Source organism: Zonotrichia leucophrys, chromosome 14, assembly GCF_028769735.1.
Source record: "Zonotrichia leucophrys gambelii isolate GWCS_2022_RI chromosome 14, RI_Zleu_2.0, whole genome shotgun sequence".
Taxonomy (NCBI): Eukaryota; Metazoa; Chordata; class Aves; order Passeriformes; family Passerellidae; genus Zonotrichia; species Zonotrichia leucophrys.
The window spans coordinates 15,902,493-16,037,555 of record NC_088184.1 but is presented as its reverse complement, the minus strand read 5'-3'; the positions used below and the strand labels follow the sequence as shown (position 1 = coordinate 16,037,555).

At 54.8% G+C, this 135,063-nt stretch overlaps 11 protein-coding genes across 17 annotated transcripts in view; 5 read left to right on the top strand and 6 right to left on the bottom strand.

Moving 5' to 3' along the window:
- Positions 1–3,990: 3,990 nt before the first annotated feature.
- USP31 (ubiquitin specific peptidase 31) lies at positions 3,991–31,831 on the bottom strand. The gene is made up of 16 exons (XM_064725528.1): positions 31,203–31,831; positions 21,679–21,816; positions 21,123–21,211; positions 20,161–20,253; positions 18,952–19,087; positions 18,308–18,452; positions 17,366–17,549; positions 16,768–16,879; positions 16,484–16,578; positions 15,873–15,950; positions 15,553–15,682; positions 14,285–14,404; positions 13,904–14,129; positions 13,365–13,523; positions 12,343–12,495; positions 3,991–11,364 (listed from the first exon to the last, which is right to left on the bottom strand). The coding sequence occupies exons 1-16, from the start codon at positions 31,782–31,784 to the stop codon at positions 9,824–9,826; spliced, it is 3,981 nt and encodes a 1,326-aa protein (XP_064581598.1). The 5' UTR covers positions 31,785–31,831; the 3' UTR covers positions 3,991–9,823.
- A 506-nt stretch (positions 31,832–32,337) lies between these two features.
- Positions 32,338–43,879, top strand: SCNN1G (sodium channel epithelial 1 subunit gamma). The gene is made up of 13 exons (XM_064726281.1): positions 32,338–32,407; positions 32,585–32,909; positions 33,678–33,972; positions 34,395–34,588; positions 34,980–35,083; positions 36,168–36,331; positions 39,044–39,142; positions 40,323–40,440; positions 40,989–41,067; positions 41,146–41,203; positions 41,545–41,606; positions 41,802–41,877; positions 42,258–43,879. Exons 1-13 carry the CDS (start codon positions 32,377–32,379, stop codon positions 42,642–42,644), a joined length of 1,992 nt encoding a protein of 663 aa, XP_064582351.1. The 5' UTR covers positions 32,338–32,376; the 3' UTR covers positions 42,645–43,879.
- A 7,551-nt stretch (positions 43,880–51,430) lies between these two features.
- On the top strand, positions 51,431–64,591 carry SCNN1B (sodium channel epithelial 1 subunit beta). The gene is made up of 13 exons (XM_064725933.1): positions 51,431–51,466; positions 55,782–56,100; positions 57,513–57,912; positions 58,573–58,766; positions 59,004–59,107; positions 59,532–59,695; positions 60,134–60,241; positions 61,886–62,003; positions 62,512–62,587; positions 62,774–62,831; positions 63,239–63,300; positions 63,675–63,750; positions 64,101–64,591. The coding sequence occupies exons 2-13, from the start codon at positions 55,790–55,792 to the stop codon at positions 64,452–64,454; spliced, it is 2,025 nt and encodes a 674-aa protein (XP_064582003.1). The 5' UTR covers positions 51,431–51,466; positions 55,782–55,789; the 3' UTR covers positions 64,455–64,591.
- Positions 64,592–67,111: 2,520 nt separating this feature from the next.
- Positions 67,112–82,582, bottom strand: COG7 (component of oligomeric golgi complex 7). The gene is made up of 17 exons (XM_064725954.1): positions 82,303–82,582; positions 81,536–81,684; positions 80,941–81,057; positions 80,623–80,791; positions 79,578–79,660; positions 78,707–78,829; positions 77,193–77,391; positions 75,079–75,206; positions 74,572–74,726; positions 73,281–73,397; positions 72,707–72,772; positions 71,855–72,041; positions 70,747–70,887; positions 69,388–69,471; positions 68,954–69,068; positions 67,801–67,944; positions 67,112–67,627 (listed from the first exon to the last, which is right to left on the bottom strand). Exons 1-17 carry the CDS (start codon positions 82,466–82,468, stop codon positions 67,461–67,463), a joined length of 2,310 nt encoding a protein of 769 aa, XP_064582024.1. The 5' UTR covers positions 82,469–82,582; the 3' UTR covers positions 67,112–67,460.
- Positions 82,583–82,916: 334 nt separating this feature from the next.
- GGA2 (golgi associated, gamma adaptin ear containing, ARF binding protein 2) lies at positions 82,917–93,363 on the bottom strand. 3 transcript variants are annotated; one of them, XM_064726426.1, is made up of 17 exons: positions 93,237–93,363; positions 92,580–92,664; positions 91,679–91,754; positions 91,086–91,184; positions 90,242–90,365; positions 89,660–89,763; positions 89,138–89,218; positions 88,340–88,477; positions 88,173–88,254; positions 87,504–87,623; positions 87,090–87,257; positions 86,812–86,867; positions 86,383–86,534; positions 85,410–85,579; positions 84,329–84,498; positions 83,879–83,998; positions 82,917–83,294 (listed from the first exon to the last, which is right to left on the bottom strand). In XM_064726426.1, the coding sequence occupies exons 1-17, from the start codon at positions 93,268–93,270 to the stop codon at positions 83,184–83,186; spliced, it is 1,890 nt and encodes a 629-aa protein (XP_064582496.1). In that variant the 5' UTR covers positions 93,271–93,363; the 3' UTR covers positions 82,917–83,183. The 3 variants fall into 3 exon arrangements, with proteins under 3 accessions (XP_064582496.1, XP_064582497.1, XP_064582498.1); XM_064726427.1 differs by having other exon boundaries at positions 83,888–83,998; XM_064726428.1 differs by having other exon boundaries at positions 92,600–92,664.
- Positions 93,364–93,470: 107 nt separating this feature from the next.
- Positions 93,471–98,502, bottom strand: EARS2 (glutamyl-tRNA synthetase 2, mitochondrial). 2 transcript variants are annotated; one of them, XM_064726429.1, is made up of 9 exons: positions 98,221–98,502; positions 97,601–97,756; positions 97,274–97,463; positions 96,565–97,037; positions 95,732–95,840; positions 94,924–95,077; positions 94,690–94,820; positions 94,329–94,464; positions 93,471–94,133 (listed from the first exon to the last, which is right to left on the bottom strand). In XM_064726429.1, the coding sequence occupies exons 1-9, from the start codon at positions 98,372–98,374 to the stop codon at positions 94,050–94,052; spliced, it is 1,587 nt and encodes a 528-aa protein (XP_064582499.1). In that variant the 5' UTR covers positions 98,375–98,502; the 3' UTR covers positions 93,471–94,049. The 2 variants fall into 2 exon arrangements, with proteins under 2 accessions (XP_064582499.1, XP_064582501.1); XM_064726431.1 differs by lacking the exon at positions 93,471–94,133 and having other exon boundaries at positions 94,690–94,839.
- A 128-nt stretch (positions 98,503–98,630) lies between these two features.
- UBFD1 (ubiquitin family domain containing 1) lies at positions 98,631–105,519 on the top strand. The gene is made up of 7 exons (XM_064726432.1): positions 98,631–98,782; positions 99,012–99,278; positions 99,353–99,561; positions 100,566–100,631; positions 100,819–100,924; positions 103,836–103,918; positions 105,149–105,519. The coding sequence occupies exons 1-7, from the start codon at positions 98,755–98,757 to the stop codon at positions 105,257–105,259; spliced, it is 870 nt and encodes a 289-aa protein (XP_064582502.1). The 5' UTR covers positions 98,631–98,754; the 3' UTR covers positions 105,260–105,519.
- A 4,989-nt stretch (positions 105,520–110,508) lies between these two features.
- On the top strand, positions 110,509–121,702 carry ERN2 (endoplasmic reticulum to nucleus signaling 2). Of its 2 annotated transcripts, none has more exons than XM_064725990.1 (22): positions 110,509–110,651; positions 112,800–112,917; positions 113,226–113,259; positions 113,783–113,855; positions 113,943–114,015; positions 114,150–114,272; positions 114,349–114,450; positions 114,693–114,954; positions 115,059–115,137; positions 115,217–115,367; positions 115,635–115,756; positions 115,898–116,074; positions 116,164–116,413; positions 116,672–116,762; positions 117,240–117,429; positions 118,182–118,281; positions 118,430–118,599; positions 118,968–119,115; positions 119,209–119,336; positions 119,521–119,644; positions 119,869–119,936; positions 120,015–121,702. In XM_064725990.1, the coding sequence occupies exons 1-22, from the start codon at positions 110,544–110,546 to the stop codon at positions 120,204–120,206; spliced, it is 2,883 nt and encodes a 960-aa protein (XP_064582060.1). In that variant the 5' UTR covers positions 110,509–110,543; the 3' UTR covers positions 120,207–121,702. The 2 variants fall into 2 exon arrangements, with proteins under 2 accessions (XP_064582060.1, XP_064582059.1); XM_064725989.1 differs by having other exon boundaries at positions 118,430–118,629; positions 120,015–121,701.
- A 36-nt stretch (positions 121,703–121,738) lies between these two features.
- On the bottom strand, positions 121,739–127,234 carry PLK1 (polo like kinase 1). Its single transcript, XM_064725991.1, has 10 exons — positions 126,475–127,234; positions 126,175–126,343; positions 125,954–126,098; positions 125,499–125,592; positions 124,791–125,010; positions 124,157–124,315; positions 123,997–124,074; positions 123,366–123,520; positions 122,754–122,936; positions 121,739–122,446 (listed from the first exon to the last, which is right to left on the bottom strand). The coding sequence occupies exons 1-10, from the start codon at positions 126,856–126,858 to the stop codon at positions 122,240–122,242; spliced, it is 1,794 nt and encodes a 597-aa protein (XP_064582061.1). The 5' UTR covers positions 126,859–127,234; the 3' UTR covers positions 121,739–122,239.
- Positions 127,235–128,397: 1,163 nt separating this feature from the next.
- On the bottom strand, positions 128,398–132,899 carry DCTN5 (dynactin subunit 5). Its single transcript, XM_064725618.1, has 7 exons — positions 132,821–132,899; positions 132,615–132,683; positions 132,042–132,160; positions 131,507–131,618; positions 130,767–130,869; positions 130,447–130,538; positions 128,398–128,682 (listed from the first exon to the last, which is right to left on the bottom strand). Exons 1-7 carry the CDS (start codon positions 132,866–132,868, stop codon positions 128,662–128,664), a joined length of 564 nt encoding a protein of 187 aa, XP_064581688.1. The 5' UTR covers positions 132,869–132,899; the 3' UTR covers positions 128,398–128,661.
- A 29-nt stretch (positions 132,900–132,928) lies between these two features.
- PALB2 (partner and localizer of BRCA2) overlaps positions 132,929–135,063 on the top strand; it is an 8,425-nt gene continuing 6,290 nt past the window's right edge. For 2 of the 3 annotated variants that reach the window (XR_010442004.1, XM_064725616.1), the window contains exons 1-5: positions 132,929–133,001; positions 133,082–133,141; positions 133,226–133,343; positions 133,595–133,618; positions 133,726–135,063. The exon at positions 133,726–135,063 is cut by the window's right edge and continues 558 nt beyond it. Coding sequence is in view for 2 of the 3 variants with exons in the window: in XM_064725616.1 (XP_064581686.1) it covers positions 132,951–133,001; positions 133,082–133,141; positions 133,226–133,343; positions 133,595–133,618; positions 133,726–135,063 (1,591 nt within the window). In the remaining variant the exon portion in view is untranslated. The remainder of the gene's footprint in view (positions 133,002–133,081; positions 133,142–133,225; positions 133,344–133,594; positions 133,619–133,725) is intronic. The other variant, XM_064725617.1, reaches the window with a different exon arrangement.

The window sequence follows — 135,063 nt, the reverse complement described above, 5'->3', positions numbered from 1 at the left end:
GCACCCGCCGTCCCCACCGTGCCCCAGCCCTCCAAGCGCCCCCGGCCGCGGCTCGGAGAGCAGAAATGAGCTGGGAACCGCTCAGGTGATGTCACATCTATCTAACAAGTTTCCAAATGAAAACTAGCATTTGGACTTACTGCATTCAGGCTCAAAATTTGATTACATTTTTCTACAGCTGTAAATCTGCTTTCCTTCCTGCAACATTATTATTAAAGCCAGTATTGAATTGGTGGTGTGATACGTAAAATTTCAATCCTGGCTTTGACATTCCAGGAAGTTAAAAACCAATTACAGTGTGTGCTTTGCCTCAGGACAGAATGAATCATTGAACACAGCCACTTCACCGAGAGAAATTAAAGGCTGAAGCAGCAACATGGGGAAGGTATTACGTTAAAAATCAAAGGTCAATTAAAGAAAAACTGAGTCTATTTTATTTTTACTATTTTGCTTACATTTTCATTCCTTTCTGATGAACAGGGAGACAAAATAAACCTGCACTTGTATTTATCTGCCAGGTAATAAATCCGGGCAGAAGCTGTTTTCAGGAGCTGAGGGGAAACATTGAGGTGATAAAAACTCCCAATAACCAGCATTAATCTCGCTGTAACGAAGCCAGCACAGCAACAGGGCAGCCCCCGCAGCAGAGAAGGGGTGCCCAGGGGACAATGCCCATTCGCGGTCACTCCGAGCCCCCAGGGCCCCCTTTGTGCCCGGCTTGGCTGTGCCACTAGGGGACGGGCAGCACCGACTGCAGGAGGGGTGAAAGAGGGTGCAGGGCAGACCCTGGAGCGCAAAGAGCTTCGTGTCCCGCAGCCAAAGAGCTTCGTGTCCCGCAGCCAGCGCCTTCCGGGGACCGCGGACCCGCCGGGCCACGGGTGGGGCAGCACCGCAGGTCCCGGGGGCACGATCCCGGCCCTGCAACACAAATCACCCGAGACATGAGTGGAGCCCCTGCCCGCCTCCCTCCCTGCGAGCTGCAGAGGTGATGCCGCAGCCCATGAGCCATCCAGCACCGGGGAACCGCCACCAGGCTCCTGCTAACCGGGCACGGCAGGAGCTCTGAGCCATGGCAGGACGGTGCCCCCGGGCAGGGACAGGGTTCGGCGCTGTCCCAGGGCAGCGGGAGGGCACTGGGCTGTCTCCGAGCTGCGGAGGAGGTGCTGACCCCTCCGGCCACACAGCAGAGCGCTGGTGCTTGCCTCGCTCGGCAGCAGCTTGTCAGCGCAGATGCCTTCAACATGAGCTCTAAAAGATAATCCACACCTTGAAATGCGGTCTATCATCTGCTCGTTACCCTCAATAAATCATTCGCAAAATACTAAAGTGCTTCAAGACTGTCCTGGGGGCTCCGGGAGCTGCTTTGCGGCGCTCACACTGGAGCAGAGGGAGCGGGGCAGCAGCCGCGGCGTTATTCACAGTCTGGAGCACAGGGCGGCCCCCGGCCCCATTACCACTGCCAAGACAGTCTGACCCCAGCCCTGGAAACTCATCGGGGCTGTTGGGAAGTGCAGCCGTTCTCCAGAGAGCCGGTTCTGCAAGATTAAAAACGGGAGCGATCTGCGGAGCGCTCACATCTAACGGAGTGCGCGCCACAGGGACAGCGAGCTAATGTATTCCCAGACAATTTAGACTCATTTCAATAAAACCACAATTAGATGGCAGCAAATGGCGGGGAGAGCAGCTGTTACAGCACCAGGACACCCAACACAACACGCCCTGGCGCTGCGTGACACAGACAGGGCAGAGCGACCGTCTGCAGGCTGGGAGGCAGCGCTGGCTGGGCGGGGAGTGAGGGATGCTCAGGAGCTCCTGCCAGGGCTGGAGCTGGGCTGGGAGTGAGGGATGCTCAGGAGCTCCCATAGGGGCTGGAGCTGGGCTGGGAGTGCCAGGTGCCCCCTATTCCCAGGGACCTGCTCCCCAAGGACCCCACACCCCCAAAGCTGCAGGAACACCCCGACAGGATAAAGGCCCACGGGTCAGGAATTCACAACCAGCCTCACTCCGCAAAGCCACCAGCATCCATCACCAGGGGAGAGCCCCAAGGACTGGGGGAGCTGAGCAAGGGACACGTGAAAGGGTTGGGGAGGTTGCCCAGAGCCCCTCATTCCCAGGGATCTCCTGCAGCCCCAGCCCAGCCTGCTGCCCACCAGCTCCTGTCACACAGCAGAGACCAAGGCAGGAGGGGACAGATCATGGACCCAGGTCCTGTGGGGTCAGGGGACCTGAGCCAGACCCTCAGCCACCATGGGAAGGGGCACAGGAGACCAGAAAGGAGACCCCACATCTTCAAAAGCCCCTCAGGCCGCCCCTGCCCACAGGGTAGCCCAGCCCAAGAGCTGGGCTCATCATGTAGCCCATCTGATGGTCCCTGATGGTCCCAGGACAGCCCCTGTTCCCCTGACCTGGGGACCCACTGTAAAATGGTAAACCTACCTTGGAATCAGCCTCTGGCTGATGTCACCATTTCTTATTAAAAGCTGGGTTTTTGCTCTACCATGGACTAGTTTTATGTTCCCATAAATTGCCAACAGTTAGCCCAGATCCCCACAGAGCCAGGATCGATACCTGGCCGAGGGGAAAAAGTGCTGAGGAAGGAAAAGCAATACTCCAATTAGAGCAAAATTTAAGAGTCCAGGGGTAGGGGTGACAGTGCCTAATGTGTTACAATTTATTGACAGCCTCCCAAAGCTGGGTTTGTTGTGGCTCTCAGAGGCAGGCATCCCACCAGGCAGCAGCAGGGAGTCACACAGCCACTCTGCACGCTCACTCCTCACTGGCACAACCAGGGACCGTTCCTGTGTGGTTTGGCACCTCCAGCCACACACAGGCTGTTCCTGGCTCCTCTGTGCATCCATCAGCAGGGCAGCTCTGCTGGTGCCCCTGAGCTGGCAGCACACCGTGGGACAGTGACAGCCAGCCAGGCTCTGGGGGCACAGGGCCAAGGAAACGCCTGGCACTGCCCCAGCGCTGCTCCTCAGGGACACAGCCCCTGCCCAGGGCGTCAGAGCCCTGTGCCCAGCTCTGCCCGGTCTGATCCCAGTTAAACACGGCATAATCCAGCCTGCGAGCGCCAGCTGGGAGCCCCAGCCCTGGGCTCCCCTCCCAACCCACTCCAAGCATTGCTGGGTCCTGCCCTGCCCCAGGTGCTGCCCACGGACCTCAGAGTGGGAGGCGGCAGAACTGAGCACTCCAGGATCAAAGCTCTCAGATGTTCCACATGGACCTTGCACCCCCCTCCCAGGTAGGCTGGAGGATGGCACTGGGCTCACTGTTAAATCCTGTGGCCAGAAAACCCAGCTGGATTGCAGAAATGTTGGCAAATACAATAAACACAAGTACATTAACTCTAATTCTGCAAAGCCTTCGGCTATATTAATCTCTCTTTAATGTAATCACCTATAAATAAATGATGACCCCATGATTTAATATGACATCTGCCATCCCCATTTCCACACAAGCTGTGAAGCAGTGCCTCTGGTACACGGTAGGGGTGGGACTCGTGTGCCTGACTGGCCAGGGCAGCTCCCAGGCTCAGCTCCAGCTCAGCACTCCCAGCAGGATGGAGGGACGGATGGATGGATGGATGGATGGATGGATGGTGGATGGATGGATGGATGGGCAGGGAGCACTCCCAGCTCTGCCTGGGCAGCTGTGAGCCCTCCAGCACCACAGAGGCACCCGAGCACATCCCCCTGCCCTGGGCTCAGGCCCCGCTCACCAGCAGGGCTCTGGTGCAGGTCCCACACCCTCCGAGCAGAGCAGCGCTGGGCGAGGGTCTGTGGAGAGAGAAGCACCAGAACAGCACAGGGGCAGCCCGAGCCTGCCCGCCCCAGCACGCAGGCTGAGCCCAAGCCAGGCTCTGCCTCTGTGTCCCCAGAGCAGCCCTGGGGAAGCTCCTGTGCCCACACCCTGGGCCCAGAGCAGGCAGGGCAGGAACACAGCAAGGCTGAAGCTGCAGCCTGGAAAAACACTCACTCAGGCAGGATGCCTAGTAATAAATTTATTGTATTTTATTACATATTCCCCTTTTTGCACTTAATTCCAATTCCTCATATTCAAACTCTTCTTTCTGAAAGAAAATGATTTTTAACATAAAAATATAAATTCTGCATATTAAAAGTGCATACACCTCGAATAATAAAACATACAAATAAATAATAAAAGGCATTGACACAGTCTCATGCAGTTGTCCTCAAATAATTTAAAATTTATGGTACAATGTTCAACCCCAAGTAGACAGCCTGCTTTCCAATTACTGTACAGGTCAAAAACATTAAAATACAGAGGAGAATATCAAAGGTGTGGGAAAGCCCCACGTCCCTGTACCAGGTACAGTGATGTGACATGCAGTTTGAGAACTGTAGATATTCCAGTGTAAAATCCGACATTGTGTCCAGAAGAGAAATTGCATTTGCAACAGGACTTAAAATTCAATTTTAACCAATGGTGAGGCACAGGTGGTGAGCAAATCTGTACAAATTCATACTTGGAAGGCCACAGGACAATGAAGGAGCCGCCGGTGGCCTGGATTCCCTTGTGTTACCCTACCCAAGGCAGTGTAGCACCTCCAAAGGGGTTATTGCACTCACAAATGGCACACGAGCCCGAGGCCAGCCCGTGTGCACTGCAGGGCTGAGTGAGCCGGGACTGGTGGTTACACTTAGTTTTAATCTGTGTCTTTTAAAAAACACTATTTGCAGGTAAGTTGAGTGCTATCACCTTTTAAAAAACAGAGTCCCTAAGCCTTCAGGTCTAACACAGACATTGTACAAGTCTTCAGGTGCTTTTCTTCTACAAAATAAAGCTCTTAACAGTAACTGCTTTACAATGCTTTTGTTGAGAAAACCATGTAGGACTTTCATCTCACCACAGATTAAAACTAAATTTCAGTTCCCTCCACAGGTATCATTAGATACTGCCAAATTCTTTTGGATTAGTAGGCAAATGACAAAGATTTTAAAAAACCTAAACCAAACTAAAAAAAAAAAAAAAAAAAAAAGAAAAAACAACACCACCCAACAGTGAAATTATTTGGAATGTTGTTTCCACACCCTCTCCATGCCAGCTGAGCAAGGGGAGGGCACCAAAGGAGGAGTGCTGGGAGCTGCAGGAAGCCCAGGGCAGCTGCCCCGGCCGTGCAGCACACAGGGCTGCCCACAGGACACGGCCCCAGCCCCAGCACCGCAGCACCCGGGCACTCTGGGCACGGCCAGGGCTCCCCAGAGAGGCAGGCAAAGCCCCAGGGCAGCCTGGGCAGCAGGGAACAGCAGGGAACAGCTGCCCCGACAGGGACACTCACAGCAGCTCTGCGTGCCCCAGGCACCATCCTGCCCCTGCTCACAGCCCCTCACGCCGCATGCAATGCCAGAACCCCGAGCAGGTTGCCCTGCTAACAAAAGGAAAAACAACACAAAAGAGAAATCAGTTTGTTCTCATTTCCCTGCTCCAATCCCTCTAACCTTACGTTACGCTGCAGCCTTGTCAGTAACGCAGAATCCTGCAAAGGAAAGAGCCAGAGATGTGCAAAGGAAGCAGAACCCAGGGACATGCTCCTGTGTGCCAGCAGCAGGGCCAGCACAGGCTCCAAGCCTGCTCCAGAGCCACGGCTGGGCGAGAGGCTTGCATAGTTAGGAGGGACATGCAGGGGGACAGCAGGGCCATGCAGGCTGCCTCACACCGAGGACAATGCTGGGCATGCTCCAGTTGCAGCTTCAGAAAGCAAAACCCCTGCAGCGACAGCGATGAGGGCACTTGCAGTGGGAGAAGTGCAATTAAGCTGCTAGCTTTCTATCCTAAGCATCTTGTTTTTATTAATCCGTATTTGATAAGTGTGAAAGGGTTAACAATTTACACACCCAAAGTGAGACACAAGTTACAGAGAACTGCAGGCACCAAATTGTCTATCAAATGTGATTAATACAAATAAAAGGTGCCTCTTCAATACACGTCGTTGAAAATGTGCTTATAACTTGAATACTACTAAACACTGTCCAAAAGACACAGCCCAAAAAGGGTAAAAAAAAGTCTCTAGGTGACTCCTGTAGGAATTGAGCACTGGAATGAAGGCGCTGCTCTCCTGCGCCCAGGGGCCAATTCCAGGAGCAGGAGCGAGTGGCAGACTGGGGACGTGGGGTGAAATGCAGGTCCCACACTGGCACAGGCAAACCAACCCAAAGCCAGCTGGAAACACTCTGCCTGAACGCTGCTGTGCCTTGGAGCTCGCCTGTCTGGGAGCAGGGGCACGCCTGGGCACTGCCCATCACCGTGAGCTGTACCTGGCTTCCAGGACCTTGGCAGGAAGGCCCCAGACCTGCCAGCCCAGCCAGGCTGGGCAGGACAGAGCTGGCAGAGCTGTTCCCATCACACTCAGATGCCAGTGAGACTTCCAGGCCCTACATGCCACCACCCAGGGCAGGCAGAGGTCCCTGGGCAGCAGCAGCCTCTGGGAGATGGCAGAGCCCACCTCCCCACAGCCACGAGTGCTTCTGATGGCCAACAGGACCTTTAAGATGTGACCATGTACATGCAGCTGCTCCAGAACAGCCTCAAGCCACTGCTGCTTGAAGGATCCATCTGCAAAGCCACGGTGGTGTTGGCATCTAGGACTTGGCAGATCCCTCTCTCGAGTGCTCCCTGGTACCATGCCACATCCTGGCAGCCGGACAACACAACACCATGGACAGGAGCTCCTACACATGAAAGGGACAAGAGAGAAGTCTGCTTTAAAGCAAGGAGAGAAGACTGATGATTTTCCCCAAATCCCTTTAAGTAGGGCCTGTAATAACCTACATGCCATTTCTGAAACATTTATCCTACTTCACTGATGGAGTCAGGACTGTAACAGCAACAAGGCTTTGATTAACACTGCCAGAGAACAGCGTTTCCCACACCCTTCAAGCCTGTCCCGTGCAAGGAAGCTCACTGGCTGCTGAAGATGTGTGACACGGACAGGCAGAGGTGTGCAGGGACAGCAGGGGCTGCTCCCAAGGGCCGTGGCACAGACACAGACACGAGCAGGACGCACTCCCCCAGGCTCACACTCCCCCATTCTGCCCAGGGCATGTCTCTGTCCCACAGGAGCCCTGGTGCACCTGCTAAGCCAAAGCCCTTTGCCTGAGGACACCCCAGGCCAAACCCCCTGAGCAGGAACCCACCAGAGGAGCAGCCCCTGCCCGCTCAGGGACAAGGGCAGTGCCAGGGCAGCCCTCCTGCCCACTCACACTGCACAGCAAGGAGCCTGTGCACAGAGCTGCCCTGCCAGAGGGACAGAAATCCAGGCTGGCTGCACCGAGAGAGCAGACAGGGCTGGAGCTGGCAGCAATTAGCATCAGGAATTATGGAGAATGTGCAGAAAGAGAGTGAGATCGGCTTCTCATGGGATTGCAGAGGTTCAATTACTTTTATCAGCTGCTGGAATACCAGGACCTCCATCTCCCTTCTACCCAAATGAGAGCTCCAAGGACCATTATCTTGCTACAGATACAAACATTGAACTGGTGTTCAGCTAAAACATGGGTTTGGACATGGCTCCAAATTCCCTTCAGTCAGGCATGCAGCACAGGAGCAAACCACCTCAAAACCCACACACCAGCTTCCAGTTTAAACTCCTCCAGTGAATGATGACATGAAAAAAATGTCATTTGATAAAAATAACCTTTCACAAATGTCCATGGCAAAATGCACAGAAAGTAGTTCTGTCTATTAAAAGATCCCAAACCGAGCCAGCGTAAGCCACTGGAATTACATTCTTGCTAGAAGAGTTGTTACAAGAGAAGAGCCAAGACAGTGTAAGACCTTAATACAGATAAAACCTTAAACAAATACTTCAACATCAACATTTCAGGGAGTAATTTAAGTACTGCAATGTGAAGCAAGTCTTATCTGCTCTGCTGGATGTAACAGAAAATAATCCATGAATAATCCAAGTCATACATTTCAGAAGCAAGCAATGCAATCTTTGCTTCTCGTTGCTGCAATAAATGAGACTGAAACAATGCCTGGGCGAAGGAATGCATGGGGGGACAGTCACGTCTGGGTTGGAACAGGCAGGGCATTCCCCCTCAGGCTGTGGGCACTGCTGGAGCACGTGGAGGGGACGCAGCAGGACATCACCAGGACCCTGCGAGGGCTCCGTGGCAGGTGGGCTCATCCCACACGGACCCCAGCTCGAGGGCACTCCCAGCCCAGCCCCACACACGCCAGGAGCCTGCTGCCCCCAGCCCCTCCTTCCCAAGCCTGCTGCAGGCGTGTGCTGAGCAGAAAAGTGATCCCAGAGCAGCAAGGTGTCCTGGGGACAAGGCTGCCTGCAGGGCAAGCAGGACCTCAGCAAGGGAGGGGGCAGAGGCCACTTTGTTATGCTGATGGGACAGAGCACACACGGCCCTGGCCCAAGCTCTGCCATTGGGCTGGACAGGCACAGACCTCACTCAGGAGAGAGCCTGCCCAGCACATTGCCCAGCTTGTCACAACCTACACAACAGGCTGTGGATAAAGGATATGCAGCACATCAATAAAAACTCATGGATTTAAAAAAAAAAGTATTACACCACATATATGTAAAAGGACTTAAGAAATCCACCTTAAGAGGAACCTTACAGAACTTGAGGAATCTCCCCTGTAAGAAGGGCATGTAAACAAAGACATCAGTAGATGTAGTGTTTTGACCTTGGTGGAGGCTGTCATCCAAACAAGAAGGGGAACCTTCCACAGAGGGACATGTGGCAGCCAGTCCCATGGGCAGGGGACAGGCAGGCCAGAGGGAAGAATGTACAGCACTCTGGGGAACAGGAAAACTGCCCCTCCAGCCCACACAAAGGGGCTTGTCAAAGCATGCTCAGAGAGGGCAGGATGACACTCGCTCTAAACATCACCCCTAGAGATAACGGAGGCTTAATTACACCACTAGGATAAGGGTCTGAGCACATTAGGAAATGCTTCCCAGGAGTTTGAACAGGGCCATCCTGACAGCATCATGGCCATCCAGGTGCGTGGATGTAACCCTCCCATGGCACTGCTTCCACAGGACAAGCTGGCCAGCAGCTGCTGCCCAGGGATTTCTTCTGTTGTTTAGTAGAGCATTTCAGAAGAAAGTAGTGAAACAGGACAGGCTAGAGATTGCCTTAGGTATGGACAAAGCAAAACTCTTCACAGACATAGCAACAAAAACTGCAGGTTACATTTCAAACTTCCTGCTGCTGGAATGCAAAAAGGAAATCTATTACACAGACGTGCACAGAGACACACAGGTACCTTTCTGTCCGTCACTAATGCTAGTCCCTCCTATACTGGCTGAGTATATACCTGAGAAACAACATTAGTGTTGAAATATTGCCCTTTAGAAAGCTTGGAAATGGAGGGGAGCAGGGACAGAGAGTTGAGAGCAGAAAGAAGCGACAGTCTCTCCAGTTTCCTTCGCATCCTCCACAGCTCAGAACAAGGCCATACACCAGTGTGGACACAGCCCACTCAGAACAAGACCAAAGGAATATCAGTTCACAGCTCTACAAAGCACACCAGTGTCAGTACAACTGCGGGCAGGTCCCAACCCTCAAATCTGAAGAAAGTTGTTGCACTTTTGACAGAGACTCCTGTACAAGTGCTACGGGACAGCTGCATTCATGTTCAACAACGACTCCAGCTAGGCTACTTGCACCAGTGCTGGCTGCCAGTGGCTATTTGGTTTGATGGCAGAATCAAAGGCGCTTTAACAACTTGCAGTTAACTTCTCGTCAAAAACATACATTAGGCACATGAACAAAAAACAAGAGCTCAGAATAAATTAGCTTCTCAGCAGAAGAAAAGACACCTGGATTGCAGCATTTCACTGAGGTTCCAGAGAAGGCCGTACAGACACCTGCATGCTGGAAGGTAACTTTTTCAGCGGCTTGTCAGCAGACTGCTTGCCACTGGAAGGAGGAGACTGGACTCCGGGATCTAGCTGGGAAGACTTGGACTTGCGACTGGATAGCAGAGAATGTTTGTTAGATGTGGCATCTTTTGAGACAAGTTTTTCTTTTGTGGTGATGTTGGCATTGGTTTGAGAGGCTGGTGGGACGCCACCTTTATCCGGTTTGTCCTCCAGCACATTTTTACTGCCTGACTTGGAACTGACACTCCCTGTCTTTTTTGAAAGCATTGTTGTCTTCCCCAGGTCTGCCGACCTCCGCGTCTCCTTCTGCCTTAAGGCTGATTTAAAGAAAGACAAACCCTTCTCTTCCGACTTGCTGTCCCTCTTGAGGCCGGAGCGCGCCGCAGCGCTCGGGGAGCGCAGGTTGGCCATGGAGGAGCTGCGCACGTGCCTGCTGTCCACCGCCCTGCTGTCACTCCTGGAGTGGCTGATGCGCGGGGAGCTCGTCCTGGAGCCGCTGGTAACGCTCGTTTTGTCCGAGCCCAGGCTGACCTTGGAGCCCTCCCTGCTGAGGCTGCGCTCCGAAGTCCGGCTCTTCCCAGAGGAAGAGCCCTTAGTCAATGAGCCTGATGGGGTTTTCTTGGCAGCCGTGGAGGATGGAGAAGAACCTGACTTCTGCTTCTGTGGAGCTGAAGGGACAGACGCCTCCAGGGGCTTTGTGCTGTGGTCCTTCCTGGCCTGCGTGGGAGCAGGAGACCCGTGTCGCCCGCTGACCCTCGAGGAGTCTGCCTTACTTCGAGACCGGGAAGCTTTCTGAGAGCTCTTCAGTGGAGGAGAAGAGTGAGAGACTTTGCTCTCTTGGGTAGCTAAGACTGTCCTTCCCTTCCTCAAACTTTTGTCTGGCTCAGAAGCTCCTTTGGAGCTGTGACCCTTCTTAGGGGTGTCATGTGCCTTCTCTGCAGCCAGCCCCGTCCCAGCTGGGGCTTTCACCTCCTTCACTGGGGAGCTGTCCACAGAATCGCTCTGGTCAACAAAGGCGATTTGATTGTTGTTATCAAAAGGGTCCAGAGCAGGGTGATTCCTGTCTGGCTGCACAGAGCTTTTCCCATAGCCATCTGAAAGGTCTGAGCTCGATGTCCTTACAACGGACTCTTCCCTGAACGCCCCTTCCATGACAGCCAAAGGGGCTCTGCGAGCTGTCCTGTGCTCCCGCCGACTGCTGTCACAGGGCTCCAAGTAGCTGCTAGAGAGATTCCTCAGGCTGCCAAAGCACGAGGTGGAAACTTTATCGTCAGCAGCTTCCCCAATCTTCTCCAGAGTGGAAGCAGAGGTATGTACTGGGGAATCTCCGGAGAAGCGTGATGGGGAGTTGGAGCGGAACTGCAGCTTTGCAGAGAGTGACCACGAGGGCCTGACACCATTCTCGCTCACTGCCAGCGGGCTGGTGACAGAGGATCTGGATGACAAGCTCTGACGCTGGACACTCCTTACAAACGGTCGAGTTGAAAATCCTCCTGCAGAGAAAGCACGCGGCAGGCTCAGTGGGAAAGCCAAGGCTGCAGCTGGTTTGCCCCACCCATGCACATTTCCCCACGAGAGCCAAGCAGCCCACCCACACCTCACCACGTCTCTCTCCATGCAGGCTGCAGGCACAGCTTCTTGCAAAAAAGCTGAACGAGGACTCCAACAACTGTTACGTGCTAGGGGTCACCCAGGAGCAGCTCTCTGAAGCCTCTAACTGATAACCCAGATTCTTTTCTCATCCCTGAGCACCAGATCAAACACAAGGTTTGCACCTCCAAAGTCCTTGAAACTGGCAAGATCACCAGCTAGGATTATGATCCTGTATTAAAGAATATTTCCCAGAGCATTCTGTGAAAGGCAAAGTAGGATTCCTACCTCTAGATCAAGCGATGTAATTGTATTTAGAAAAACAAAATATAAGTATTTTAGAAGTGTGACTTCCATGGTTGGACCTGACAGCTGTCACAGCACTGCTGCAGGGACATCTCCACAGCAGCTTCCAAATGCTCTGACTGACCCATGAAGCTCTGAAGCATTTTCAGAAGTTACAAGACAATGTGTGGAGGAACCAGGCAAAGCCAGGAACTGAACAGTAACTTGCACACATGGGTGAGTTTTCATCTCCCTCCTTGGGATCATCCATAAGCACAGCAGCAGGTAATAAGTGCTTATGTTAAATCTGCCAGGACTGTGTCAGCCACTCTGCAAAGGTGATGCAGTGAGACCCAGAGAGAACACTAGCACGAGAAGTTCCTGACTGAAAGGTTTTATTGATGGCATTTGCTTTTTTTGAAAGGCTCCTTAAGGTTCCTGCCTGCTCTCCTCCTCCTTTTCCTATGAGACAGAAGCCCACCCGTGCTCCTGCCTGTCTCAGCTGGACTAACCACCCTTTGCAACCACAGACGTTGCAGCTGTTTTAGCAAGGATCGTGCCGCAGGAAGACAAGCAGCCCCAGGAGAGGTACACACCATCATCCTCACTGCGCTCCCCGGCGAGCTCCACGGACTCGGAGAGCGACGCGAGCGAGGTGCGGCGCGAGGAGGCGGCCGAGGCCACGCTGGGCTGCTTGCTGCCCGGGAGCCGGCTGACCCAGTGCTCGCACAGCGACGAGCTGGTGGAGCCTGCGGGACACACACACACGTCAGCAGAGCCGGGCAGCCCTGCGTCAGGCACTGCTGCACTGCCCTGGGTCACACCTCACAGCCTGCGGGACACACACACATCAGCAGAGCCGGGCAGCCCTGCGTCAGGCACTGCTGCACTGCCCTGGCTCACACCTGAGCCCAGAGCCACCTCTCACAGCCTCAGGACACCATACACACATCAGGGTGGGCAGACCTGCAGCACGCTGCACTGCCGTCACATCTCCACCTGTGGACACACACACATCAGCAGAGCCGGGCAGCCCTGGGTCAGGCACTGCTGCACTGCCCTGGCTCACACCTGAGCCTGGAGCTGGCCCTCATGGCCCCAGCACCCACACACTGCCATGGGAATGGGGCTGTACTCTTGGGGAGCATTTATGGTCAGATCTGCACTTGCCCCAGTGTGCTGTGAATACCAGCACCCAGGCACTGGCATTTCAGTTGCCACCGCAAGGCCACAAAAATCCCTTTTTTCCGCAGAGGCCACAGCTCACCCTGCATTCCACCAACACATGCACTACGGGCACCTCCTTGGGACTGAGAGTGCTGCCACAGGGAAGGAGCGAGTGACGATTTGATGTCCTGCACAAGGGCAGCGCTGAGCAGTCACCCGTGGGGCACAGGGGCTCCCCCATCTCCATCTCCCTGCCAAAACTGCCTTAGCAGAAGAGCTGGAAAGTTGCCATGGCCTCTGACACCCAGCCACAGACTCAGACAAGGCTCACTGAGTTCTGGGACACAACAATGGGGGTTTAAGCAGAGCTGGGTGGAAAATTCCCCAGAAGGACAAAGCACCCAAGGAAGACAAGTCAGAGGCAGCCCTGGACAGGGCCAGCAGGGCCTACCTGCCACCGAGCTGTTGGCAGACCACGAGGGGATCGCTGTGCGCCGCTGGTAGAACAAGATGTAAGCGGTCTGCTTGCAGACTTCACTTTCAGAAAGCTGCTGAACTTCACTGTCATCGAAGCAGTACCACTGGCCATCAACAGAATTCTTGCAATAAGCTAAGGAATAATACATTACTGTAAGACTCTCTCACTCCTACTGCTCTCAGGTTTGCTGCATGACATTTAACATAAGGTTATCTGCTACAATGGACTCAGACAATGCGAGGGACAGATGGATTCTTGCATCATCTTCCAGTCTGACTGGCAAAATGGAAGCCTCAGGCTGCCAGAACATTATAAACAGCTTACATTTCAGGGCTTTCTTTGTCCACCATTACCACTCAGAAAAGAACATCATTTGGGGTGGCTTCACTCCCTTCACCCTCTGTAACTTGTGACACTGCTTCCATCAGTGACTCCCTTTCTGACTCCATACAGAAATATAACCAGCTTCTTTGTGAAAGGCTCCCCCACAGACAGCACAGCAGGACACTTGCCTGTATAATGTCCCCCTTGCATGGTGCCATGGTGGTTGCAGACAGCATACAGGTCATAGATGTAGTCCTCAGGATCCCTGCCGAGGCCATAGGGTTTCCTCCAAGGTGACCAGTGTGATGGCAGGCTCCAGCTGCTCTGGCTGCGTTTCACAACGTGAGGAGTCATGTCCAAGCCACTCAAGGGAAACTTAACCATGTTCTGAAGTTTCATCCTTCGGTCTCCTTCCTGAGTACAGAGAAGAGCACGAGCTGCAGAGGCCAAGGCCACCATGCCTGGGGAAACCCAGGTGAGGAACACATAGGGCACAATGGCTGCTTCTAAAGAGGGGAGTCTACTCACATCACTCAGCAGCCCCTCAGCAACACCACAGGCATCCTTACCTGTCTAAACCTTTTGAGATGTATGATGAGAACATCAGGTAAGGTCCAGAGGCTCAGTGTGATGCTACCCTGCTGCAGCTGCTTACAGTGTGGGCATCGCCACGCATCATCTGGGGCAAGCTACAAGAACAGGCAGGAGTGGGTGTTGGTTTGCAAATCCAAGGCAGCTTGCACCACACCCCTGCTGCCCTGCTGCCCCAAGCCCCGTGCAGACATTGACCCCCCTGCCTCATCTCCCTCCAGCACTTATTGAGCTCACTGGAAATGCAGGGTTCCCAGTGATGCTTTTCAAAGTGACAGGCAGAGATATGTGTGTCTCATTCAGGAGGCACTTTCTGCTGCAAGGCAGAATTCAGCCAGTGCTGCTGTGCAGAGGACTTTTTGCACCTTATAAACACCAGTGCCTTAGAATTGGAGAAGGAAAAGGAAAAACCAAGGCAAAAAGCAGGCAGGCTTGGCAGCCTGAAAAGTATTGTCTCAAGAAAACCAGTAGTAGAAAAAAAGCAGGGATAAAAAAGCAGAAAAAAATCAGAGCAGAAAGAAGAAAGGTGTACTTTGGATGCCCCTCTGACACCTCACTGCCCTCTGGGAACCCTCTCCTTCCTCTGTAGTCCCAACAGCCCAGAGTTACACACTGAAGACTCTCCCTGTCCCCCAAGCCTCCCCCGAGCCCAGTGCTCAGAGAACTCAGCAGCCACAGAGATTTAACTCTTCCCCCACCTCTGAAAGAACCAACAAGAGAGAGAGGTTCCCAAACTATCACAGTTCAGTCCTGGGTCCAAAGACTATCTCCAGATGAGCCCTTTGTGCAGCAGATCAGACCACCAAAGGAATTGAGATGGCTCCCATGTGCAGGCAGGGGCCAGCTCAGAGCCCTCTCGAGCCTGCCTGCACCACCATCACTCCTGCCTCTCCAGCCTCACACCAAGGGCAGAGCCAGAGCAGGGGAGCAGCCACCTTCCTGCAGAACTGAACCCATGAAGCCACACTGTCCTGACCCTTTATAATATTCACTGTATTTCACAGAGGAAATTGCCAAAGAGAGGACTAAGTTCTTGTATCAACATTTGAGAGGCAAAGAATCCAGCAGCAGGACCTCCCACAAGCTTCTCACTGCAGAGGAGCTCCGTTAGCAGCACAGATAACTAATCTTGTGTTACAAATCTATTCTCCTGTCACAAGGAATCAGTGTTTGCACAACAGAGCTGCCTGGAGTGAGGGAGTTCCTGCAGCATGTGAACAAGCCAGAGCACACAGTCTGTATCTACCTGTTCCTCTTTGGTGTACAGTTGGAAACACTGAGATAAAGTGCAGATCTGAGGTTGATGATGAAGCTCTCTCTGCTGGCGGACGCTTTCAGAGTCTGGAATATATTCCTCTTCTGTATTCACAAACAAGCTGCATCAGGGAGACACCACATTTACCAGCACATCCCCTTGCTCCCCAGGCTGCCCCTGCAGACAGGGGCTGGGCACAGGTGGAGTTTGAGTGGTCTCATGTTTGCTGAAGGATGCACAGTTCACACAAGCAAGCTGCAAGCAGCAATTGTGGGCTGAACACAGTTTAAGGTTTTTTACTTCATACTTACTAATCTTTAGTTTCTTTGTCCCATTCTACCACTAATTTCACATGAGCAGTTCCCCCCTGTCCGCATGACTTCAATGCCCTGCAGGGAGGAGCAGAAATAAGTCAGACCATCCTTCAATCCTAAGTCTACATTATCTTCTACAGGCATGTAATTTCTCTCCATAAGCCCTTCACCCTTCCTTCACTCCCACAGCTGAGGTTTGCAAAGGAGTAAAAGGAATTCACACAGCAAAACACTTGGCAAAGCTGGTAAATGCCTTCACCCAAGTATGCGAGTGCTGTAAGGCAACACACACCTGTTACAGATCAGGCATTTATCAACATTCCAAAGAACAACAGGCACAAGAAAAAAATTAAAAATAGTGAGAGTAATATTTTCATTCTACTCTCCATTTCCAGGGAGGACAGACTCCAGATGGCATGACACACAACTGAGGTATTCTCACACAGCTTCCTGAGGATGCTCCCTCATTCCCCTGCTCCTCAGGCCCCTGCAGTGCGTTCCACACATCCTCACCAGGACTGTTCATTTCTGCACGGCAAACACCGAGCTCCCAGCTAGCCCAGCTCTCTGCACTGCTGGGCAGCACGCAGCACCGAGGGCCAGCTCACCTTTCCACGGTTGGGTGGCAGAGGGGTCGCTCCTCCTGAGGTAGCAAGTATGTTATGCCCACAACACTGACCACTCGCAAGCTGAATGGGCAAACCTGCCATAAGAGAACAGAGACACCTCAGTGCCTCCAACCCAACCTGCCCCTGGCTGACAAAGACTTCACCCTGGAACACGTTTGACATGACAAAGCAAATGTACAAGGTCTCAAAGATGCCTGTGCCAAAGAGCTGACAGAGGGCTGAGCAATGGAACCTGTGCATGCAACAGCTCACGTTTGTCTCACCTGCAAGCAGGCTGCAGGCCGCAGGAAATACTGCATCTTCTCCAGTATTTCCTTCTGCAGAATATCCCAAGCAATTGTTTTTTCCAAGTGCAACACAAAGGGCAAGCCAAACCTATGGGAAGGAGAAGTATTTGAGGAACAATTAAAAGGTTATCCTGTTCAGCAATCAGAACCCCAAACTGCATGGGAGAACTTCATGTGAACTTCTGTGAAGCTTCAGAGGCTGAGGCAGTTCTCAGCCTCCAGCTGATACAAATGCCTTTGCCATGGTTGTTTCTCACTTCCCTCCTTCCCCCCATTTTCACTCCAATTAAAAATTCCCACCCATACCAGGGTCTGGTCAAACATGCTGCTCTCAAACCAGACAAAGGGGGTGTATCCTCTCAACTGGGCTGCATTTGTTTCTTTGCAGGAATGCAATACTTGAAGTTCACCAAAATTAGAAATATTTTGCTGCACCCATTCATGCTTTTTGACCAACAAGTTCTTTAGCACCTGATGCTGCTCCTTCACCTGAGCCTGTACTACAGGACAGTAAAATCCAGGTCATTTAGGAAGCAGCCAGAAGAGTAACTCCAGCCATGCTGCTGCCAGTCACCTTTTGCTCTGCTGTCCAGTGCACGCTCTGTTACACACCAGCAAGACAATCTTGTCATTTGCTGCTAGTTTAGGAGAGGACTGTTCCAGTTTTCCAGACTTCACCATTCCTTGAGAGTAAGCTATTGTTCGGGAGTGCTCAGTGCCACATTTCAAGTTATTCAGGTTATTGTTCACATGTATTCCTGAAAAATTAGGAGAAAGGAAACATTTCATTATGTCATTTGCCTTTAGTGCCCTGATGCCCCCCTCAAGAAGCCCTCCTTGGGCTACAGAGGAGCAGGTCAGTGTGGAATCAGAAGCTTTTTCGTGACTTGGACAAAGGCTTCAAAGAGCAACTTCCTTCCACAGTGTTTCTTTAGAGAAGGACATTACACACAAGTGCTCCCCATCTGAATTTCACAGCAGGTTGTACAAGCACTCCAGCTTTTACGGCCTGCAAGAAACACTGAAGAGCCAAGAACCCAACTTGCTACTTTCAATAATAAAATTTGCCTTTGATTACACTCCACCTGCCCAGGATACCATGATTCCCTTTCACTGAGCAGCAATGCAGAGGCCGAGGAGTTTGAGCTTGGAAAGAGAAAGTGTTTGCTCGTTCCTGAGACTGTTTATTCATCACTAGCAATCTGATTTTAAACAACACAATTTCAGTGGCTTCATCTGGTCCCTAGCAGGCCTTTAAATTAAGCCTGACAAGAGATTTCCCATTAAGCCAGCCTGGCCTGCAGCATCAGCCCCGAGAAGAGGCAGAAAGGAGTGTACAGCACTGCTTGATAACCTCCCAGCTGACAACACTATTAAATCTTCCGGAACGAGCCTGGACAAAGTCAGAGCTGAAATCAATACACCAGAACATCAACAGCTTGTGGGACTCATTCTTTTCCCACACAAACCTCCCTCACTAGCCACCGGAGGTGGGCATTAAGAGTTATTGACTCACCTCTCTGACTGAGGATGCCCTCAGGCCTGAAGATCTCTGGGGTCTCAAAGGCAAAGATGCAGTCGCTCTCGTGGATGGTGTCCAAGTCGTCGGTGTCGCAGAAGGAGCGATGGAACCCATCGTAGTACATCTCTGTCAGCACGATCTGCAGGCACCGGGAGCAAACCAGAACCCATCAAAGCACCCACACCAGCTCAGTGCCCCATCTCTCAGCTGGGGTTTTCCTGCTAAGGGATGGCACTCCTCAACACACCCTGTCATCAGCCAGGAGCAAGGAACAGGGAGAAGGACAGCCACAAATGAGAAGCTGAGGTAAAAGCAACATATGGACAGGTTTTGGTGGAATTCAACAGCTTTCCTGAAGCTCTTCCTACAGAGGAATTTGCTGTGGTTGCCTCCCTGCCAGCATGCACACCATGGGGTCAGGCAGGTCTGCACACCGCACTGAGGGCTATTCCAACATCACTAGGATCCAAACAGCAATGCACAGGGAAAAGCATGATCCAGATTTCCAGCACTACCTCGCTTCCCTGTTCAACCATGGGCAGCCAATTCCAATTCCTATACATCCAACGAGGGACAAAAGCCTCCCCTCTCCCTCCCAGTGCAGGGAGGGCGCCCAGGTGAGCAGCCCAGCCCCTTACCTGCTCCGTGGGTATCTTGGTTTCCGAGGACACGGCCTCGCGCAGCCTGGCCACGGTTCCGGAGATGGGCACGGCCACGCCGATGCGCATGCAGTGCGAGCACTTGCCCTGGTACACCACGGTGACGTAGAGAGGCCTGTGGAGGGCATGGCAGCACTGCCAGGCTGGGCTCAGCACCCCTGGGCACTGCCCGAGCAGCCTGAGCCCAGCCTGGGCACATCCAGGCTGCCCACCAGGTACAGGGCCCTCCTGACTGTCCGGATCCACCTCACTGCAGCTGCACTCAGCCACAGCCTGACAAGGGTGTTTGATCACAGACTCCTTTCCTACTGTATGGCCTGGTGCTACCTGCTCCCACAAGCAGAACATCTCAAAAGGGCCCACAAAGTTAAAACCAAAACTGTCTAGGAGAAAGCAATCAACTTTCCAGCAGAGATCCAGTAAGAAAGCTGGGGACAGTCAGTATAAGACAGCACCCTGAAGTACTGCTGCTGGGAACAGGCTGCCTCAATCCTGCCTCCAACAGCAGCCAGCAGCAGTACTCCGGAGAGAACAGGGAGGGGACACCTTCCCTGGACAGCCCACTCAGCCTCCACCCAGTGGTGAAGCAGGGATTTCCAGAGCAAATGTGACAGCAATGTTTCATCTGCCCTATCTTTGCTCTGTTCCACTGCTTCTGGAACCTACACAAGTTTTCTGGATGCAAACACCAGGTGAAGGAGTTTGTTTATACCACAGGTACTTTTGCTGTGCATCCCTATCTTCACTTTGAATGTTTCATCTGGATTTTTTTCCTCCCCTGAAGTTTTTTCTTTATTTGCATCAGCTGTCTTTCAAAAAAGCAAAACACTTTGGAGAAAGATTTTAACTTCAATTTTTGAAATTGGAGTGATCAGTGAGGCTGTTCTCAAAAACCAAAGTGTTTCATCCTTTTCCCTTTTTTAATTTTAAAATGCTATAAATCAAGTGAACAGCAAAATATTTTGGTTATGTGAAGCAAAGACTTTTTCTCCCAAAATTAATTCTATAGGAAGGAGAGGCCTTTCAAGTAAAAGCCTCAATTTTCCATTTGACCTAAAAAGCAAAACATTAATCCCCGTATGATGCTATCCATCTATTTTAATGACTTATCAGAAATGTTGCTGGTGCTGTCTCCTGCAGGAGCAGGAAACGCAGGGGAAAGCGCCGAGAGGGGGGACAGCTCCGTACCGGGTGTGCGGCAGAGGGATCGGCAGCGAGATGCACAGGAAGGGGTCGAAGGTGTTGCTCTGCTTCTGGCAGTGAGGGCACGTCAGGGAGGACCTGGGACAACATGGAAAACAGGGCACTGTTACACCTCACCCCACTGGCAATGTACCAACCACCAAATCCCATATCACCACGGGAAACCTGGACGGGTTTTGCCTTTGGGGAGAGGTGAAGTTACAGGACAGGGACAGAGACAGCCGGCACTGCGGTGCACACAGCCCTTACACAGGGAAAGCTCCAGATGAGAGTCCATTTTCATTCTCCAGAATTCCATTCTCATTCAGAATCAATCTGCACCTGACAAAGGCTTTGTGTCTTAGACCAGGCTTAAGGTTTTACCTTTGCAAAGGAAAAGTTGGCAAATACTGGGGAGGAAGCCCAGCAATTTAATTCTTACAGGAGTACAGGCACAAGTCATCAAAGAACACTGGTGATTCAGCTGTTCTCTTCCAATAGCTCTAAATTAGAAAGCTCTCTTCTCAGAAAGAAGGGAAACCCAAGGGAAAGCCCTGAAGGGACAGTGATACCTTCACTCAGAATTCCCAAGTGCCAGATGACAAGCACTCTGCACACACTGGGGGATCCCTAACTCCCAGGCACCTCTGGATCCTGCCATGGGCTCTGACAGTCAGGGTGAGCCCCAGAGCACTAGGCTTTCCTGAGCCTTTGCCCATGAAGCACTGACTCACTCTCAGGATGCACAGGAACAGGTGTAGTGGTACATACTGCAGATTTACACAGAATATACCAGTTTTGAAGCAGTGAAATTCTCTCTTTCCTCTAGAGCAAGGTCTTAGTTCAGCAGGAATTCAGAAGCAGCTGTTAACAGAGTGACACCAGTCCCAACTGTACTGGGAGCCAGTGTCAGTTTAGAATCATACTGGGGTCACCCATACATTCAACAAATTTACAGAATACCTTACCTGTACTGGGCTTGAAAGAGTTCCTGCACAAAAGTGCTGCTGATGGGAAAGGCTGGCCCCTCAAGCAGCACATCATCCTCCAGCGGCGGCTGAAAGAGAGAACAAACCCCTGAGGCACACCCAGGTGTGGGGGGAGCACCAAGAGGGTGCCTCCAGAACCCCAGTCAGATTGTACTTTCCTTAGCCAAAATCACTGGGAAAATGCCACACGCATTTTTAACTACCAAGCACACTCTGCTCCGGGGGGTGGGCATGCAGGAAGGTGAGGTGGGCAGGGCAGCCCCAGGAAGGGCATGGGGCTCACACCTGACAGGGTCTGGCAGCCCCCAGCAAACCCTCCTGGCTATTGCAGAGCCGCTCAAACACAACTACCCCAGGGAGCACTAGCCAGAGGGATTAGTGGAACATTCCCAGGGCAGAAACAAACATTATTTTAACGCAAGCTTTTGTTCCATTTGAACTACTGAAGCTGAGAAGCCAATGGGGAGAACTACTTTAACAGGAAAGCCTGTGTGCGAGTTAGACTCCCACAGTGTCCCCCAGCAGCACCCCTTACCTTGAGTGGAGGCATGCCACCAGAATTCACCACGTTGTTGAGGTCCTCGTGGACTCTGTCGAGCAGCCAAAGCAGGAACTCCTGGGCATCGTGCTGGGCGTTGCCGCGGTACTGCATCGCGTTCTTGGACACGATGTTCTGTGGGGAGAAGAGACCCTGCAGCAACAGCCAGTGCACAGCTGGGGCCACTCCAGCACACCTACCCTGCCTCACATAGCACCCGACACTGCTGCCCTCATGAAACCTTCTGTTTGCTCCAGCTGAAGCAAAACAACAAGTTAGACTCCTAGTGCCCACACCTCTGTCTTGCTGACTGCAGTTTTGGTGGGGTCACACTTTTCCCAAAACCTTGATGCAGGTGATCAATGCTAATCTAGGTCTACAGTTCCTGGACTCAGCCAGGATCAGAACATCTAAATCACAGATACTTCTGCAGTCTGATCATCATCATGCAGGTAGAGCAAAATTACTTCCCATTAGCACTCTGTCAAGCACAGGAGTAGGACAGACCACCATGGAATTTTTTCCACTGGGTATCAAGACTCCACTCTGCATAACTCACTCATCCTAAACACTATCTTCTACTGCCATCCCAGCCAGGGAGGTGCAGCTTTCCCTGGACACAAGGAACCATGGCACCCCAGAGCCAATGCTCCCAATGCTGGAGCAGCACCTGTCCCATGCTGTGCTGCACCTACATCCTTGGCACACCTGTGTGAACAGAGAAAAACTGCTCACACAGGACTGTGACTGACAGAGCAGGGTCCCCAGGAGGGACAGCGGCAGGGAAGAGGCCAGACAGCACCTGCAGGGCAGGAATGGGTGGGAAGGAGCCCAGGCCCAGCAGGCTGCACATGTGCCTCGTGCCAGAGCTCCTCCACTCCTCTAATCAGAGTTGGCAACAGATTCGAGAAATGAGGTTGGGCTGCTCGCTTTATCCCTCTGAAAATGGGGTCACCAGAGAGGGGGTGGTGATGAAAGAGGCAGGCAAGGACTGATAAACATACACCCTCTATGCTCTATAATCTGTCCACTGTCTCAAGGCTGCAAAATAATGGGAAACAGAAATAATCTGCTCTCGTTACATATGTGCAGACCTTCTGATAGCAGATTTACTGCCCTTGCTGTGCAGGGACCAGTACTCTCCCACATAAAATATGTGCACACAGCTTGAACCACGGGAGCAGTCCCTAGCCAACACTCTGTGCCACACTGGTGTGATCCCAGCACCTCTGAAAAGGGGACATGGCGGGGTTCTCATAAGGACTTCAGGATCCAGGCTAGTACTTGTTATTGCCTCTTCCCCAGAGGCACATCACTCCAGTCCAGAGCCTCCCTGGCTTTTGCTGATGCGTGTCCCTGGTGATGCAGCGTGCCCAGAGAGCAGCCAGGCTGTACCAATCCCAAGCACAGTGAACAGGGATGCACAGCAGTCACATGCCCTGTTCTGTATCTGTGCCACTGCTCGGCTCAGCAGCATCTCCATGATAATTGCTCTGCTTTCCTCAGCACTCTTGCAGCCTGAGTGGACTAAGGATAAAGAGCTGCCTGTGGAGACACATCACAAGATGTTGGAAGTGATTCAGGAAGCACTACAAAATATCAGATGCAACTTCCTCACGAGAGGCTCTGCTAAACAAACACTCCAGCACCAGCAGCGTGTTCCCAGCACCACTAACAGCTCCTGCCAGCGCTGCTACAAGTGGGTGTGTGTGCCCTCCTCCCAGCCCCTGTCAGGGGCTACAGGTGGGTCTGTGACTGCTGAAACCCCTGTGGCTGCTGCTCCAGGGAATGCTCTGTGTGTGTGCCCTCCTCCCAGCCCCTGTCAGGGGCTGTGGCAGCAACCCCAAACACGCAGGGTGTGGGGGGAACAATGGACACAGAACAGTCAGTGCTGAGGGACGTGATTAAATCTGAGAGACAGAGGTGCCGACTCAAATTAACTGAGACAAATACCACGAACTCCTATAGGGCAGGCCCCCAGGCTGATGGGTCAGCACCAAACACAGCCCCACACACCTCCCTGCTCCCTGGTGGGCTGAGGGCAGCAGGCAGAACAGCATGGGGGTCCCCACAGCAACAGACAGGGCTGTACAGCATGGGGGTCCCCACAGCCCTGTGCTGTGGATGGGGCACTGCAGCCCCTCAGCAGCCAGACTGGCCATTCCTGAACAGCTCCAGGAACATTTCACAGGCAAAGCAGACAAATGAGCAAGAGCCTCATCACTGAGCACTGGCCAGCCAGCACCTCTCCATATTTACTTTCCAAGTCTGCCCTTCCAGCCCAGCAGAAGGTTTCTTGCTCTTGCCATAACCCGAAACTTTCACCCCTTTTTTGCTCATCACTTAAGACAACACCTAATTTTGCTGGTCCTGCAGTAATGCAACAGCAACTGTAACTGGATTCAGACACAGGGTTAGGAGGCAAATGCTCTAAAAACACATGAAAACCACCACATTTACCAACCCCCAGGAGCCATTAATCCTCTGCCCCTAATCTGGTTCTCCTGTAAGCAGAGCTGGCACATCTGACCAGCCTCTGTCCAGCATTGCAGGGTGCTAAGAATGACTCTGGAACAATTCTGATGCAGCTGGTTCAGCTGTGAGGCACCAGGGGTGGGCATGGACGCTGACACTGCCTCCCAACACCTTCCACAATGCACAGCACCTCCAGCCCTCTCCTCAGCTCAGCCCTTGTGAGCCTCGTAGGTGGGTGGATCCTCCATTCCACCAGAATGCAGTGGGACACAGACACCCCGAGTGAAGTGGCTCCATCCAAAGAGATAAGGGGAAAAATCAAAATTTCCCATCAATCCCACTTATGTACCCCTAATACAAGCACCCTACAACCTTATCAGTCCCTGCCTGTCCATGAAGCAGATCTATAGCAAAGACACATTATCATTTTTACCAGGCCACTGAAAGTTTAATAATAATTCATCTACCGCTCCAAATAGATGCAATAAATAGATCAAAACAGAGCTGAACCACTGGCCTCTTCTTTGCTGCTATTATTGTTCCAGATCACAAAGACAACGAGAGGAAAAATGCCAGGCTGCTACTTTCCAGCATGGCCCTGCTAGCAAGCAACTGTGGAAGGATTTGCAGATACAAAGTCAGCTCAGCAGAGACCTGACCCAATGACACACATGAGCAGGAGAGAAAGGCCATTCTTTATCTTCTGTCCAACAGTGAGTTATGCTCAAGCACGTTATTTCTCTTGTTCAAGCCCACAACCACAGTTTTGTGTTTGAGTAAGTTCTACAGCAGACAACCAGCTACCTGAATTGCCCTCTCTGCTCACACACAGACAGGTCTATCCCCTCTCTGGAGATGCTCTTTTCTGGGGAGACCAGTACCCAGGCAGCAGCGTGGCTCAGCCCCAGGGCTCAGGAAGGGAGCTCCTCCATTCAGGGGCAGAGGAGATCCCTGTGGGCTCGGCCTTAGCACAGGCATCACACAGGGAAAAGGGAGCTTTGCTGGCAGGAGGTCTGTCACAGCGGCCAGGGCAGGACAAAGCTCTCCTCCCTGGCCTCTGGGCAGCCAGAGGCACCAGGCTCTGGAGGCAGCAGCCCGTGTCCCCACACAGTCCTGCCCTGTGCAAGGCAGAGGGGAATCAGCACAGCCCTAACGAGAATAGCTCAGGAAGCAAAGCCATGAGGAGCACTACAGGGAGCAGCACAGCAGCACCAGAGGGATTCTCCACCACGTTCAACAAGCCCAGACAAGAAGCATCATCGCCCTGCCCCTATAACACCTCTCATGCCAGCAGCTACTCTCACCCTCCCAGGCTGAAGCCTGTTAATCCTCATTAAGCACCATCCTTGTGCCGTAGGGAGAGAGTGAAGCTTGCCCAGACGATGCTGTGCAGTGTGCACAGACAGAGGCAGGATGTGTGCTGCAGTGCCCAGCTGGCACACTCCTCCCCAGGCCCTTCCCAGGAGGGCAGCTCCTGCTGCCAGGAGGCACTGCCAGGAGCAGCGCTGGCTGCCAGGGGAATTCACCTTACAAAGAGCAGAAAGCCCAAATTGCTCAGCAAGAACTTGTTCTCCTGCTACACTGCTAGGGCAACTGGTGGGATTGAAAAGAATAAGGGATTGAGGAGCGGGAGAATGCCACAAACGTGAAGCAGCCCAGTAAAGGACTATCAGTAAATGCTGGCACAGGGGCAGACAGGAAGGCTGGGCTCAGAGCCCAAGGAGCTGCACACCTGCACCTCTCCTGCTCTCCCCAGGCTCTGCTGCGGGTCCCAAGCTGGACACAGAAACTGAGATGCTGGGATCCCATCACTGCCACTCTGAGAAGCCTCCCCTTGCACGTTACAACAAACACTCACTTCAGTGACATAGCCATATGCAAACAAGTTCATTAGCAGTGCTGTGCTGAAATGGCAGGGAGAATGGGCTCACTCCAATGAAGTGTGGCCATGTGCAAAGCACAGGGCAGCACAGATCCAATTAAGCTGCCTGGGAACATGCATCCCCCTCACGGCTTCCACGGGCTGCCAGGCACCACACAGTTCTCATACTTTCACCATGTGTCATTTTGCACAAGCAGCACGGAAATAAAAACCTGGAAGCTCAGAAGACAGAAAACACATGTGGGCAATGATGTACATTCTCCCTCCAGCCTCACAGAGGGTCCTGCCAACCCCCATGGGCACCGGGCAGTGGAGCAGGAGTGCTGTTCCACACTGGCCTGCCTCAGCCAAGCCTCTGCTCTGGAAGGGAGCACCCACAGCACATTTCTGCTGCCCCTCTAGCAGAACCCCCTCAGCAAACCACATCCGACCTCTGGACTCTGCTGCTCAGCCTCGGCTCCTTGTGCTGCACTCACTCTGATCAAAGTTTGAAGCACAACACAGAAATCCCCAGAAAGCATTTGGATTTCACAGGTAAGTCAGACAGCTGCCTTAAGGCAACCAGAACTGCTGCAGGAAACCCTTCCCAAGGGGTTTATGTGTGTAGAAAGAGAGTAAAGCAATTGTAAGGAAAAACAGGCAAGAAAATAAGCAAAACAAAACAAACCATACATGCAATAATGGACTTACATCTTATTGATAATGAACATTAAAAAAAAAGGCCTAAAGTGGCAGGACTGCCAGACCTTTGTGATCCCAGTGAAACACATTCCTGTGATGCCAAGAACCATCAGAAAAATGATGCAGAAAACTTGTAACTTGCTTTTTGTTTTAAGGAAAGTGTTTCAACTCCAACTCCCAGAGCAGCCCTAGGACAAATCTCCTCAGTTTGATGCCACCACTGGAAGCACCTGGACTGAACTGCAACAAGCACTTCAACATCCCACATCACCTAACCCACTCAAAGCTTCTTTAGAGCAACACAGAAACTGAAGCACCAGGAACCACAGCCACGCTACCAGAAGGGAAGGGTGAAGGGTCTCACATTTATTCTTTCATGTCCCTTTCTTCCATCCCTCTGTGCAGAGGGAGGACAGTTTGCTCTCTGCAGAAATATCTTAGGAATGAGCAGCTGACCCTACCCAGAATAAAGTAACTGATCCTGTGCTGGGCAGAGAGCAAGACAATAAAATACAATCCAGGAGATCACATCTGACACATCACTGGCCCCATTAGCAAGGCACGAGGGCTCTGGGGAGCAGAAGGGCCTGGGGCTGACAGCTCTGTGAGCAGGACCAAAGGCCCCTGACAGCCACACTGCCCCAGCAGCCCCAATGAGAGCTGCTCTCACTGCACCTTCAGCAGGAGGCAAAGATCTGACCATGTCAACACTTGCAGGAGCTCCTTCATCACTCACGAGTTAGTGATTAACTCCCAAACAAGTGCCCAACAGATTGCTTGTCCCAAAGTGAGATATTTGCACCAAATGCATTCCCAAAACACCTTGCAATGAGTTTCAAACAGCTACCTGGAAATCCCACACCAAACATAAGTTTAAAAATAAATAAATAAAAAAGGAAGCAGCACTTTTAACCTGGCACAATAATCCCTGCTCTACCAACAGGGATTCATTCTGGGTTCAGATCCAATTCTGACAATCCAACCCAGCTGAGTTATGGGGACTGTGCTGTATTTGCTGAACATGCTGCAGGTCACAGCCAAGGCCATCTTCTTGTAGGATGAGAAATGCAATCCCAGCTCTGGCGTGCAAAGGGTCTCGTTAAACATGGGCATGCTTCGGTGGTCAACTGCCCTGGAGCCTCAGAGAAAGTCTCAAAACAATAAGAGCCTCATCATTCACAGAAGGCCCACACTCCACAGAAGGCAGAGGATTTGCATAAGAACATAATTTTCCAAGCCAAATTAGTTTAAATCACAATCCTTCTCACTGCCGACCCCCACCATCACCTGGGAGGGCCGCAATTGCAATACAAAGGGCACTCTGTGCTCCCGGTCTGACACTCCCGGCAGCTCTGCAGGCAGCACGGGACAGCTCCCTGCAAAAAAACAAGCCCAAAACCCTGCTCATACAATAGATGTTTGTCACCATTGTCACCCCATCACAAAGGGGAAAGAGGAAGCACAGGCTGCAATATCGGCCCCTGTTATGAAAGCAGCAGCTTTGTTAGGGCAGGAAAACAAAACCCACGGAGCAATCGGAAGAGAAGGCTTGTTAAAGCAAACAGCAAAGGAGCACAGCACCGGTGGGAAAGCCACCCTCAGCAGAGACACCCAGCAACTGCCATGGTGCTCTGCCATGGTGCTCCTGCTCTGTTCCCACCCAGGAACCAAACCCTTCTGCTTCACCTCTCAGTCCGGTCCTCGGGGACCTTTTCCTGCCACCTCAGCCTTCTACACCCGCTGCTTTCCCCTGCTCCGTCAGCATCCCCGACCGCCCCTCTCTGTGCACAAGCTCTCTGCCAGGCTCTCCCCTCAACCTGCAACTACACATGAACCATTTATCACAAACCAGCTGTTCCAACTGCATTTTGCTTAGCTTCAGCAGCTGCATCATTCAGAGATCCATGACATGGGTTGTTTCCCGAAGACCAACTTAAAAAGAGAGAAAACACTACCAAGGAAAACCAGCTGAGGGTAAAAAGCCAAAAAACATCCCTTCAAAGGCCCTTGTCCACAAGGACTCTAAGACGTGCTTCCTTGAAGATAATTTCCTCTCTTCCAAGATAGAAGCCTACAGATATAAGGATGAGCAAAAAAATAAGTATCATCCTTTGTCCTAAAATACATTTAGTAGCTGCCAAGAAGTATTTAGGAATTAGCAAGTGTCTTTGTCCTGTTACATTTGGTGCCAAAAGAAGAAAAATAGCAAACAAAACAACACATGGATTTGAAAGCATGCTGAATAAAGAGCCTTTTGCCTATCAAATAAATATTACTGTCAGTGGCTATTACTGTTGGAGGGAAAGCCCAAAATTACTCTGTGAAAACACTTTACACCCTAAAAAACAATTACATTACGGCAGGAATGTCCCACCCTCTAAGCAGAACAAGCTGGGGGGATGTTTTCCTTGTTTTGGGGAGAAGCAGCAGTTTCCAGAATGAAAATACTGATCTTTGCCTTTCTCCAATCTGAGCCCATTGTTTACATTTGTAAATGATCTGTGCAAATCTGCTGTTGAGAAAAAGTTTAATTAAAAACTGAATTTAATAGCAGTTTCAGCAACTTAACTGTCTTTAGAAACATTAATTTCATATTCGAAATAATTGACCTCTGCAAGGGAACAGCACTTGACACAATGGCACAGTCCTGCAGCAGGACGCAGTGCTGAACTGGATCCACTGGGACCAGATTCCTCCAGCAAGAGGCTTTTCAGAACCTCCAGGGACCTGGCAGGTAGGGGATGGATGGGCTCCAGCTCCATCCCTAGCAGAACAGCGCTGCCTTACCGTCAGCAGCGCCTGCAAACAGCAAAGGTCTGCTCTCAGCACCCGCGGAACATGGCCTTAATTTAATCCCTGGCCGCGATGCTCTTCCTCCTGCTGCCACTCGTGTCCCTGCTCCCACAGCCTGGCCTAGAAAGAGAGCTGCTCCCCCTTCTATCAGCTCCGCTGCCAGAAGACAATCCTGCTTTCACCATTTTCCCTGCTATTACTCAGGAGAAATCCACAATTCCTTCTCCTGCCACACCACCTCAGGAGCAGTGACAGGTCAAGGTGAGTGCCCTGTGGTGCTGCCAAGACTGGACTCAGAGAGTGATCAGCTTTCCAAGTGCTCTCCCACAACAACCTCTCCTGAAAAGACCAGAGCCACACGTGGTCCTTGTGGCAGGCATCCTGAGAGAAGGCAAACAGCCAGGGTCTCCAGGGTTATTCCCTGCAGGACAGGTGGGTGCAGCTGCCTCAAGAGGCACAGGAGAAGCAAAGAGAAGAGAGGGAGGAGGTGCTGGCCATGCAAATGACTGAGGGTGCTAAAGGCCACTGCCACCTCAGAGAACCCCTAGGACATCCCGCCATCCAGCAGCGCCAAGGGAGAGCTGACTTTGGGACCCAGCCTCAACCTGCTGTGCACCCCCGCTGAACTGCACACAGAGGGCCCAAGACTGTGTCAATGTTCTCACTGCTTTCATGCATTTGAACATCTCCTCTGCAAGTCACGCTGCAAGAAAAATACCCCTACAAGTGGTGGAGACATTCCCCTGAGTGTCTCTAAGTTCATGGTGTGGAGGCTACCACCCACCCTCTGATTCTCTAACACAGCCAGAGTCCTCTGTGCCAGGAATAATACCTCTCCCTGTTCCAGGAGGCAAAGCAGGCCTAGGGCAGTTTTAAAACAATTCTGCCCGATTTCATCCAAAGCCACGGCAGGGAGTTTTTACACCACAGCACAAGAACCAAGCCCTGTGCTCCAACAGCTCCTGGGGCAGGCGCGAGGCCCGGGCTGGGCAGGGGCTGTTGGATGGAACCAACACCGCGGGGCCAACCACCAGCGAGTCCGAGCAAGAGAGGACAAGCAGGTACTCCTGAAACACACTCCCCAAATCAGCCGAGACTCACGAGTTCTTGGTTAGCAGACTTCAAGGCACACCTCTCAACAGCCTCCTTCCTTGCATACTCACAACTCACAAACAACAGTTAGTTGCAACTTCCCTAATGGTAGCACAGTAGAGGAATGAAACAGTAAAATGGGTATTTTCACCGATAAAAACCATCCAGAGCCATCAGCCAGCATCAAGCACCATGAGCAAAGAGCACGGCGGCAGCACCGGTCCCGTCCTCAGGGCGCTGCCGTGGGTGCCCAGCGCTGTCACCTGGGCAGGGTGTGCTGCCCTGGGAGGATGCCGGCAGCAGGAGCAGCACTCCAGGGCCATTGGCACGCAGGGAGCAGGGCCAGCGGGCTCTTCCCACGGCGCGGCTGCTCGGCCCGGCAGGATGCCCTCCGCAGCTGGTGACCGGGGCAGCCTGCGGTGCCGGTGCGATGGTGACCCGTCGTGTCACGTTTGGACCTGTCGTGAGCCACGGCAGCACCGGCTGAGCCCCGAGCCCCGCCGCCTCCGCACGGCGGGCAGCGGCCCCCGGGGCTGCTCCCGGCGGCCTGGCCTGGCGCTCGCTCCTCCCGCCTCGACGGGACGAGGCCCCGGCTCACCTTGAAGTCGCGGCTGTGCTGCGGGGTGTACTCGAGCGTCCAGAGCGCCCGCACCAGCTGCGCCAGCTGCTCCGTGACCTCTCCGGGCGCGGGCGGCGGCCCGTCGGCGGGGGGCGGCCCGCCGCGGAACTGCTCCAGCGCCAGGAACTCGGCGAAGAGCTCGGTGTTGCTGAGGCACTGCAGGATGGCGTTCATGAAGCAGGTGTTGCCGTGGTTGCGCAGCCCCGCCACGCCGGGCACGGCCTCGGAGCCGCCGGCGGGGCGCGGCGGGGGCTCGGGGCTGCGCGGCGGGCCCGGCGGGAAGCAGCTGCCCAGGCCGCCCGTCGCCTGCGGCGGGGGCAGGCGCGGGGCGAGCGCGCCGCGGGTCTCGGGCTCGCTGCTGTAGTGCGAGAGCGTGGAGAGGGTCTTCAGCACGCGGCTCATGAACCCGCCGAGCGACCGCCCGGACGGCGCTGGGGCCGGGGCGGCGGTCGGGGCCGAGCCCGCGCCGCCGCCCGCCGCCCTCCCGCGGAAAAGCCGCTTGCTGAAGGAGCGCTTCTCCTTGGCGCTGCCGGCCGGCCCGGGGCCGCTCACCCGCGACATGGCGGCGCGGCGCAGCGCGCATCCCCGCCCGGCGCTCGGCCCGCTCAGCCCGCCCGGCGCTCGGCCCGGAGCTCAGCCCGGCGGCCGCCGCATCCCGCCGGGCCGGGTCGGGCCGCGGCTCCGCCGCTTCACGGCGCCGCCATGCAGCGGGCGGGGCGGGGCGCGCCGCCACGTGACCGCGCCGCCACCTTGGCGACGGGCAGACGCTGCCGCAGCGCCGCCATCTTCGGTGCTGGCGCGGGGCGGGGCCGGGAGGGCGGGGCCGGGCCCCACCCCCGCGGCCGCGCCCCCGGTCCCGGCGCTGGTCCCGCCCCCAGTCCCGCCCCTCGCGGGCCCCGCGCTCCTCACCGGGGGCTCGGGCAGCGCTCCCGGGACCCGCCCGGCCGGGCCCGCCCCGCTCGGGCCCGTTACTCCGGGCACCCCGCGCAGCCCCGGCCGCCGCCGTGGGGCGGCGCTGCACGGCCGCGGAGCGGGGCGGGCGAGGCGGGGCGGGGCGGGGCGGTCCGGGGCGGGGCGGTCCGGCGGCGGGGGTAGGTACCGGGGCGGCCGCCCGCCGGCCCATCGGCAGCGGCGCCGGGACTGCGAGAGGAGCATGGCGCCGCCGGGCCCCGAGAGCGGCCGAGGTGAGGCGCGGCGAGCGCGATCTCCCCGGGACGGCCGTCCCGGGGATCAAACACCGGGAAGGGGTGGGATGGCAGGTGACGGCTCCGGGCGGGACGGGACCTGCGGTCGCGGTGTGGCGGGGCACCGGGCGGGCGCCGATCCCCGAGCCGCCCGCTCAGTGCCCGGTCCGCCCGCAGCGGCCGCCACGGCTCCCGGTAAGAAGATCACGGCGCGGCTGAAGCGGACGCTGCCGGTGCGCGGCCCGCAGGCGCCCACGCTGAGCGAGCTGATGCGCTGGTACTGCCTCAACACCAACACGCACGGCTGCCGCCGCATCGTGGTGTCCCGCGGCCGCCTGCGCCGCCTGCTCTGGATCGTGCTGACCCTCAGCGCCGTGGGGCTCATCCTCTGGCAGTGCGCGGAGCTGCTCATGAACTACTACAGCGCCTCGGTGTCCGTCACCGTCCAGTTCCAGAAGCTGCCCTTCCCCGCCGTCACCATCTGCAACATCAACCCGTACAAGTAAGGCTCGGGGGGCAGGCGGGACGATGGGAGCCTCGCACGGCGCCAGGCTCCTTCCCGAGCTCGTCCCGGCGCTCCTTGTCAGCACTTTCCCTACCGCGGCTTTTCCCTGTAGGGCACCTGGTGTGCCACATCCCCCTCTGTGCTGTGTGGCTTTCACTCTCACCTCTCGCTGCTGCCGGCTCGCTTCGTGCTTTCTGCTCCAGACAGTCCCTGTCAGCTCTTTGGCTCTCTTCAAATTCCCTTCTTCCCAGGACCCAAGTTCCAGTATTACAAACAGCATCATCTCCTAAAAAGTGGAAAGGGCAGATCTCTCACTTCTCTCTTGCTTCTTTCTTTCCTTATGGGATATTTTGACATGATTCATCAGCAATACTTTTTCTCCTGTCAAATCATGCTTTACATTGCTCTCCGTTCTGCTGCCAGATTCCCACCACCCTGGTTCCCATGGGGATCCAGCTCTTTAATGATGCTTCACAGGTGAAGTCTTATTTCCACATGCTCTGCCTCCTCAGACTTCCTAACATGAGGAACTTGAGAGTCTTGGGAGAACTTTTTCTGTAGTTCAGTCTGCTCTGCTTCCTGGGGTCCCTGCTCCAAGATCTCTCCATGGATGTAGCTCTGTCTGCCCTCCCTGATGTGAGAGCCTGGTGGGAGACCACAGGGAGTTCTGTCCCAAGCCACGGCATCCTCAGTGCAGCAGGCAGAGCACTGCAGCTGGGCAGTGAGGTGGGATGGGATGTCACTGTTACCTTGTTTCCCGTGCAGGTACAGTGCCATGAAAGAATATTTATACGAATTGGACAAAGAGACAAAAAAAGCTTTGGAAACTTTCTATGGATTTTCTGAGGGCAAGTCCAAGGTGCGCCGGTCGGTGGATGACTGGAACAGCACAGAGAGCGACTTCTTCGAGCAGATCCCTCTGCTGAAGGTGGAGGACTTCTCCAGGACAGCCACTGAGCTGCACACTGGGCAGAAGAGGAAAATAGAGGGAAGTGTCTTTCACAAGGACTCGTCCATCGTGAACTCGGGTGATTCCAATGACATCATTGGCTTTCAGCTGGTGAGTGCCACTGTGCCCTGGCCAGCAAGTTCCCTGTCGGGCAGCAAGGGGCTGTGTTGGGGTCAGTGTCCCTCTGGCAGGTTGTATTGCCTGCTCAGGTGGCTTTGCAGTGCGCAGTGGTGAAGAGCGTCCTGTCTGCTCTTCTGCCTAAGCCTCCATGGCTGCTGCAGATCCACCTCCAGAGAAGTACCTTCCTGAAGTCTTCCCAAATAGTCAGTGTCATCTGTGACCTTTCTTTTGGTCCTGAAATATTTGGTCATATCACTTAGCCCTGCATAAAAGGTCTTTGATGCCCACTTCATACATGGTTATTTCTGTGGAAGAGAAACACTATCAGATGTACAATCCTTAATTTACACCTGCCTTGTAGAATCCCTGATTTCAGTCCATCTGAAATGCTTTTTCCCCTCTGTGCTTGCCAGTGTGACGCAAACAACAGCAGCGACTGTGCCCTGTACACGTTCAGTTCGGGGGTTAACGCCATCCAGGAGTGGTACAAGCTACATTACATGAACATCATGGCACAAATTCCCCTGGAGATTAAAGAAAAATTGAGTTATTCTGCCGAGGACCTTCTACTGACATGTTTCTTTGATGGCCTGTCTTGTGACAAAAGGTCAGTGCACAGAAAATTCCTGCCATCTTAACAGCTTATTTCCAAGTCCATAATATGTAGGAATGGAATATTTGGTATTTGCTGAATTCCAGCAGGAGCCACCACTGGTTCCGTGTATCTGCCTCCCCTATGCTACTAACCCCCATTCCCACATTAAAATTTCCTCAAGTTTCCATCTCCTGAAATATTCAACTAGATCATACTGCCATGTAGTTTCAAGTTACTCAGAAAGAGACCCACATCTTTCAGCAAAATAAACTTCTTGAAAAGAAGTAATAAACCCCCTGTGCAGTCCTGGTCTGTCTCTGTCAAAACCAAAGTCCAAATGTGCTGCCTTTTTCCCACAGACAGAACTACAGGGAACAATGTCATGCTATTCGATTTATTCCAGGCATTTCACTCGTTTCCATCACCCCCTGCACGGCAACTGCTACACCTTCAACAGCGGCGAGAGCGGGACCATCCTGAGCACCTCCACGGGCGGCAGCGAGTACGGTGAGTGCCCTTGGCACACCTGGGCTGCTCCAGGGCCCTTTGCACACGTGTGGTGTTCCAGGGCCCTTTGCACACATGTGGTGTTCCAGGGCCCTTTGCACACGTGTGGTGTTCCAGGGCACTTTGCACGTGTGTGGTGTTCCAGGGCACTTTGCACACCTGTGGTGTTCCAGGGCACTTTGCACACCTGTGGTGTTCCAGGGCACTTTGCATGCGTGTGGTGTTCCAGGGCCCTTTGCACACATGTGGTGTTCCAGGGCCCTTTGTACATGTGTGGTGTTCCAGGGCACTTTGCACGCGTGTGGTGTTCCAGGGCCCTTTGCACACCTGTGGTGTTCCAGGGCACTTTGCACGCGTGTGGTGTTCCAGGGCGGTTTGCACGACGTTGTCAGGTGTTCCAGGCCTGTGACACATGTTTTGGTGTTTACAGGCTACTTAATGCCGACTAGTGGGACCCTTTGCACACATGTGGTGTTCCAGGGCACTTTGCACGCATGTGGTGTTCCAGGGCCCTTTGCACGCGTGTGGTGTTCCAGGGCACTTTGCACACCTGTGGTGTTCCAGGGCCCTTTGCCCGTGTGTGGTGTTCCAGGGCACTTTGCACGCATGTGGTGTTCCAGGGCACTTTGCACGCGTGTGGTGTTCCAGGGCGGTTTGCAGAGGAACTGTTTGATAACAAGTGGTGCAGCAAACTGGATCCTGCTGGAGCGTGAGCGATGTGTTGGCTGTAGATGTACAGGCTGATTGGGGAAATGCCTGTTTGAACTAGTGCAAACTCTTGCCTGAGAATACAGATAATATCATTGCATCACTAATGTTTTCCAGCTGAAATTACTGCTGCCCAGTTATATAACTTTTTGAAGTGAGTTCCAGCCACGTTCTCAGCAGACGTTATTTGTTTGCTGTACTCAGTGCCACAAAGGGATGTTACTGGCTGCAGGTGTCTTGGTCTGGCTGGGCAGAGGCTGTGCTTGGCTGTTACAGTTCTGCTTAAGGCCAGATAACATGAATCAAACCTGCCCTCCCTGACCAGAAAACGTGGCTCTAGCTCCTGGTGTAACTTCCTGCCTTGTCTCTGGTTCAGGATTGCAGGTTGTTCTGTACATCGATGAAGCAGACTACAACCCCTTCCTGGTGACATCCACAGGAGCCAAGATCATGGTCCACGACCAAAACGAGTATCCCTTCATTGAAGACATTGGCACGGAAATTGAGACTGCAGCGGCCACCTCCATAGGGATGCACTTTGTGAGTGGCAACAATCTCCTTTTTGGGCGCGCCTTTGCCTTGGTACAGCAGTAAATAGGAACTGATGGGGTGATTTCAGAGAGCCAGCAGCTCGAAGGCCTTTAAATGCCTCCCACTCAGCAGCTGAAGTGCCCTGAAGGAAATCCTGTGACAGCACTTCTCTGAAAAATAGGCCGTGGGAAAATCAGGTCTTTCTAAACCAAACTGGCCTGGGATATTGTTTGCTCTCCCTTTTCTTCACCCCTTGGCTTTCCAGGGGATTTCTGGTTTTGTTTTCACAGCAAAATCCACAACCACAGAAATGTGTTGCCAAGTGCCTTGCTTGGCTTTAGCAATGAGCAGGGAGTTTGATCCCACGAGGGTCCCCGGGCAGAGGAGCCAGAGCTGGAGCTGTGGGTCCCCACCTGGGGTCGGGTCCTTAGGAACGGTGGCAACACAACCCCTTGAAGTGTTTTGTGGCTGTAAGCCTCACTTTGCTGGTTTTCTCTGTATCCCAGCAGTAAACCACCACCCTGGGCAGCGGCTTTGCTTTTGCCAGCAGTGAGCAAAGGCAAGGAGAGCTGCAGCTCCTGCTTTCCCCATTTAGCGTAGTTCAGAGGAGGCATTTGGCCCAAGGGGATTCGGCACAGCAGCGAAAGCTATGCCAGGGCCCCCTTTCATCTGGATGGGCTGTTAAGTGAGCGCTTCAGCTCTGCCTTTCTTTCTGGTGCTCTGGTGGAGCATCAGCTATCCTGCTTATCTGGGTATGCCGAATATTGATAGGCTCTGCATTAGAAAAGGCATTAAAAGAGGGCTGATGTTTCACAAAATGCAAATAGTTAACTGTCTTCCAGCTGTCTGGAAAACTGTGGCAGCGGCTCCTTGGTCAGTCATGACTGAGAGGGTTGGGAACCGGGATGGTGTGAGGACACAAAGTCTCTCAAGACTCTTTTCTTTGTCAGCATCACACCGTACTGAGGCTCTGCCACACAAAGCAGTCTCAATATTTAATATAATATGTTCAACAATAGGGTTGAACTTTTGCTGTAGTATAAAAAACAAGATTGGGCACATCTTAATGTCTGTATATAAAGGATTTACCATGAGGAAGGGATCCAATTGCATCCTAATGAGGCAGCCAAAATAGAGGCTGGACACAATTTCTGGTGTCAGAACAAAAGCTGGGGATCACTGTCCTGCTGGGAAAAGACAACTCCAGAGAGCCTGCTGAGTGGTGGGGGGTCAGGGCTGTCAGGACAGGTCAGGGCTTGTCCCCACGTGCAAGGTCACCAAGGAGGACACAGCAGCTGTGTCCCTCACGGTGCTGCTCGCTGGGCTCTGAACATGCCATCGGTGTCTGGTTAGTGCTCATGGCTTTCTGCTGGGTGCTAGGACTGCCCTCCACCTCCAAAAATATTCCAACCTGTTTAGCATGCAAATAAGGCATTGCTTGGTCAGAGTTACAATGCTTTAGTTAAATATTTCATTTGGAAATTATTTCGGTACCTGAAGGAACAAGTAAGTTTTGTAGGAGCATAAGCCACAACAAAATAATTCTATACAAAAGATCGATCATCTCTTGGAAGCCCCAGGAGCAGACTGAGGTAGTGTCTTGGCACTACATTGCATGTGGAATTTAAAAGTTGGTTTCTGTCAGTTTTCAGAAGTAATGCATCTTAAGTACTGAAATCCCCTCTTTCCCTCCAAAGAGAGATTGAAACATCTCTAAAAGTGTTGACTTGCACCATAATGGCCCAGAGCCTTCTCTTGCTGCAGACAAAGTGGTGAGGTATGCTCTTATCAGGTGGCCTCAGGAGCTGCATTCAGTGCCTTAGGGGTAACAGCCTTTCTCATGTTCCTGCTGGATTGATCCTTTGTGAAGAATTTTAAATTCTAATTTTAAACTCTGTAGAGAAAGATCAGTGAATGGATTCTTAAATGGATGTTTCTTGTGGTTTCAGGCCACTCTATTGTAAAGTGGATAATTACTGGGGGAAGATAGCAGGGGCTGAGGGAGGCAGGGCAGTCTGCAGGAAGTGGGCCATGCAGCTGGGATCAGATCTGGGAATTTGAGGGCTCCCAGCCCTGGTTTCACAGAGCTTGCAGGCACACGCTTGGCATGTCAGAGCTCTTTGCTCTGGGCAGAGATTGGGAAAAGTCATTAGCATTTGAGAGGAAGGGTCAAAGCAGCACCTGGAAAAAGGTTTGAGGGAGATTTAGAGTGGATTGAGAGAGGTGCTGTTGAGCACCAGTGGAGCCTCAAGTGCTATTTACCCACAGCACAGGAGCAGCCAGGCAGCAGCAGCTCAGGCAGGTGGGGATCCTCACAGAAAATAACCCAAAACCCCCGAGAACAAGTGCCCTCCCTCAGAACACAAACATCCAGAGTAACGACGCACAGCCTCTAAGACTAGGAGAGAACATGCATATGGATAACTCTGCTTTGAAAAATCCTCACTGCCATGATTGCACCACCTTGCATTCCTGCAGAAGGTTTCCAGGAAGACAGCAGAGAATCCCAGCAGAGCAGCTTTTTTGGGAAACGGATATTAGTGACAAAAAAAGCCTTGTTTTGACAAGGGATCGACAAATCACTTTAGGTAGCAAAAGGTAAACATTCTGCTCAAAGCTGCCTTATCACTTACAGTTTCAGAGTTGGGATAAAGTGTCACTGAACCCTTTGGTTTGTCTGTGAACTCCAAAACCACAAGTTTTTTCTTTTCTGTTTCCCAGACTCAGTCTCGCAAGCTGAGCAAACCCTACAGTGACTGCACAGAGACAGGAGCTGACATACCTGTGGAAAATCTCTATAACAAGAGCTACTCACTCCAGGTAAAGCCATTGCATTTGTGTTTATCAGTTGCTTGAAAACTGCCTGCATGAAAAACTTTGTAACAGTCTGTGGTTGAGGACCTGAGACTGGGAACAGTCTGAGCACAGGGCTGTTGCTTTTACCACTGATGTAAAATGCAACAGCACTTCTTAAAATCCAACTTTTATTCCTAAGTCGTTGCTGTTTGAAGTTCCCTCAGGCACCCTGTTAGATAAAGAGAGAACATGAGCTCATTAGGCAATTTTCAAGCAATGTGAGACTGGAAAATATTGGCCAAGTAAAGGTTGCAGCTTAGTAACCCTTGAAGCCAGAAATTGTGACCTTTAGGACTCCAAGAATAACAGAAACCATCTAATCAGTATCTAGATAGCAGGATGTTTGTTTACAGAGTAAGTTTCCACTAATTTTGCATGGTTTCTGTAATTGGGTCCTCTTGGAGAGTGTCAGTTGTTCTGCCACTCTGCACTTGAAAAATTGTACTTACATTGGCTCCAGCCTGCTGCAAAGCCCAAGTCTGGGCTGAATTTCTGTTTTATGGGGAATATGAAATCTGCTCTGGTGTGGTGCCAGATAGGATCACCCAGACATGATCTCAGGTTTTTAATAACAGTACTTCACCGAAACTCAGTGCTCAGGAGGGCTGGGACTGGGACCGAAAGGCTTGACTGGGATTTGAAAGAGAAGTTCTGTTCCTGCATGTCCCAGTTTTAGCACAAGCCACAGCTCTGCTGCCCTGTTAATCCTCCCAGCTTCACCTCTCTCAGTAGGCACCAGCAGGGTTTGGTGGAAGCTGTGAACGGTTGCTGCTGTGAGTCACTTCCCACACCTAGTTAGTGATTCATGGGCCACGTGCCATGGCAGGCCTAAAACCCTCTCCTTGACTCTGTGAAGAGCAACTGCAACACTGAAGCTTCTGGTGGCTGTAGGGGAAGTGGGGGCATTCACAGAACCCCCATATATGTAATCCTCCATGAAGATTACGTTTTTGGAGTTTTTTTGCACTTAGAACCTCAGCCCTCCACCATGCACCATGTTTGTATTCACTCACAGCAGAGCCTGAAGTCCCAGAGAAACAGGGTTCTCATCCCACTGCTGTTGTCATAAGCAGGGTGATTTTAGGTGCACAGGAGCCTGGAGCTTGGTGCTGCTTCTTAGCCCCCAGGTGTTGTTTCTCCCCAGATCTGCCTGCACTCCTGCTTCCAGAAGGCCATGGTGGAGTCGTGTGGCTGTGCCCAGTACGCACAGCCCTTACCCGCTGGCGCCGAGTACTGCAACTACAAGAAGAACCCAAACTGGAGTTAGTATTGAAATACTGTGGCACTGCCCATGCCTCCGCTGCCAGTCCTGTCCCCAGCACCCCCAGTGTCCCTGTCACACAGCCCCTGTACCCAGCACCCCCAGTGTCCCTGCACCCAGCACCCCCAGGGTCCCTGTCACACAGCCCCTGCACCCAGCACCCCCAGTGTCCCTGTCACAGCTGCTGCACACCCAGCGTGCTGGGATGAGCCAAATCTGCCTTAACCCACTTAAGCCCCCACACCCAGAGCCAGACTGGCTCCCTTGCTCACACTGACTGGTTTGTGAAACTTGCCCCGATGGCTTGTCACCTGTGCCCACCATAGAACAGTCGAGTGGAGGGCTTGACCAGGTGTGGCAGTTTTCATGCCTATGTCAAGTGACAGCCACTTCTCAAGAGCCTTTTGCAATATTTATAGGATAAATCTTTTTATCCCCACCATGTAGGCGATGGCCACAAAGGCCACCTATGCCCCAGATGTCCCACCCCAGCCCAGGTAGCAGGTTTTCTTTCTGGCTTCTCACACACATCCTGCTCCTCCCCTGCAGTGTACTGCTACTACAGACTGCATGAAAAGTTTGTGAAGGAGCAGCTGGGCTGCCAGCAGATCTGCAAAGACGCCTGCAGGTAAGTCCTTGCCACAGCCAGAGATGAAGCGTGTGTGGGAGTTGGAGCTCACCAGTGACACCCTGCCTCTCTCTGCAGCTTCAAGGAGTGGGCGCTCACCACCAGCATTGCTCAGTGGCCGTCCGTCGTGTCAGAGGTCAGTCCCCACTTGCACTCCACCAGAACAGCAGCCTGGCACAAGGCATTGACTAACCCCAGAGGCTCAGCACAAAAGCAGGAGGCCCTGGGGTAGTCAGTAGCATTCAGTGATACTATGCCCAGAGACCAGTCTGTAATTTCCAGCTCAGGGCTTCCCCTCTAGCAGTTCATCATTAAACTGAAATTTGTCTTGGGAGATCCCCTTGGGCTCAGCTGGCCTGTCACACACTCAGTTCTAGTACCCATACTAGCCCAAGGAGATGTGGAGCACGAGCCCCTTCCCAAGGGTCTCTGCACAAGAACCTGTAACTAGAGCAGCATTTTCTGTCTGTTCTCCAGGACTGGATGCTCCGAGTTCTCTCTTGGGACAAAGGGCAAAAACTCAACAAGAAGCTGAACAAGTAAGTCCCCCTGTGTGTTCCTGCCTTGTACCTCCAGCTCTGATACGATCTCAGCAGCCCTAATGATGGCAATTGGGGAAAAAGCTCCCTTGGAGCAGCCCAGCCCTACTGGTCCAACTGGTTATTTGCATAGTTTTTCAGTATGTTTCATGTTATTGTTTTACTAAACCCTCTGCCTGCCTCCTTCTTCCCCAGGACAGACCTTGCCAACCTCATGGTGTTTTACAAGGACCTGAACGAGAGATTCATTTCGGAGAATCCTGCCAACACGGTGAGTGAGCATGCTGGTCCCTACTCCCAGGAGACGCAGCGCTTCCTCCCACGCAGGCTGGAAGCTTTCACCTGCCCAGGGGAGCAATGCCACACGGGCAGGGGCAGGAAGCTGATCTCAGATATGCACCTCTGGGCTGGTCCTGCCCTTTCCAGCCCTTATCTCGGGCCACGTCTCTGCCTGTCCAGCCCCGAGCCCTGTGCAGGGGCTGCACAGCAAGCTCAGCTCCAGGCTCCTTCTGAAGCTGAGCCAGAGAGAACAGCAGCAGAGATGGGCCCACTGCATTGGGAGTGCAGAGCATTGGGTGCCCCGGCTCCGTCTCCCTGCCTGCTGTCATGGCGCCATGGCAGACCCTCACCTTGTGCTCTCTGCTCCTGCAGCTCGTCATTCTTCTGTCCAACTTCGGGGGCCAGCTGGGGCTGTGGATGAGCTGCTCCGTGGTGTGTGTCATCGAGATCGTGGAGGTGTTCTTCATCGACTCGCTGTCCATCGTGCTGCGGCGCCAGTGGCAGAGGGCCAAGAAGTGGTGGAGTGGCCGCCAGCAGGGCAGGGCGGCCCAGGCCACGGCCGGCGACGTGGAGAGGCAGGGCCACGAGAACCCCGCGTGCATCGACGAGGACCTGCCCACCTTCACCACGGCCCTGCGCCTGCCGCTGCCCCAGGACAGCCCCCTGCCCAGGACTCCCCCGCCCAACTACAGCACTTTGCGGCTGGAGACGGCCTTCACAGAGCAGCTGCCCGACACGCTGGAGCTGGGCCAGCACTGACACCTGCCACACACACCCGCCCCCAGGTGGGGGCTGGACACGCCTGTCCGGGGCCAAGCACCCATCCGGACCAGCTCTGAAGGGCTGCCAGGTCAGACCCTTACTCAGGGATTGAACTGGCACTCAAAGCTGCCCTGAGCAAAGCTCAGACACAGATGCCGAGGGCTCAGAGACGTTGGGAGCTTCAAGCAACATCAGTTCGCGAGTTAATGATGGCAGGAGACGGCTGGAGCAGGATGTGGTACTAAGCTGGGATGTCTCACCAGGCAAAGGCACGCATTAGCCACCAGCTGCACACACCCCATTGCATGTGGGCAGGAATTGCTCCACAGCAGCAGATTGATGCCACATTGAGCATTAACACTAATTGCTCTCTGCTGTGTGGCTGGACTTGTGGGAAAAACCCCAGGCTGTCAGGAATCCAGGATGGCATTTGTAGGAAGGGCATGACAGGGGCTTGGGTAAGGCACAAAAGAGCATGAAAGGAAAGCTCTCACTTGAATTTTCATTAGAAACCCAATTCCAATGGTGGCCTGAGGAGCTCTTTCTTGTGAGATGAAAAGCCAAGACGACCAAAAATGGGCTTGTAAAGCAAGTTGCTACACAGCTGGGGTAAGAAAGCCCGAGTCATCCCCAAAGAATCATCTGAAAGGGCATGAAATCCAATTTGGAGCACAGTAATGAAGTGCATCCTCTGCAAGCTTGTTCCATTCCACATCACTCAAGCAGCCCTTAAACATAACTTCCAAGGCGCTCATTAAATTACTTCCCAGAAGCCTCACGGGGAGTTAGCTGGCTGCTCTTTTCCTGCTCAACCCCAGGCAAGGACTTCCTCCTGCAGCCAGTTCCCCCCCTGCCTGCCCTGGAGCTGGCAATGCCTGGAGGAAGCTTTGCCCCTTGTGTACCTCATCCACCTTGCCCCCACACAGTCCCATCCACAGAGCAGTGTCAGTACCCACGTTTTACCTCCTGTGCTGCTCCCCCAGGGCCAGGGGCTGTGCACAGCCACGAGTGCTCCTGGGGCAGCTGGGGCCTCCCTCCTGCCACAGCCCACTGTGCTGCCTTCAGCTCCCTGTGAGGATGAGGAGCAGAGCCCACCCCACACGGGCTGGTGGGGTCTGTAGGGCCAGAGCCATGCAGAGCATGTCAGGGGTGTCTGAGTGGAAGAGTCTCTCCTTTCCTTTCTCTATGACCTTATTTTATACAGGACAGTGAGAATCCAGAAAGGTTCTTTAATGTGCAATAAAACCTATTTTAACTGAATTATTTAAATATATGATAAACTGAAAAAATAAAGATATATTTTTGAGTAACTGCTTTGCCCTTTTTTTTTTAAATCACCGCTGTATGAGTTAGTTCCCTGCAGGCATCCTGAGAGCTGAGGCATTGTCTCTGCCTGGCCAGGGGCTGTATGTTCTCAGATATACCCCAGGCCTCTCAGAGAGCTGCAGCAGGGGGGTTCTGTGGGACCCAGCTCAGAGCGGGCAGCAGGAGCATGGGGTGCAAGCACAAACAGTGAAAAGGCCTTTCACAAAGCAATGTTAACCAGCAAGAGACCGAAACCACTGGAACTTCACATGTCCCCAGACAGCTCTGCACCTGAGCAGTCCCTTGGAGGCTGCAGGAAGAATGGGAAGCAGATCTGTCTCAGCCCCTGGTGCAGCCCTGGGTGAGCCATGGCTCATGCCCATCCCCTCTAACAGCACCAAATACCAGCTCATCATGGCAATCTTGCCCCATGGGCAGCAGTAGCAGAACAGAGCTAGAGCAGAATAGGGCAGCCCCACCTCCCCTTGGTGTTACCGGCATGAGCTGTCCCCTCTACAGCAGGGACAGGAGTAACAGCAAAGTGCAGAGCTAAGGAACACCTCACCACAAACCCCCTCCTTGCCAGCTTGGTGGTGCTGGCACAGGGGCTGGTTTGGCCCCGTTACACCTGATTGAGGACCTGCCTTCCAGTGCAGAGGGGTCAGCTGCCCCCAGCTGCCATGGGGCACAGCCTGCAGGGAGCATTGGGGGGCTCATCTCCAGGGGAAAGCAAGCAAACATCACAAAGTGGGCCATAGCACAGCTCTTCCACTCCACATCTGTACCTGCGTGTGCAGCAGCACCTGAGACCGCAGCTCTCCACAGGGTTTGCTCACATCTGCTGCAGGCAGTGCTAAGGAGAGCCTGCCCCAGCTCAGCTTGATGCTGATACTGGGCTTCTTCTTCCCCCGCAGGCTGCTCCAGCACCTCTGCCCAGCCCCAGCAGCCCTCAGAGCTGGGTTATATCAGGAGGCTGATCATGCAATCAGCGAGTGCTGATCATGCAATCAGCCCCCTGACAGGAGGGACGCCCCCAGCCCAGCTCCAGGGCTGGGGAAGGCACTGGCAGCTGGCACAGACTGGGATGGGTCAGGGGTTTGTGCTTCTAAAGCCTCCCCAGAGTAAAACAAAACCTTGCAAAATAAACAGAGTAGTGCCAACCCTGCACAAAAGCAGGTGTAGGACTGGTCAGACTTTATAGCAAGAACTGCAGTTCCAATAAGGGGACTATCCTTTGATGGAGAGCAAGGCTGCTAACCTGTAGTGGTCCAGCAGCAGGAATGTCAGGGCTCTCCCACTGAAAGCCCAGGATATGTGTCCTGATAGATGCTTCTTTGGGAGAACACTTGTTTTACATTCTTTGGAAAAGCACAGGTGTTCTGCAGGTGCTGTTTGCAGTTACTCTTGGGCAGGTGCAACGCCTTTTCTCTGTATGAATAATCCTCAGAAGGCAGAGAGCCATGGAGCTACAGAAAAGGCTTACTTCATCATGAGTTAAACACTGAGCTGCGCTGAACTCCTGAGTCACCTCAAACACAGAAAGGCACCAGGTCTGAGAATGACTGGCACACGCTGAACATCATAAACCCAAAGTTCCTGAGAAACCCAGCTCGGAGTTTACAGGAACAACAGGCTGTAAAACCCAGGGCTCAGCACCATCCCCTGCTGCACTGCGCTGGCTCTGGGCTCAGGTCTCCTGCCATGGGACAGTGCTCCCAGGAGACCCACGGCAGGCACTGGGAGCCCAGCCAGCCCTGCTCGGGGCTCCAGAGCAGGCACCCCTCACTCACAACAGCCCCTGCTTGCCTCCTGTCCCTGGGGTACAGCTGCAGCCACAGTGGGCAGCTCTGGGCAGGGATGGCAATGACCCCGGACCCACAGAGCCACAGCTGCAGCTCTGTGGCACCGCAGGGCTGCGGGGAGCAGCTGCAGTACCCAAAACCACAGCCAAGGTGCAGGCAGCATGGCAGGCACTGCCTTGGCCAGGGACGGGCTGGGGAGAGGTGTTGAAACAAACCTGGGGCAGCAGGTGCCGGTGATTCACGGGAAAGGCTGCTGGGAAAGGCTGCTGGCAGCCCGGGACCGGCCCTGGAGGAGAGGAGGCACAGCAGGAGAACCTCGCTCTGCTCCTCCACAGCCACTGCCAGCAGGGAGAAAGCCAGAGGTGATGGAGGGGCTGTGGGGGGAAAGTGGCTGAGGAGGAGGAAAATCCAGCTGCTCAGAGATTTTCTGCATGGCAGGAACCTGCCCGTGTGGGGCTGTCAGCCTGGAGAGCAGAGCCCAGCCTCCCTCAGAGTGGAAGGAAGGGGCAGCTGCCCAAAGCTGCTCCCAGCAGATGTAGCCAGGCAGCACCGACAGGGTTAAAAACTGTCCAGGTCCCTTCCAGAGAGGTGACATCTGGGTGACATCCAGTGGTCCACAAACAGGTTTGGGAGTTAAATGCCTCATTAATGTAAATGGGGCTGGGCTGGGGAAAGGCATCTCCAGCACATGCCTATGGAAATGGAAAATCCATCCAGGCTCTGAGCCTCTGTGCTCAAGCCCAGCTCTGGGGAGGCCAAACACGGCTGGACAGTGTGGATGGCTCAATTTTACCCCTTTGCCTCCAGGGCAGGGTGAGCCAGCCCCGGAGCAGTTCCCCATACCAGACAGATGGCCTGACCCATCCCCACCAGCCTGTTCTCAGCACTTTGGAAGCATTTTCCAGCAGCTGGAGCATCCCCAGCCAAGGCCAGGCCATGGCAGGGCAGCCGTGGTGGCACCACAGCGGTTCCAGGTGAGTCAGAGTCTGACCCAGGCTGCAGCAGGGACATGCCACCACACGGCCCCACACTAATCCCCATGGCAGAGTGACCCAGGTGCAGCAGGGACATGCCACCACACGGCCCCACACTAATCCCCATGGCAGAGTGACCCAGGTGCAGCAGGGACATGCCACCACAGGGCCCCACACTAATCCCCATGGCGGCCTCTCCCCGGAGCAGGACAGGCCAGGACATGCGGAGCCCTCACCAGCTGCCCACACCCCCTGGCACACACTGGGCATGGCTCACCCTGGAACCAGACTGAGAGACAGCAGTGCCCAAGGCAGGAGGGGGAGCAGGAACCCCGGGCCAGCTTGGGCACTGCCATCCCAGCTGCCAGACTGGGCCTGCTGTGCCACTCCAGCCTGGGCAACGCGGGCACGGCCTGCACCCGTCCCACCTGGCTGGGCACCCCTCTCCAGAGCAGGGTGCACTCAGGGCACCCGGCCCTGGGGAAGTGGCTGGGCAGGGATTTGGGTTGTACCTGGTGTGCAGCAAGGGGCAGTGGAGGCCCTGGGGCAGTGGTGGTGGAGGACAGGGCCTCTGCAGCCCTCCCTGTCCTTGTCCCTGCCCCTGGGCAGCCGCGGGCCCGGTGCTGACCCGCAGCCATGCCTGCTCCCTGGCCTGGTTGTAACACAGCCGGGGGCGTAAACAGGGAAACACACCTGGCCCCAGGGCTGTGGACACAGTGTTCCTGCCTCTGTCCTCTGGAATCTTCAGCCAAGCCTCAGCACTTTCCTGTAACACTCTTGCACTGCCTTGTCCCTCCCAGTGGTGCACATCCACCTCAGTTTGCCTGGGTGGGAGCTGTACCCTGTCAGGACCCGAGCCCCCCTCACTGCTGGGTATGTGGCTGCCAGCCCTGGCAGCCCCCCAGGACCCCGGTGGCACTGTGACCCCAGCAGCCTTGTCATTGGCAGTGTTCCCAAAGCTCTGAGACACAAACTACAGGAGGGGACACTGTGGGGAGAGTGACAAAAACCCAACCCAACCTGCAAAGCCCTGACCAACTGAGCCAGGCAGGCCCCATCCAGCACCAGGGGTGGGATGCGGGGTCACATCTGTCTCTTCCACTCATGTGCTTTGTCCAAATGTGTTTCTAGGGATTAAAACCATGTGTTCCCTGTATTTATTCACCTGCCGCAGAGCACAGCGCCGTCCTGGCGGGATGTGATCACCCAGAACACAGCGGAGGTGGCAGCCGGCTCCAGCCGGGGTGAATCACCCTGTTGTCACAACCAGTGCCGTCCCTCTGGGTTTTAAGACCTTCTCACCCAAGTTTACATAATGAATCCTGAACGGTACAAGCTGTTCCCCTGGGTACACAGGGGTAATCACTCCTGGGCTCGCTATAAATCAGCTCTGGTCTTGTTATAAAATGTCATCAGTCACAAAATAGTTCACATTTGCCCCAGGACATGGGAGGGGACCATAAAGCACCAGCCCAGGGCACCTTTACATTGCTGCATCCTGCTGGAGCCACGCTGGCACTCCCGGCCTGTACCAGGGCGGCCTGGGGGCATCCAGAGGACCTGAGCTGCCACATCCCAGGATGCTGGAGTCACAGCAGGACGGATATTTTTTCCAGTAAAGTCGTACAGCGGAAAAGGCAGATGAGTGCAATTAATGCCCTGTCACAATTAGTTACAGAGCTGGTCAGGGGAAACCCCACCAGTGACAAATGATCACAGTGCTGTGTTGAACCTGCCCAGTGTCATCCGCAGGGGAACTGGGACTCAGTGCCCAGGTCACTGTGCTGAGGCTGAGCAAGCTGGGCCCCAGAGCGGTTTGCCCCATCCCTCTGTCCCTGTGGCCACAGCTGGGCTGGCAGGGCCACACCTGGTGGTGCCACAGCCCAGTGCCCGACCCTGGCACCAAGCAGCCCTCGCTGTGCCACTGGCTACTGAGCTGTGCCACCGGCCACTGAGCTGTGCTACAGGCCACCGAGTTGTGCCACAGGCCACCGAGTTGTGCCACCAGCCACCAAGCTGTGCCAGGCCAGCAGGAGCCACAGGGCCCCTTCCCTCCCTCTGCTGCGCCTTGTAAAACAAAACCAGTCTGGGTTTTACTGCCTGATCTTTGTAACGCAAACACAGGCCAGTTAACAGGTTTGACACAGGGCTCCGGCACAGGGTGGTTGTGAGATGCTCACTGTCACTTCACGGGCTTTTACTGGTCACAACGAAATGACTCTGTTTCATTTAGCGACAGCGGCGTGTCTCTGAAAGGGCGCACGACTGATAAACCTGGCAATTACCGTGCTGGTGAGCCTGGGCCGGATGCACGGCTCCCTTGGCAGGGGCAGGAACAGGGGCAGGAGCAGCCTCCCTGTGTGGGGACACAATGCCTGCACCAGCGTTGGGTGGGTGACAGTGACAGGGACTGATGGGGGCTGATAGGAACAATCACCTCTGCTCTTCTTCATCTGTACATCCAGACCTAACAGCATCCAGCAAAATTCCAGCTGCCTTTGTACTGGCCACAGCCACCATCAAAACGTTTTCCTTCCATCAGACAAATTTAGGAGCAGCTGATGTTTTTGAAAGGTGGTGGGTCGGGCAGATGGAGTCACTTTCAGGGCTGGTTTTCCCCGTGGATCTGGTGTCCCAGCTGTATTTAGCTGCTGTCAGCAGTGCATCATGCCAGCATCACACACCACTGGGGAAACAATGCCTGGGATGCAGGGGAGCTTCCTGTGGCGTTTCAGCTGTGTTTTCAGCAGGAGGTTTTTGCTTATGAAATAAACTTCCTCATAAACAATTGAGAGATGATGGAAAGTCAGGCAGCTCAAGGTCATTTGGCCTTGCTGGCTGCGCAGCTGATGTTCCGAACCCTGGAACAAACGCCAGCCACTCTATTTCCAGGGCTGGAGCTGCCAGAGCCGGTAACTGGCATTGTTCTCTGGGAGAGCAGTGCCCACAGCAGGGCAATTACTGGGACAGGACAGAGGAACCCGGCAGGTCCTGGTCCATCCAACCTGTTCATTCCAGCTTCCCTTGGAGATACTTCTCAAACACAATCCCGCATTCCACTCCTGACATAATGGCATGAGCTATACTTGTGCCGGTTAAAAATAAAAATCCCTTTGGTTCCCAAATAACAGAACACGAGGACATTTGGGAAAGTCTGACCAAGTCCTGATTGAACAAGAATCTGCCATTACCTCTCCTAGCAAGAGGCAATCACTCCCCTGTACAATGCTGTGCCCTCAGCAGTGATTTATGGTTCCAAGGAGGTTTGTACATGTTCACTGTTCTGTTGTGAGGAGCTGACGTCTCCCACTTCGCCCAAGATGCTTGGGATTTTAGCCCCAAATGTGTTTGCACAGCAGCGCTGGGCTGAGGGATCCCAGCCCGTGGCACACACCGGGCTGGCCCTGGGCTAGGAGAATACAGAAAAGGGGGGATGTCTCTCCAGCCCCCCCCCCCCCGAGGGATTAATTATGGGATCAACAGCAGTCAGCGTGCAAGACACATAATATTGAGATTAAGTAATGAAATCACAAAGCACATACTAATCACCGTGAAAATCACTGGGGACAGCTGGGCTGGGAGGACCCTGGCCCCTCTGAGCTGCTGCCTCCCAGCCCTGAAACAAACAGAAATGCTGCTGCCATGTTTATTTCATTCTGTCATTTTATAGAAACATCGCTCATTTCTCCTGGAAAGAGATTATCAAGGTCCAGATCAGTCCATTGGTGGCCCTGAGCTCTGCCCCCTCTGTTTGAAAATCAATATCTTGTCTAGTCCACACTTGACAGGCTCGAGGTGTTCAAACTCCTGCCAGCAGCAGGCATGGGAGCAAACAGCTGTGAAGGGAGGCTTTTTACAGAAAAAAATAAATTAACATAGAACCAAAGAATCATTCAGGTTGGAAAAGCCCTCCAAGATCATTGAGTCCAACCGTTTCCCCAGCACTGCCAAGGCCACCATTAACCCCTGTCCCCAAATGCCACATCCACATGGCTTTTAAATCCCTCCAGGGCTGGGGATTCCACTGCTGTTCTAGGCAGCCTCTGCCAAGGAAAAAAGATTATAGGATCTTTCTAAAACAGCTTATAAAACTGTTTCAAAACACTAATGCACCTCACCTGCATTTATTTACCCATGTCAAAAGCCTGGCACCAGGGACAGTTGGCACCAGGGAAGGTAAAGCAGTGAGGTGACAAAGGGGACAAGGGGGAATGGCTTCCCACTGCCAGAGGGCAGGGTTAGATGGGCTATTGGAAAGAAATCCTTCCCCAGGAGGGGGGGAAGCCCGGCACAGGTGCCCAGAGCAGCTGTGGCTGCCCCTGCATCCCTGGCAGTGCCCAGGCCAGGCTGGAGCAGCCTGGGACAGTAAAGGTGTCCCTGCCATGGCAGGGGTGGCACTGGATGGGCTTTGAGGTCCCTTCCAACCCAAGCCGTGGCAGGATTCCGTTCCCAAGGTCCCTTCCCAAGCGAGTAACTCTGTGATTGTGCGAGGTCCGTGCCGCTGATCCCGGGCTGCGTTTGCCGGGAGCCGGAGCAGCAGAATCAGGCACCTTTCCCCGGGATGCGCTGGGAGGGATCAGAGCAGCGCTCCAGGGAACCGGGACCGGCCGGGGAGCGCTGGCGGCAAGGGAGGGCGGGCCCAGCCGGGGCGGCGGGGCGGGCCGGGGCGGGCCGGGCGGCGGGGCCGGGGCCGGTGCCGGTGTCGGCGGGAGCGCGGCCGGAGCCGCACGGGCGGCAGGTACGGGGCACGGGGGGCCGGGACAGGGCGTGCGGGGGGGGTGCCGGTCCCTCCGGCCGAGACCCTGCCCAGGGATGCCCCGGCATCTGTCAGCGCCCTCGGGCATCCCGGGCAGCGCGCCGGGCCCCAGGGACCGGCTCGACGGGACCGGCCGTGGTGGCTGACACGGCTACACACCCGAGCTCACCCGGTCTCTGCCTGGTCTGGCAGCAGCGGGGCAGGTTTGCGTGCTGGGCAGGGGTTTGGGGTGTACCCGGCGTGCAGCAAGGGGTAGTAACTCGGATTTAGCCTTTATTTACCCAGGGGTTTCCTTTAATCTCCCTGATAAAAGAGAATGGGAGCAAACCGCATCTTGGTGGAGTAGTTCAGTGTTTGGTTTGGTACTGGAAATGTGCCATCTCCCCCAGGATGGTGCTCCCAGTGGGGCAGAGTGTGCCCGCAGCATCCCAGGGGATGCAGTCCCTGGTGCTGGGGGTTTGCTCCTCTTACTGTCCAGGATTCCTTGCCCAAGCAGCCAAGTGAGCTCACAATGTGACCTTCCTGGCACATGAGGAGCACGGCTTGTGATTGTCCGAGAGAGAGGGACAGCATGGGAACCACAGGTTCGTGGATTGGGTTGAGTTGGAAGGGACTTCCAAGTCCACCTCGTTTCACCCCCTGCCCTGGGCAGGGACACCTTCCACTGCCTCAGGCTGCTCCAAGCCCTGGGCTTCCCACCCGCCAGGGAAGGATTTCTTTCCAGTATCCCGTCCATCCCTGCCCTCTGGGAGTGGGAAGCTATTCCCCCTTGTTCCCCTTGTCCCTCCATGCCTGTCCCCAGCCCCTCTGCAGCTCTCCTGGAGCCCCTCCAGGCCCTGGCAGGGCTCTGAGCTCTCCCTGGAGCCTTCCCTTCTCCAGCCCCAGGAGCCGCAGCCCGGCTGCAGAGCAGAGGGAGCTCAGGCTGGGCAGGGCAGCGGGAGCAGAGTGCCTGGCACACACACAGAGTCGGGGCAGCGCTATCTGAGCTGCAGACTGTAAATACTCCTGAGTGCTGCTCGCCTGCCCGTGGGCTGGAGCCCCGGAGGCGCCTGCGTGGGCTGGAGCCGTGGGCGGCGGAGCTGGCACTGTGTGCCCTGGCCACTGTCCCTGCACCAGCAGCACAGGGCATCTGCTGGGAGCTCTGACCCCACCTTGAGACAGGCTTCTGGCACAGGTGCTCATTGGCACGTGTCTGCTCCACTTTTCCAACTGCCAACCTGTAAACTTGTGAGGTAATAAAAGAAATTCCTCTAATTTGCCAAAATAACCACTAGAGAGTATAGATGTCTCATTTAGGAAAACTAGGCTTTTCCCTCAGGGTTCAGGGGAGATGGCAGATGAGCAGCTGGTCATCAGAGGGGAGTGACTGGTGTGTCTCAGGAGAGAAAGTGCTGAGCAATCACAGTGTCATCAGGCTGGTAGTGTCAGCGTGGTTTTGCTGCCCATATCTGACCCTGGAGCTTCCAGGAGTGGGGCAAGTTTTGCTCATGACTTTATTTCCTTCAAGTGGCAATTGCCCTAGGAAAACCCCAGAGGAGATTCAACAGAGTCAACAGGATCATTTCGTAATGTGGGAGTGTGATGTCACTGTGAGGTGGAGGAGTTTCACCCAGGGTGATGCTGGGATGAGGCAGGGCTGGATCAGCTGCTGGAGACAGGGAGGACACGTCCTCAGCACAGAGAAACCCCACTGGAACCGGGAGCAGGTTTCTCCTAGGACGGCTTTGGTCATCCCAGGGATGCAGGTGCTGCCAGGAGAGGGGCCTTGGCACCCTTGGCACACACGGGGGCTCACAGCCCTGCCTCAGCTCGGGTGACCCTGCTGTGACCAGGGCAGCCCGGAGCAGAGCAGGGATGTAACGCAGGGCTGGCTCCCACCTGCGAAGGGTTCGGGGCTGCTGTCTGTGGAGGGGGTGGCCCCTCTGTGCCCCCAGCCCTGCTCAGCTCCTGCTCCATCACTGCTCCTCCTCCTCCCTCCCAGGGGCTGTGGGAAGGGGACACAGTTGTCAGTGCACGGATGGAGAGAGGGTCCTTATACCCCTCATTTATCACCTCTCTGCTCAGGTGCAGCCTGCTGATGGGGCAGAGCAGGACCCACCCCAGGCTGGCACCAAACCTGGCACCAACCCTGCCCTGAGCAGCTCTGGGCTGAGCTCTGAGCACTGTGCCAGGGAGGAGCCCCCAAAACAGGGCCTTGGGGCTCACCTGGGGCAGCTTCCAGCTGTCAGCAAGGAAGGAGCTTGTTTGGAAACACTGGAAATAAAGATAGGAAGAAAACTGTTAAAATGAGAATATACATCGCAAAAAAAGTCATCTAGGCATGTTCAAATGCAGCTTTTGCTCCTTGCCATTTCTTTTATTCCATATAAAAAGGAATAACTTCTCCCAGCACTGGCAGGTTGATGAGTGACCCACAGAGACTGGCACACAAGTGGGGTCCCCCTGTGGCAGGAGCCAGTGGTTGGTGACAGCAGGGACAGCCGAGGGCACACAGCTGGCCAGCAGCAGCCAGGCAGGGGCTGGAAACTGCAATCCACTCTAAATCTGTTACTGGATTTGTTAAAAGGCAGAAAGTGTTTCCTCGTCGGCCTCGCTGGGCTCCCCAGATGTGAAGCAGCTCTGAGGACTGTAAAGCCGAGGCTGGGCTTGCTGTGCCCCGGGCAGGGCTGGCTCACTCTGCAGGGCTGGGGCAGCACAGCCCGGGGCTCACAGCCCACCGCAGCCTGGGCAGCTCGGCACAGACCACGGTCACCGCCCCCCTCCGTGGTATCTGCCCAAAACCCAGCCAGGCTCTGCTGCAAGCCGTGCTCCCTCCATAGCAGAGCACCCCAGGCCAGGGCAGGAGGAGCCTCAGTGGCACGAGGGCATGGAGGATGAGATGGGGAGGCTGGGGATCCGGGGGTCCAAGTCCCGGGACACGAGTTCCTTGGAGAACAAAAGCTTTTCTATGAGAGTACAGCCTGCCCTCGGATCTTAGAGGAAGCAGCTGGGGTTTGTTCTTCCCCAAGTCCTCTCCCACAGAGGAGCACCTACCTCTAACACCAGAGGTAACAGGCATGCAGTGAAAACCATCACCCCTCTTTGTGTCGTGCAGCGAGACTTCAAAATCTGTTGGGTTTATAGTGTTATCAAACTCTCTGCGTGCTACTCAGGAGAACTGGCAAATCTGGCCAGCACATCAAGGAATCGGTATCACCTTCTTTATTTTTGAAAAGTATGAAGAACCCACCTCCTTTCACTCCCCAGGGCCCGTGCACACCTCTGCTGCCTTCTTTGCTCACCTGCAAGTAATGCTGTGTCACTCTCATTCCTGCCCTGCCGAGTGCTGCTCCTTGGTGAACTATTGCTGCATTATTCCGCCACTCTTCCTCCCGGGATGGGGCCTATTCCCAGCATTAATCTTTAACTCTGCTCTCCTGCAGCTTAAATCTGACAAATGTTCTGAGTGCCTGCCTCAGGTTCTTTTTGAAATCCTGCCTCGGGATGTTAAGATTTAGTAACACAGATTCTAACCTTAAAATAGTAGCACAAAATGTTCTATTTACTCACAAAATGAATGCCAAGTATGCAGCATCCCTCACCACAGCAGAGGAGTGGGGGGGCCATACTGATAATATCTGACAGACAAAGGAATTTGGTAGAAAAAAACAATCTGGTGTCCCTCCTCCAGCGGGCAGCAGCCCTGGACAGCATTCCTGGTCCTGGGAAAGGTGCTGCTGCTTCCAGCTCCTCTTCTTCTGTCCCTCTGAAAGCTGGTTGTGCTCTAATACTTGCTACTTTAAAGGAAAATTGTCTCAGGCTCCATGCGAGGTTGATCCCTGAACGCCGTGAGCCTGAGCTCTACCCAAGCCAGCTCTGCGTGTACTGCTTGGTCCATCTAGTGTTGGCTGAGGCTGGGACAGCATTCCAGCTGTATCAGAGTGCACACAGCAGCACCTGGGCAGGCATTGCCACACTGCAGGGCCCTGGCCAGGCTCGGGAGTCACCGGGCACGGCCACGTCCCGCAGCTCACTCAGCTCTGGTGGGGCCAGCAAGAACCCAAAACGTGACAAATCATTCAGCACCTGTGGAGCTGCCGATCCCAAAGCTCTCCTGTGAGAGGAGGCTGGCTGCCATGCTGCTGCCATGGCATGACCCTGCAGAGCATCTGAGGCGTTACAAACCTGGGTTACAAACCACGGCCGTGCCATCGCAGTGGCTGCCCCACTCCTGCTGTGCTGCCCAAACCGGGCACCGGGTGTGGCACAGCCCCTGCTGCTCTCAGAGCTGCTCTGATGCCTTTTCTCCTGCTCGCAGGCAGCAGCATGAACCTGAAGAAGTACCTGGTGCGGGCGCTGCACCGCCTGCAGAAGGGCCCTGGCTACACCTACAAGGAGCTGCTGGTCTGGTACTGCGACAACACCAACACCCACGGCCCCAAGCGCATCATCAAGGAGGGGCCAAAGAAGAAATTAATCTGGTTCTTCCTAACGCTGCTCTTTGCATCCCTGGTCTTCTGGCAGTGGGGGATCCTCATCAACACCTACCTCTCCTACAATGTCACCTCATCCCTCTCCATTGGCTTTAAGACCATGAAGTTCCCCGCAGTCACCATCTGCAACGCCAACCCCTTCAAGTAAGTTTTTCTTCTCCCAGTTTCCCCATGTGTGCCCTAACCCCTCAGAAACATTGCCAGTGAGAGGTACTGAGGGCCCGTTCCTGTCTGAGACATCACATTAGGAGCATCAATGGAGTCACCAGGTGTGCCTTAAAACAAATAAAGAACCATATGGAGATGAATGGTTCAGGGCCAGAGGAGGGTTCATCTCCCTGCCAGTTCTCCTGGGCTTCACAGAATCCCAGAACAGTTTGGGTTGGGAAGGGACCTTCAAGTTCATCTCATTTTGCCCCCTGCCCTGGGCAGGGACACCTTCCACTATCCCAGCCCTGTCCAGCCTGGCCTGGGCAGTGCCAGGGATCCAGGGGCAGCCACAGCTGCTCTGGGCACCTGTGCCAGGGCCTGCCCACCCTCATGGGGAAGAGTTTCTTCCTAACACAGTTTCTGTACCATATCAGTCAATCCAATGAAGGTTTTTATCTCCCTGCAAACTTTCCTCAGCTCGTAAAAGAACCAAATTCAGCTCACCTTTCTCAGCCAGAATCAGTCTCTCCATCTTTCCCCACAATTCCTTTCCTTCCCCTTCCTCGCTGTGAGCATTCTTCTCATTGCTCATACTCCAGTCACTGAGAGCTGGTTCCACAGTCCTGTCTGCCATAGAGACAGAGAACTGAATTGTGATTTCAAAGGAGTCACTGATTTTCATTAGAGTTGCTTTAAATCTATCGTTGTTTTAAATCCATGCAATAGTGTAGCCCAAGGCAAGAGGCTCCCAGCCAACACAAGAATTGCTTAGGGGTAGTTTTTCCTCCACTTGCTAGAGATGTTTTGTGTAAACTGTAGTGAATTACTGAACTAGGACCAACGTGGCCCAGCACTGGTGTGTTCAGCCCTGCAGCACTCCCTGTTTATCCTCCCACTGCTCTGCCCAGCTGCAGCCTGCCGGGACACCAGGGTGTGAGCTGGCCGTGCTCTGCATGGGAGCTCCCTTGTCCTGCAGCAAATGGGGGCAGCACTCTGAGGTGCCCAGGAGGGTCTGAGCTGGCTGTGCTCTGCATGGGAGCTCTCTGTGTCCTGCAGTAAATTCAGGCAGCACTCTGAGGTGCCCAGGAGGGTCTGGGCTGGCCGTGCTCTGCATGGGAGCTCCCCTTGTCCTGCAACAAATGGGGGCAGCACTCTGAGGTGCCCAGGAGGGTGTGAGCTGGCTGTGCTCTGCATGGGAGCTCTCTGTGTCCTGCAGTAAATTCAGGCAGCACTCTGAGGTGCCCAGGAGGGTCTGAGCTGGCCGTGCTCTGCATGGGAGCTCTCTGTGTCCTGCAGTAAACTGAGGCACTCTGAGGTGCCCAGGAGGGTCCGAGCCAGCAGTGTACCAGGTGAGCTGCCTCGTGTCCCCGCTCCCTGGCACTGCTGTCCCACTCCCTGTCCCGCAGGTACTCGGAGGTGAAGCCCCTGCTGAAGGAGCTGGACAGGCTCATCGAGGCAGCCCTGGAGAGGATCCTGCAGCCCACACCAGGAAACAGCACTGAGAACACGTCCCTGCCACTCAACCTGGAGCTCTGGAACCAGATCCCCCTGGTCCTCATTGATGAGCATGACAAAGACAATCCCATCATCCTGGACATCTTTGAGACCAACCAGACTGCTGTGGACAATGAAAATGCCACAGACAGCAGAGCCAATGTGAGCAGTGACACTGCTGAGGGCCACCAGCTCTATGGGATGAATGGAACCATGGACAATGAAACCACTGAGGTGAACCAAACCACTGCTACACCTGCCCCGGCCAACACCACGTTGGAAGAGAAGAAGTACAAGCTGGCAGTGAAGCTGGTGAGATGAGAGGGGTCCCACAGTGGCAGCGGGCAGAGATGAGGGATGGGTGCCTTGGCAAGGATGCAGCAGGGAGATCTGTGTCCCGTCCCCACCAGCTGCCCATGGCCACTCTGCCCTGGGGCTCTGCTCTGGCTGTGCCAGGTCTGGGCACTGCCTGTCCCTGCAGGCTCCCAGGCACCTTCATCCCTTCCTGGGGTCAGGCACCCAAAATGCCAAGGAGAGGCTGTGGCTGCTTCCCCATCCCTTTCCTGCTGCAGTCTGCAGTGCAGAGCCACAGGGTGATCCTGGAACCCCTCACCCCTGCTCCCATGGAGGCTCCAAGGACCCTGCCTGGGCAGACCACGGAGGCTGGGGAAACTGCAGCCTTAAAGAATTGGTCCAAAATTGCCATTTTCTGTTAACTTGTGGGGTCACCCTGGGGATGATATATGACCTGCCCAGCAGGGAAACGTCCCTGGCTGTAATGACAGCCAGCTCAGAGTGACAGCCAGCTGAGTGTGACAGCCAGCTCAGTGACAGCCGGCCTGTGGCCCCGTCAGGCTGAACCTCTCAGTCCCTGGAGCTGCAGGCAGGGCTGGCATGTGGGTGAGCAGGTGGGGAGGGGTCCCCCATGGCCCTGCCGTCCCCAGGCTCAGGCTGCCTGCTCTGTGTCCCCAGTGCAGCCACCAGGGCTCTGAGAACTGCACGTACAGGAACTTCAGCAGCGCGGCGCAGGCGGTGACCGAGTGGTACATCCTGCAGTCCACCTCCATCCTCTCCAAGGTCCCGCTGCACGAGAGGATCAGGATGGGCTACCAGGCAGAGGACATGATCCTGGCCTGTCTCTATGGGGCTGAGCCCTGCAACTACAAGTAGGTGCACAGGAGCCCCCTGCTGCCTTCTGTCCCTGCAGGAACGAACAGCACGTGGGTTCCTTTCTCTTTTTAACGTATATATCAGCTGCCAATGAGCTTGCTGCTGATTCTCAGCTCTAACAACGCTTCCCAGTGTTGGGAAGCACAGCTGCTGAGCTGGGCCCACCTTCTGCTTTATGTCACACCCCTTTAGTCCCCCCAAGAGTCACAGTTTTCTGTGTATGATTCTTCCAGGAATTTCACCCAAATCTACCACCCAGACCATGGTAACTGCTACATCTTTAACTGGGGCATGGATGAAGAGGCTCTGAATTCTTCCAACCCCGGGGCCGAGTTTGGTAAGCGAGTTCTGAAATGGAGGAGGGGGCTGGAGTGGCAGATATGAGGGCTCTGTCTCTTGGTGGCCTTTTCTGTCCCTCAGGACAGACTTATGATTCCTCTGTCACTGGAGCACTGCACCAGGGAACAGAGGCTTTCCAGAAGGGGGTGAGCCCCAAAAGGAAAAAGTGCCACACAGAAAAAAGTGACTACAGACATGAAGGGCACCCTCAGGATGTTTGAAATATCTGAGGCAACACCTGACTGTTGCCAGCTACTGCAGTTCTGGGCATTCACCACCACCAGTGTTCCTCCCCAGGTCAGGCTGCTGTGGCAGCCAGACCCTGGCTCTTCCCAGGGAACAGGAGAAGAAAGCAGACTCCCTTTTTTCCCCAAGCCTCACCTTCCCATGCAATTCCTGTTGTGTTTTGTCTGGTGTCCCAGGGCTGAAGCTGATTCTGGACATCAGCCAGCAGGATTACATTCCCTACCTGTCCTCTGCCGCTGGGGCCAGGCTCATGCTGCACCAGCAGAAGAGCTTCCCCTTCCTCAAGGACCAGGGCATCTACGCCATGGCTGGGACAGAAACCTCCATTGGAGTGCTGGTGGTATGTGTGGCATTCCTGGGGAGCAGATTGTCTGAGAATAATGTTATCTGATGGGAGCCAAACCAAGTTTGCTTTCAGTCTTGGCTGAACTGGCTCAAACCAAAGGAGACAAGGTACACACCTGTCAGGGGCTGGAGCGCTTTATGGAGGATTTTATGTAACTGTCCTGGCAAAGGGCTTGATTGAGGCCGGGATTCTGGGCTCGGGTCACGGCTGTCTCTTTCTGCAGCACGTCAGAAGGGGCTTTGGCAAACCCTGAGCAGCCTGGGCTGCCCGGATCCACCCAGGGAAGGGGCTGCAGCCTCCTCAGCTCTGCCAGCCCTGACTCTCATCTCTAGCAAAGCCAGTGGGGAGCACGGGATTACAGAGCTCTGGAGAATGGCACAGGGACCTGTGGAGAAGAGATAAGCACAGTCTGGTGTCTGGGTTTCTCTCCAGGACGAGCTGGAGCGGATGGGCTACCCCTACAGCGACTGCACCCTCAACGGCTCCGACGTCCCCGTCAGAAACCTCTACAGCCAGTACAACACCTCCTACTCCATCCAGGTAACACACCTGTGCACCAAACAGCACTCTTCAGGAAAAGTCATCAAGGCACTTAGATCTTTGCCTATCATGTAGGGTACTGGGGAATCATAAAATCATAAAACCTTTCAAGATAATCAAATCCAAGTATCAACACAGCACCAGCACTTATAAACCATGTCCTCAAGTGCCACATCACATGATTTTTGAACACTTCCAGGGATGGTGACTTCACCACTGCCCTGGGCAGCCTGTTCAAATGCTTTACAACGTTTTCCATGAAAAATTTTTCCTCATATCTGATCTAAGCCCCACATAGTTCTGTAGAAAGAGTCATTGAGGCTCTGGGAAACTTCTGCTGAGACAATGTCCAAGTGACACTTCTCAGGAGCCTGTGTTTTGTGTACACAAGTGACATTTGCCCCTGAAAGGAGGTGAGTACAAAGCAGAGAGTCTCCCTCTGAACACTCCTGCGATCTTTAACTTTTTTCTCTTTGGGGGAATCAAGTCATTTTTCACTCTGAAAATGCAGCTGGTTCGTGCAGGAAGGGAAACAGCCCTTTGCTTCTTCATCACTCTGAAAATTGGATGAGAAAGTTGAGTGTCAGTAAACCTTGCATCTGTAGAAAATTAGAGGGCCAGCATTAAGCAGAGGTTAATTTGTAACAGGCTGTGCTGGAGAGAGAAACAGCTCTTGAGGGTGCAATGTGATAATAAGGGAAACACCCAAACCCTTTGGGCTGATTCACAGATGCACCCGAAGATCAGGAGGGCTTTGGGCTGGCAGTGGTTTTATATTTCTACCTTTCTGTAATATAATAACAACTGGACCACTTTAGCCAGCTTTTGAAGATGCTTGTATAAGGTTTAAGCAAACACTTGAGAGGGTTGCATTATTCCCTGGAAGTGCAATCGCTGACGGAGTTCTGTGCCCACGTAACTCCACTTCAGAGCCCTCTCAGGTAAACCAGGCTCTGCCAGCACTGCCTGGCTGCTCTGCACTCTGTGGGCCTTTCCTGTCACTCAGAAATTCTCTGCTTGTCCTGCCCACAACTGTTAAATTGAATTATCTTCTCACAGACTTTGCTATTGCTTTGTGCTGCCTCGTGCAGAATCCCACTCCAGGCTCGGGTGATGAACTTCACGCCTCACCAAGCTAATGGCAGTGCAGCAGCTGGAGCTGCAGCCACAATCCTCCCCAGAAGAGCAGCACCGACACAGAGATCATTCGTCTGCTCTTTATGTTGGAGGATTTGGAAATTCATGGCCTTAAAATGTAAAACCAGCCCTTTGTCAGTGTTGTGTAAAGCCTGGAGAGCACAGCCCTGTCTGCTGTGGAAGAGAACATTTGTATTCCCTTTTGGAAGCTTGAATGTTACTTCTGTGAAGCCCTAAAATGACTGAGAAACGAGCAGTTTGCTGTGTGAGCGGGAGCGGGTGCTGAGCCCCCTGCATTGCCCACGAGGGCTCACGAGTGGCCAAAGAGCTCCAGTGCCCAGCGGGGCTGGCGGGGTCTGGGCAGGGACCGGCTCCGGCAGCCCCAGACCCCCGTGCAGGGCAGGAGAGGGGGTTCCTGGGGCACGGGGGCTCCGGGGGCGCTGCCATCCCAGCAGGGCACGGCGCCCCAGGGCTCAGCCGGCTCTGAGCATCCCCCTTCCCTGCCAGGCCTGCCTGCGCTCCTGCTTCCAGAACCACATGGTGGAGATCTGTGGCTGCGGGCACTACATGTTCCCTCTGCCTGAAGGGGTCAGTTACTGCAATAACGAGGACAACCCAGGCTGGGGTAAGAGCTGCTGGGGGTGTCAGGGGCTGGGTCTGCTGCTGTCCCTGCAGCTCCCTGTGGGATGTGGCCACCTGGGCCAGTGCTGGGAGAAGGGGCCGCATTTGGTCCTGGGGGCTGGGGGAGCCCTTGGGCACCAAAGAGAAAGAACATGGGATATCACTCCAGACCTCAGCACCCAAAAAATTTGGGTCCCCTGGCAGGGGCAATGGAGGATCCAGTGCTCGCCTGGGGTAGCACAGCTCTGTGCTGGCAGAGGCCAGGGCTGTGCCAAAAATACCAATCCTGGGCAAGCTGGTTCTGTGAGAACTGTCTTCAGAAACTGACAGTTTATTTTTAATTTATTAGTAAATTGCCTGAATGTTTTGCTCAAGTTTCTCAAGGAAAGGAAAGATGGCAAATCTGTGCTGCATGGTCATACCTAATATTTGTTTTGATAAATGGAACTGATATACCTGAGTAACTGGGTCCTTATCTAAAGAAATACTTTAATTTTGTTTTCACAAAACAGCATATTGCTATTCCTCACTGAGGTCCAGCATTAAACAGCGTCAGATCTGCATTGACTCCTGCAAAGAAACATGCAAGTGAGTACCTGAGCCTGATCTGGTTGCTGTGGAGGTGGAGGATCCTTCACTTTGTCTCCCATCGGTCCTGACTGTCCTGAAAGGGCAGCAAACCCTGCAGGGCTGGTTTACTGTGGGAGAACTGAAGTTCCAGGGGCTTCAGAGGAGGGGAAATCTCCACACTAACGCTCTCCCTCTCCACTCCAGTGACACCCAGTACAAAATGACCATCTCCATGGCGGACTGGCCATCAGAAGCCTCTGAGGTAACCCCCATTCCTTGGCTTGTGACAGACTCTGGTGGCTGCTGTCCCCAGGCAGGGGCACTGGCTGTTCAGAGCTTTGCTGAAGTCCATGTTTCCCACATGCAGACCAGCAGCAGTACCAGGGCATGAGGCAGGGAGGGACCCCAGGGTGGCTCCTCCCTGCTGGGCTCTGCCCCGGTGCCAGCCCAAGGCTGAGCCCACCTTCCCCACCCACGCAGGACAGGGAAGGACACCCTTCCCACCCTGTGCCCTGCTGAGGCAGAGCTGCCCTGCTCAGCCCCACGGTGTGCCCTCCAGCTGCACAGGGTGCCAGGGCTGCCTGGCACGGGGCACCGCACCCGCTGGGCTTGTTCTCTTCAGGAGCACAGGGTGTCTCTACTCTTTGTGAACAGATTTTGTTTCCCTAGGACTGGATTTTCCATATTCTGTCTTATGAAAGGGATATGTCAACAAATGTGACTCTGGACAGGTGAGTGAAAGGAACAACCACTCTATCTTCTCTGCTGAGCCTGTTAACATCAGCCTGACACGAGCCCTGGCTCCGGGCCAGCGCGCGGCTGCGGATGGCAGCGAGGACGAGGTTTGCAGCGTTCACCTGGGACACACAAAAGGCAGATCCAAAAGGCACTTCGTGCATGTCATCTGCTCTCCAGAGCTGCAAACTGGGCTAGTCAAACTCAAATGTGCAGCAAAGTAAAATCAGCCTTGAGGACAGTTCCAATGTCATTACATTTGTCACTCCATACTGATGTCTTGGTGTCTCTCTGTCCCACAGTCAGGCTGGAGCAGAGGTGCAGGCATTGACAGCCAGCTCCTCACTGAGGTGGATTTTGTTCTTTACAGGAATGGGATCATCAAGCTGAACATTTACTTCCAGGAGTACAACTACCGCACCATCTCGGAGTCAGCTGCCACCACGGTGAGTGCCCACCCCAGCCCTTCGGGAGGGCAGGCACAGGAGCCAGCAGCTGGGACGGGCAGGGCTCAGTGCCCTGGGGCACAGCCTGTCACATCCCTCGAGGCTGCTTCTTGGCACGCCTGCTCAAATGCAGTGGATGAAGCCACCCCTGCCTGGTGGCTCAGAACCCTCAATTCCTTCCCCCACTCCGCCTCCCGTCCCTGTCCCAGCCCTGCAGGGCAACACCAGCACAGGAGAGGCCCCAGCGGGCAGGTCCCGGTGCAGGGGCATCACCCACATCAGCACTGGCGCACGGGTGATGGATCGGGCCGGGGCACATCTGGGGGGCTCACTCTGCTCTCCTCCCACAGATTGTTTGGCTGCTGTCGAGCCTGGGAGGCCAGTTTGGGTTCTGGATGGGGGGCTCGGTGCTGTGCCTCATTGAGTTCGGGGAGATCATCATCGACTCGCTGTGGATCACCGTCATCAACGTCATCAGCTGGTGCAAGGGCCTGAAGCAGCGGCGGGCGCGGGCGCGCTACCCCGACGCGCCGCCCACGGTGTCGGAGCTGGTGGAGGCTCACACCAACCTGGGCTTCCAGCACGAGCCCGTGGGGGCCCCGGCGCTGCCCCCCGAGCCCGGCACGCCCCCGCCCAACTACGACTCCCTGCGGGTGCAGCCCCTGGACACGCTGGGCCCCGACAGCGACGCGGACACCGAGTGAGCGCAGGGTCCGGCGGCCCGGCCGCGCGCTGGGCAGCTTCTGGCCAAAGTCAGAGGGAATGAAAAGCCCAGGCTGCCCTCTCCTATGACTGATCGCTGGCAGGAAGCTCTGCCCAATAAACCCTGCAATAAACCTCACAGAGTCAGGCTTTGGCTTTGGTGTGTAGGGCTTGTGTACATCAGTATTGCTGTAAAATCGTGTCACTGTTTCTCATCACCAGGTGGGTGGGAAGCAATTCCAGTGAGCAGAGCAGGGTGGTGGCAGGGAGAGGACAGGATGTCCTCACAGTGGATGCAAGGCCCTGGCCTGGTAGATCACAGCACCCTAGAAGAGTTTGTGTTGGAAGGGACCTTAAAAATCTCTCATCCTACCCCCTTCTCCAGCGCTCTTGGCTGCTGTGCCATACCATGGAGCAGAGCCTTGGGATGGGACCAAAGCTACTTTTGACCTCTGAGGCTGCAGAATTTCCATTCCCAAACAACTACAATGGAAACTGAACTCTCCCTTCACTGCTGGAGCCCCTGGGTGCCCTGTTGTGCTGCTGCCCAGGGTTTGTAGCACTCACGGTGCAGGTGGGCACAGCTGATGGTGTGTGCCAAGAACACGACTCCACAGAGACTCGGGTGGGAGGAGGCAGCAGCCTGTTTATTATCATTCTTGCAATAATAAAAAGTTGATTTAGAAGTTGCCTTTAGCTTCCCTGCTGGCAGTGGGGTAGTGCAGTGCTGGGTTGATGGCAGTGGCTCGCAAGGAGAACACAGGGTGCTCACTCACCCTGACATGGGGCAGCCGGGGCCTTTGGCGGTGCCTGTGGGGCTGAGCGCAGTGGGGCAGGAGCTCACCTGTCCCTGCCTGGCTGTGGGCCCCAGGAGCTTTCCCAGGAACCCATCACAGCCCTCGGGGCCTGGCCTGGCTGAAGTACCTCTGCAGAAGTTCAAGAGGAAGCACAATCCTGTGGTTAAAGCTCACACCAGAACACGCTGTTCTGGGCACGGCGCCCAGCGTGGGACAGCTGCAGAGAGGGGCTCCAGGATCCCTCTGCACAGCAAGAGCCCCAGCACAGGGTGCTGTGCCGCAGGCTGGGGGGCACAGCGTGCCCAGGGCCCCTCCAGCCCCTCGGCAATGGTGGGGACAGGGGCTGATGAGCACCAGCAGCAGGACAGAGGAACTGGGGGACGATCTGACAGCTGAGGTGCCACCAGCACAGCTGACTCTGCCCCACACAACAGAATGCTGTTCAAAATTCACTGAATCCCGGTTCAGGGAGTACCTCCTTCACATGTCCACACTCTGCCCCAGCCCTTTCTCCCCCAGCTGGTTCTCATTTGAAGGAAGAAGGACCAACAGCCCCCAAACACACTGCTCTTTACAGAACTACCCCACCCAGGCAGAGCCTGAGCCCAGCAAGCCCCTAAACCCACCAGAGTGCCAACAGGGCACATGACAGCAAAAACATCTGTAAAGGCAGAGGAATGCAGCCCTTACAAGCTGTCCTACACTTTTTCTGTCTCCTGAAAGGACCATTTCCATCTCTGGGCACCACAAACACACAAGCACAACCTCCTTTCCCACAGGAGAGCCTTGTAGAGTGATGGCACTTGATCCCATACCACAGCTGAGCGGGAAACAAGGCCCTGACATCCTCCCCTCCTGAATCAGTGCTCACTGTGTGCAGTGCCATCCTTGGCAAAGGCCTCCAAAGGATAAAACAGTGAAAAACCAGAACATATTTCCTAGAACATGGGGAATGCTGAGAGCAAGAACCTGGGCATCACCTCTCACACTGTCACCAACAGGTCCTGGGCTGGGCAGCAGGTGCCAGGCTGCTCACCGTGTCCTCATGACTTCAGCCCCAGCTGGCTGCCAGCCCAGGCCAACAGCAGCAAAGGAACAGCCCAAAACCCTCCCTGGCAGCACTGGGGCAGGGGAAGGCTGGGAGAGGCACGGCCGGTGAGCTTCACCCTCCCTGCAGCAAGGTGAAGGGAACAGAGTGTTCTCTGCAGGACAGGGACAGCTCACCATTCCAGTCACAGCTGGCTCCTGGAGGTGTCTGACATCTCATAAAAGTGGGCAGTGTCCCCAGTGCCTGGCTCCAGCTCCGTCCCAGCCCGAGCCCAGCTGAGCAAAGGGGATTGCAGCTGCTCGAGACTCAGCTGCCAGCCCAGGCCCTGTGCTCTGCCCCGCTGTCTCCCAGGAGAGCACACCAAGGCTGGACCAGCTGCTTCACAAAAATCTGTATAACAAACGGTAATAAATTCTACAAGGAAGCACCACTTCCCTTAAATTCCTTATAAACTTCATGGCTTTCAGTTGAAAAGTGAAATTGCACCAGGAACAACCTACAAAGCTGGTTTTATTCTCAGGGCTGAGCTTTATCAAGCCTCGACTGTCAGCTGAAGAGAACCTTCCTGACCCTGTATTTACAACAGCCCTGAGCAGTGGCTGCTGCCTAGAGGCAGTTCCCTCTGTGCTGCATCTACGCCATCACCTCAGATCCAGTAGATTAAATTCTCTGAAAAAGCTGCCACAAAGCATGAACTCTACAGCACCTGGCAGAACATTTCCAGCACTCCTCAACCTACCCAGGGTCATGCAGAGGTTTTGGGAAATCTGGCCGCAGGACATCTTATTTCTAAAGATGGACGAATGGAACAAGCTTTTCCTAGACAAAGACCTTTATTAAAAGTTAGTCTGAAATAAATTCCCCTAGTCCCCAGAGATCTTTTCACTGTCCTTGCAGAAATGAAAACCAATGTGAGGAGATGAGTCCTTGAGCAGGGGCCAGAGGCACGGAGGGCACAGCTGGCACTGCAGGCCCCTCATGGCTGCGATGCCAGGGCAGGGAGGGCACAGCTGGCACTGCAGGCCCCTCATGGCTGCGATGCCAGGGCAGGGAGGGCACAGCTGGCACTGCAGGCCCCTCATGGCTGCGATGCCAGGGCAGGGAGGGCACAGCTGGCACTGCAGGCCCCTCATGGCTGCAATGCCAGGGCAGAGAGGGCACAGCTAAGCCTCCAGGCCCCTCATGGCTGCGATGCCAGCGGCCATCCGGCGGGGCAGGCTCTTGGCAGCCTGGCGAAACTCCTCTGGCTTGGCCTTCAGCAGGGTCACAATGTTCTGCAGCGCCCGTGAGGGCTGCAGGCCCAGGGCATCCATCACGTTTATGAGATAATCTGCAAAATTAAGGAAAAAATGGTATTTAACTTGCAACAGACACTGTGAAATGAAAGCTGTCCTTGTTGGTGGTGACAGAGGGAATCCTGTCACGGAGAGCTCCCACCCAGGCAGGAGCCCTGCACGGTGACAGAGCAGCCGTGGGTGACGAGAGCTGTGCCCGGGAGCTCACCAATGTCCGTGGCCAGCTGCTTGGTGGAGTGAGGTGAGAGCTGTGGGATCTGCAGGATGGCCTCGCAGTAGGTCTGCATGGTGGCCCTGGCGATGGAGCCCAGCCAGTAGTCAGCCATGTTGTCCAGCTCGGGCAGCTCCTCCCCTGCACACACAGTCCTGTTAGCAGCACTGCTGAGCCACCCTGGGCTGCTACAGCATGTAATCCTAACTGGTTCATAACAGCTGAACAGCTAATTAACAACTGGTTAATGACATCCAAACATCTAACTAATAACTGGTTAAAAACATCGGAACTGCTCCTTCCACAGGACATCCAGGTAGTCAGAGTTTATCAGCTGGTTCTGGACTAATCCAAGCAGTCATGTACTCCCCCTGTGCTGTACACCACTGGCATGAGCTCCAGACCCAAAACACTCCCTGCGTTACCCTCCAGGTAAGTCACTTCAAAGGGCTGATGGGTGACCAGCTGGGACAGGGCACTGCCTGGCACTCCTACAGGATCCTCTTCCAGGAGCAGTTTGCAAACATGGCAGTGACAAGGATTCACAAGAGCTTTTTTCCAGCCCTGAAGGCAGTCTGTGTTCCATTAGCGTTTTGAAAATTATCGAGGCATTACAACATGGAAATGCTTCAAGGTGACATAACAGTAAGGCAAAAGCCTGAACTAAAGAGTGTGGAAGGTTCCAGGAAGACTGTAAATACCAAGCTCTATGCCTTCTTCACTGTCTGTGGAAATAATAACACCATAAAGAGACTAAAGCCAGCACAGCAGGTACACTGGCAGCCTGCAGGGAAAGGCATTAGGTGGCCACTGCTGTACCTGCAGCAGGATTAGTGACACAGCAGGCAGGGCCAGTCCCCTGGAGCAGGAACAGGAGCCAAAACCCAACAGAACTCTTCAGACCCCAAACCTCCATTTTAATGAACACCGAACTCACACAGACCAAGCCAAAGCTTCCAGTTTGAATGAAACAAAACCAAGTTTTACTCATTATTTAGAGGCTCCTCCTGGGTTTTACCAAAGGATTCTTGGAAGAAGCAGTGTGATAGGAAAGGGTCTCCGATGGTTTTGTCACTGTGTCACATCCCACCCGTGTGATGCCAGGATGGGAAAGCTTTCCCCAGACACCCAAGCCTTTGGTCTCACCTACCTTGCTCTGGGGGGTATGGCAGCTTTCCAGCATGTAGTGCCAGTTCCAAAGCAGAATCCTCTTGAGTGACAAATGGCTCAAGGTGCAGAGGAAGAGACATAATGTATTGCCCAATCTAGAATAAAAACACCAAAAGCTGAGTCACTGAACAAATGCAAGGCAAGTCCTTTACACAGAAAAGGTCACCTGCAGTAAATACACCTGAAAGCAGAGAGCTGAGCCTGACAGCCACTCACTCACCTACAAATTGGCTCTCGTGCATCATTACACTTGGTACAAGAAACAGTTTTTCACAAGGTCAGAGAAGCAGCCACTGAAACACTCATGGTAAGAAAGACCTGTACAGAGAACTGCTACTCCAAGCAAATCTTTGCTCTCTGGAGTGTTCCCAGCAATTTGTTTTCTAGAGCAGAAAGACAGCTGAGTTCTCTTACATTGCTGATGTATTCCAGAGGGGTCAGGCTGAAGTTTGGCAGGTCATCTGTCAGGGTCTCACCAAGGCCACCAGAACTCCAGCCCTGTAAGGCAGAAAGGGCAGGATGAACCAATGACCTCCCAGAGCACAAAGCCTGCCAGCATTTTAAAAAGGGGTGACCCAGCAACACGAACTGTGACTACCCAAGGCATTCTAGGAAGCAGAACACAGATGGTGGGAAAACTCTTCACCACATTATCCCTCAGGCCCAAAACACCCACTCTTTTTCTGCCCAGCTCCCTGTGGCAAACATGCTCACATGGGTCAGAAAAGCAACACCTCAAACAAACAGCAGAGCCTTCAAACACCTGTGCTGCAAAGGCTGTGGTGAGGGAAGGGAAAATGTTCCACTGCCTGCAGCACCGGGGAGAACCGTTCTGAGCAGGAGACAGCTAAGCAACACTGACCCAAGGGAGCCCCCAGACACAAACACTGACCCAAGGGATCCCCCAGAAACAAACACTGACCCAAGGGAGCCCCCAGACACAAACACTGACCCAAGGGAGCCCCCAGACACAAACACTGACCCAAGGGAGCCCCCAGAAACAAACACTGACTCCCCAGCCACACTGACCCAAGGGATCCCCACAAACACTGACCCAAGGGACCCCCAGATACAAACACTGACCCAAGGGATCCCCACAAACACTGACCCAAGGGAGCCCCAGACACAAACACTGACCCAAGGGAGCCCCCAGACACAAACACTGACCCAAGGGAGCCCCCAGAAACACTGACCCAAGGGAGCCCCAGAAACAAACACTGACCCAAGGGAGCCCCCAGACACAAACACTGACCCAAGGGAGCCCCCAGACACAAACACTGACCCAAGGGAGCCCCCAGACACAAACACTGACCCAAGGGAACCCCCAGACACAAACACTGACCCAAGGGAACCCCCAGACCACAAATACTGACCCAAGGGAGCCCCCAGACACAAACACTGACCCAAGGGAGCCCCCAGACACAAACACTGACCCAAGGGAGCCCCCAGACACAAACACTGACCCAAGGGAGCCCCCAGACACAAACACTGACCCAAGGGAGCCCCAGAAACAAACACTGACCCAAGGGAGCCCCAGAAACAAACACTGACCCAAGGGAGCCCCCAGACACAAACACTGACCCAAGGGAGCCCCCAGACACAAACACTGACCCAAGGGAACCCCCAGACACAAACACTGACCCAAGGGATCCCCACAAACACTGACCCAAGGGATCCCCCAGAAACAAACACTGACCCAAGGGACCCCCAGATACAAACCCCGACCCAAGGGACCCCCCAGGCAGCCCCCCGCCGGGCCCAGCCCGTGCCCACCTCCATCCTGGGCAGCAGCAGCAGCTGCTGTTTGATGCGCAGGAACACCGAGTCGAAGGCCAGCTGGTGCGACAGCTGGTTCAGGCGCGCCAGCGCCGCGCGCGACGGCGACAGCAGCGTGAGGTTGCTGGTGCCCTTCTCCTGCCACACACAGAGAAACCGTCACACACAGCGGCCTGCCGTGCCACACAGGGGCTCTGCTGGCACACAGGGGTTTCAGCAGGCCATCCCTGCGCTGCACAGCTTTCTCTGTGATGGCACAGCCCGTTTCTTTTGGAATGACTTATTCCAAGCAGTTATTCAGGACAGAAACTGCCACTGCTCCCTGAACTGCAGGACAAGAGACCAGCACCACATTCCAGCCTCCCCAGGCTCTGGCACATGCTAGATACTGAGGAACTTGCAGAGAAGGTGGCAAAACTGCCTTTTACTCAGAGGACACAACTGATACCCTGCATGGAATTAAGTTCTACCTGAAGAGGACCTGTGGAACTGGACAGTTCAGTCAAGCTTTGAAGTCAGACACATGACACTGAAGGTGGAACCACAAAAGTTGCAGGGAAACCAAGTGCAGAAGAAATCAAAACATTTTGAGGAAATAAAACTCATAACCTTGAATTCACTACTGCATGTGACCAATGGTGGCAAACATAACTTAGATCCATGAGAAGATAACTGAAGCCATTCTACCCTGCTCACAGATCCATGCATGAATGATCCTGCAGAATTCTGTTTCAGACTGGACAGGGCAGCAGAGCCTAAGTGGCAGAGAAAGCCTCAGAAGGTGGTGTGTGGGCTCCAGAATTTGAGATGGCTCCAACACAACCTTCCCAATGCTCAGTGTGATAAAATCTCCCTCGCCTGAGCTGATAAGGGCTGGTTCACAAAACAGAGCCAGGATCTGGGGAGGGATGGAATGAGTCCAGGCTCCCTGGGTTTGGACATTTCATCTCTCTGTGTATCAGTGTCTCTGCAGAACACAGCCCAAGGAAAGGCTGCAGCCCAGCATGAAAAGTCACAAGACTGGAGAGGGAATCCAGGTGTCATCCACCCACTATGGGCCCAAGAGCACACTGTAATAGAGGCAACCTCCAGGCACCAGGGCTACCTTCAGGGTGTAAAGTGTTTCCATAAGGCTGGCATACTCAGATGGATTCTCCTTCGAGAGATAATTGTATTCCTGCCAGGGATTTTTTATGGAGCTCTTCCTTTCTGCAGAACTGGTGTCCTGCAAGCCAGAAAAACTGCAAGGGCTGTAGGAGTCTGAGAGATACTTCCCAGCAGTTGACAAAATCCTGAAAACAAGTACACAAAAGTCACCAGCAGAACCCTCAGGACTCAGCAGTCCTGCCCTCATGCTGGCCCGGGGACCAGCACCACCCTTGAGTGACCCCAAGGGAGAGCACTCACTGACAGAGCCCTGCAGCCAGCCCTCTCATCCTCGGTGCAGCTCACCAGCTGCAGAATGCTGGGAGAGCAGGGGGGTTTGTGCCCTGGGAGGGCAGAGGGGCCCCACTGAGCACTGCAGGCTGGGCTCTTCGCCAGTCACACCGAGCACTTGAAGGAACCACAGCCTGGGCACTGCACTGCTTACAACAGATCCACGTGCTGCCTGTGCCTACCCTGCTCAGGTTCCAGGGAACCCAACAGGTAAGGCACACCCACACATTTCAGCACGTGATTCACGCCCCATGTCACAAGGATCCTGCCAATTTGATCTGGTGGAAAATTCCTCCCTGACCCCATCTGGCAGCCCGCTGGAAAAGGATTTGTGGGACTGCCTCAGGAGCACGGCTGGGAGAACAGTCTGTGCCCCTTCTCTGACATGTCAAAGCATGGGGAAGGGGAATCAGTGGTGCCTTTCCCTCCATGGTCTATGCAACCAAAACACCTTGGAGTTTGTTTTCTTTCAATTCGGTTCCTACATTGGCAGCTCTGAATTAAAGTCACCAGCGCCCACCTGTTGGCCAGCTGCTGCTCAAAGTCTCCACACTGATGAAGGAGTTCACCACAAATGGAAATTATCCTGGGAAAGAACAAGACAAAAACACACTGTGAGATCTGAGGCAGATAATGCCAGACCCCCTCAGAGAACCCATCTCAGACCCATGTCAAGTAATTATGAAAAGCCATAACCAAACCACAGCCCACACATCAGTCAAGAGTCAATCTGGTGGTTAACTCTGCATCCATTTGATAACACTGACTTTTTTTGCCCAATGGCCTCATCCATATGCTACTACTTGTCATCGTGGGAAGGCCAGCTCAGTGTCACCGGGAAAAATCCTAAGAGCTGCTAATATTACAAGTGACATGAGATCAGCCTCGCTCCAGGCAGGGTGGGGAGCCCCACAGCCCTCCCCGTGCCAGGAGCAACCTGAAACCCAGGAGTGACACTGGTGCTTGCAGCAGCACAGCGAGCTCAGCCCTGTGTTCTGCACGGAGAACTTGTGTAAACTGACTCCGAGTGGTTCCCTTTCAGCTTTGATACAAAAATCAGCTCTGAGCCAGACAAACAAACCCAAAGCCTTTACCGGACAGAGTTTTGGAAGGCAGTCCAGTCCTCCTGGAACGGGGAATCTGCCAGGACATCATCCAGTTTACATTTCTTCCGTATGGACTGCAGCGTGTTTGTGAAGTCAGATGTGTACCTGCAGTGAGAAACGGAGCAGAGAGAAGCACCAGCATAAGAGAACAGGCTGGAGAGCAGCACGAAGGCATGTCCTGTGATCTGTTCAGTCAGTGCTCTGCAAGGCCCAGAAAGAACCAGAAACACTAAAAGGAGTGCAGAAGAGACACTCTGGCTCCACTCCAAACAGGTGGATGTGAGGGACTGATCAGCCACAGCCCACTCCAGCCCAGACCACAAGACAAGGGGCACAAAAGATGCAGTGTGGCTGCCTCAGTCTGCTGCCTGTGGATTACCAGGAGCTCTCCCTGCCCATGAGAAGGAAGGAGTAAGATATTTTAGCTACCACTACATTGGCCATCTCCTAGGAAAGACCAGGAAAACTTTATGCAGCTCCTGCTACTCCAACATCACTTGGCTCTTACTCCAGGAACATGGTGACAACAATCTCATGAATTTGTTTTCTCAGCTACTCCCCAGATGAGAACACGGATAAAGAGAAGAACATTTTGTTTTCCACCCACCCCCATTTTCTTTTTAATAATGCCCATAAGCTGCAGGCAGGTACATTGCTCTCTAATTGCCTATAAAGAAGGTGAGATCAGAGACTTGTGCTTTCCTCTTTCCCCTTCCCAAAGGGCAGCAATACCTGATTCATACGTTGTGAGCAGCTCTTTCAGCACCGTGAAGGAATAAGGAGCAAATCAGTATCGGAATAGGAAAGTGATACTTTAAGACAAGAACTAAGAGTGAACCTCACTCTGGGGTATCTCAGACTTACAGGCAGATCCTGAATGTGAGGTCACTTGTCCCAGTAACTGTGTATTCACAGAATCAATATGGTTGGAGAAGACCTCCAAGATGATCAAGTTCAACCTCCAGACTTATTTCCCCATTGAGATCTACTTTCACCAGCCTAATTTGCCTTATTTTGTTTTGGGAAACATTTTCTCCTTCAAAAGTATTTATTAAAAATGAAAACTCTCCCCAACCAGAATCGGAAACAGCTGGCAAGCCTTTGATTTAGCCATAAAAAATCTTCCATTTTTCCTCTAGAAAACAGCCCGTGCTGGAATGAAGTGGCAAGGGGGATATTGATGACTCACGGCACAGTCAGAGACACTTTCTGCTCTCAGCCATTTTCCATAAACTACCAAGGCCTTGGATGAACGGAGCAGTAGCTAAAGGCAGCTTACTTGGAGAAGAGGGCCTTGAGGGCCTTGAGCAGCCCACACACGCCCAGGCCATCCGTGAGCTTGACGCAGCTGTCGATGGCCCCGGCCGCCAGCGTGAACAGCTTGCTGACCGAGTGGCTCAGCTCCTGCACACAATCAATCACCTCCCAGTGCTCCTAAATAACAACAGCAACAACAACGCTGAGCCTGCCCCTCCTTCCAGGCAAGAGAAACACACCTTGTGCAACACAGTGCTCTCTGGTACCCTCCTTTCCTGTGAAACTCCAGAGGCAGAGCCATGCTGCTGCTCCCACCCTCCTGCCCACGGACTGCAACAACAGCCAGGCTGCCAAACCCTGAGCCCCCCAGGGAAAAACAGCTCTGCCAACAGCAGAATCTTCTGCAAATGAAAGGAAATACAGCCAAAAGGGAGAGGGGCAGAGAGAGCAGTAACTGTGACAAAGACCCCAGTGTTTAGGGGAAGCTTCAGCCTCTCCCAGCACAGCTGAGCAAAGACTGGTACATTACCAAGGGCACTGCACTGATCTGGATGAGGAGATTCTCTTCTTCCAGGTCTCCATACTCGAGCTGATAGGGCTTGTAGGGAGCATACACCACTTCCACGAGCTCCATCACTTTCACCAGGTTCTGCTCCTCTACAAAGAATCACATGTTTAGTCTACAAAGAGATGAATATGTTGCTAAAAGCCTCATTTCAAGCTACTAAAGCATGCTGCCTGCACAGGCTTGGAATGCTGCCCAACAGCTTCAATCTCAACTACACAGATTGGGTTTTTTATTTTTTAGAAACAAGATTATTATCTCTACCTGCTTCCTAAAACCAAGATGTTCTACCTCAACAAGTGTCTCAAGAAAATTAGCACTCACTGACCCAAAACAGCCTGGGTGACAAAAATCTATCAAACATTCCAACCCACAGCAGAAGAACTGAAACCATCTGAGAAGTGAAACACATTACTCCCACAGTGTCAAACAGGGGCAATCCTCATTTATCAGAAAGCCTAGTTCACTCTTGAAATAATTGACACTAATTCAATTCATTCAGCACTACTGTGCCAGTGTTCATCACCCAGAGCTGAAGCAGAAGCACAGACTCAGCCTCTCAGTGCCATGCCTGAGCAGGGAGCTGCCAGCCCAAACACAAAGCAGGGCTGAATGATTATTGCCCAAATCAGAACTGGACACCAGCTGTTCTCACACAGCTCTGCCAAACTCCAGCCTGCAGCAGACCTAATTTACTTTGAATCCTGGCTATCAGAGAAGGCTGTCACACCCTGAGGACAGGAAAGCAACGGAGCAGTCTGCCCAAAGCCAGCACTGCTCTGTGCTGGGACACTTTGGAGACCAGACTGAACAGCACCCCAAGCACAGCCTGACCTCACTGCAGGTCCTGCCTGGAGCAGGAGACTGGACCAGATCATCTCCCAAGGTCCCTTCCAAACTGAATTATGCTGTGAATCACAGCTGAGCCCTCCCCTCACACACACACGCAGGAACTGGTTTGAGTCTCCTCAGCTGAGTCACCTGGCCTTTCCATTCTTGAGATATTTCTTTTCTCAAACATCTTACCCCACACTAAAAGAGACAGAAATAGAGGCCTTGGGTGCTTTTTTAAACACACTCAGACAACAGCTCAACAGTAGTCTTCCTATTCCATCATCTTCTACAATCTGGCATTATTTTTCCAAGTCCTTTTTACTAATTTCTATAATGAACCACAAACTAAATAAGAAAATGACTGATGTGTACGCAACCAGCCTGACAACAGACACAGTCACACTCCCTGACATTGCCCAGCAATCATAATTTACAGGATCAAGAAAGAATCTGGGTTTAAACAGCTCAAGACAATGTTATGAGGAACCAAACACAGGAAGCACAGCATCAGAAATGCTCCATTAGCCTTAATTTTGGATTTTCCCACAGCCAGCCTTTGAAGCAGCCCCATCAAATTCAAAAGGGTCTATAAATAGCCAACAGCTCCAGTCAGGTGTAAGCTTGTGCAAACAGCACCTCACTGCAGTGTGGTTTGCAGGCATCACTCAGCAATCATGACCAAAAAGACAAATGTCCCAGGGAGGGGAAACCACAAGGCAGATTTGGAAACAAACACTGAAGATGCTGCTGGGAAAAAACACTGGGCATTGTCACCTGATTAAACCCTAAGCCAGCAGCAACAGAAAAACGACAAAAACAAATACAAGCATCCAATGGATGCAGTCTTCAAGCAGGTTTTCTCTTGTTCAGTGAGATGTGATAACTCCAGGAAACTCCTCAACTTTTCTGCTTTGTCATCTCTCACAATGGGTCTCACTGCCTCCCTGGAGACATTTCCTTGTCTGGGAGACAGAAGAAACAGTAAATCTTGTAAAAGGAGAAGTGCTAAATGCTATTTACCCTGCAGAGCCAGCTCAGGACAGGGCAGCTTCAGGAAACTCAGTGTTGTGTCAACAGCTCAGGTGTAAGATACACACACACAACCACAAAGGTGCAAGTGCTGTGGAACTGGGCACTGCTCAGAAGAGATAATCCCCCCCTCCACCTAAAACTAAACAAAATCCCACAATGGGACTTCACAAAGGGCCAGCACAGAATGGCAGAACGCAGAGGCAGAGCCTTACTGAGGTTTGGCAGCATGGCCACCTCCAGCCCCTTGGCAAAGTGGACGGTGGCATCGTGCAGCTCCAGCAGCTGGGCCAGCTTGGTGTCCTGGCCCGTCCTCTCCATGGCAGTGCTGAGACACACGGGGATGGAAGGCACCAGGGCTCCCAGGGTCTGAATCAGCAGCACGGTCACGACTTCATGCGGGTTCCTGAAAACCTGTGGCAGCAGAACAGCTACTGGCAAAAGCACATCACCTGAGAGGACACACAGCAGAGAGAGCAGCTGCCACACCTGGAACAGCCCACAAGGGGTGAGGAACCCAGAGGTGTCAGCTCAGGCTGCAAGAGCCACGCTGACCTACACACAGACAGCCTGACTGCAAGTCCAGGGCCGTACATGGAGTACAGCCACCAAGAAACTAGAAAACAGGCACAGGTCAAAAACTGAATTCAGAACACAGGCACTAGAGTGGTTCTAAAAACACCTGGCAGAAGAGGGCATTTGAAACACAGCACTCAAGTTTACACAGGTGTGTTGGGAAACAACATGAATCAGTAAAATATGAAGAAATAGGACTCTATCAGCCAAATTACTGGTCAGATAGGCAGAAGTCAGTAGTGGAAAGGCTAGAAAGTCTGTAATCAGCTGAGAATCAGGCACTCCACTAGCATAAAACTTTTTACAGCCTTCACTGTGACTTTTTCATCAGCTATTCTGCTCATTTGCTTTGAAAGCTGGGTTTACCATCAGAAAGGTCCCAGAGTTTTTCAGAAAGCAGAAGCAACAGAGGAGATTGAGTGACAGGAGCCGTGCCCCACGTGCCATTTCTCACAGTCCCTGGTTCAAAGAATATCTGCTAAAATGTAACCTGACATCTGACCTGTAAGTCACATCGAATCATTAGGCAGAAAAAATACATTTCAAGGAAACACTGAGCTCCTCTTCAGCGCAGGCCTTGCACTGACACTGGCTTTGTCACACGAAGATAAGAATCTCTTACCCTTCAAGGATGAAAAACTCTTCAACAATATGAACTTATTTCTTCATTTCACCAAAGGACAAAAACTTTTTTTGATCCTACATTATTCTTGGCAGGGAAAACAAGCACACAGACTCCAAGGGGTGACAGCAGAAGCCCCCAGATATCTTACACAGAGCAACATGCATCAGTCCAGCATGACCTTGAGGGCTTCCTCCAGGCCAAGTGATAAAGCAATTCAGGCATTTCAAATGTCTTGCAACAGAACACATTTACAACACCAACAAATTAGTTTTAACTTAAGATACAGATGAAAGTGATAGAGCAGCTGTAATGTCAATAACACGGCAACCTTGCTGCAGGTGGAACAGCAGAGCTCCAATCCTGCCTGCAAGGGCTGACCAGGAGCAGTGAGAGGGCTGCAAAGCCCAGCCTGCAGCAGGCAGGCCCAGAGTGTAACAGGGTGAGCAGCCAGGAGCTCCTCAGGGCTGTGTGAGGATGCAGAGGGTGCCCAGCCCCGTCCCCCCCCAGCAGCAGAGCCTGGCACTGCACCTGTGCTGCCCACTGGAGCTGGCTGTGCCAGGTGCCCAGGAGGGTGTCGTACAGCTCGGTCAGCTGGCGATCCAAGCTCAGGTCACTCTGGCAAAGCTCCTGCCACACGGCCACCAGCTGCACCTGAAGGGAAACACAACATCTGACAGGAAAACTGACAGGCCACAGGTCCTGCTTTTGCTATGCCAAACCCAGCACTCCCCATGCACAGCGCCTCTGCCAAAACATGAGGCTCCCCCTTGTGCCCCTCTCCCCTTTCAGCATAACATATAATTCAGCACCACAGAAGGAAAAGACTTTCAGCTTCTTAGTGATTCAAAGATTTAATTAACATTGGTATTTTACTCATAAAATGAGATTGCAACTGATACCCCCACATAATAGTTGAAATACTTGGCAAGCCCCAGCCTTGAACTTAATCCTCAAAAGTCACAGTCATGTGAGAAATTTGAAGCTCAGGTTATGGCTACAGAACTGTCTGGAATTCCAACTTTTAATCTTACCTGAAAAGAGTTTACAGAAGTCAGCAGCTGGCAAGTTGCAGTAATAAAGTTACTGCTGACACGGCCACATCCAGAGCAAAGCAAAGTAAAACCATGAGGCACAGAGAAATCAAGCAGAACACACACAGCCTGTGTCTGCTGCAGGAAGGGACAGGGCCCCGAGTGGAGAATTGCTCCTGCAACACGGGGAGTAAGCAAGGCTGGCCAGAGCCAGCAAGAGAAGGCACAGAAGGAAACAGAGAGAGAACAGGTGCCATCCCCCAGCAGAGCACAGCTGAGATCCGTGGGGCAGCAGCTCCCTCTGCAGTCAGAGCCCAGCAAGAATTCACCGCTATTCCTCCTCCTTCAAGTGCTACCAAAACACTTACCTTGTGACACTTGTAATAGTAAGCCAGGAGCTGGGGCATCCGATCGATTTCAGTGAAGACTTTAACAAACATTTTTGCCTGATCTAAACAAAACAAAATAACAGGCATCAGGATCAGCCTCAAAGCTGAGGGTGAGACATCAGTCTGAGCCAGAACTCCTCTTCCAAGGGAGCAGGCACAATGGTCTACACAGAAAGAGACAACTTCATCTTCGTTTGCTTATCTTCTCAAACAGGAGCAGAACTGCCTGAAACCCACCCTCAAACAAGATCAGACAGCAGACACAATGAATGAATTTACCTTCCTAACCAGCACACAGTGCTAACACATCCAGTATTAAAGCCAGAGCATTTCCTAGAAGGAAATAATTAGCTCATAGAAACAAGCCAGCACTTACAAACCTAAAGCATACCTGACAAAGGCCTCAGCTTTGCTTTCACCTGTCCTCAGAATGACACCTGTGCCTCAGACTGACTCATGGCACAGCTGCTCCTGCACACAGCTTAGAAACACAGGCTCCTCAAAACCCTGGTTTGTACCCCACAGCCCCAGATCCCTGCAGGAGCTCGAGGGGCACAGAGATGAGTGTCAACAACCAGAACAACTACTGTTCAGAAGCACTGACAGCAGCACAGGGAAAGAACAGCACAAAGAACTGTCCAAAAAGACCAAAGTTCTAAGGAGAATTTGCACAGCTGCTTTTACAAAGTAGTAGGAAGTCAGAACACTTCCAAACAAACTTCCTTCCTGATTACACCAATAACACCATGATAACAGAAAGCCAAGGCCCTTCTGCTCATTTGAGCAGTACATCCACGTGGCCCATAAAATCTTCTTGTTTCCTGCAGTGGCCACAGGTACATCCAACCACGGGAAAATCAAAGCACACTGCCAAAACATTCCAGGGCACCTGCTCCTCCAGGAGAAGCTCAGGAGCCAGTGCCAGGAGCCTTCAGGACACCAACTCTCCACCCAAACTGTTTTAAAGAGGTTTTAAAGACCACAAACTCAGTGCTGACAGTAAATGCCACCAGCAGCTACTGACCTACAGACTGGGAGTTGAAAGCAGCAACAATCTGGGGGCTGGCCATGGCCTCCAGGCGGTTCTTCAGCGCCTCCAGGTGCACACACTTCTCTGAGTAATCCGGCGTGTCCACCAGCATGGCCAGGCTGCTCTGCATGCTCGTCAGCTTGGCTGCGATCAGGGACACGTCCTGCAAGCAGGAAAGGCAGCCTGTTACCCAGGGCAACCTCAGACAGCACCAGCACCAGGGACGTGTTTCACAGCCGCCTCAAAAACCGGCTTTTAAACACAGCTCCCTGGAAAGCTGCAGGCACAAATACCAAATAATTCAGTGTTTACCTGTGTTTTAAGAGTCTCCTCAATATCTGCACTTAGTGTGCTCCATTTGTCTGCTTCCTGAAGTGACTCGGCAGCCAGCTGCATCCTGGACTTCACTCGGTCAATCTCTACCAGGACCTGAGGAAAAAACAACACCGTGTTATTTTGTTTTGTTACACCCTGAAACAAAAAATGGCTCTCACAGGTGCTTGGGAGTTACCTTCTGCTTAAATTTTAAAAACAAAAAGGTGTGAAAAGATTATATTATTGCAGAAGATAAAATGGTTTGAAGGAGCTAGAGATGTAAAATCATCTTTTAAAGTCAAATAACAGGTTGGTTTGAATATTGGTCTTGTTCTTTTAGCATCCACTTGGCCTGAAAATGCTCTGCACCCCAGGCAGAAACCAGAGCCCCCAGCCAGGAACCAGCAGCTCTGAACAGACACCTGGACAGCTGTTCCTCAGGACATGCAGCCTGCACAGCTGTGTCACACCCACCTTTCCACTACTGATGTTAAAAGTGCTTTTCCTGTCTTAAGTTCACAAGGTTATTTCACATGAACAGCTCTGTAACTTTCAGAATTTCACAAGCTGCAGATAAACGCTAAGAACTGACCTGCATGGACTGAGCTGTGTCTTCTTCAAACTTCTTTATATCCTCTTTAACGAGGATCATCTGCTCCTTCAGGAAGGTTGCCTCCTGTTTCAGGACTTCCACTTCCCGGAGGACTCTGGGCATGTTCTGGAGAGCCTGATGGCTTGTTTCTGCAGGAACACAGGGCAGCCAGTGAGGAGGGGTGGCAGCCCATGCACGAACAGGTAAGCTTTCAATAACCTTATCTAATCTTTAGCACTTGAAAAAACCCAATGCTAAAAAACAGAGCAAAGCATCAAACAACAAATCTCCAGCTGTATCTTTAAACTTTAAATATATATTTTACCATGGGATTGTTTAGGTTTAAAAAAGCCCTCTGAGACCACCAAGTCCGACTGTTCCCAATAGTCCAATGCCGTTCTCCCTGCACTGCCAAGGCCACCGCTAACTCATGTCCCCAAGTGCCACATGCACACGGCTTTTTAACCTTCCAGGGACTCCAACACTGCCCTGGGCAGCCAGGGCTGGGCAGCCCTTTAGGAGAAGACATTTACGCTGTTATCCCATCTGTTATCCCACCTAACGCAGCGCTGGCAGCAGCTGCCGCCTCCCAGCATTTAACGCAGATGTGCTGGAGAGCAGCTGCGAGACCCGAGATGGGTGCGAGGATCCCCGGTCCGGCCAGGCCGGGCTCGCCCCCGCGGCCTGGGGCGGCCGGCACAGCTCTGCCCGTGTGCCCCGGGCGGATGCCGGGGTGGGGACGCGCAGGAGCCGAGCCGTGCCCGCACCTTCCACGGCGTTGTTGACCTCCTGGATGAAGAGCTGCAGCTTCATCACCAGCGTGGCGGCGTGCGCGTCCACCTTGCCCGGGGCCTCCTGCTGCACGGCGCGGAACGCCGCGTTCACCCAGCCCTTCACCTCGAACTCGTCCGACAGGAACCGCGAGAAGTCCATCGCGGGGCACCGGGGCACAGCGGGGACAGCCGGGGGGACAGCGGGGGGACGGCCCCGGCGGCTGCGGCCCGGCCCCGCCGCGCACCCGGAAACGCGGGGCGGTCCGGGCCTGAGAACGGGGCGGGCCGGGGCGGGCCCGGGGCTGAGAACGGGGCGGGCCCGGGGGTCCGGTGAAGGGCGGGCCCGGGGCGCGGGGCTACGGGCGGGCAGGGCGCGGGGCTGAGAACGGGGCGGGCAGGGCTGAGAACGGGGCGGGCCAGGGGCCGGGAGCCCCGCTGTCCGTGCCCCGGCAGGGCCCAGCCGCGGCCCCGGCCCTGTGCCCGGCCCTGCTCCCTCCCAGCGCTGCCGGTACCGGGCCCAGCGCCCCTCTCTGCACCCGGCACTGGCTCCGGGGAAACCGAGCCGGGGTGTCCCTGTGTCCCTGGAACAGGCTGGCACGGGGGCTGAATGCTGGTGTGATTCACTTTGTTTTTTTAATTCACAAGTAAAGGGAGATGGCCCAGAAGCAGCAGGAAGGTGTGCGTGGCAGGCTCCTTAAAGCAGGCTCAGCTGCAGCGACAGGCTGTGGCACAAGCAGCCAGCCCACACTCCTCCTCCTGCGGGCACAACAAGGAGGAAGGAGCTGGCAGATCCCCAGAACGGTGCCCTCACGGGGCACTGCTGGTCCCCAGTCACTCCCCATCGGACACACGGCAGTGTCTGCGCCAGCTGGACTTCAGCTCCTGCCCCAGAGCTCTGCTTCTGGAAAGCCAGTCACCTCTCCCACCTCACAGAAGGGCTGCAGGCCCTGCGTGTACACCAGTCTGTACTTCAGGCGGATGGGATCCTGCGAGAGAAGGGAAAGAGAGGGGCACACCATGATTATAAACTCCCAGACTCCTTCACCCCTCATGGCCTCACTGCAGTCAGCCACCTCTGAAAGGGGAAACACTTGCAGAAGCTCTGCACAGGAGGAAACCCTGGATAGGTTAACCTAAGGATATACTTATCCTAACCTAATACAGAGAAGAGCAACTCGAAGAGCAACATAACTGTGCATTCCAGCCATGGGCATGTTGGCAATCCAGGCCTGGGCAGCCTACTCAGAGTTCCTTACACTGATCTTGGGTCTCATAACTATCCACCAGTGCAAAAGATCTGCCACCCATCACTTGTGCCTTGGGTGTCCCTGTGTTCCATCAGCTGCACCACGAGTGCCTGCAGCTGTGTCTGTGTGCAGGTCCTCCAGAATTGCACAGGCCCCTGCACAACTGCCCGCACAGTCCTTCAGACTGTAGCTCTGACAGCTCTTTGAGCAGAAAATCATCTTCCCAGCACAGTCCAGACTGCCCTGTCTCTCCACTACACCTCCCCGTTATTAGGGGTCTCCCCATTTTTCACACAAACAGCCAGGGAGTTCCCAGTGCCCACCAGCAGCACCTTGTGTGGGTTGGAGAGCAGCAGCACCTGGGACAGCACTGCAGGTGGGAGGAGAGGGCTGAAGGCTGGCAGCTCAGAACCAGAGGCTGGTTGTAGCTTAATTTGCATGGTCTGAAAGAGAAAACAAAATAAACACTTGTTAATCCATGCTGGGAAAGGGCTGTGAGCCTCAGTGAGCCATGGAGCTGGTTAAAGGTACATCAGCCAGACTCTTCATTCAGTGAGAAGCACAGCCTGCCACTAAAGGCAGATATTCCTAAACAGCCAGTTCTATCCATGGACACACACAGTGAAACAGGCACCACTGTGCAACAGGATCTCTGTGCAGAGACAGGGAGCCACACAGTTTCCCATGAGCAAGGCAAACACTCAGTAAGAAATGGCGACCCTTCTTCTCAGGACATTTCTGAGCATCTCTGCTATTTGTCACAGGTTTCTCACCTTTGGGACTGCAGCCTGGAACACTATGTCCTTAATGGGGTGTGCTGAGGTGCTGAGCATGGACAGAACCATCACCAGCACACCTGGTCGGCCGGGAGCTGGGTCTCTGGAGAAGTGGAGCATGACCTTGAAACCATTCCTGTCATACACAGTGAGTGGAGAGATGGTGCCTGCAAGAGACAAATCGAGAACCAGAATCAAGGCCTGGCTTCCTCTGCCATCTGAGGGCAATCAGGAAAGATGGGATAAGGAATAGCAAAAAGGAAAATGCAGACAAACTTTTACTTCCTTTGGCAAACTCACAGACCAAGTGGCACACAGCCCCTGATTTACATCTGCCTCCAAGGCAGAGACAGGAATCTGGATGTCTGCCTTTGGGATTTAGCAGCTCAGGTTCCACCAGTCCTTGAGAGAAGTCAGGTGTGGATCCAACAGAGATGTGGTGGGAAAAGCAAAGTGCCTTTCTGGGCACACACAGGATTTGGCTCCTTACCATCCATGCCTGGCTAATTCACACCTGACTGTCACCATCCTGCCCTTCCAAAATCTGCTAAGAGCTTCACTTGAGGCTGAAGGCAGATCAGGATGTCTGTGCACCTCAGCAGCAGTGAGAGCCAAGGCTTTGTGGCCCCAGGCTGAGACCTCAGGGTGACATTCCCAGGAAATGCTCGGGATCGAGCTGCAGAGCTGGGCCATACAGTGTGAAACCAAAAAGCAAAGGTGGAATGAAGAGCTTCCTGCTTTAGGAAGTGGGGCAACTCCCACTCAAAAGTGTTTTTTAGGACTTTTAGTGGAATAACTGTTTGAAGCTTGACTGAAGGTGTGAAGGACAGGGTTTAGAAGCACATCACAAAGATCAGGCAGGGCAGAAAACTCCTGAGCAATGAGTAGGGAGGACAAGGACATTCTCATGCTCTGATCCCTAGCACCTGCTCAAATTCTCAGGTACATTAAGCCCATCACAGAACAGTCATTACTTGTCCCAGTGACCCACACAGCATGAAGCTACTTTGGCTTCCTGTCCTGCAAAACTCATGGAAGAGCTCTAGTAAGCAGAGCTGGGGCACAGAATTGTACTTACTTGGTGTAACTGAAGTTAAAGGCACAAAAAGGTTTTCTAGAGAAGCATCATTGGAAGCTGGGTGCAAAGAGGCAGCAGGCTTCAGATCATAGCCTGGACTGAGGAGGGGAGGATCTGCCACTGAGTTATTTGGAAGATCTGGAAAGGGCAATTTCATTGGTGATAAATCCCTGCAAAGAAAGGCATGCAGAAAGCTTGTATTAAGCAGGGATACTACAGGGAATGTACTGTCTTCTGCTGTGTTTGTCTCTATTCCCAATCCCTCATACCCTTTAGGTATAAAGAAACTACAGACTTACACTCTGAGCCCTTGAGGAATTCAAGAACTCTATCATCTGTGGAAGATCTTGCTGTTTCAAAATTCATTAAGGCAGATTTTGGTTCTGTTACTATGGTAAAACTTAGGTTTAGGGCTTTGGAAGTCTGCCATCCCTGAGCACAGCTTCCCTGGAGCCCTAGTCAGGCAGATCAAAGTAAATTCCTGCTCAAAGACATCACGGGAAGCTGAAAATCTTCAGTAAAGTTTCTTGTAATATGACAGACTGTATAAGCATACTGTAATAGTCTCCTGCTCTGAAGATCTGTGGAGATTAATTGGATTTGTGAACTGTTCCAAGCTTCCACTGAATGTCTGGAAACTCCCTTGCCACAGACTGGAGAAAGCTGAGGAAAGGGCTTTTTGAGTGACAGGTTTTTATAAAAAGGCCTGACCATAAGGTTTTTGTTCTTTTAGCTGAACATCACCTTGTTATCAACCAATAGGATTTGTCTCCCCAAATTTCTAACCCTTGGAAGGTCCAAGGTGTGCAATTAACTACAATTAACCAGTGCAGAGCTGCAGGAAAGGGCCAATATGTGCATGGATCACCTGCCATCACTAACCAGAGGTAGCTGAAAGGTTTTCCTAAACCTCCCTGCTGTAAAAGAATTCCTCAGCCCCCAGATCTGACTCTGTTATGAAGAGTTTACTTACAAAGAGGATGTCTTGGTCCTGGGTGGTGGAGAGAGCTGTTCATCCAGGCTCTGGAACTCGCTCTTCCCTGCACAGCTGTCCTCCCAGCCCTGCTGTGGTGCCAGGCTTTGAACAGCACTTACACCTTCCCTAAAGCCATTGTGTACAGCAGGCTGGAAAACAAGGCTCTTCTTGTTCATGCTGTATAATATCAGCAACAATAAACCTGTTGCACTGAAAATAACTCTGTTTATCACACACCACTACCTAAAGCAGAAATACACAAGAGTCATTTGGTTGCAAACTGCACCTGAGAGCACAAGGATTGCGGTTTCCCTTCAGAACAGAGTGCTACACCAGAAGGGCTGCCAGAGAAAGGCAGAGCAGGAATCATCTCTGATTTTTGTCCTTTATACCTTATGGACAGCAGAGTATCTGAGCATCACTCACCTCTGCCAGGCCAAAATCAGGGGGTGGTTCCTGTGTGACAGGGGAATTGCTGAGACCTAAGAAAGACACCAAAATACCACAGATAATGTACAGAAAACAGGGCTTTCCACAGGTGCTTCCTTTGCTGTCTGACACCGCTGGAGACACTGCATCCCTGCAAACCTCCATCCGGAAGGCCCCACTTTCCCTTGGGACTGATGCTGAAGCCAAAGTTCCCCTCCCTTGACTGAAGACCCCAAACCCCAGTAAGGAGGGGGCACCAAGGTGCACGTACAGACCTAAGGAGTGCAGCTGCTCCTCGAGCAGGCAGCTGGAGGCGGTGCTGCCGTGCCGGGGGGCTGAGGCTGTGTCTGCAGAGGGCTCTGGGGGGCTCTGGGCCGTGGCCTCCAGCTCGGAGAAGTCGATCAGGGTGTAGCTCCTCGTGCGCCGCGGGGCTGCTCGGCACGCTGGGGAACAGACACGGTTAGCTGGAGCCTGGGGAGGGCTGGCACAGCCACGGCTGCAGCTGTGCCTCAAAGGCGAGGAGCCTGGGGAGTATCTCCTGTCAATTATATGCAAGAGAAAATGATGGTGACGTAATATTTTTTGTGTGTTACAGCACTTTCTCCAGGTTCGTTCTCTGAGCAGCACTTCCCTGCCAAACCCCACTCCCACCTGGCATGCAGGGCAGAGCTGCTGTGGGGGCTCCTCACCTGGTGCACGGGCAGAGCTGGCAGCTGAACCTGCTCCATCCCCATCCTCCTGGCTGGCCACAGCCTGCCTGTACTGCCCCAGCGCCCAGGAGAGCTGGTCATTGGCCTGCAGGACCTCAGCTGGGAAACCAGAGCACACACAAAACACTCATCTTCCAGGGGAAGGTCAGACAGTTCCACAGCACCCCCCCCAAAATGCTCCTGAGGAAGGGACAGTGCAGCTCAGGAGCAAGGCCCAGCAGAGCAGGGGGCCCTCAGCTCCTCACTCACTTTTCATTCCATTTTGCACACACAGCTGCTGATTCCAGGCCTCTCTCACATTTATCAAGATCCCTTTGAAATCTTATCCCATCTCTAAAGTGTTCCTAATTCCTGCCATCTCTTCTGCACTTTCTTTTCAGTTCTCTGAACATCAGAACTCAAAAAAACTCAGAAAACCACCTCATCTGAAGAAACAGATTCAGTGTTTAACTTTGGGCTCCAAGTGAAAATTAACAGCTTCCTCAGAGACGAGCAGGAGGAGACCAAATGCCACTTCCCTGGGCATGGTTTCATGGTGAGAGGGGGGAGCTTTGCCCACAGGGTGCCAAGCAGCCAGCACTCCCCTCCCAGGGCAGGGCACAGCCCCGTGCCAGTGCCAAGGGGCACAAGGACAGTGCTGGCTCTTACCCAGAGCCTCCTCGTCAGGCACGGCCTCGCTGGCCAGGCGGAAGAGCAGCGGCCGGAGCCTCTCACAGCGCTGGAACAGAGCCTGGGGGGACACGGCACTGCTGAGCTCCCCAACACCCACACCTCTGTCCGGGCCACCCCTGCAAGGGAGGGGAAAGAGCATTCACCTGCAGGCTCTCCTGGTCACCTGGGGATAATTCACCTCTCCTGTAGCTCTCCAGGAACTCATCCATACGCCTGACGTTCTCAGAAACCTCACGGATGGTGTTCACTCTTCGGGACACCTGAGCTGACTTTTCTTGTTCCTATGACGAAAAATGAAATATTACTGTGACTTGGCTGGAGCACTCAGGGTCACACCTATTAATATTTTATTGCAGGTAGAGAAGGCACAAAGCAGCACAGGTGAGAACAAGCCCCCAGCTGCCCCATCAAGGCACCCTGGCCGTGTGCTGTGGAATATGGAATACGTCTCACCACAGGCACGAGTGTGACTTCAGAATTTGAGCTGGGAGTTGGTGGCTTCTGCCACACAGAACAACCAAGGGCTTTGTTAAACCAGATCTCCTGCGTGGGCAGAGAAGTGGGATGCTCCTTCAGATGGAACATGTAAACAGGCCAGACATGCACACACACTGCATGCAGGAAAGAGGCAGTTCTGTACAGAAGTGACTTCTTTCCATCTGGGAACTGAGTTTATTTTTGGAAATTTCCAGCCACTTCTGCAGTACTACTGCCAAGGTCCCACTGACACAGAAGTGTCCTGCTCTATGCACATTCACAAATTCCCTCTCTGGCAAGGGCACATTTTAGGGAAACAAAACAAAATGATCCCAGCTGTGATCTCAGAACAATTTAGAGACTGAGCACGGTGCCCTCTCTGGGGCTGCGTGCAGAGGGTGCCCTGTGAAATGGGAAGGCTCCCCACCCTCCCCGGGGCAGAGGGGCCCTGGGGCAGCCCCCACCTCCTTGACGGCGCTCTGGATCAGGCGGTTGGCTGCCTGCAGGTCCGCGGGGCGGCCGCTCCTCAGCAGCCTGGCCAGGAGCTGCGGGCACAGACGGGCAGCAGTGAGCAGCAGCAGCAGCAGCCCTGGCACTGTGCCCACGCCACAGCCACTGCTGCACAACGGCTCCATCATCCTGGGGTGTCAGCTCCTGTCCCACAGCCCAGCCCAGGCCACACTGCTCCTGCACACACTGCTGCTCAGCATTAGGGTCTCTGGCTCTGCAGAACTCCTGTAAGACCTGGAGAAGCCCTCCCTTGGGGAAATTTCATGGAAACTGATGCTTTTCTGTAAAAAAGTTTCACTGTTTTCTAAGGAAATATTTCTGACAAAGCCTCAGAGAGTTCTCTAGCTGTTGCACTGCAGGAGGCATCAGCATTATTCTGAGATTGTCTCAAACAGCAGAAGCTCCCAAAATATTACTGAACCTCTTTTCTCATCAGGACAAAACAGAGGGTGGGGCATGAAGACTCTAAGGTTTACCTTGCACTTCTCTTCATCTGTGTCAAAAATAGAATTCTGAGGTCTTGGAGAAGGGGGAGGTAAAATTTTGTCTTCTGGCAGTTTGGGATCTTCTTTTACAATCCCTGGAACAGGTAACAGCAGTTTTCCAGTGATGCCCAAGCTGCTGAAACTTCAATGCCCAACAGTGCATGAGGTTTTGCACAGATTTCCAGATTAAAATACCACTGGGGACCACTAAATATAATGGAGTGGATGAAAAAATCCACCCCAGGATCCCTCTGAACTCATCTCTCATAACCCTGGGAGATATTCCAGGGCAAAGATCAGTTCTGAGCCTGTCCTGTGCTTTTCCCCTGCCCACAGTGTGAGCAGGGGCCTCAGACTGGTCTGAGCTGTGCTCAGGAAGGCTGTTCTTTGGAAAATCCCTTTAAACAGTTCCATGCATCCTTCAGAACCCAGCCAGCCTGGGACCTTTGTCCCTTCTCCTCACACACAGCATGTCAGGAAAAAGCTGAGTCACAAGCTGAGGGGAGCAGATATCTGTGGGGGAAACCATGGGCTCAGGAGGCTAAAAAGGAAACTGAAATAACAGAACTGAACCTTGTTTCTTCAGCATCTGATAAGCATCCTGGATTTTGACTTCCTGAGGAAACCAGACTGTCCAACTGAATATCACTTCTGTGACCCTCGACTTGACTTTTTCTGAAGACCAAATTCCATAGTACTGAAAACAAGACAGTAAAGAAAGACAAAAATCTCAAATGAGAATCACACACACATACTATAATAATCAAAATTAAACCACTTCAAACTTCTCTGATCAGTTATTGAATCTGAAACCCAATGCAGGTTATTTTAGTGAAAACATTCTGTGCTGCTGCAATACAGTCACAGCACTGGCCTCAGCCAGCCCCAGATACAGGAAAACTGAACAAAACCAGAAACAAACATTATTCATTCTTATCTCTTATCAGCATCTGGGTGCTTTCTCCATTTTCTCTCATTACTGCCTATGACCACTCCTTTAACTATAAAAACACAAACCTCCCAAGGCCAGGCATTTCCAACTGATTAAATGATACCTGTCCTCTCAGAGCAGTAACAGAATTGTCTTCAGTGATATGTGCTTCAGAGTCTGTGGCTTCACTGAAATTGTTATCAAGCCTGAGACTGAGACAAGGAGTTTTGTTCTTCAGTTGAGCACTTCTTTGCAATCAGCTTTTTGCAGCTCTGCCCTTGGGCTGATGCAATGGAAAATGAAACGTGCCCCAGTGGTAAATGTGTGCAGGAGCCACCAGAAAGGGAAATGGATGGTGTGATGCTCAGAGGGTGTCTCAGGCAGGCCCAGCCCCATGAAGAGGAGCATGGCCACAAGATCCCACTGCCTCTGAGAAAGCAGAGTGCATTCCTTATCCCCAAACACCCTGTAAGCACCACCACCTACCTTTGGGGAAAGCACTTTAATCAGCTCATTCAGAAACCTGAATTTTGCCATTTCACTGTGAAATCTGTCACCACAGTTGTTCACACAAGTCTCCAGCACCTGCAAAAAGCAAAATGTTACCAACAGGAACCGAAAACACAAGGCTTGGGGAGCTTTCAAAAATTTTGTCACTATATTACTAAATCTAAGAACTTTCTGACACTGCAGTCACCAACACAAGAGGCTGAGAAAGCCATGCAGCAAGAACATGTTTTATTCCTTCATCCAGCCTTCCTAGGCAGCACATTTAAGGCCTCCTGCTCTGTTCTACCCATCACTAACAACTTTTGAGCTCTTGCCTTGGTGGTGGGACACAGCTCACACAGCCAGAGCTGCAGACCAACAAACACCTCAGCAGAGCAGCTGGGGAGGAACAGGAGCTGTTACTGCCCCCACTGTGCCCTTGTGAAAGGGAAAGTGAAATGGAGAGGCATCCAAGAGAAAGAGAAAGACATGGACATCTAAGAGCAAAGGAAGAGAGCTATCCTCTCTGCTCTGTTCTACCTGCCAGCTGTTTCCCAGTGACTGCTTTGTGTGCTGATGGAAGTACTCACTGTGAGGGCATGCAGGGCTTCCCCCTCCTGAGGGGACTGGATTTTGTGTGCCAGCAGCCTCAGCGCAAACCACGGGCTGGGGAAGAGCAAAGCAAGTCATTTAGCAAGTCACAAAGAAAGTCACAGCATGCACGAGCTCCCAGGAAGAGCAGATGCTGCCGGGCTGGGTCGGCACAGAAGGGCAGCTGCTGGGCTGCCAGCAGGACAGACACCCTTCCTTGGGCACAGTGCTGCCCAGGGACACTGCACACACACAGGGCTGGACTGGTGACCCCAGCACTGCCCCCCAGCCCTGCCCAGGGCTGCGCTTTGGGAGGCAGCAGAGGGACGGGCTGGGGGTGTCCCTGCCCAGGCACCACCAGAGCTGGCTCTGCAGCTGCAGGAGCTCCAGTGACAGCCAGGACAGCCTGTGCCAGCTCCTGGGCACGTGTGGGTGCCAGGCCATGAGCTCTGAACTCAGCCTGCTCTAAACACAGGGATGATCACTAAGGTTTGATGGGTCACTAGCTTAATTAGTCCCTGCTACTTCCCACAGAGGCCAGACTGTCAGCTGGAAGGTGAGGAAACCTCAGCAGAGATCCTTCCCTTGTCTGAAAAGCTGAGGCTGAGCTGCCTGGGGGCTCCCCTGCAGAACCCCACAGCAGAATCCTTGTGCAGACCCCCAAGGACACGGCCAGCAGGACCTGCTGCCCGTGGGCTCCAGCATTGGTGTCAGAGCCCATTCCCTGACATCACCCTCCACCGCACTGGCACACTCCTATTTCCAACTCCTATTTCCAACTCCTTTCTGCTCCCAGGAGGGGCAGAGCCCCGCGAGCACCCTCAGCTGCCCACAGCACAGCCCCAGGCCCTGCCCCACAGATCCACAAGGGGAGCACAAAGAGCTCTGTGTCTGCCTTACCCCTCCGTGGCAGCGTTCACCTGCTCGCAGAACCGCTGGATGCATTCCCAGTTCTCCTCGGAGACACTCGGGTCAGTGGCCTCATCTTACAGAGGGAGAAAAACAAGAGAGGAAGAAGCAAAGCCCAGGCTCAGTGTGAGCCACTGCCCAGAGCAGGAAGCAGCTCAGACCTCGCTGCTGCCGCTGCTCCAGAGCTTTCTGTGGCAGAAAAGGGAGATCCAGGACGAGCAGGAAACAGCTGTTACTAAAGCCTGCCTAAAAATATAGTCCCAAGCACACACTTAAAGTCAAGCACAGCCTGACAACAGCAGATGTTGCTTTTAGCAGGAGAAACTTAAAAACCATTTACAGGCAGCTCTCCCAAGACCACTACAAAACTTGTGCTGGAACACGGGCAGTTTACACATTAGCACAGCTGAATTCAGGAGAAAAAGTCTTTTTTGCCTCTATCCACTTGCCAGTCTGTCACTGAGCCAGCTTTGGGGGCAGGACAGATGGGGAAGAAGCCAGATGCAGCAAGCCAGCACCCACACCACTCTACCAGGGCTCCATGGGGGCAGCAGCCCCTTCCCCAGGGAGCTGAAGCTGCTCCAGTGCCCACCCAGGCTGGAGGAGGCAGCAGAGCCAGCCCAGCCCCGCAGCCCCAGCCCCACTCACTGAGCCAGCGCTCCAGCTGCCCGCTGCCAGCCATGGCTGCGTGCCCGCGTCCCTGTGCCCGGCAGGAAGCGGCTCCGGGCGGCCAGGGCAGCCCACGTGAGGCTGCTGGGGTGGGCTGTGCTGGGGAAGGGCTCGTGTGGCTGCTGTGGAAGCGCTGCTGCGGGTGTGGGCTCAGCACAAGCCCTGAGCTCCTCCCCTCAGCGGCTGCAGAGTAATCGTGAGAACGGAATCAAAGTCACCACGTTGATTTAATAATTAGAAGGGCATCAGACAGAAGAGGATAAAACATCTCAGTCTCGTGATCAGGGGTGTTTTCAGCAGAATCACGTGCATGACACAGTGCACAGGAAACCCCCCTCTCAGCAGCTCACTCAGCCTGGTAGGACACCAGGGCAGCTAAGAGGGCAACAGCTATAATATATATCTATATAGATATATAAAAATACCCCCCACTGTATTTATTGGGGAACAGTGTTGTGTAGCTGTAGGTACCCTCTCCAAAAAGAATCCCATCTGCTGCATTCAGAAGTTCATTTCCTTTCTGTCCACATGCTCTGAATTTAAATGCTGATGTCTTCTTCTCCCACCCTGCCAAGCAGGCTCCTTGCACGAGACAGTGGCAGGATGGAGCTGAATTTGGACTTGGTTCCTCTCCCAGACGAAGTGGCTTGTGCTTGGTGCAGCTTCCTACAGACGTGGGGCCAGCCCAGACACCTGCCTGGCCTGAAGCCCAGCTCGTCTGCTCAGAGAGGATCACACAGGCGCCACCTGCACCATGCCAGTGCCAGCCTGGCAGTGTCACCGACGTCCCTGTCAGCTGGACAGGGCTCTGTGTATGCGGCCACACACCTCCTCAGCTCCCAGGGTCACCATCATCTCTGCCACGCTGGGGCCGTGCTGCAAACAGAGAGTCACTGAGCACAGGAGCTGACCTGCCCAGCTCATGTCTGTGCATCACAGACTGCTGCCAGCCCTGCCCAGAGGGGCTGGCACCAGAGCTGAGCCAGGACTAGGCTCTGGAGAACTCCTGTAAACTGTGGGTTTGAGCTCTGTGAAAGCACACTGCACATCATCTCAGAACTGCTGTTTTACCTGCTGCCCGCTGAGCGCCAGGCGCAGGAGCTGCATCATGCTGCTGTACTTGGTCTCTCTGGTCTGCTTCTGCACACTTCTCAGCTCTCTGTTCAACTCCTCCACAGTCAGGGCAGCTGCTGGCCTTGTCAGGAGCCTTTGGGAAAGGTGTCCTTACACTCTGGGGACATGGAAACCACAGGGCTCCCACCCCTCACCCCTGCCCTGTGCACCAGCAGCAGAGCTCATTCAAAATAGCAAGTTTAAACTACAAAATTATGCCACAGACCCAGGAAACCACAGAAAAAGCAGTAATTCTGACTGTTGTCAGAGATGAGGAGCTATTTCTGCCACTACTCAGCTCAGAGAGCAGCACACTTACCCTGAGACCAGTTTTCCTATTTTATCTACTTCTGCAGAAATTGTTTGTAGCTGCTGCCGGGACACCGAGGGCCTGACCCACAGGTAGGAGTAACCACTGGACACCAGATCCTTCAGGAGGCTTATGTGGCCCTGGGGGAGGGAAGCAAAGCTGGCAAGGCAGAGGGCTGTGCTGTGGAGGAAGCAATTCCTCAGCCTGGAGGATGGGGGCACAGCACTCTGCCACTACCCATACCTTTCTCAGCAGAAGGACTCGCTCCACATAATCCTCTTCCAGAACATCTGGATCCACTTGCTGCTGCCCATAGACGAGCTCCACCAGCCCCTGCAGCTCCCTGACGAGCTTCTGGCGCAGCCCTTGGTTCTCAATGTGACGGCTGAGGTGAAGCCTGCAGCACAGCAAGACCTGCCTTTGGAGTGCCTTGGGTTGCCTCAGATCACCCCAACCACGTCTCACAGAAATCCCAGAATATTCTGAGCTGGAGGAGACCCTCAAAGATCATCAAGTCCAACTCTTAAGGGAACAGCCCATCTGGGGACTGAACTCTCAACTTTGGCATTTTTAGCACCATGCTCTGACCAACTGAAACTGTGGAAGTGTTGGAAAAGCAGCACTAAACCAGAGTCAGACACTCTACAAAGAAGCATTTGGCCCTGGTGCCCCACAGGGAACTGATGATGAGGCCACCTTAGCAGCACAATGTCCTAGGAGCACGAGTGTACTTGCAGAAGAACCTTCTGGAAGTGTTAGCTGCTCTTTTTAGATGTTATTTTCTTAGGTTATAAACATAAGACTTTAGATCCTCCCAGCTACACCCACCCTCTGCCTAGACTTTCAGTGTTGCCAACCCCAGAGTCCAAGCACAGAATGGGAGAGGAGGCAGGAACTGTGTGAGCAGAAACTTATGGTTCCTCTTAGCACGGCCCAACAAATGCTGCACCAGGATCCAACAAACAAAACCTCCAGCCAAAGCCAAGTGCTAGAAATAAATTCTCACTGACATGGTGCTTACTACATTTTAAAGCTACCACTAATTTTTTACCTGTTGAATTCTGGGAGTGCTTCGAGGTCCAGGAGAGCAGAATGGGTTGTAATTCTGCTTACTTCAAACTGGGAGATCAGCTCCTCCAGAGTCCTCCCCATCTGCTTCTCTGCAACACAAGCCAGAGGGAATCACAGGGCTCAGTGCTCTCCTCAGGCATGGGGCTGGGCTGGCAGCACATGACACGGGTGACACAGGACAGCCACCCGTGCAGTGCCAGCAGCAGCAGGGGTGTCCCAGGAGGGAAGTGGCAGCAGGCACACTGCCATGCTGCAGAGACACTGGGACATTGTGCTTGGCTCCATCACTTGCTCAGCAGAGCCCCTCTGCCTCAGCTGGCCACAGAGAAGTCACACTCAGCCAGGAGTGGGCACTGCCCAAGCAAGATTTCATTCCCAAGCGGAGCTCTCAGAACACAAGTTAATCTGTGATCCCCAACAGCAAGAACCACAAAAGAAGACATTGACTCAGCTCCTCGTGGTCTGTCAGGTTCAAGGAAAGGTGCAGGTCCCAGACAACACTGCAATCACTAACCACAGAATGCAAGCTTTCTCAAGGCTTCACAGAGTTTCTCAGCCCTGAAGGGAGGGTTTTCCCAAGGGAGAACCCACTAAGCACCTGATTCAGTTTTAATGGCTGCAGATTTCCACCACCCCAGCTCCTTCCACAGGAGCTCTGCAGAAGGTGCGGTGGCACCTCAGTGACTGGCTGGTTATGTGACACCCATTCCCTGACCCCTTCAAACACCGACAGAATCTCAGCTATTAGAGCAAACCCTCCATGCCATGAAGCCAGCATGAGGTGGGCAGGCAGGCAGGAGCCCCTGGCGGTACCTGCGAACCCCGAGCCGCAGTTGGTGACCATGTCCAGCAGCGCCTCTGGCAGGAAGCCGTCCCGAGCAAAGCGCTCCAGGAAGATGTCCCCCTGCCTCTTGGACAGCTTGGCCCCGTCCTTGTTCAGCAGCAGCGGCAGGTGCCCGAACTGGGGCGGCTCCCAGCCCAAGGCCTTGTAGAGCAGCAGGTGCTTGGAGGTGGAGGCCAGCCACTCGGTGCCGCGCAGCACGTGGGTGATGCCCATGTGGTGGTCATCGACCACGCTGGCCAGGTGGTACGTGGGGAAGCCGTCCCCCTTGAGGATCACGGGGTCGCCCTCCACCTCTGCCACCTCGTGCTTGCTCCAGCCGTAGACCAGGTCCTGGAAGGGCTGCACGCCCCTCTCCAGGCGGAAGCGGATGACGCACTCCAGGCCCTGGGACAGCTTCTGGGCCACCTCCGAGGCCGTCAGGTGCCGGCACCGGTTGTCGTACCTTGGGGAGATGGGCACCATCTCAGGCACCAGGGCTTCTGCTCAGCACAGGCCAACACCACCGGCTGTTTCTACACTCCCAAAACCCTAAGCAGACGCCTGAATTTCAGCTGTAACCCGCCCACTGCACATCCAAACACCTCCTCTCTGGAGGGTGACAGAGCCTCCTCCCTCCACGGGCAGGAGGCACAGCCGGAGCTGCGAGGCTCAGGGCAGGGCACAGGGTCAGACACGCACCGCGGGGTCTGCTGGCGGCGCAGCGCGTCCCGGCGGAGCAGCTGCAGGCGCTGCGGGCTGCAGAAGCAGCGGTAGGCGGCCCCGCTGGCCAGCAGCGCCGCGCCCGCCCGCCCGTACAGCTCCAGCCGCTGCGACTGCACGTAGGGCCCGGCGGGGCCGCCCCGCCCGGGGCTCTCGTCCGGGGGAATACCTGCAACAGCGGCACGGACAGAGGCAGTGAGCAGCCCGGACAAAGGCAGCCAGACCCACCCTCCCGCTGAGTACGGTTAGCCTTTACAAGAAAGGTAAGGATTCAGCAGGTGGAAAATGAACGATGCTTCTAAATACCTGCCCAGTTCAACATATCTTCTATTCCTTCTGCAGCTCCAGGCACCACCCGATTCTGATCTGTATCCTCCACTCTTAAAATAAAGGTTCCTTGGTGTTTTTTGGCAAAGATATAATTGTACAAAGCAGTCCTAAGGCCACCTAAATGCAGAAAACCTGTAATCGTGGGGAAATCAGAGAAGGCAGTCACAAAGGAGACCAAGGGGAGAGTTTTAAATATGAGCTGGAAGGGCGCTGGATGCTGCCTGCGAGGGCAGCGGCACCGAGGCGGGAGCGGCACCGCACCCGGGGCACGTCCAGCTCCGGGCGCACTGGCTCTGGAAGTAATTCGTGGATGACTACTGCCAGGAACAGAGTCCCCAGAGTGACCGGGCAATGCCCGACAAGCGGGCACATGCCAGGAACAGCACGGCCACGGTACACCGACCGTGACCCCGCACGGCGGGAGGGCACCGGGACACGCTGCAGGGGCGAGCCCGGGAGCTCCGGCAGGAGCACTCGGGGCAGCCAGCAGCCACCACACCTCCAGAGCCCGAATTTATGTTTTCAACCCAAAACCCCGCCCCGCCGCAGCGCAGCCCGGGGGTGGGCAGGGGCGGGGCTGCCGAGGGGTCGGTTACCTGTGGGGCTGGGCCCGAACCGGACCCGCGGTCCTCGCTCGGGTCCCGGTCCCGGTCCCGATCCCGATCCCGATCCCGATCCCGATCCCGATCCCGATCCCGGTCCCGGTCCCGGTGCCACCGCGCAGCGCAGCACGCGCAGAGCTCGCGCCATCCCGCCACGCGCCCACGTGGCCGCGGCGCCGCTTCCGCCTGGTCCCGCAGCCAATCCCCGCGGGCGCCGCCGCCGGGGGCGGGGCCTCCCTTAAAGGCGCCGCCACCCGCTTCGTCCAGTCGAGCGAGGGGCGGACCCTCGGCCGCCGCCACGGGCCCGGCAGCGTGGGGCAGTTCCGGTGCCCGGAGCGCTGAGCGGAGGGTCCGGCTCCCCTCCCGCCTCCCGGCGCGGCGCGGCCGGTGCTGCAGGGGGGCGATCTGGGGGTCACCGCTGCCCCCACGCTGAGAGGCGGGCGGGGGTGACTACGGGAGCCGGCGCGGCCCAGCAGCGGCGGGGCGGCGTTTCCCGGCGTGCCCCGCGGCGGATTGTACACAATCATCATGGCCGCCGCCGCTGCCGCCGCTGATGGTACGAGCGCGGCCGGGAGCGCGGGGTCCGCGGTGACCGCAGCGCGGGGTATCGGGAGCCCGCGGGGCCCGGAGCCCGCGGTGCCGGTGCAGGGGGTGGCGGGGCGGGCCGGGAGGCGCCGGCGCGGGGAGCCGGCCCCGGACACGCTGCGGGCGGCGCTCCGGGGCCGGAGCGGGGCCGGGCCGGGGCAGCTCCCGTGGGCCGGGATCTTCCTGTCCGCTCCCCGCAGGTGCCGAGGAGCCGGGCATGGAGGCGGAGGCGCAGGAGCTGCCGCTGGACTGCGGCGGGGCGGGCGGCTCGCCGGCGGCGGGGCGGTCTCCGGACGGCGAGGAGCGCCGGGAGCCCCCGCAGGCGTCTGTCAGCAACGGCGGCGACGAGGACGGCGGCAGGGAGCTGGTGGAGCTGAAGGTGATCTGGAACAAGAACAAGTACGACGTGAAGTTCTGCCTGGACAGCACGGGAGCCGAGCTCAAGCAGAAGATCCACTCGCTCACAGGTGTGTGGGGCCGCCGCCGCCTGCCGCGCCTCCCCCGCGCCGCCGCCGCTCCTAATCGCTGTGCTTGCCCCTAGGCCTCCCGCCCGCCATGCAGAAGGTCATGTTCAAGGGACTGCTGCCCGAGGAGAAAACCTTGCGGGAAATCAAAGTAACGAACGGAGCGAAGATAATGGTTGTGGGCTCTACCATCAACGATGTGTTAGCAGTAAATACACCCAAAGAGGCTGCTCAACAGGACGTCAAAGCTGAGGAAAACAAAAAGGAGCCACTTTGCAGACAAAAGGTAATTGATATCTCAATAACTGCCGGTGTGGGGGAGCGGTAGGATTTATGTGATTCTCCTGCAGGCACTTGTGGGTCCTGTTCCTCCTCAGGTCAGGTTGGGGGTTCATTTCTGACAGCTCAGCATTGGAAGGACTCTGGGCAGGGGAGCAGCACAGAACTGTTTAGTCCAGCAGGGACTGGGGCTTTGCAAGGCACTGCTTGTGCTGCCAGGCACAGCCAAGCATTTTGGTCCAGAAATGGAAACATTTGGTGGTTGTTAGTGCAAACCCAGCCCAGATTAACTCTGTCTAAAACCTAATTATTTTTTATTGGCACAAAATAATTTGATCTCCAAACTGCTCAAAACAATCACAAAGCAATTCCTTCAGCTGTCCCAGCCCTGACAGGGATGTGGGTGTTGAATTCTCCTCTCACATTTTGTAGCACAGTGCAGTGTGGCTGGTTTGATGGCTGCTGAAGGATTGCCAGCTCAAGGTATTACCAGCCCTGTACCTTGCTCAAAATAAACTTGGTTAAATTAAGTAGTGCCTCCATGAAGCATGCTGATGTTTTTCTGTGATTGATCACGTTCACACTCAGTGTAAATCCCATCATTTTTAAGGTGCTCAGCCAGGTACAAGCTGTGAGTGTGGATTTGACTGTTACCACTGCTCTGATCCATGCTGGTTTGGTGCTGGGCTGCACTGCCAGATGTGGAGAATTTCTGCCATTCACTGGATGTAACACTTTGGATTTTATACACCTGTATTTATGTGTGTGTATATTTGAGAAGGCTGTTATCCTTGGCATTGTGTTGGAGTTCCACTCGTTTTGATAATTTCTTGGCAATATTTTGAAAGTGCACAATGAAGTTTGAAGGTCACTGATGCCCGTGTGATCAGTGCCTGTGAGCAGCCCTCAGCTGTGTCTCAGTGCCATTGGGATGTGGTCAGGGGGCAGCTGCAAGCACACTGCAAGCTTTGTACCATTCCTGTGAATTTAATTTCTATTTTTGTGTTGCAGCAACACAGAAAAGTGTTGGACAAAGGAAAACCTGACGACGTGATGCCTTCTGTCAAAGGCGTGCAGGTGCGTGAATAAAGCCTTGAGACACTCAGAGTCACAAAGAGACTTCTCTGTGGTTTGAGACCCTTCCCAGTGGTTCGTTGCTGTTGTGGCAGAAGGCTGGAGGGCTGGGTGGTCCTTTTGCTGAGAAAGCTGGCAGTCTGTGTGTTTCCTGCCCAGCCCTGGCGTGACCGGCCGTGTCTCGTTGCAGGAGCGGCTGCCCACGGTGCCGCTGTCCGGCATGTACAACAAGTCAGGGGGCAAAGTCAGGCTGACCTTCAAACTCGAGCAAGACCAGCTCTGGATTGGTACAAAAGGTGAGCACCTCTCAGCCTCGGGGATGAGCACTTGGTGACGGGGCTGTGACTGAACTGTGTGACCTAGAAAAGCTTCTCCTCTGACTAAACTGTGTTTAGGGAATGATGTTGGTATTGCAGTGCTTCAAAAAGCTTTGTTTCCTTTCCTCACGTGCCATTCTCCCAGGGCATTGAATAGTACTTGATACTCCACATCAGTTCCTGAAAAACTGCAGTTCAGTGGTGTCAGCAGACTGAGGGTCCAAGGTGCTGTTCCTGGCTCCAAATGTAAATGGGCATTTCTGGTATATCTCAAAGCACTCCATAAGCAGCATGGATTTGATGCCAGCAGTACACAGGGGCCCAATGGCTTAGCCAAGACTTGGAGGGAAAACTCAGAGCTGGGATAGAAATTGGGAATGTTGGCATCTCTGGCACTCTGTGTGCTTCCAGCTGACATTATGTGAATGTCTTGTCTCAGGAACGCTCAGCTGTGGTGCTGTGCAGAGGGCTTGGTGTGCAGCGGTGAGTGCTGCCAGGAGGAGCTGAGGATGACATGCCTTGCTGAGGATGTCTGTCCTGGTTGTGGCTGGGATAGAGTTAGCTTTCTTCCCAGGAGGTGTTTTGGGTTGGGATGGGAGCCGTGCTGATAACAGTGCATGTTTTGGTTGTGGCTGTGGAGTGCTTCCCTCAGTCAAGGACTGTTTGTTGTCTCAGACACTGCCTGTGAGGAGGCATGCAAGGAGATGCAGGGAACTGGCCAGGACAGCTGGCCAGAGCTGGCCAAAGGAACATTTCCCACCATAGAGCCTCATGTCCAGAATAAACTGGAGGCAGTTGGCTGGGAGGGACTAGTCACTGAAGGGGGACAGGCTGGATATCAGTCAGCAGTGGGGAGCAGCTGTATTGGGCATCACTGCTTTCTCTGGAATTTCTTTTTTATTTTTTTGTGACTATTATTATTACCATCAGTAGTAGTAGTATATTTTACTTTGTTTCAGTCATTAAACTGTTGTTAGCTCAAACCATGCGTTTTTCACTTTTTCCCAGTTCTGCTCCCCATCCCGGTGGGGCAGGGGGAGTGAGTGGCTGCGTGGTGCTTAATTGCTGCCTGGGGCTGAGCTGGGATCCCCCACCTGCCAAGGAAGCTGTGCTCCTTCAGTTTGGCTGGGCTGGGCAATATGTAGTGATGAGCAGAAGGGATGAGAGTGCTTGCTCACTGTCCCAGCACAGCAGCCTGACTGGGTGGTTGTACTGCCTCCAGCTGCTGCAGTAGGTCCAAAGTAAGCAGAAATCTCAGAAGTTTTTGACCCTTTCTTTGTAGGACAGACTTGACTGTGAAGCTTTTTTTTTTGGCTTTAAAACCTCTCTAGGTGCCAGTTGCAATGATTTCCTCCTGGGCAAAGTGGTGGAGCAAGGCATTGGGGGTGGTTTTAACTCTCTAGGTTGGGCAGGCAGATTTTTCTGTTACTGATCCCAGGTTCTAAATTCATGATTAGTATTTAGGGGATTGATCTCTTCCATCACCCCCCAGATGAGTTTCCAAGTGTAGTGTTTCTGGGGTGTTCTACATGGCATTGCTTAAGCTGTGAATTTGGTTCTTGTAGTCATGTGTTTCCTGTAAGCTGTTTCCCTGCTCCCCCGAGTTAGCAGCAGCTTGCAGCCTCTAGGGAATGGTTGTAATTGCTGGCTGTTATTGGGAAAAACTCCTTCCTCCTCTGAGAAGCCGTGGCAGAGGCCAGCAGGTAAGGGCTGGAATGAACACATCTGGGTGTTGGCACAGCTTGTCACCTGCTGGCCCTGCACAGTTGGAGTGGTTCTTACCCCAGCCCTGCAGCCTCACAGGGGTTTGTGCAGGTGTTTGTAGTCTGAAGTTTGGCACAGGCAGCTGTTCCCCAGTGGCAGTTGCACAGAGGCATGGATAATGGGATTTGTCTCTTGCTGGGATACTCAGAGCAGAAATTTATTTGGGGGGTGCTAAACAAGGGCAAAATGGGGTTTTACCTCATGAATGGAGTCACAGGTCTGAACGGGTAGTACAGAGTGAGCTCAGCTATGAGGCAGAGAATATTTTTCCTTATATCACTGTTTATCTCCTTGTGTGTTTTCCGTAGGTAGGTTTGAGGTTTTTTGGATAACAAATAGATCTGTCTCAAGAGTTCAGTTTGTCCTTTGTAAAGTGTTTTGGGTATTCTCTGTATTGTATCCAGAAGATAATTTTCAACTGATGCTGGATGCTTGAACTGAAAGGCAGGACCTTGGAATTGAGTGTGTAGAAAGGAGTTCCACCACGTTCCTTGTGGCTCTTGTCATTGCCTCTGGCTGCTGATGTTACTCTGCCATGTAATTGTAGTCTTTTTGGGGCTTCAGTTTCTCTTACCTGTTTCTTTCCCTATTTTCTGTGTTATATTCCCTTCCCTGTGCTTCTCTGCACGCTGCCTCAGGGTAAAGCCTGGCCTAAGCTTTCAGAGTTAGGTCAGCTTATCTTTGGCAGCTTTCAGGCTTGCTGTTGAGAGTTCAGTGCAATCCTTGGCAGTCAGTCCTGAGTGTTCCCATACCTGGACTGGATTCCATAGGAGGAGCATCCCTGCTGCTCCAGGGGAGTTCCTTATGGGAAAACATTTAAGTAAATCCTGGGATTTCCCATCACTCAGTCTAGGCCCAAATGATGAGCACTGAAGTGCTTCATGTGATGCAGGGGAACTGTGTGATCCAGGTTTGGATTCCTTCACACTGCTGGGTGCCAGCTGTGGGTGTGGGGGGTGTGGTGCTGCAGCCACCACGTCCTGGGCAGCAGGTGTCCAAAACTCACCTGGAGGGGACACTGCTGGCCTCAGGAGATGTTGGCATTAATGGAGGTGGTGTATGAAATGAATATGAAATACTGCTTCCCCGCATGTCAGAAATAATACTTTGATCAATTTTAATGTAGAGAGAACAGAAAAGTTACCCATGGGGTCCATTAAAAATGTGGTGAGTGAACCTATTGAAGGCCATGAGGATTATCACATGATGGTGAGTAACAGCTCTGCTTTAATCATATCCATCTGATTCCTTCATGCAGCACACACTGCTGAGGCTGCAGGTCAGAGCAGGCTGGAGGTGGATGGTGGTTCCAGCCTTGTGCAGATGGGACATGGGCTCCTCTCACACTGTCAATATTTTGGGCCCACATTTAATATCTGCAGCTGTGTGGAAATCCAGAGTGTTTTCACACAAACATGACGTGCTTAAGCATTTATTTTGTATCTTCTGACTGTGACAGTGTTAAACCAGTAAACATGTTCACAACATAGCTCATGATTTCTTAACGGTAGGGATATTTTTGGTGCCTGGTTTAATGTCTTGATTCTGTGGTATTTATATGAACAACAGGCCTTGATGGAGGTTAAGAAAAAAGGGATTTGATGCTGTAATGTCTTTTCACACCTGTAATTTTCTGACCAACTTGCATGGGATCTAGCAAAGTTATATTCCAGAAGAGAACTGTGCTAATGTACTGAAATTTTGGTTGTTTATTTTAATCCATGTTTTTTTTTAAGATCCTGCTTTTCAAAGCACAGTAACTAACTTTTGATGTTGAAGTAAGTTTCTTTTCTATAAGAAGTCTGTTTCCCTCTTTAGGAGGAGGAAAGGGAAATTTTTTTTCCTCCCCCTAAAGTCATGGCCTGCAGGAGGGTGCTGCTCTAGTCTCTGTCCAAGTACTCGGTTTTTGATCCCCCATGTGAGAAGAGATCCTCTTCAGCACAAGTTGCAATAAACTTAGCCCACAGCAAGGGCAGAGGCTCTGGCATGCCATGGTGCCCCTCTCCTGGGCATAGGAGGGAAGTTGAGAGTAGGACATTATGTCTAAACATAAAATCCTGTGACTATAAAAACATGGTCATTGTCCTGTTTAGTTCCTGTTTGGCTTCTGAGCTCTGAGGTTTCTTTGGAGACTCTGAGTTATGCTTCAGGTTGTCTACCAGAATAATTTCCTCATGTTCCTGAAACTGGCCGGGAGTTCTGGTTGCTGTTGTGATGTTGTAAAAGGGAAGAGCTCATGGTTTCCTCGGCCTCTGCAGCTCTTGTTCTCTGCAGTGCTCCTTTAATTGCCCACCAAGGAGCTGTGGAATGCCCCGAGTGCTGCAGGGAGCAGCAGGTGGGACAGGCTGGTCTGGTTTGGCAGTGGATGAGCTGTGCCTGTCCACTGGCACCAGCTCTTTGTTCCCTCCCATGTGTAAATGTTGTCATTTTTAATTGCAGGCATTTCAGCTGGGCCCAACAGAAGCATCTTACTACTGGGTCTATTGGGTCCCAACTCAGTATGTCGATGCAATCAAAGACACGGTGCTGGGGAAGTGGCAGTATTTTTGAAAGCACGCTCACCTCTGGCACGGGAAAATGACACAAATCTAAGGACACTGCTGGGAGAGGCCTCCAACATCCCTGGATGTGACAGTCCTGGAACTTATTATTAAAACATGCTAAACGAGGCATGGATGGAAGCCAGAGGTGATGTTCTTTCACCATTAGTTTACTTTTAACTTAAAGATTTCACCATCCCTTTTCTGCAGTCAGCTTCAACCATATTTAAAGCAAATACAATGGAAATCAATAAATCTGAATTCACAAAATATTGTGTGTAATACACTTAAATCTGCTGAGAGTTGATCTTCCAGTTTAGTTTTAAAGAGAAAATATTGCAATGTATTATTGAGGATTTTTTACATGGTTTGAACAAAACCAAATATTTTCATAATCTCTCAGTTATCAGCATTAGACTTACTTTAGTGACTTGGTTGTGAAGGGGACTTTGAGGGGCAGATTTTTAAGAGCTAACTGTAGCAGAGCACAGCGTCGCTGTTCGGTGAAGCCATATCCCGCTGGCCCTCCAGGGCAGCCTCCACTCCTTGGTAGCAGAACTAATTCTTTGTTTTCACCCAAAGATGCCCTGCTTGCTTGGGAAGTTTCCTGGCCTTTTCCCGAGTCTGGCAGCTCCAGGTTGGTCGGTGCAGCGTGTTTGGAGCAGGTGAATTGTGCAGGGATGCTTTGTCGTGGCAGGTGACCCAGTGCTGCCAGCTGCTCCCTCCCGTGCCCGGTCAGTGCTTCACTCCTGCCCTGGGCTGCTGCATTTCGGGAGCATTTTCTTGCTCGTGCATGTTGCAGTCCAGGATCATTTTGCAGCTGCTGCGTTGACCCTTGTGCTGCTGGTGTGAGCAGGGGGACACAGTGGCATGGACATGGATGGAAACACCGTAACGCTGCAGGGGTACGCAGATGTCACAAAGGGAGGGAACCACAGAGACCTTCCTGCCCTGTTTGGGGTGGGGGAAGTAAGGAAGAGAGAAACTCCGAGGCTGTTTTGGATTCTTAATAACAGCAGCAGTCTTTGTGAGCTGGATTTGAAAATTTGTAGTGATGGAATTCAGTGAATCGTACTTTAGATTAACCATTCAGCGGGGGATGTTTTGAAATGTAAACCACCTTCCAGCTTTTCTCCTGCTCCAGTTCACAAGAAGCCCTCACACCTGATTCTGTCAGAAGGAACGTGCTGTGCCTGGGGCTGTGGTGCTCTGTGTGTCATGCCAGCCATCCATGTGCCATTTCTCTCAGGTGTTCTGAACAGAGCCCTCAGCCCTGCACAGGTGCAAAGCCCATAGCAGGTGGCATTGTGCAGCCAGACTGGAGCAGCTCACACATCCCTGCTTGCATCAGCACTGGGGCTCAGTGCTGCTCCAGGCCAGTAGCTCAATGCCATGCAGAAACAGCCAATCTGAATATGCTCCATGTCCACTCTTCCCTCTCCTTGAGAGAAGAGCTCAGTTGAAGCACAGCAGTGCAAATTCCCAAATGAATATTTATTTTACTTTTATTTTACTTGAGAGACTGGAAAACACATTGGCTTTCTGTAGGTGTTGAGGTCACATATTTCCCTGTAGCCTCTAGACAGCAGCTTTTAGTTTGCATTTTCTGTTTGAACAGCCACGCAATATGAGTTTTAAAGGTGTTTCATATCCTACATAAAAACTAGTGATGTGCTTGTCACTCCTGTAGCTTGGGGTATTTCCTTTCTGTGTACAAGGCAGCAGCAGCGTGTCCTGACACGCGTGGCTGGGCCAGGAGAGCTGTGTCAGCTCCCTTGGCTGGGGCAGTGGGGGCAGAGAGGAGCTGGCCTGCCTTTACTGGTGGCAATGTCGTGGGTGAAACACAGCCATCACACTTGTCATTTCCTAGTTGTCAGCCCTGGTGTAAAGACTGAAATTAACAATTGGTTACCTGGTGGAAGGTGTGGGCACTACAGGATAAAGCAAAGGGGTGACACTGGCTCTTTCTGTCACCTGGGGCCACGTTGCCACCTTGCTGGTTCTGTGATGATCAGCTCCCATTTGTTCCTCAGTGTGCTCAGACCTGTCAGTGCATCTGTTTGTGTTCCGTTTCCTTTCCTGTCCCTTCACCCCCTTGCTCCTGGGGAGGGCAGCAGCAGTTGTGGTGCCCTGGTGCCCGAGTTCCAGCCCCTGCCCAGCTCCTGTGGCTTCTGTGCAGGACGCAGCGACCGGGTGAGTAACTGTGGGGCCAGTGGGGACAGGCCCTGGCCACTGCTGGGGCACAGGGCACTGTCACACCCCGTGCCAGGGGCACAGCTGCCCCGTCCTGGGCCACGCACAGCCCAGCAGCTCAAAGGACACTCAGCACAAACCCCTTGGTTACGTACAGATTTTAAACATGAAGAAAATACTATACAGTAAGAAAATGTGATCCTCTTTAGGTGCTTCCTTGCAGGTTGGATCTGATTGGAAAAATGAAAATGTCTCATTTTTTTGTTCTATGTGCAAAATTTGAATTAAAATACAGGAAAGTGACTTATAAATGCTTTAGTTGGTGTTTGTTGGCTCAATATCCCAGGCTTCTTGGGATCTCTTTGAAATGAGTATTCTAGTTGAAATTAGCAGCGCTGCTTTTAGGATCCTTGCTCTTTGGGAATGATGTGGAGTTGGGTATGTTCTGGCATACACCAGTTTTTCCAAGGCAGTTATTGCAGGTATTAAGGAACACCCTCTTTTTAGTGGGATAGTGCCACAGTTGCCTCTCAGCCATTGCCTGCCTCTCTCAGCTTTGGATTTTGCTCTCTGCTCACTGTGACCATCCCAAGGCAGACTCAGCATAACCAGTGATCCCAGGGAGGAGTTTGGTCCTCAGTGAGACACAGTGTGTGAGTAAATTGTGAGTACACTTGGAGCTGGTGATAAAGATGGTTCTGAGATCTGACATTCATTCTGTGGGCATTCAGTACCAGCTGCACAGACATGTATTTCTGTTAAATCACAATTTACCAGGGTGCTCCCAGCAGCGACTGCTGTGTGGAGGTGTGATTCCCCGGGAGACCCCTGGGGTGCCTCTCCATGTCAGGTTGCACTGAGTGTTTTCTGGGCTTGCTAATTGCAGGTTAAAGTGTTGGTGAGGCAAATGCAGGTCCCTGCAGGACACAGCTGGTGTTTGCTGTTGGCTGCTCCCAGAGCCCAGGCAGTGTCCCCTCCTTGCTGCCATCTTGGGATTCCTCCTGCCAGTCCTGCAGCTCCTTCCCTACCTTGTTCCATGACACTGGGTACCACAGCTCACCTGTGTGCCATCCCTTCCCCTTTCCATGCCCAGCACTGCAGGTTTCTCCTCCTCTACTTGTCCCAAGTTCAGTATCCTTTCCTCTGTTTGTGCATCCCAAGTGTAAGCAGTCCCAGGATCACTGCTTCCTTGGGAATGCAGAAGTGTTGTTGCTCAGCCTGGTTGGGGTTTGAACAGACTGTCTTGCATGAAGAACTTGTGTTACTCGCATGGTTTCATACCAAGTTTAAAGTAAATGATTAATTTCCATTAATGACTTTGATGAGGAATGTGTAACTACAGTCAGAGTGTTCTGGTGACGGAAGAGAGGGATCTGGATTCAAAGGAGATAAACTCAGCACCACCACACCGTGCTGGTGCCACACACCCTGCCCAGCTTGCACCTGCTGGCTGGTGCCCACTGCTCCGTGCTCTGAGGGCCAAAGAGAAACAATTCCCTGCTGCTGCATGCCCAGGTGCCACGGCGGGGTCTGCTCTGCCCCTGCCACAGCCACGGTCCTGACCCCGCCGCTGCCTCGGGCGCTCCCTCCCTGCTCCCGGCCTTGCAGGGCTTGTTTCCAGACTCCCCTTGCTTTGCTTTTCTTCCTTTGTAACTTGGTTTTTCCAGTGGAGCCGTTTGCACCCTCAGTTCTGTCCAGCACCTCTTCCCACCTGTTAGGATGAGGCCGCTGGCATCTTGTTTTGTTAGTGAGTGTCCTTGTCACCGCAGGGGACCAGGAGAGCCCTAGCAAGGCTGGTATGAAACGTGGCCATTTTACCTTCTAGCCAAGGATTCGTCTTGGTAGCTCATGGAAGTTCACTCTGTCTTATCCATACTCTAAGCGATTAATTCTTTGGTTTTATATTTTAAAAAACCAACTTAGATATTTGTGTTCACTGCAGATTTATTTTAAATGGAATATGTGAGTACCATGTATTATGGTATTTTTAAATAATCTATTGCCTATTTTGGGGGGAGGGAGATGACAAATATTTAGTCTTAGATTTGCACTGCTGGATTTTTTTAAGTGTAACCTTGACTGGTTATCCTGGTGTTTTATTCTGTAAGATTAGTCTTATGAATTAAAGTTTGATAATTAAGTATTTCTGTGTTTGAGTGTTTTAATATTCTGTATGTACTGAGCCGCTTCCTCCTGCATGAACAACTGTGAGCAAAAGGTTTGTAGTGAGTTTCTTTGCAGGAAGATGGACACAGGCTTAAGTTCAGGAGACCCCACACCTGCTGGCACATCAAAGCCGTGGGTGCCCATCTCCCACGCTGGGGATTTGGGTTCTGCTGCCCTGTGCCACTGCACACGCACGGGCTGTGAATTACGGGATGGTCTCTACCTCCCTGCCCAAAGCCGGGCTTTAATCTGCTTTTGCACCGAGCTGGGCCGGTCCTGCTGTGGTGTCACGGTCACACTGCCATTGAACAGCCCCAAGCGGGTGCTCGGAGCAGCCCCAGTGCTGGGCATGCGGCACCCTCGGCATTGCCGGGCTGAACCGATCTGCTGGGCCTCGCTTCCCCCTTTAGACACCTGCTGTCCCACCCAAAGTCCCCGTCTCAATCGGGTCGGTAGCCCCAGTTTGCGCTGCCGTTCTCCCAGCTGTGCCCGCGGGCAGCTCCTGTTCGCCCTGGTGCCCGGTGTGCCCTGGCTCTCGGTTCCAGCGGTGCGGTCAGGCGGGGTCCCGGCGCAGCCCCCGGTCCCCGCCGGCCCTCGGGCCGAGCTCCCGGCACACGGGGCTCAGGGGGGCGGCAGGAGCCGGCTCCTTCCTCCACCGCCACCGCCGGGAGGGCTTCGCCCCGCGTTACCGGCCAGAGGAACCGTCCTCGGCTCGGTGCCCGCGGCCGGGCCGGGGGGACGCGGGGCTGTGCGCTGAACGCGGCTCCTCCCGCGGGGCCGGAGGGGAGCGGGGCGGGGAGGCCGGCGGGGCCGCGGGGCCGGGGTGCGTGTGCGGAGCGCGGGGGGCGGAAGCCGCGTCCGGGACCCGCCCCGGCCCCGCTGACTCACGGCGGCCGCGCGGCCCGGCCCGGCCTGGCCTGGCCGGGACATGGGACATGGGCGGCCCCGCCGCGCCGCGCCCGCGGGGGCTCCGGGGGCTCCTGCCGCCGCTACCGCCGCTGCTGCCGCTGCTTCTGCTGCTGCTCCCGCCGCCCCCGGCACAGGTACGGCCGCCGCTGGCAGCGGGGGTGGGACAGCGCCCGGGAGGGGACAGCGAGGTGTGAGCTTGTGCTCCCGGTGTGAGACCGTGCTCCCGGTGTGAGACCGTGCCCCCGTGCTCCCCGTGCTCGCCGTGCCCCGCGCGTCCTGCGGGAGGGCGCACGGCACTCGGTGCCCGGGCTGTGACAGGGGCGCCCCGCGCTCGGGGCAGGTGCGGCAGCGCGGGCGGGAGCGGCCGCGGGTGACACCGGGCAGCGGGGCCCGAGCGGCCCTCGGGAGGGAGCACCCGCAAGGTGCTCGGAGTGCGGGTGAGGGGCCATGGTGCCCGCGGGGCCGGGATGCTGCCGGGACCCGCGGCCGTTCGTGGGTGCGTTGGCCGCGGTGCGATGGAGCGCCGGGGCCCCTGCGGCACCCAGAGCGGAGATTGATCTCCATCCTCACCCCTGGGCCTGGCTGTGGCCGGCAGCGGAGTCCCCTTCCCCCTCTGCCTGCTCCTGCTGCCTGTCAGGGTGGTGCCTTCGGAGCCGGATCCAGCTCCTGCAGCTGGTGGCGGTTCAAGTGGATAGGCAGCGTGCCAGGGCGGCTTTGGATTACACGGCTAGAGCTGCTTCACTGGGGGAAGCAGAAGATGCTGGCGCCGAGTTTCTGTCTGTGCTTGGGCATCCCTCTCTATCCATCCTTGGGGGAGCGAGTGTGCCCCGAGCCCAGGACTGAGCTCAGCCCCAGCAGCATCACTGCAGAGTCCAAAGTGCTGTGGTGGAACCTCGGGAAAGCTCCTGGGTCAGCCCGTGGGAGCAGCCACACATGTGGGCTGGGGCTGGGACCAGCGGGAGGGTGGCAGCTCCCAGGCACCCAGTGCTCCCAGTTCTGCCCATGGTGGCTTATGGGGAGCAGGCAGGCAGCCTGGCCTTTGCCCGAGTGCCCTGGCACCAAAACACTCGCAAAACGATGGAAAAATCCCCAGTGCTTCAGGGGGGAAGGAAGCAGAGAGCCCTGATGGCTGGGGGGGCCCAGCAGTCTCAGTTTCCCCCGGGCAGGTGGCCACACTGCAAGAGCCCCTGTCTGCCAGCCTGGCGCGTCCCCAGCCAGCAGCAATCCCTCCGCATGGCCATGGGGGCTGGAGGAGCCATGGTGGGGAGCAGTTCCCTGCCGTGTCCTCTGGGCAAAGCCAGAGCAGGGAAACTCACTCTGACCTCACCTGAAAATGAAGCAAAAAGAAGTGCAAATAAAAGATCTGGGCTGGAGGGGCAGAGGTTGATATGAGGTGCATTGTGAGGGAGGTTGTGTGTGCTCCTGTGCTTTGTTGCAGCTGAAGGAATCTCCTGGCCCTGCCCTGCCACAGCCACTCTTGTACTGTCAGGTTCTGCCCTGCAAATGGGCTCAGGCTCGCATGCGGGTCCTGGCTGGGCACAGGCTGCTGGCTGCTCCCTGCTCCACAGCCAGGACAGGCCCCAGGACAGGCTGTGCCAGCTCAGGCTCCCCGAGCAGCCCGGGGACTGCTGTGGGGCTGGGCTCCTGGGGTGTCCTTGTGCCTCTCACACTGACCTGTGGCCAGCCAGGGGCTCAGTGCTGCTGCCAGATCCTGGCACTGGGGACTGCCAGAGCCGTGTGTGTCCCGTGCTGTTTGCCCATCCCTGTTTGCTGACAGGGCGAGGCTGGCATATGTGGCGCTGGCTGAGCTGGCACTCGCTATGCAGACGCCATACGTGGAAGCAGCAGCTCCTCTTCCCAGGTGAATTTGCAATTACTTCCTCAATGTCAGGCAGCTGAAACCTGCAGCTCTGAAGGCCCAGGCAAGCAATCATCACTTCTCTGGCATGAAAAGTCACCAGACTTGTTTGTTTCTGGAAGGAGCCGGCGGTCAGGCTGCTCTTGTCACCTTTAGAAAGGCATCCAGGGTTGTGACTGGGAACAGCCACGCTGCAGTTCATCCCACCTGTGGGAAAACGTGTTCCAGGGAGAGGAGGGAGAGGGAAGGCTGCTCCAGCCCCAGGATGGCTCTGGTGGGATGTGAGCCAGGGGAGCCAGGGGCTGTAGGGGCGGGTGGTCACTGAGGGTGCAGCTGCCCCAGGAGCTGAGCTGCACAGAGGAGCTGGGCTGGGGGATTGTTCCCAAGTCTGGCTGATCTCTTGAGAATGCTGTGTTTGTCCTAGAGCCTCAAAGGTGGTGCTGTGACTGTCCCAGAAACGCTGCTCTTCATCTCCACACTGGATGGGAACCTCCACGCCGTCAGCAAGAGCACAGGGGACATCAAGTGGACCCTGAAGGATGGTGAGTAGTGACTGGGGGGCATTTGCTTACAGCCCAGCTCCTGGAGCGTGTTTGGGGTTTGGGAATGCTCCTCTGACCTGACTCTTGCTGGATGGGCTCTGGGCTGCCAATGCCTCCAGCCTGGGGTGCGCTGCCAGCCCCGGCCCCAGGCACAGATGAGCATCTGCCACTGGTGTCTCTTTTGGCTCTGAAAGGCAAACAGGCTGCATGGCTGGGCTGGGTGACAGTGCCACGCGGGGTAAACAGTGGTGTTGTGCTGTCCCACTCACAGCAGCGCTGCTGATGTGGCCTCTCACTCTCTGTTTCAGATCCCATTCTGCAGGTGCCGGTCTATGTGGCAGAGTGAGTGTCACCCCCACTGGGCAGTGCAGGAGGCTCCCTGATAACTGATGGAGCAACAGCAGGAAAAGGGAACCACAGAGAAATGAAATGCCCAGCCCATGCCGTGGCATCACCTTACCCTGTCCCTGGTGCTGGCACATGGTGATGAGGAGGAGCTGGCACCTGCTGCACAGCCGAGGAACTCTCAGCTCAACTGCACACACCAGCATGGAGAGAAATAGAGGGAAATCCCCCTGAAAGCTCAGGGGCAGGCGGGGCAGCAAGAGCTCCTTGAGACAGGCAGGGCATCCACCAGCCTGGTGGGTGCACACTGGGTGGCTGTGGGAAGTCCCAGGACTGACCAGAGTGGGATTTATCTCCTGCAAAACCCAGTGCTGCAGGTGCCCAGGAAAGGTCAAGTCCTGCAGAGACTCAGCCCGGAGCAAACTGCTAGAGGGGATTCTGCAGTGTAGCCACTCTGTGTCCTCGGAGGTGCCTGGGGCAGGGGGTGGCTCATGTTTTGTCCTTCTCTCGTGCTTCCCAGGCCAGCATTCCTTCCAGACCCCAATGATGGCAGCCTGTATATCCTGGGAGGAAAGAACAAGGAAGGCTTGATGGTCAGTAGGGCTATGGGGCCGTGGGCACGCCGTGAGCCCTGGGGTCCCTGGGCTGCAGGGTGACCCTGCCCTGCTCCTGTGTTGCAGAAGCTGCCGTTCACCATCCCGGAGCTGGTGCAGTCCTCGCCGTGCCGCGGCTCGGATGGGGTGCTGTACACCGGTATGGAGCGCTGGCGTGTGCAGGACAGCACTGCCCGGGCTCCAGGAGCTGTGCAGGGCACAGGCAGGGCTCAGAGGGAGCTCCTGGGGACAGGGGGCTGCGGGGGCTTACAAAGAAGGCATTTTCCTTCTCAGGGAAGAAGCAGGACAGCTGGTTCATTGTGGACCCCAAATCAGGGAAGAAGCAGACCACCCTCTCAACAGAGGCCTGGGATGGTCTGTGCCCATCCAGCCCCTTGCTCTACATCGGACGCACCCGTAAGTGCCCCCATCGACCCCCTGGTGCCAGGAATGGGGCCCTGGAGGTCACCTTGTGCCCTGCTCCTGTCCCCAGAGTACGTCATCACCATGTATGACACCAAGTCGCGGGAGCTGCGCTGGAATGCCACCTTCTCCGAGTACTCGGCCCCGCTCTGCGAGGAGTCCTACCAGTACAGTGAGTGCAACTGCAGCAGCAATGGGAGCAGTGGCAGTCATGGCACACAGCTCCCCAGTGCCCACTCCAGCAGGACTCTGGCTGTGCAGGGGCCTGGGGTGGCAGTGCCAGGGCCAGCAGGCCTCAGCTGTGCCCATTGCTGGGGGCAACAGGCAGCAGCCCATGGCCGGTGGTGGAACTGAGGGTGACCAGAGGAGACACAGCCGAAGTGCTGCATCCCTCATCCCTCTTGCTCTCTGCAGAAATGGCACACTTGGCCTCAAGCGGTGACGGGCTGGTGGTGACCCTGGACAAGGAGAGCGGGGAGGTCCTGTGGGCGCAGAACTATGGCTCACCTGTGGTTGGCATCTACCTGTGGCATCAGGACAGCCTGCGCCGCCTGCCCCACCTCAACGTGGCCATGGAGACCCTGCGCTACCTGACCTTCCAGTCACAGGACATCCACGTCCTCAAGTGGAGCTACCAGTCCGTCAAGGACTTCGCTGCCACCAAGACCCAGCTGCTGTAGGTGGTTCCTGAGCGGTGGCAGCCGGTGGCATTCGTGTTCCCCGTGCTCGGCCACCCTGGTCCGTGGCGGACGGAAGGTGATGCTTGTCCTTGCCCTGCAGGCCGGCGCTCTACGTGGGGAAGCACGCCACCAGTTTCTATGCTGTGACCTCCCTGGTGCACGGCAGCGTGGCGCTGGTGGTGAGTGTCCCCTGTGCCCCGCTGGAGCCACCACGGCGTGCCCGGCTGCCTGGTGCCCCACGAGCTGCCACATCCCCAGCCCCAGGGCATCACGCTGGCCAGGATCGACGGCCCCACCACGGAGGACGTGACCATGAGGGAGTCTGGGGAGTGCGAGATCATGCCCAGCACAGATGTCAAGTACCCGCAGGGCAGCATCGCCTCACCTCCCAACCAGTGGCTCCTCATAGGTGCGGAGCTGTGGTAGGCACAGGCTCACCCATGTCCTGGCTCCCAGACTGCCCGGGGGGGAACACCCCTGCTGCTGTGCTTTGGGGACAATAGGCAACCTGCTCTGCCCAGTGGGGACCCTTGAAAGCAGGGCTCACAGTTACCCATGCTGGGGGTCCCATGAGAAGCAACCCCCATACTCCAGGAGAGCCAGGGCTGCTGGCAAGGGATGGGTGCTGAAACCAAGAGGTGAACTGAGGGTTGTCTCTGTTCCTCTCCTGCCACAGGGCACCATGAGCTGCCTCCTTTGGTCCACACCACGATGCTGAGAGCCTTCCCAGAGAACCTGAGGAAAACCACGGAAACCATCATCCCCAGGGCTCCTCCCAGCAGGACCGTGTTCGACGATGTGAGTGGTGAAGGGTGCTGGGTCACTGAGGGGTCTGTGCTGCTTGGGGTGGGCAGTGGGACAGGACAGGAAGGAGGTCCCAAAGCCAAGTGCCCTGCAGTCTGTGCCTCTTGTGTCACCAGCCCTGGGTGTGTGTTGCAGTTCCTGGCCCCCAGCAGCCCCGAGGAGCCAGCTGTCCGCAGCGAGGGGCAGCTCCAGGCAGACCCTGTGCCAGGGGAGCAGCTGGAGGTGTACCCCGAGTCTGGCACCTGGGACCTGGTGATGGCAGGCATCGGCACGGCTCTGCTGGGCGGGGGAATCCTGGTCCTGCTGCTCATGGTGAGTGCTGCTGGTGGAGGGAGAGGGACACGGAGCCAATGCCCCAGCATGGCTCCAGGCTCTGAGTATTGCCGTGGTTTGTGTTGCAGAAGCTGCAGCGGCAGCATGTGGCCCAGCAGCAGCAGCTGGAGGAGCAGATACAGCTCCTGCAGCAGCAGCAGGAGATGCTGCTCTCGGGCCGAGTCTCCAGGGAGGGGGTCCCTGAGGAGCCCAGGGAGCTGGAGCTGAGCCAGGGCAGTGCCTCAGAGCTCTCACAGAGCTCCAGCCCCTCCGCCTGCCTGAAGGAGCCGGCTAACGGGACAGTCAGCCCAGAGCCAGCTGTCCCAGTGCCTGCTGAAGGTGGGTGCAGGGGGAACGGGCAGGCTGTGGGGGCTTCTGTCCAGAGATGTCAGCACCCAGAGCAGGTGCAGGGATGCCCACTGATGAGAGGGCTGCAGCCTGCCTGGGACGGGAGAAGGTGCCAGATCTGCTGCTGGATAAGCATGGGTTACATAAGAGTAGGGCCCAAGAAATGGCCGGATGAATAGAGAAACAGGTGTCCTCTGTACAGAACTAATGCTTGGAGGCTGGAAGATGGCTGTCTTTTCTCCATTGCAGATGCAGAACCAGACCTGGTTGTAGTTGGGAAAGTTTCTTTTAACCCCAAAGATGTGCTGGGCCATGGAGCTGGAGGAACCTTTGTCTTCAGGTGGGTGACACTACTCCCTTTCTCCCTGGGAGCCACAGGGATAGTGACAAGGCAGGTCAGGGTGGTAGCCACTGGTTCAGGGACTTTTGATAGCTCACCCCCTTCACCTTCTTCTGGTCCTCATCCCACCCATCCTGGAGCTGGGCTCGTGGCCCTCATTGACCAGGCACTGGGTACACAGGGCAGGTCCCCCTTGCACCCCTCCCTGCCTGCCTGCACCTGCTCTGGCTCCTTGCACAGTTCCTAGGCTCTGGCTGAGCCCCTTTTCCAGCACTGAACACAGAAAAAGTGAGGGATGTAATTTTCCTATGAAATGGAGACCCTCCATTTCCCAGCTTACACTGGGAAGATTCCTGTCGGTGATGTGACAAGGCTTTGGGGTGCAGCAGTGTGGGTACAGCATGCTGGACACCCTGTGGGTGAGGGTGGCCGGGCCCTGCCCTGCTGCACACGGGCACAGCAGGGCTCTGTGCACAGGGGGCAGTTCGAGGGCCGCAGCGTGGCCGTGAAGCGCCTCCTGCCCGAGTGTGTGCACCTGCTGGAGCGCGAGGTGCGGCTGCTGCGCGAGTCCGACGAGCATCCGCACGTGGTGCGCTACTTCTGCACGGAGCGGGACCGCCAGTTCCACTACATCGCCATCGAGCTGTGCTCCGCCACGCTGCAGGAGGTGAGCCGGGCCGGGAGCCCTGCAGGCACCGGCCTCGGGCACAAGCTGCCTCTGGGGAGCTCCTCTCCATCACCCCTTGGGCACAAACTGCCTCTGGGGGGCTCCTCTCCATCGCCCCTCGGGCACAAGCTGCCTCTGGGGAGCTCCTGTCCATCGCCCCTCAGGCACAAACTGCCTCTGGGGAGCTCCTCTCCGTCACCCCTTGGGCACAAACTGCCTCTGGGGGGCTCCTCTCCATCACCCCTTGGGCACAAGCTGCCTCTGCGGGGCTCCTCTGCATCGCCCCTCGGGCACAAACTGCCTCTGGGGAGCTCCTCTGCATCGCCCCTTGGGCACAAACTGCCTCTGAAGGGGCTCCTGTCCATTGCCCCTTGGGCACAAACTGCCTCTGCGGGGCTCCTCTCCATCACCCCTTGGGCACAAACTGCCTCTGCGGGGCTCCTGTCCATCGCCCCTCGGGCACAAACTGCCTCTGGGGGGCTCCTGTCCATCGCCCCTCGGGCACAAACTGCCTCTGGGGGGCTCCTCTCCATCGCCCCTTGGGCACAAACTGCCTCTGCGGGGCTCCTCTCCATCGCCCCTTGGGCACAAACTGCCTCTGGGGAGCTCCTCTCCATCACCCCTTGGGCACAAACTGCCTCTGCGGGGGCTCCTCTGCATCGCCCCCATCACGCCGGGGTGGATGTCTCTCCAGCCAGCCTGCCTTTGCCCAGTAAACCAGGCTTATTTCCTCTCCTGCTGTGTGGTTCCAGTACGTGGAGAGCCCCAGCTTTGAGCGCCGTGGGCTGGACCCGGTGTCCGTGCTGCGTCAGACCATGTCGGGGCTGGCCCACCTGCACTCCCTCAGCATCGGTAAGGGCCAGCAGTCCCCTCTGCAGCCCCTCCTCAGCGGATGCTGCGGGGTTTGGGCAGGACTGAGGGTGTCAGCAGCACGTGGGGCTGTGGCAGAGCCCTGCTTGCTCCAGCCCTGCCAGGTGACACCACAGCCTCTCACTTGCAGTGCACCGTGACCTGAAGCCCTGCAACATCCTCATCTCTGTCCCGAACCGCCACGGGCAGATCCGCGCCGTCATCTCCGACTTTGGCCTTTGCAAGAAACTCCAGGGGGGCCGGCAGAGCTTCAGCCTCCGCTCCGGGATCCCCGGCACTGAGGGCTGGATCGCGCCCGAGGTGCTGCAGGACGCCCCGAAGGAGAACCCTGTCAGTGAGCCGTGGCCCCCCTGCCCCGGGTGCTCCTTGGGCCCACTGTGGTGGTGTCCCCCATGGTGGCAGTGGCCTCAGGTCACACTGCCAGGGTGCACAATTACGATGAGAGCTCCATGAGCCAGAGCCAGCCCAGACACAGGCACTGTGCTCCTTGCCAGGGCTGTCCCCGTGCCTCTGCCCTTGTGGGACAGTGCACAGCTGTGTTCAGCACAGGTGTCTCATTAGACTCCATTAGTCCTCAGAAATTCGGGGTGGGGAGGTTGGAGGGGCTGTGAGATGCTGGTTTCCTTGCCCTTTGCCTGAGGGTCCCACGTGCCCCCCACGTTTTGCAGACCAGTGCTGTGGACATCTTCTCAGCCGGGTGCATCTTCTACTACGTGATGTCGGGGGGCCAGCACCCCTTTGGGGACAGCCTGCGGCGCCAGGCCAACATCCTGGCGGGCTGCTACCAGCTGAGCTGCCTGCAGGAGGAGGCTCACGGTGAGACCCGTCCCCACGGGGAGGCTCCGGGCTGAGGGCAGCTCCCTCTCCCAGCGCAGGGACGAGCTCGCTGCTGTTCTGCTTCACCCCCAGACAAACTCGTTGCGAGGGAGCTGATTGTGGCGATGATCAGCGCCGAGCCCCAGCGCCGGCCCTCAGCCCCTGTGGTCCTTGTGCATCCCTTTTTCTGGAGTCAGGAGAAGCAGCTGCAGTTCTTCCAGGTGAGCCTCTGCTCTCCCGCTGGCAGTGAATGCAGGTGTGCACTGAAAAACATGCTGGAAACTGCTGCATTTAGGTCAACATGCTCCTTGTGAGCTACTCTTAGGAGGGTTGGAGGGTCCCTGGGTCTCTGTCCCACCTCATGCAGAGCAGGGGCAATGCCATACCCACCTCTTGGGCACACAGGACGTCAGTGACCGTGTGGAGAAGGAGCCAGCCGAGGGGCCCATCGTCTCAGCCCTGGAATCGGGGGGACGGGCGGTGGTGAGGACCAACTGGAGGATGCACATCTCCCTCCCACTGCAGATGGGTGAGCATGGAGGGGCCAGGCTCATCATTGGGCCCAGTGAAGCAGTGGGGCTTTAGGGGCTGGTGCTTTTACTGGCCAGCAGGCACCTGCTTGTGCCCAGGATCCAAAAGCGGGGCAGGTAAAGGTGGCAGCCCTTCCTTGGGAGGCCACAGTGCAGCAGCACTGGGGCTGGCACTACAGGGGCTGCGTCCCCCCTCACTCCATGTCTCCCCTGCTGTCCCCAGACCTGAGGAAGTTCCGCACCTACAAGGGGGGGTCAGTGCGTGACCTGCTGCGGGCCATGAGGAACAAGGTACGGCCACCCAGCTGCCCCGTGGCCCTGCCACCCCCACTGTCCCCATCCTCTCTCACGTCCCCCTCTCTCCTGCAGAAGCACCACTACCACGAGCTGCCGGCCGACGTGCAGGTGGCCCTGGGCTCCGTCCCCGAGGGCTTTGTGGAGTACTTCACCTCCCGTTTCCCGCGGCTGCTGCTGCACACGCACGGGGCCATGCGGCTCTGTGCCCACGAGCGCACCTTCCGCTCCTACTACTGCCAGGGCCTGAGGGGCGATGGCGCCTGAGGGCCGCGGGTCACACACGACAGCTGTGGGCCATGCCTGAGGGCTGCGGGTCACACACGACAGCTGTGGGCCATGCCCGAGGGCTGCGGGTCACACACGACAGCTGTGGGCCATGCCTGAGGGCTGTGGGCCATGCCTGAGGGCTGCGGGTCACACACGACAGCTGTGGGCCATGCCCGAGGGCTGCGGGTCACACACGACAGCTGTGGGCCATGCCTTAGGGGCAACGGTGCCTGTGGGCTGCGGGTCACACCTGAAGGCCGTGCGTCAGGCCCAAGGACCATGGGCTATGCCCGAGGGCTGTGGCTGCTGCTCCCCGCCTGGGCCCTCTCTCAGTGCCCTGCTGCCAGCCAGGCGAGGGCTCAGCAGGTGAGGGATGGGACAGCACCGTGCTCTCACCTGGGGGACCCTCTGGGCAGCCAACACTCTGCCAACACTCACAGCCAGACTCAGGTGTGAAGGCATTTGGGTCAGAAAACAAAGACATCTCAGGTGGATACAGTGCTTGGAGAAGAAAGAGGAAAACACATTGTGTTTTCACAGTGGGGCCCTGGCACAGCGATGCCCTCAGGCTGCCATCAGCCTCAGGGGACATTCACCAGGAACAGGAGGCTTTGTCTCACAGGTTCTCTCCTGTGCCAAGGGCCTGGGGATGCAGCTCCTTGAGCTGTGCCCAGGACCAGGCCCCCAGTCCTGACACTGGAGCTGCCCCCCAGCCCCAGCAGGGCTGTGCTCACCAGGCCAGGCCCAGCAGCCGCCCTGAGGCTGGGACCTGCCTCTGGCACCCAGGCTGTGGGGCACAGCCCCACCATAGGGGGGTGTGAATCTCAGCTGTGCCCAGAACAGGGCTTTCTCCCTTACGAGCCCCAGCAGCCTGTACCAGGCCTGGTGGCACAGCAGTCCAAGAACAGTTGTCTCTGGGCAAAAAGGAGGGAGTTCCTTGTCCCTGGGATCCCTCTCTCAAAGACAGGCGTGTGCCTGCAGCTCCCCCAGCCTCTCCTGCTGCCCAGGGCAGGTATCCCATGGGTGCTGTGGTTCATGGCATGCCCATGGGCATGTGGGCCCTGCAAGCCAGCCTCCAGCACCAGCTGAGCCTATGGGCACAGAGAGCCCCACAGCAAAGCTCCTCTGTGGAACAGCAATAATTTTGTATAGTTTGATTCCTCTGCATACTGGGTTGTGGGATTTTGTTACACAGATAACAGGGTTTGTACCAGATTTCTTTTCAGAATGTATTTATACAAAATGTTATAAAAAATTAAAAAACATCAACTGAAGATTGTCCTGCTTATAGAAACAAACTGGCCTAAGAGCACCTCTAGTTGCTGGCAGTGATGGTGGAGTGCAACAGGCAGGTCACTGGGCTCCTGCTGCCTGAGAGGACTTGTGCTGATTCTTTAGCCATAATTAGTCATGGAGCCAAGGAAGAGGCAAGCCAGGCCAAGGGTAAGAGGATGTCTCATTGAGAGGGGGAAGCCAGAGCAGTGCTATCCCCTCTCTCAGCAAGGCAAAGGGAAGTGAAACAGCCTGGATGCTGTTAAACAATCTTTATTAAAGTTATGAAATATACAAAAGTTGAGGTTTCATGGAGTTTCAGCATTAAAAGGTCAATTGCTCAAATCTCACCCCGGGCTTGTTCAATACCTTACCTGAGCTTCTACCAGAGGAAACGAAGCCCAGAGCACGGGTACAGCCATGTACAGACACCTCACTGCCAGCTCTGCTCTCTCAAGAGCAGCCCCAGGCACCTCAAACGAGAGGGCTGGTTTGGAGCTGGGTTTTTGGCTTTGGGAAATTAGAAAAACAGACTAGGTAGGGAGTTCAAAAATACACTTTGTTAGGAGCAGGAAGCAAGAAACCTTTGGGCACCAGTCAGTGAACAACACCATTCCCACAGCAGCAGGACTTCCTCGGGGCAGTGAGCCCAGACCCAGGAGTAGGAACCCAGCCGGGCCGCGGGAGGGAAGCTGCCAGACCTCTCCCTCCACAGCCGGGCAGGTTGGCACCGATGTCGAGTCCAGCAAGAACGAGGTCTAGGAGGAGGATTTCACCCGGCCCGAGCCAGACTTGGAGCTGAGGAGCTTCTCCACCATGGTGCGCGCGTAGCGCAGGCGGCTGGCCAGCTCGCGGCAGCAGCCGTGCTCCTCGATCAGGCTCAGCTTGTACGTGTGGAAGTCCCGTTTCTCATCTATGTATGTCACAGCAGCCATGAGAGGGCACAGGATGACCTTGCTGTGGTCCTGGGGGGAGACAACACACGCTCACTGAGCACCGTGCTCCTTGGGGCAGCATTTCCTCTGGATGAGCCATCTCGGCACACCCGGAACGTGTGACAAAACCCCTCTGTAGAATTCAGAGTGCAGCAAAGGGCAACAGCTCCAGAGCACAGCCCCTCACAAGTGAGGACACTGGGGGCTTTAGATACCAGCACAGACAGCCCCCAGAGCCAGGCTCCCTGGGCACAGCCTTGGCTCAGGTCATCCCCTCCTGCCACCATCCAAACAGCACCACGTGCAGCCAGCGCCACGGCCCTGCAGAGAGCCTCACCTGGAAGAAGTTGATCTGCACGGTGCCATTGCTGAGGTGCAGGATGATGGCGCTGCGGGTCCGGAACCAGGTGCACAGGTAGGGCAGCCGGGCCAGCTCGTCCCCTTCCCGTGGTGTGATGTTCGCCCCCGCCTTCAGCAAGTGCTCGCTCATGTAATTCCGGAAGTACTTCATTAGTGTTATCTGCAGAAGGGACAGGCTGTGAGGGGCTGAGGGTGACCCCAGGCACGGGGGAGGAGCACAGGGACAGCCATCACAGTCCCAGACCCTCCTTACATCTTTCAGAGCTTGAGGTGTTATGGCAAAAACTTAAGGAAATCCTCAAAATTAACTCTGACCGTGACACATCAGACTCACTTTGCTGAATACTTTGGTACATGCAAGTCATGCGAGCACTTAAATTTCTGTGAAACTGCTCATAAATGAGCCTCAGATAGCAGCTAGAGCTGCTAGTGTCTGTCCTTGGACCCATGTGTCACCAGCTAGAGGAAGCCTGCAAAGTGCCAGTGGCCTCCAATAAAAGTTTCTCCCTGGAACCCACCCTGCCATCCAAGCCTAAGGGTGGCAGGGGTCTCCCCACCCCCAGCCAGGGCTCCTGCCCCCAGGACTGACCTTCTTGTTGAGGGCAGAGGGGTAGGACCTCATAGTGAAGTAGGACTCAGTGTTGTTCTGCTCAATGTACTGCAGGTTGTCCCCATCGTTGTACATGATGAGCCGAGTGGAGTCATTGAAGAGAACTCCAACGCTGTTGTCACAGAGCTGGTAACCTGCCCAGAAAGGACCCCATGAGATCTTGGGGGCCCACAGGTGGTGGGAAGTACCAAGGCAGATGGTTTATCACCCAGGGATTCCCTAACAGCCATCTCACCAAGGCCCTGCCAGGTCTTCTCTTTGGGGAGGTCTGGCTGGCATTTTTCCACCTTTGGATTTGTCATCTCCCTTATTGCATCAGCTGCTTCAAAAACAGCCTCTGCTGCCACCATGGATCGCTGTGCAGGCTGGGGAGAGCCTGGTCACCTCATGCACAGGTACATTGTCCACATTAAAGTGGCCAAGGCTGATGGTCAGTGACCACTGCTCTGGATTCCTGGGGTATTTGGTAAGATTCCTGGCAGTGCTCTTGGACACATACACTGGAATATGGCGATTAAAAACCCAGGCCTAGAAAATGCCCCAACCCAGGCTTCTCCCAGCCTCCTCAGACACAAGGAAAGCCTGAAGCATTGCCACCCATGGTATTTACCGAGTCCATATTTATCCGAGTAGTCCACCCACTTGCTAACCCAGAAGATGGGAATGCAGGCCGGGTCCTCAGCGTCTTCTGCAGGAAGAAAGCAGCATGTTAGGGGACCTTTCCCACAGCCAGTGCACCCCACGAGGCCCATGGGCTGCCCCAGGCTCACCTTGCCTCACTGCTACTCGCTCCGAGGGCTTGGCTGCGTTGACTGCAGTCAGCTGCTGCAACATGTCAGCCAGGTGGCAGCTGACAGCATCTCCCACCTCCCGCAGCCCCGCTGCTTCCTCCTTCTCCAGCAAGGGCTCCTGGGCAGGGCTGTCCAGTCCTGGGCAGAGAGACAACACTGAGATGTGAGGGACGAGGTTCCAAAGGCACCAGGTACAGACAACACCTGACACACAGAGCGGCTCATGTCGGACGGGATTATGGTGGGACATGAGCAGGGTAATTCCAGAGCACAGCACATGGCCAGAGGATTCTGGAGTATCTCCAGTGAGGGAGACTCCACACACCCTCTCTAGGCAATCTGTTCAGTGCTCAGGTACTGCACAGGAGAGGTCTTCCTTGTGTTCTGGTGGAACTTCCCAGGCATCAGTTTGAGCCCCTTACAGAGCTGAAGCGAATGCAGTGCTTCATCCCGGGCAGAGTAGGGAGAGCCCCCTCACCCACAAATGCTCTGAGTTTCCATAAGGATCAGGAGATGATGCGAGGGAGGCACACTGAAGGTTGTGGATGCTGCTGGAGGCTGGGCAGGCTGTGCCCGGCCCCACGGCCCAGCTCACCCGGGCACCCACCCCTACCTTTATTGAGCGCGGTCAGCGGCTTCCGCCCGCAGAGCTCCAGGCTGCTGGGAGCCAGGGAGAAGCGGGGAGCGATGGTGAGGCAGCTGGTGGGCAGGCGGCTGGGCAGGTACCCTGAGGTGAAGAACTCATCGTTCAGCAGCTCGTCGACGGTGGGGCGTGTGGCGGGGTCTGACCTCAGCATCTTCTGGATGAGGTTTGCGGCCACGGGGTTGATGTGCTGAGGGACAGGCAGAGTTTAGAGACGGGTCAGGGACAACGTGCACTAGTGACAAATGAACGGAGTTTGCAGCCCAGGGAAGCTCCGCCTGGAGCAGAGCTCCACTGCTGCATCGGGCAAGCAGGACACAAGCCTGGGGAAGCAGAGTTGGGTGGCACAGAGAACTGGCTCCTAACAGCACCCAAAGCCTGGGGTCAAATGACTGGAGCAATACCAACACATCAGCAGTGGAGTGAGCCGGGGACCTGGCCCAGACCTCCTGGACTTGCCCATGTCCATTCACCCCCACACACCAGCAGCCCAGCTCAGATTTTTGCTGGATTGCAGGGCAGGGAGCTGCTGGCTCCCCACAAGGCTCACACCGCCCCAGCCTGAGAGCCCCAGCCCTGCTATGGAGAGCCCATGGAGTGGCAGACACAGAGGCTGCAGCAGGAGGCTCACCAAGCACCGCTGTGAGCCAAACAGACACTCCATGGGAAGCGGCATACCTTGGGAATGGTGTACTCGTTCTTCTTGATCCGGATGTACGTATCCTTCAGGCAAGAAGTCTCAAAAGGCGGTTTCCCCACCAGCAGAGTGTACCTGGGCATTCCCAGACAAAAGGGTGTCAGTTTTGCCAAAGAGACTCAGATTGTACACAGGAGCAACCATGTCCTAAGCACACCCAGGGGCTTTCCTGGCAGAGGGAACATGCTTAGCATTAAGACACACTGACAGCTATGTGTACTGTGCCTGAATCCTGTTCCCTGGAAAGGGAAGCTAGGATCTAGCACCCTGCAGGGAATGCTTCAGCTGGGGAAGGTTGGGAGCTGCCTGGCAGCAGGACTCAGCACTGTGGGGACAGTGACCTGGAGCTTTGGATTACACTGAAGCTCAGAGGGGCCAAGGAGATCAGAACAGGGATTGCCCAGCTCCATGCCCTCTGAAAGGCAGTTTGACTCACATGATGCAGCCAATGGACCAGATGTCCACCTCGAAGCTGTGCCCCTTCTTGCCCAGCACCTCTGGGGCGATGTAGTTGGGTGTCCCACACAGGGTCTTCTTGCGTTCCCCATCGTACTCTACCTTGGTGGCCAGGCCAAAGTCACCTGGAGGGACAGGGAGACGGGATATAACCAGGATGCCCTGACTGGCTGGTCCCTGTGCTGGGGTCCCTGCACTTACCGATCTTCACCTCCATGTCGTCACTAAGGAAGAGGTTGCCCAGCTTGAGGTCGCGGTGGATGACGCGGTGGCTGTGCAGGTACTGGCAGCCCAGGATGGTCTGCCGCAGGTAGTACCGCACCTCGGGCTCGCTCAGCGCCTTCCGCCGCTTGTGCAGCTCCAGCAGCGACTGCGGGGGACGGCGGGTCAGTACCGGGGCGGGGGTTGCGGGACAAGGAGGAGCTCAGTACCGCAGGACGCGGGGAAGGGAAGGACAGGTCCGCACCCGGGGACACCGACACCCGCCCCCCGGCCCCTCACCCTGCGGCGGCAGAGCTCCAGCACGACGTAGACGAAGTCGTCGTCCTCGAAGAAGCCCTGGAAGCCGACGACGTGACGGTGGGAGAGGCTGCGGTGGATGGCGATCTCCATGGACATCTTCTCCTTCTGGTGCGGCTTCACCAGCAGCGACTTGGGCACCACCTTGCCAGCGAACACCTCCCGGCTCTCGGCCTCGGCCAGCTCGTAGCACCGCGCGAAGCCGCCCTTACCCAGGAACCGCCCGCGCACGAAGCTGCGCCGGGTGCGGGGATCCACGAGCACCTTCGGCACCTCCTTCCCCCCCGCCGCCGCTGCCGCCGCCGCCGCCCGGGCCGGCTCCACCAGCGCCGCCGGCCGCGCCGCCTTCCCGCCCGGCGCGCTCATGCTGTGTCCGCGCTGTGTCCGCGCTGGGGCACCGCCGGGCGCCGGCTGCCTGCACCGAAACAGCGGCTGCGGGAGAGCGGCGGGTCCCGGTGCAGCAGTGGGTGCTGGGGAAGTGGCACGAGCCGGGTTCGTGCACCGGTGCAGCTGCGGGTCTCGGTACCGGTGGATCTGGGTGTGCCGAGTCCCTGTAGCGGCGGGTCCCGGTGCCGGTGCAGCAGCTGCGGGTGCCTGTGGCCGTGCGGGTGGCGGTGGCGGCTGTGTTGTTCCGGTGCCGCGGCAGTATGGTACGGGCCGGGCTGAGTTGGGCCGCTCGCTCGCTCCGGCCGCGATTCAAAGGCGGCGCCGGGGCCGTTACCGCGCGCGGCCGCTCCCCATTGGCCGCACGATTTAAAATCCACGCGGCGCGCGGGGCACCATGGGAGCCCAGGGAGACAGGCACCCGCGGGGGCGTGGCCGGAGCCGGGGCCGGGCGCACTCGGACACGCCCTCACAGAGCGCGCGGTGTGCGCGTGCGCAGGGTGCCGTTGGCTGCGGCCGCGCGCGCTCCTGCGAGACCCCGAGCGCGGGCACGAGGCGCTCCGCCGAGGACATTCCCCGGGATTTGCACCGGCGTGGGTTTCCTCGGGAGAGGCCCTGCGGCGGCACTGCCCGCTCCCGCGGCTCCCATGTCCAGCGGTTCCCAGCGGGATTCCCGCGGGTAGCCAGGAACCGACCTTGGGCCGGTTTCTATAACACAGACACCCCACGCTGCGCCCCTCGGGTGACGGTGTGGCACTTCTGAGGGGCTGTCCCAGACCTCACTGCCCCCTGTCCCCCCCACGCCAGGCCCTCGGCACTCCCGGTGCTGGCTCTGGGTCCCCTTGCTGGGAGAGGTGACCGCGGGATGCTCCCATGCCTGAACTCCATCACCAGTGACAAATGTCCCACAAGCACACAGCAGCAGTGCCTCAGGCAGGCTCCTGCTCTCTGCTCCCTGGCACGCACGGTGCCATGGCTGAGGGAACGAACACCGTTTGTTCGCCTCCTTTCCCCTTCGGCAGAAGCTGTTTCTTTTGGCGCTGGCTAACAGAGAACAGAAGAACAGATGTCAGTGGCCGGCACACACCGTCAGTGGTCAGCACACACCGTCAGTGGTTAGCATACATGGTGCTTTTGCAGCGGGTTGAGCTGATGCCTCGGCCGAGCCTCACCCACAGGCATGGGCCATCTGTGCCAGGGTGTCCTGGAGCCTGGTGCACAGACAGGGCCAGTAGCCCTACAGGTGACCACAGCCAAAGCTCAAGTGCCATTCCTGCTGCAGAGCTGGATCATCCCAGGGGATTCTGCTCCCCACAAAGCAGGCACAGCATGGTCCCCGCTGGCCTGGTGCCTGAGAGACCTCCCCACACAGCCCTGGCACAACGAGCCACCAGCAGCACAGGCAGGGAGGGTGTGCTCCCAGGGATCCTGAACCTCCTCACATGCAGCAGCACCCCCTGCCCCTCCTGGTCAGCAACGCCGAGCAAAGCACACAGCGATCAATGAAGCCACACAGCAACCTGGGGTTAGAAGCGCTCAGTGTTTGTACAGATTGCTGACAGAAGACATTCCCCTCCCTGCAGGATATGCTTCCCCACTCCTGCACCACGCTGGACGGAAGGCTGCGGGCAGAGCTGGGACACTGACACTCCATCTTCCCAGACTGGCAGAGGCGGAGAGCTGAGCCCAGGTCAGAGGGATGCTTCAGAGGCAGGAGGAGAAAGTGGCCAGTGTAAGGAATGTTAACAATGCTGGGTGTTAGGGATCTTCAGTGGTGGCTTGGTTTTAGGCCCTGCCAGAGGCCACCTTAACAAAGACAACAAAAGAGGTTTTAATTAAGGCAGAAGAGTCAGCTCAGACAGCTAGAAGGAAGAGCAGGCCAAGAAACATGTTATTGCAGTGTCACATCCTTTCATGCACTACAGCTCTGCTCTCAGGTGCTGTGGAAATTCATCACACAGACTTTTCCAGCTGCCACCCCACTCCCAAACTCACATCCCCTCTCCCACTCCTCTCCCTGCTGCTGTGGCTGCTGATCAAGCGATCCCAGTGAAATGCACAGACAACACAGCAACACAGCACAGACACCCCACTCCTGCCAGACACTGCCAGAGACACCCTGGAGCAAAGCAGTGCTCTGAACTCCTGACTTGCAGGCAATCTCACAAGAAGCCCCAAACCTGTCAAGCCTGTGACAGAGGAGGCCCCTCAGGGAGAGCAAGCAGCTCCTTTCACCCTGTACTACATGTTGTAATGCACAGGACAGCCAGAATAGCCTGTAACAGTCACAGAACAAGGGAGTGTGGCTCATGCCCAGGCACAGCAGGAACCTCAGTCTAGTTTGGTTTGAAGAGTCACGAGTCACTTGAACAACTGAAGAGGCTTTAATTTATGTACAGTAAAAATACAAACCAGTCAGTGGTTTTACACGGGATGTACAGCAGCTACTCCACACATTAGTACTCACACAGCTATTGGCTACTAAGGTGTATCAGCATTTGCTCCACAGATCAGCTGAGGCTCCAGGGCTGCTCCTCCACAGCCACACACCTACCACACACCTAAACCCCAGCTGCTTCACTACAACATGCAGGTTAGAACCTAGAGCAGGACTAAGCTAAGCTTTAACAGAGCACAACCAGAGCAGGCAGACTGGTGTGCAGCCAGTTGTCTGAACTCAGGTACAAAGCACCAGATGCCTCCAACTTTCAGAGCTGCTCTCAGCAAGAACTATTCATGCTCTAATACATGTCCAAAATGAAATCTTCACTCTTTCTAAGAAGTCTGAGTGTCACTCCTAAGTTTCATAATGCAGAAAAGCACAGAAGAGCTTTCTGCAAATGCAGACACTGGGTAATAAATGGGAACATTTGCAGCATTCTCTCACTTTTAATTACCCACATTCTGCTGCACTGAATTCTGTGAGATGGCACTCCTCTTTTCAAAGGCCTTTGGCTCTTTAAGGTCTGTGATATTCAGGAAGTGGCACTGACCCCAAGAACACCAGCCCTGAGGGGTGAGAGCACAGGACTGAGGTCAGCCTGCTACAGGAGCTAAAAGCTAAGGAACATCCTGTCAGGCACAGAAAGACAGCTGTCAGTGCCAGCCAAAACTCCTAAAGCCAACAGCAGGATGATGTACCCTGGAGGGAATCCCAGGGAGAAAGGAAGAGGCCGTGCACCTCAGCATGCAGGCCCATGGGCAGCAAGGATTGTGCCAAAGGAAAGGTCTATGAACCCTGGAGAGTGCCCAGAGCCAGAACAGCCCTGCTGGGATGGAGACTGCGCCTAACAAACCTAAACTAGGACAGAAGTGAGCAGACAGGCTGAGGCAGGTGTCAGCCCTGCCTCACTCCCAGCTGCTGCCCCAAGGCAGGCGTTCAGTGTTCCCAGCTCCAGAACATTCAGAGGCACAACTCAGACAACGTGGGATGGAGTACACTGGACGAGCACACAGAGTTTGAACAGGACACAGCAGCTTTCACGAGGGACTGCTTGGCCAGGCCAGCTGAGGCACAGGGGCTCAGGGTCCCTCTGCCCACCCCCAGAACGCTCCTGTGGGCTACTAGACCTGAGTGAGTGGCAAGAACTTCTGGTAATAGCTCTTGGTAACGTCAATCATGAGCTCCTGGGTGCATTCTGGGAGCTCCCCCGAGAAGAGTCCTGGAAGAAGAACAGCATGGCCATCAGTCATGGTGTACTACTGTGTACATGCACTAAAACAGGGAGTTTCACAAGTTAAAAGGGCTACTTTTCAGTGCAGCAAGTACCCAGTAACTTTATTTTTAGGTACTAAATGCTAATGGGCACCTTTGTTATAGAAATCCCATTTAAAACAAGAACATCCATGTTGTTTTCAGTTTTGTGCAAGGGAAGATAGAGGGAGCATACCTGGGCAGCCTGAGAAGACAGTGAAAGGTGGAACTACGGTTTCAGGAGGGAGTACTGTGTTGTCTAAGATTTTGCAGCAGTCTTTCAAAACACATCTACGTCCCTAAAACAGAGAACAGGAAAAGTTTATATTTACAACACTATGAACATGAGGTTTTCTTATTATTACTGATATGTTACTTAAACTTCAAGAAGATTAACTGCTCAAAACATGTCCTTTATAAGAGATCACAGGAATAAATCTTTACCCTGACCGAATGATCTCCCAACAAAATTAACTTTTCTTTTTGAGGAAAAATGTCTGTCTGCTTTCAGCTAGCACAGGTACAACTGCATGTTTGAACATGTCAATGTTCAAACTGGCACCAAAAACCTGAGTCAAGCAGTACCAGCAAGGCCTTCTCTACTTCAGCACACAGTAGCCTTGACTATCTGGTCTTATTTACACAGAAATACAACAATTCCATTTGTACTCTGTGGCCAGACTGCCTCCCTCGGGCAATGCCATTAGCCACAGGGACAACACTTGGGATGGATTTTGCAGCCAGCAGCAGCTGAACATGCTGTCCTCAGAGAAGTAAACCTGAAAGCTCAGCTTCCTGCACAGAAGGGCAAGGAGCAGGAAGAACAGCACAGACACTGAGCCTGCTCCAGCCAGCTGCTGCAGACACCTCTCGGCTGCTGTCACACGGTCTCAGCAGCACGCAGGAGTTCACAGAAAATACAGAAATGGCACTCACAATGACACAGTTCTTGCCTATGTGCACATAGGAGCCGATCTGGGCCGCATTGACAACACAGTCCTCTTCTATGAAGACATGGTCACCAATGTGCAGAGGGAAGAAAGCCACCCTGCAACAGGAGAGCAGAGTATCTGTGTGTGTCCAACAAATAAACTGACACTGCTAGACCCAGCACCATCCCACAGAGTCTCCTGTCCCCACATGGATTAACAGATGTGGATCCAGTGCTAAGGGAGACAGACCAGTTTCTGGGTTTCTCCTCTCTAAAGGATGGCCCAAATGAGAAGAAAGATGTTGTGAATAAACACACAGAAACTGAAACATGCTCTTCACTTTGCTATTCTAATCTATCGCTTTCCATCCTACAGGGGATTGGAACACAACCCCCAAAGCACAGCTCAGCATCTGAGGAAAAAGCAGGTTTGATAGATGATTTCTGCAAATTGCTGCAAAAGGAAGAGTTCTTGGAACACAAGACTCAGTCAAGCTGACAGATTTTTCAGGTCTCTCCCTAAAGGAAGAGGCCTCTTACCCTTTGCTGAACTTCTTGAAGGGCGGCCTGATGACGCTGCGGCTCTTCACCACGCAGTGCCGGCCCACCCGCACGTTGGCCAGGTCCCCGCGGATGATGCAGTCGTTCATAACGATTGTCTGCAGAAGGACACACAGCTAAACCCGCTCCCTTTGCCGCCTGTGGTGGCACTTCTTACACAAACTCATGCCGAGGCCCAGGCACTCCAGCAAGATTCCCTTACTTTAGGGACGATTCTTTCAGTCAAAAGGAAAATGACAACAAAGCAAAAGTGCAGAAGGTTGGAACCACCAATTGCCCTTCTGGTCATGCCAGCGAGCACTACAGACCAGACTCAGGCACAGAGCAGGACAGTGCTGTAAGGGGCACGAACAGCAGCTCTCGGGACAAGACATCCCTCAACCAGGCTGTGAGCAGTTACCAGGACCAGCAGCTCAGGCACAGAGCAGGACGGCGCTGCTCGGGGCACGAACACAGCACGGGCCGCTCGCACCAGGCCAGGGATGCTGCGGGGGAGCAGCGCTGGGTGCCGCGGGCACTGCCGGGGCACGGCAGCCGCCGCCCGGCGCTCACCTTGCCATTGAGGACGATGTTCTGGCTGCCGCACAGCACGGACTGCCGGCTCACCTTGTTGCCGGAAGCCTGCGGGGAGAACGGGCGGTCACGGCCGGTGTCCCGGGCCCCGGCGCTCCTGGCAGAGCCCCGCGGCCCCCCGAGCCCCGCGCACCCGCTCCCCGGGGTCCCCCGAGCCCCGAGCCCCGCTCCCCTCGGCCCCGCACCGTCTCGATGTACTCGGACTTGTTGTAGAGCATCTCGCTGAGCTCCATGGCCGCCCCGCCCGGCCCGCGCCGCTTCCGCCGCGTCACCTCCGCGCGCCCGCCGCGCCACCTCCGCCGCGCCCCGGTTGCCATGGAGGCCCCGCCGGCGGCAGCGGCCCTGAGCGGCGCCGACAAGGAGAAGGTGCGGGGCCGGCCGGGGCGGCGGGACCGGGACCGGGACCGGGACCGTCCCGGGCCCATCCTGAAGGGTGTGTCTTGCAGCTGCGGGAGAAGCTGGCGCTGCTGAGGCGGGAGTACAGCGAGACCGTCGTCCGGCTGCGGGTGAGCGGAGCGGGCCGGGCCGGGCCGGGGGGCACCGGGGCACCGCCAGCCGGTCCCAGCCCCGCCCGTCTTGTGTGTCCGCAGCGGGCGCGGCGAGCCGAGCGAGCCAGGAGCCACGGCCGGCGGGAGCGGAGCCCCACAGCTGAGAGCCGGGGAGAACGGGGCGCCTCAAGTGAGAGTCGGGGAGAACGGAGCGCCTCAGGTAGGAGCCGGGGAGAACGGGGTGCCTGCCCCCGGTGGGAGCTCGCAGGACAGGGCTGTGGGAACACCCGGGGACCCGGCGGCCACTGTTGCCCCTTAGTGCCCCCATGGACCGTCCTGCACCCGGCCCTGCTGACCCTCCCTCCACTGTCCCCTCGGCCACTGCAGCCACATCCACTGCCCCCACACGGCCCTTGCCCTGGGCTGAGCCGTGCTCTGCAGTAATGTCTGCTCTGCTTCCCTCCTCACCAGGTCTGCAGTGCTCCGATCCTGACTGTAAGATCCCCATCTTTCCCTGATAACAGAGCCTGATTTTACTGTGTGATGTTTTTCTTGGACAGGACTTTAGGAGTACTTTACACGTGTGGCATTTTTCCCCCCAGGTTCTAGAGATAACACATCTCCTAGTGCTGACAGAGATGGGCCCTCTCAGTTATGGACTAAAACCTGCTCTGATGCTGGCACGGAGAAGACAGCACCTGTCACAGTTCAGCATGTTCCAGAATTCTCCAGTGATGAGGTTAGCCCGCAGGACAGCTCCCGGGCAGAAAGCTTCCAGGCCAGCCAGGAAAACCTGTGCTGTGGGACCATCAGGCCTGGCCCTGTGGAGAAAAAGCCCCAAACCTCCCGAGGCATGATGAAGCTGCGGAGAAGGACAAAGGCTCTGGAATCAAAGGAAGGGGAATCAGTGCATGATGTGCATCTAATCAGTACTGGTGAAATGATGAAAAATCAAATTGCCAGTGCAGAGGAGCTTCAGTCACCAGTGTTCAGGCACAGCAGCGTCTCACACACGGAGGAACCTGCTCAGAGGGCACCTGGGGCAGTGCTTGTGCAGGAAGAAAGAAATAGTTTCACTCCTGATGCAGCATCAGGACTTGTACAGGATGTGTTTGGTGGCAGTGTCACTGCAGGAGAGCCTGAGCTGTCCCCACATGCGCTGAGGGACAGCAGGGACATCCGGCAGCCTGAGTCCTCAAGGGCTGTGGCCACACCTGATGGACATGAGCCGTGCTCACAGCATGGAGATTCTGTTTTACTTGACCCCAGAGGTGATGGCAGAGAAGAATCCCCCAGTAGAGTAAAACAGCCGGAGGGTGAGAGTTTGTGTGAGGATCAGGGAGAATTACGTGGGCTCCTGGATTTAATGTCAGAAAATGAAATATTGCCTGACAGCAGAAATAACACCATAACCGAGGAGAGCAAAAACCATGAAGGACATCAAAGTGACGCTGATACCTTGAATCCCTGTCCTGCAGATAAAGCTCTGGACACTGCTGAAGGACTGCTGGAGAATCAACACCCTGAAGTGGAGTCAAGGCTCTCTCCTGCTGCCAAGGCAGTGGCTCCCGAGGGCACGCTGAGCTCCTGCACAGTGGTGGAAGGGCTGCTCTTCCCCGTGGAGTACTACGTGCGGACAACTCGCCGCATGTCCAACTGCCAGAGGAAGGTGGACCTGGATGCTGTCATCCTCAGCCAGCTGGGCAGGAGCAAGAAAGGCCAGCGGAGTAAATGCAAGCAGAAAGATGCAAACCCCAATCAGCCCTCGCAAGAGGGAGCTGAGGGTGATTTAGAGCCAGGGGTTGAACCCTTCCCTTTTCTTGGGGCAGAAAATGATCAAGCAAACTCAAGTAGTTCTCAGAAATCCCTTCCTGCATCCAGCAACAGCAGCACTTCTCTTGAATCCATTTCTCAGAAAAGCATCACTAGCACAAGGCAAG

Coding starts and splice junctions, on each gene's coding strand:
- SCNN1G (XM_064726281.1), top strand. CDS start 32,377: ATGGCGCCGCCGGGCCCCGAGAGCGGCCGAG. Junction 32,910..33,677: donor TGCAACATCAACCCGTACAA/GTAAGGCTCGGG, acceptor TTTCCCGTGCAG/GTACAGTGCCATGAAAGAAT. Junction 34,589..34,979: donor GGCCTGTCTTGTGACAAAAG/GTCAGTGCACAG, acceptor GATTTATTCCAG/GCATTTCACTCGTTTCCATC.
- DCTN5 (XM_064725618.1), bottom strand. CDS start 132,868: ATGGAGCTCAGCGAGATGCTCTACAACAAGTCCGAGTACATCGAGACG. Junction 132,684..132,820: donor AGTCCGAGTACATCGAGACG/GTGCGGGGCCGA, acceptor TTCTCCCCGCAG/GCTTCCGGCAACAAGGTGAG. Junction 130,539..130,766: donor TGTCTTCTCAGGCTGCCCAG/GTATGCTCCCTC, acceptor TTCTTCTTCCAG/GACTCTTCTCGGGGGAGCTC.
- SCNN1B (XM_064725933.1), top strand. CDS start 55,790: ATGAACCTGAAGAAGTACCTGGTGCGGGCGCTGCACCGCCTGCAGAAG. Junction 62,004..62,511: donor CGAGGACAACCCAGGCTGGG/GTAAGAGCTGCT, acceptor TTCACAAAACAG/CATATTGCTATTCCTCACTG. Junction 62,832..63,238: donor GGCCATCAGAAGCCTCTGAG/GTAACCCCCATT, acceptor TTGTTTCCCTAG/GACTGGATTTTCCATATTCT.
- PLK1 (XM_064725991.1), bottom strand. CDS start 126,858: ATGAGCGCGCCGGGCGGGAAGGCGGCGCGGCCGGCGGCGCTGGTGGAG. Junction 124,075..124,156: donor GCGAGTAGCAGTGAGGCAAG/GTGAGCCTGGGG, acceptor TTCTTCCTGCAG/AAGACGCTGAGGACCCGGCC. Junction 123,521..123,996: donor CTCGGATAAATATGGACTCG/GTAAATACCATG, acceptor CTTTCTGGGCAG/GTTACCAGCTCTGTGACAAC.
- USP31 (XM_064725528.1), bottom strand. CDS start 31,784: ATGTCGCGGGTGAGCGGCCCCGGGCCGGCCGGCAGCGCCAAGGAGAAG. Junction 17,550..18,307: donor GGGCATCCTCAGTCAGAGAG/GTGAGTCAATAA, acceptor CTAATTTTTCAG/GAATACATGTGAACAATAAC. Junction 11,365..12,342: donor GGAGCGCAGTGAGGATGATG/GTGTGTACCTCT, acceptor CTTTCTCTGCAG/GAGGATTTTCAACTCGACCG.
- COG7 (XM_064725954.1), bottom strand. CDS start 82,468: ATGGACTTCTCGCGGTTCCTGTCGGACGAGTTCGAGGTGAAGGGCTGG. Junction 79,661..80,622: donor TTTCAACTCCCAGTCTGTAG/GTCAGTAGCTGC, acceptor TGTTTTGTTTAG/ATCAGGCAAAAATGTTTGTT. Junction 72,773..73,280: donor GCCTTCCAAAACTCTGTCCG/GTAAAGGCTTTG, acceptor GTTCTTTCCCAG/GATAATTTCCATTTGTGGTG.
- ERN2 (XM_064725989.1), top strand. CDS start 110,544: ATGGGCGGCCCCGCCGCGCCGCGCCCGCGGGGGCTCCGGGGGCTCCTG. Junction 117,430..118,181: donor GCTCCGCCACGCTGCAGGAG/GTGAGCCGGGCC, acceptor GTGTGGTTCCAG/TACGTGGAGAGCCCCAGCTT. Junction 118,630..118,967: donor ACGCCCCGAAGGAGAACCCT/GTCAGTGAGCCG, acceptor CACGTTTTGCAG/ACCAGTGCTGTGGACATCTT.
- UBFD1 (XM_064726432.1), top strand. CDS start 98,755: ATGGCCGCCGCCGCTGCCGCCGCTGATG. Junction 98,783..99,011: donor CGCCGCTGCCGCCGCTGATG/GTACGAGCGCGG, acceptor CGCTCCCCGCAG/GTGCCGAGGAGCCGGGCATG. Junction 99,562..100,565: donor AGCCACTTTGCAGACAAAAG/GTAATTGATATC, acceptor TTTGTGTTGCAG/CAACACAGAAAAGTGTTGGA.
- EARS2 (XM_064726429.1), bottom strand. CDS start 98,374: ATGGCGCGAGCTCTGCGCGTGCTGCGCTGCGCGGTGGCACCGGGACCG. Junction 97,464..97,600: donor AGATATGTTGAACTGGGCAG/GTATTTAGAAGC, acceptor CCGCTGTTGCAG/GTATTCCCCCGGACGAGAGC. Junction 94,821..94,923: donor GAGTCCTTCTGCTGAGAAAG/GTATGGGTAGTG, acceptor TCCCTCCCCCAG/GGCCACATAAGCCTCCTGAA.
- GGA2 (XM_064726426.1), bottom strand. CDS start 93,270: ATGGCTGGCAGCGGGCAGCTGGAGCGCTGGCTCA. Junction 88,255..88,339: donor GTGACCAGGAGAGCCTGCAG/GTGAATGCTCTT, acceptor GTGTCCCCCCAG/GCTCTGTTCCAGCGCTGTGA. Junction 86,535..86,811: donor CTGATTTTGGCCTGGCAGAG/GTGAGTGATGCT, acceptor CTTGTTTTCCAG/CCTGCTGTACACAATGGCTT.